Source organism: Emys orbicularis, chromosome 5 (assembly GCF_028017835.1).
Source record: "Emys orbicularis isolate rEmyOrb1 chromosome 5, rEmyOrb1.hap1, whole genome shotgun sequence".
NCBI lineage: Eukaryota > Metazoa > Chordata > Testudines > Emydidae > Emys > Emys orbicularis.
The window spans coordinates 110,756,533-110,900,711 of record NC_088687.1 but is presented as its reverse complement, the minus strand read 5'-3'; the positions used below and the strand labels follow the sequence as shown (position 1 = coordinate 110,900,711).

The 144,179-nt window shown below is 42.2% G+C and overlaps 1 protein-coding gene across 1 annotated transcript; it reads right to left on the bottom strand.

Annotated features, from left to right (window-relative positions):
* Positions 1 to 35,825: 35,825 nt before the first annotated feature.
* On the bottom strand, positions 35,826 to 105,847 carry DHX15 (DEAH-box helicase 15). Its single transcript, XM_065405804.1, has 14 exons — positions 105,745 to 105,847; positions 100,149 to 100,497; positions 92,218 to 92,411; positions 89,135 to 89,294; positions 88,489 to 88,707; positions 62,335 to 62,502; positions 56,766 to 56,852; positions 53,292 to 53,441; positions 52,864 to 52,972; positions 50,795 to 50,986; positions 47,096 to 47,218; positions 42,663 to 42,853; positions 37,560 to 37,729; positions 35,826 to 36,384 (listed from the first exon to the last, which is right to left on the bottom strand). Exons 1-14 carry the CDS (start codon positions 105,813 to 105,815, stop codon positions 36,267 to 36,269), a joined length of 2,301 nt encoding a protein of 766 aa, XP_065261876.1. The 5' UTR covers positions 105,816 to 105,847; the 3' UTR covers positions 35,826 to 36,266.
* Positions 105,848 to 144,179: the final 38,332 nt, after the last annotated feature.

The following is a 144,179-nucleotide window of genomic DNA, read 5'->3' as shown; positions in this document are numbered from 1 at the left end:
TATAAGAGGCATCTCTTCTCCAGAATACTTGTATTGTGCTTGCTAGCAAATTTTAAAATAGATAAAGAAAAGGCATACATTTCAGCCAAGATAGAAATATGCATGTTAAAAATAGAATGAAGGAAAGTATATGAAATATGACAAATATTTTCCAGAGAAGTTTTCACATAGACATTCCTTTGAATGAGGAAACACGCAACAGAAATGAAAAATTAAAAGAGCAAAATGTGACAGGTGTAAAGTATATGTACACCTAGTTTTTTAAAAGGGAATATTGTTGTCTGATCAGAATGGCCAAATAATAATTTTAAAATGTAATATGCTGAAAAAGTGAAGCATTCATATTTGTTAATTTACTATTAAAAATGGTGACAAAACTATCAATTTAAACACTGTTTTAATATTCTCTTATTTTTATTTCCCAATTCCCTTAAAAATAAAAGTGCATATTCTTTTTGTCATGGACAGGCACACCCATAAGTTTCCCAATAATGATGCAGGTGTTCCCTATCTGTCCAATTTCTTGCCCATGCATATATCCTCCCTTTCTAATATATCTTCTCAGTCTCAAATTAAAAAAAAAAAGTCTATTTAATAAACCTCCCTTGGTAACACTACTTCCCAAAACACCCACACATCTGGAAATAGTTCAACCATTGGTAGCCAAAGTAAGGCTCCAGTATGTTAAGGCAACCTAACCAAAAACTGGCATCCCAACAAAGAAAAATACCATGCCAGCACAATTTGAACAGCTGTTAGCCAGAGCATTTATTTATAGTAAAAAAATGATGAGTGATAATAGCACCATGATATCTTGCAAGAATGGTTAGGAGTACATCTTATTTGAAAGATACCATTGGTTGGGGACAGGCAATGTACACACAAACATGTACTTTACCTATCAAGCAGATTATAATTCTGTCAGAACACTGATGTTCAATTAATCTACCCAATTTTTCACAATAGATTCTGCAGGGCTCTGCTTCTGGAAAAAAAAGTTCCTGTGTTATTAGGAGTGTCAGAAAAATCAATTAACAATGGTGCCCTAACTCTCTAGAAAAAAAGGTCTTTCATAAATAGAAATGAGATTATGCCATTTCTTCTGCTGCGTTTATTCTAAAAATGACATCAAAGAAGCATGACTTTTTTTTGGGGGGGGGGTTGTGACATCACAGAGAAAAGTATTCTTTTCACAGCTTCTTGTGTAGCTGGAGCCTCCATGCTTCTGCACATTATATGCTGTTATCACTTTCTATCCTTGCATATGAATAATTTTAATCCTCTAGCAATTAACAGCCTTTTGGACTAAAATAAAAAAATCTTAAGCACAACCTTACTTTTGTTAATTAATTTGGTCAGCAGTTCATTTACTCATTGTTTTAAGAGGCTTAAATATTTAATTTTGTGTTTGTCCCATTTAAGATCCTTTTCTCCTTGGCTGTGATTTTTTCCTGTCATCATCATCATCATTTTTTTTTTTTAAATCTGCTTACGATCCAGGTGAAGTTTTCTATCCTCTAGTATCTTTCTTGCATGGCTTTTATCATTACACATAACTTTGCATTTTTAATGTGCCACCTTTCATTCTAGTACAGGTCTCAGTTTACACTTTAAAAAAAAAGTTCTTATTTGCATATCCATCTAATAAAGAAATAGATTAAAATTTTAAACCATTAGCAATAACACTGCTCTACAGCCAAAATGCTTCTGAAATAAATGTAGTCAAACTTTACTAATTCTGGGACACTGAGAACGAAAATGATGCTTAAAATTGTTGATTGGCTCTAGTTTTCAAGATATGCTATTGGATCAGTATATACGACCCTTGACTTGGGAATGGCGGAGGATAAGTGAGTTATAAAGGGAAGGGATCTCAATTTAAACCAGAAATGACTAAAATACATCTTTGACTGGATCTATGAATAAATCTATGACTGGGTTTGGACAGTACTTGCTTTGTAGGCAAAACAATGAATGATGCAATCTGAAGCTGGTATTGCATCATACATGATACGAATTGCATCATGTTATTCCTAGAAGTCATGGATGATGCAATCATAACGAAGCTTACATCACTCTGCTGAACAAATTGCCCTATATCAGCTCTAGAAATCATACAGTGTCGTGCTCTCTTATTTGTCAGTGTTTGATTTTGCAAAGGGACACATTTCTGTTTAGCCAAAGTGAGCAGAGATGCCTCGTACTTGTGTGAACAGTGCAGGTAACTTCTGCTATGTTTGTGGTGAAGTGACTTTTGCATCACAAAAGTGCAGTATAACCACTATGGTTAAGAAAGCCTATCACCTTTATTTTGGCTGCAAAATTGGAGATCAGGACAAGAGGTGGGCCCCACACATATGCTGCAACACTTGTGCAACAAATCTTCGCCAGTGATTGAACAGGAAAAGGAAATCTATGCCTTTTGCAGTGCCAATGATTTGGAGAGAGCCAACAGATCATACCAGCAATTGTTACTTCTGCATGGTGCCTCCAGTTGGGAAACGTGTGTCAAAGAAGAAAAAGTGGACTGTGCATTATCCAAACATTCCATCAGCTATACGCCCAGTACCCCACGGAGAAGGACTGCCAGTTCCTGATGCACCAGAATCATTCTCACTTGAGTCAGACGAGGAAGAGGAAGAGGATGAAACTTCTGGTCCTGAACCATCCATGTCACAGGACCCACATTTTCTCCCATCCGCCTCCTCTGAACCACACCTCATAACACAAGGTGAACTGAATGACCTTGTCAGGGATTTGGAACTACCCAAGAGTAAGGCAGAGCTGTTGGGCTCCAGACTACAGCAGTGGAATCTCCTGGCAGGTGATGTTAGGGTTTCCATGTTCCGTGACCGTCAAAAGGATCTTGTCCCATTCTTCTTCATGGAAGGTGATCTTATAGCCTGCAACAACATCGATGGTGTGATGGCAGCCCTCAACATCGTTCATGATCCAGATGAGTGGAGACTGTTCATTGATTCATCGAAGACGAGTCTTAAAGCTGTTTTACTGCATAATGGCAATGTTTTGCCATCAATTCCAGTTGGTCATGCAGTCCATATGAAGGAAACCTATGACAACATGAAACAACTTTTGAGGTGCATAAACTATGACCAACATCAGTGGCAGCTTTGTGGCGATTTGAAGGTTGTTGCTCTCTTGCTTGGTCTGCAGACTGGATACACAAAGTACTGCTGTTTTCTCTGCGAATGGGATAGTCGTGCAAGAGATTCCCACTACATCAAGAAAGATTGGCCACTCCGACAGTCATTGGAGCCTGGGAGGAAAAGTGTTCAGCATCCACCACTTGTTGAATCAAGGAAGATTTTGTTACCACCCTTACACATCAAGCTGGGTCTGATGAAGAACTGTGTCAAGGCCATTGACAAAACACAAGCAGCTTTCAAGTACCTCCGTGGAAAATTTCCAAGGTTAAGTGAAGCTAAGATAAAGGAAGGTGTCTTTGTTGGTCCTCAGATTCGTGAACTTCTTCGAGATGATGCATTTGACCATGCACTGCATGGCAAGGAAAAGACGGCATGGAAAGCCTTCCAGTTAGTGGCAATAAATTTTCTCAGAAACAACAAGGCAGACAACTACAGGTTGTTGGTGGAAAACCTCCTCAACGCATACAAAAGCCTTGGTTGCAACATGTCACTAAAGATACATTTTTTGCACTCTCATCTAGATTTTTTTCCACCGAACTGCGGAGCAGTGAGCGACGAGCACGGCGAGCGATTTCACCAGGACATTGCAACAATGGAGAAACGCTATCAGGGCAAATGGAGCCCATCAATGCTTGCAGACTATTGCTGGACAGTGACAAGAGATGCTCCATTTAATGAATACAAGAGACAAGCCAAGAAGCGCCGAGTAGACACTGAATAGGACTAAACTATGTACATAATAGTTTTTTGCCTTTTGTTTCATAATAAATTTTATTTATGTAACCCTTTTGCTGATTTTTAAAGTGTTACATAAACAGGACAGGTGAAATATTATCATGTAAAGCAACCATAAACACATGAAAAGACCTAGGTTTACAATTTATGATTAAAACTCTACTATCTACACAATATACATAGACCTAAAATGTAAAAACTTTAATATCTTAGAAACAGTAGCCAATCAGTTGTTTTAATTGTCATATTTGAATTCAGCACATCAAAATACATAATAAATAGCACATTTTATCTCTGAAGCAGACTACTTCTCAAAAATTGTAGACCAGTGTAATCAATACTGTGATCTAGGCTACGATTTCTTGATCGCCTCACTGTTTTCTCCACACTTTTTTGAGCTTATTGCCATAGGTTCCAAGGCCAGAAGGGACCATTGTGATCATCTTGTCTGATCTCCTGTATAGCACAGGCCATGGAACATACCCCAGGTAATTCTTAAAGCGTATTCATTTAGAGAAACATGCAATCTTGATTTAAAAATGGTCAGAGATGGAGAATCTACCACAACCCTTGGTAAATTGTTCCAATGGTTAATTACTATCACGGTTAAAAATCTATGTCTTATTTCCAGTCTGAACTTGTCTAGCTTCAACTTCCATCCGCTGGATCACATTATGCTTTTTTCTGTAAGACTGAAGAGCCCATTATCATTCCCCATGTAGGTAATTATAGACTATAATCAAGTCTTTGCTATAATATTACAATGATTTATACAATACTGGTCGTGTGCTAGACAGAACTCCTCAAAGGTGTTTAGGCACTTAACTCCCGAGCCTAGCACTCCCATGGTAGGTAGGTGCCTTAATTCCTTTGAGGAGACAAGATCCCGGTCCTGAAGATCCAATCATCTAAAAGTCTAATCCAGCACATCACTTCAACACCTGCTCAATTTTAAACATGCGTGCAATTCTACTGACTTCATTGGCAGTACTCAAGTGTTTACTCTAAAGCACATGGCTAAGTGGTTTACTGGATCAGGACCTAAGTAAACGAAGTGCAAAGAGAAGTAAGAGTGAGATATAATGAAAGAGTATGAATGTACAGTCAACATTTAGCATATATCACTTAATGCCATAACTTCTTGTTTGAAGCTTTTTAAAAAATGTACAGTATTTATTTCTGTCTTTGGGTTGAGTTTCACAGGTCTCTTATTTTTCTGAGTTTGCAAATTCTTTAGAGCAGTGACCCACTCTGTATCAAAGAAGCAATGTATATACTTACGTAATATTAGCCAACTATCCCTTCAGCAACAGAAAATGTAATAATAATTCAACAGGTGTCCAGCCTGAACTCTGGGTGTCCTAACAACAATTAAGATTACAACCCCATTGGTATCATTATATAAACTTTCACCCCAAAAACAAGGAAGAAAGATGGGCCTTGCAGTGTGTCCAGAAGATTTAAAAATCCAGACTTTACTTACGAAGGAGAAAAGCAAATTCCATCTGAGAGACCTTCACACCCAACACAGCTATTTACATAGCTCAAGATGGAGCCCTGTCACGGTAATCTGCCTTTCTCAGAACGCCATTCAGCCATCTACTGGGTAACCAGGCCTCAAACCACTTAGGGCTTTAAGTTTAAACACAGCACCTTGGATTGTATGTTTCACTATTCCCATTTTGTCACTTTTTTAAAATCTTAATTAGTATTTTTTTTTTAAATGGAGCAGCTCAGATTTAGGGAATATGTAGGGGGGAAAGCGAGGGAAAGGAAGGTAGCTTTAGTCTTTTTAAGGAAAGGATTATTGTTTATCTGTAATAGAGTAGCAAACTCAGTGTGCTAGAGGCTGTACATTCATATACAGTATATTCCCGAGGGAATTCTGTGCCAAAAAACTAAAAATTCTATGCCAAAAAATTAAAATTTTGCATATTTTATTTGTCAGTAAGTAAACATGGAGGCTCCAGCATGGCAGTGGGGAGCACAGGCCACTGGCTGCACGGGGGTGAGAGATCACCCTGCAGACCTCCTCCACTCCCGTACACGGACTTGACGGTGAGGCTGCACCCAACCCTCACAAAGCACATGGGCCAGCCCTTCCCCTTCATGCCAGGTGCACCAAAATAGCAAGCGAGAGGGACAGAGTCTCGTACACACACCTAGCCCTGGCCCCCAATCTAGGTGTGAGGTAAGCAGGCTCAGCCCGGCAAGATCCAAGTGTGGAGGGGCTTAGTATGGGGGGATCCAGGTGTGGGGCAAGAGTTCTATGTAGGGAAACCTGGGTATGGTGGCTTGGTGGAAGGTACAGGTATAGGTATGGGTATGGGGGGAGGGGAGGCAGGATCTGGATGCACAGAGGTTTGTTGGGGGGGGGGGTTCCAGGTGTGGGGGGAAAGGTTCAGTGGGGGTGTCTGGGTGCAAGGGAAGTGGGGTTCCAGGTGCAGGGGGCTCACTGGGGTGTTTCAAGTGCAAGGGAGGGGATGGGGCTCATCAGGGTGGGAGTTCGAGTGCAGGAGGCTCACCGGGGGTGGTCTGGATGCACAGGTGGGGGTTTAGATGTAGGGGGAGGGGCTCAGCAGGGGTGGGGTGGGTTGAGGGCTCGGTGGGAGGGTTCCGGATGCACAGGCTTTGAGCACACAGTGGAAAAACTCCCCATACACTGACCCCTCCCCCCACAGCTGAGGAGCGATGGGGGCAGGAAGCGAGTGAGGGATGTGCAGCCAGGGGGAGGTTTCTGGAGGTGGGTCTGTCCCAGCCCCGGCCACTTCTTGCGAAGGGAAGAAGTCCCATCCTCCCCCAACCACAGCCCAGCCGGGACTAGCAGCTGAGCCCGGCGCAGGGTAGGAGCCACCAGCAGGCGTGTCCCCAGCCTCGCGGTGATTTACCTCTCTGCCGGCTGCTCCAGACACCCAAAATGCCATGCCCACATGCTCTTCCAGCTTCCCTTTGCTTCCCCACCAGAAAGTCATTTTTCTGCAGACAAGCAAATAAATCTGAAGGGGACGTGAATTCTGCGTGCATGCAGCGGCACAGAATTCCCCCAGGAGTAACAGCAAAAAAAAAAAAAGAAAGAAAGAAAGAAAGAAAAAAGTTAAAAAAAAAAAAAAGTGCCTCCCTATAATAATCTACAATCTAAAATGGCAAACAACAGATGATGGGTTTGGTACTGAGATGCAACATATATAAGTTTTAGTTAAGGTGATAGCTGATTCATATCTAGTTTGCTCCGTGGTTTCTTAAATGTAAAAAAAATAAGCAAAAACGTACTGACTCATTTGTTTTAATCATCATGTAGAAAAAAGTCTTGAAAAGAGGATATTAGCCGTGTGGACCAACTCAGGAAGAGTATCTAAGCATAGGGTAAAGTGCAGAAAGAGCATCCAGATGGCTCTGAGGCCTTGTCTACACTACAGGGGAAATTCGATCTAAGCTAAGCAATTCGAGTTACGTGAATAGCGTGACTAAAATCGATATAGCTTAGGTCTACTTACCGCGGGGTCCACACTACACGATGTTGACAGGAGACGCTCTCCTGTCGACTCCCCCTACTCTTCTCGATCCGGTGGAGTACAGGAGTCGACGAAAGAGTGATCTGTGGTCGATTTAGCGGGTCTAGTGAAGACCCGCTAAATCGACTGCCGATGCATCGATCACTGCTTGTCAATCCCCCGGTAAGTGTAGACAAGCTCTGAGAAAAGCAATCAAAAAGGGCACCAAGTCTGGCATCACTAGCAGAATGGAAGGTGTGGTGGCACAGCAAGAAACAAGGCTATAGGAACAGAGAGGCCAAATTGTACAAGGGCTCAAATAGAAAGATAAGAAGTTTAAACTTGATGCACTAGAGAAGGACTCAGAGGATGGATTTAAAAAAAAAGGGGGGGGGGACAGACAAATCAGTAAGACAGGAAAGTTATCTTAGCAGCTGTATTTATATCAGCTAGATGAATGTGTGAGGTGGATGTCAGGGAAACCAGAAAGGAGGAAGATGGAGAAATAAAGATGAGAAATAATGAGGGCCTGGCAAGAGTTTCAAATAGTCAGAAAGAAAGTCCAGATATTAGAATGTTGAGGAGAAAGAAGTGCCAAGAGATATGTGGCAAGGAAGGAATTGAAGATGAAAGATGAAAATGAGACAGATGAAGTAAAGTATCGGTCTCTATTTAGTGGGGAAGGAAAGCTAGCAACAGATGACATCACGAAGGCTGAGGTGTTTAATGTCTATTTTGCTTCAGTCTTCACTAAAAAGTTTAATTAATATTAACAAGGAACACAATCCAGAATAGGGAAAGAAAGTTGGAGGTATTCAAGTCAACCAGGCCTGACAAAATTCACCCTAGGAGATTTAAGGAACTAGCTGAATCAATCTTGGAAACATTAGCCATTATCTTCAAAAACTAATGGAGGAAAGGTGAGACTGGAGAAGAGCAAACATAGTATCCATCTGTAAAAAGGGCAACAAAGAGGGCCCGGAGAATTGTAGACCAGTCAGCTTAACTTTGATACCTGGAAAAATACCAGAACAAATTGTTAAACAATCAGTTTGTAAGCACCTAGACAATAATGGGCTAATAAGTAATAGCCAACATGGATTTGTCAAGAACAAATCATGCCAAACCAATCTAATTTCCTTCTTTGACAGAGTTACTGGCATAGCAGATGGGGGGAAGCTGTAGACATGATATATCTTGATTTTAGTAAGGCTTTTGATGTCCCACATGAAATTCTCATAAGCAAACTAGGGAAACATGATCTAGATGATACTACTGTAAGGTGAATGCATAATTGGTTGAAAGACTGTACTCAAACAGTAGTTATTAATGGCTCACTGTCAAAATGGGAGGACATTACCTGGTGGGGCCCCAAAGGGGTCTCTCCTGGGTCCGGTAGCATAACAAGAGAACTGAATTTGACTGAACTGCGGCCATTTTGCGTATCCAGCCACTATTAGCTGAAAACCAAATACCACATATTTAGGAAAAATTGTTAGGGCTCTCCTAGGCAAGACCAAACAGCTGCATGAGTGCAGTTTTGCTAATCAGAATGGGAGGATGGGACAGAGAGTTAATGTACCATGAGAATGGAAGGGAGTGTGTGGATAGCTGATCTTGGACCTGAGTGCCCCTGACATATAAGTTTTATTGTTGTTATGACTAGAAATGCTTTGCTGATAAGAGATAACGAGCAATTTGCTGAAGCTAGGGGAACTAAGGGTTACTATGGTGACCCACGAGGAAACACTATGAATTATGTGCTTTGTTTGAGCTAGCTATATAAGTTTAAGTAAAAGAGTACATCTTGGAGCAGTTTGTAGCAGCTTTTCTCTGAGCAGAGACTAACATCCTCTCCCCAGCAGCTGGACAGAAGGAGGGCTCCCTAGAAGCTCAGTAGTTGCCCACTCAAAACTATCTCAGACTTTGGGTAACTATGCTTGGGGTGCTCTACAACTATTGCCATTGCACATATATGTGTGTGTGTGTGTGCTTGAGACTCAAAGAAGGAGCTGTGGGTTAAAGCACACTTGTTTGTACCAATCATTTATCAGATGGAGGAGCTGTGTCCCCATTGACTTATTCCTGACACCTCCTGAAGAAAACAGGTTAAGTTACCACAGTTTTGGGTTCTGAAACCCCTGAATAACAGTACTACACCTCTACCCCGATATAACGCGACCCGATATAACACGAATTCGGATATAACGCGGTAAAGCAGTGCTCCGGGGGGGGGGGGGGGGGGCTGTGCACTCCGGCAGATCAAAGCAAGTTTGATATAATGTGATTTCACCTATAACGCGGTAAGATTTTTTGGCTCCCGAGGACAGCGTTATATCAAGGTAGAGGTGTATTCAACATTTTCATTGTTGACTTGGATAATGGAGTGGAGAGTATGATTATAAAATCTGCAGTTGACACCAAGATGAGAGGGATTTCAAGCACTTCGGAAGACAGGGTTAGGATTCAATATGACCTTGACAAATTAGAGAATATTTCTGAAATCAACAAGATTAAATTCAATAAAGACAAGTGCATAGTATTACACTTAGAAAGGAAAAAATCAAATGCATGAATACAAAATGAGAAATAACTGGCTATGCAGTAGTACTGCAGAAAAGGAACTTGGGGTTACAGTGGATCACAAATATAATATAAGCCAACAACATGATGCAGTTGTGAGAGAGGCTAATACCATTCTGGGGTACACTAACAGAAACGTTGCATGTAAGACACAGTAGGTAATTGTCCTGCTCTACTGTGCATTGGTCAGGCCTCAGCTGGAGTAATGCGTTTTGGGCACCATGCTTTAGGAAAGATGTGGACAAATTGGAAAGAGTCCAGAGAACAAACAAACAAAAAAATGATAAAGGGTATAGAAAACCTGACCTATAAGGAAATGTTAAAACTACTGATTATGTTTAGTCTTGAGAAAAGACGACTAAGGGGGCGTGGGACACCTGTTGTAGTCTTCTAATACGTTAAGGGCTCTTATAAGGAGGATGGTGATCAACTGTTCTCCACGTCCACTGAAGCTGGTACAAGAATTAATTGGCTTAAATTGCAGTAAGGGAGATTTAGGTTAAATATTAGGAAAAACTACCAAGGGAGGTTGTGGAATCTCCATCACTGGAAGTTTTTAAGAACAGGTTAGACAAACACCTTCAGGGATGATCTAGCTATATTTGGTCCTGCCTCAGCACCAGGGGCTGGACTAGATGAACTCTCATGGTCCCTTCCAGCCAGCTATGATCCTCAGGTTATGGTTCTACATGACATGGACGGGGTGTTTTTGTCACAAGTGATACAGAATGGGTGGGAGTGGTGAGGGTTTCTGAGGAAAAGTAAGTTTATTTTGGCCAATGAATTGATCTTTTGCCAAGAATTAACCACTCAAATGTATAAACAGACAAGAACAGGATTTAGCAATTGACAAAGGAAATGCCACTTCATTGTGAGACCCAAACCAAAATAAGCACAATATAATGATTAAGGACTGTTCCACAAAAGGAAGGTTGTTAGTAGGAGGCATATAGTACATATTGCCAGGACAGCATCCACCAGTTCAATGGTGTATTCTCTTGTGTTGATCTTCTCCCCTCCTCTTCCCCATCCCTGCTGCATATAGGGCCTGATATAAAGCCCATTGAAGCCAATGAAGAATCTCCTATCAGCTTCAATGGAGTTTGGATCAGCCCCATAGTTTCCTCCCTCCTGAAGAGTATGAATCCTTGTCTACCGACTTTAATGCATCATGAAGTTTGCTGATAATTAGCATCTGTGCAAAGTGCAGCTCAATATTTCCATTTTTTGAAAGGGTTATATGGGTAAATAACTATGCAATCAGCTTGTAACACTGAGGCAAACTGCAGTTTACAAAATGCAGATATTATGTATAGATGTGTATTGAGAGGGGGAGGGTCACAGCCTCCTGTGAACAATTACTAAATTGTCAATGGAATTCAATAAACACTGTTTTTAAAAACTAATTATTTGTTACAATAACCAGCTACTACTGCCACTTTGTATGTGGAGATTTGTAAACTACTTCCATTTGAGAAGTAATTGATTCCATTTTTATCATTTGCACAAGTTTATGTGGTTGTTCTCATCCAAAGAGCTGATAACATCTATTTGCTGCAAATTATATATTATAATTCTTAATTCAAAAGCTGTACTGGAAAACAAAATACTAATTTATGCTGTAAATGGAAGTACAGAACCTTAATCATTCATTGTTAACATTGGAACTCATTTTATTATTTGCAAGAATAATTTAATTAAAACTGTGGAGAATTTGTGTGTGTGTAAAAATACCAAAGTTTCAAACATATTCACGCTATATGACAGGTGATGAAATGAACCTCTTCTCTTCATGCTGACATGAACCAGACTGTTTTGGGAGCGAATGGAGGTCTTATGATTAAAGCCCAGGACTGCGAGTCAGGAGACTTTGTTTCTATTCTTGGTTCTCCAACAGATTTCCCATATATGCACTTGCACAAGACACTTAGGCTCAAGTTTTCAAGTGTCTACAGGTGCCTAAACTGCAGCATATGGAGTGTGATTTTCAGACATGCTGATCACCTGCAGCTCTCAGTGACTTCAAATGGAGCCACAAATACTCAGCATCTCCTCCAAAAATAAGACCCAGTGTCTCAAGTTAAGTATCAGAGGGGTAGCCGTGTTAGTCTGAATCTGTAAAAAGCAACAGAGGGTCCTGTGGCACCTTTAAGACTAACAGAAGTATTGGGAGCATAAGCTTTCGTGGGTAAGAACCTCACTTGCATCTGAAGAAGTGAGGTTCTTACCCACGAAAGCTTATGCTCCCAATACTTCTGTTAGTCTTAAAGGTGCCACAGGACCCTCTGTTGCTTGTCTCAAGTTAGGCACCCAAAACCAGTGTCCACTTTTGAAAATATTGCCCTTAATCTGCCTGCACTTCAGTTTCATCTATAAAATGGAGATAATACTTACTTACCCCAACAATATGCCCCTGAAACTTAATTAATGTTTATAAATAGCACTGGGATCCTTAGGTACAGAGCACTTTAAAAGTATTATTTTCCCTTCCTTTTCAGCAATTTTACAGCACTACATTTCAAACCTATGAAGAGATTTGCTCACAAAGCAAAGAGAAGCATAAAATGGAACCAAAAAAAGACATTAAAAATGTGCACCTGCTTTTCCACATTTCATTTACCCTCTACACCTAAATTTATGTCAGGTTTTCTGCTATGTACGTCCATTGTGCTGGTATCCCTCAGTGATACCTTCTGGTCATGGCGAGACTAACCCAATCTCAGGCATCCACACTGCCTCAGGAAAAAAAATATTACAAAACCCATTAGCTTTTGGTAAATCAGGTCAGATTATTATAATCTAAATGATAAAGATCAGGTAATATTTTCAAAAATGTGTACACATTTCTCAGTAAGACTCCATCTATAAATGAAGATCTCAAAGCTTGAAGTACATAGTTCTAACTCCTGCAGAAGGGTTTATTGATCAGCTCATTTTTGGATATCTGTATAAAAAGAAATATTAAGATACAATTGTCTCAAAAAATGAAAATCCTCTCAGGTGACCCCCCCCCCCAAAAAAGTCACACTGTCTCATGTAGTAAATCATTTTACTGTTGCCCTTTTATATTTAATACCCTTCTGCAGTACACATTTATCTCTACACTAGCAAAGTGTACTCATTGATTTCCTATGGTCTCTCTGGAAGAAGGTTCTGCTTCCCTGATGATGAGTACAAAGGGTGGATGACCCCATTCTCATTCCAATGCAAACCCTGCACTTTTACATTTCTGCGTAGACCATACGAACGTGTGACCAGCTAAGAACTCTCTGCCCTCTTCCTACAGAATGCATTGCTGCTATAACTACAGGCATTTTTTCCTCCTTTATGCAACGGTATTTTTGAAGACCACAATCTAAGGTGTGAACCTCTGAAATGCATTCATCAGGAACATAACTGTACCTTGCAAACTGTAGCTAAATCTTCTGTTCTAAAATAACATCTTGTCCCTTTTGTGCATGTGTTTTAAACTGACATTATTTTGCTCTACTGTACCATTATTTTGCTGTTTTGCTCAGGGACATGAGGAAATGGTATGCACCCAGTTTAAATCACATTTATTTGCCAGATAAAACTGGCATCAGGAACCCACTTCCTGCATCCAGGATGCAGATGGGTTTAGTAAATAATAAAATGATTTTTATTTTGAAAACTGGCCAATCATTTTATTTGACAAACCTAGCAAATAAATTTTAAAATCAACAGTTACTACTGATCACAAATTTTTAAAAATATTTTTGTGTGGAACTGTAAAAACATTATATTTGTTTAGTACTTGAAAGAATCATTTCAAAAAACAAAAAAAAATCTCTCAACTGTGATACTAAGGACACCTTAAATTATTCAAAGTGAAAGATTTTAAAATCCAAATTACATTTAATCAAGTATGCTATTTATTTACTTTTTGTACTATTTAGTTTATTCAAGGAAAAAGTGTCTTGTCAGTTTCACTTTCAGTTTTACTTTGTTTCACTTTTTGGTTCTGATGTACTGTGAACATAGTGCCACTTGGATTGCAAAAGACACAGGAAAATCTTTAAATCCAAGATTAACACTTTTAAAAAAATTTTAAACATCACAAAGCCCATCTGTTAGTAACAGATTAGGTTTTTTGCTTAATAAAGAAAGTTGTATATAGCCTAAACTTTGGATCTAATCTATTAGACATTGCCTTTTTAATCTCCAGAAACATTGGTACAAATTTTGCTTCGATTACAACTGAAAATAAATGATAGTATCAATCCAGTGTTTTACAGACTTCTGGAGGGGGGGGGGGGGGGAACACACAAAATTTACCACAATGCACAGTCTTTTTTCATAATAAAAAGTCCCAGTCCACAAAAACCTAAGACACATTGTTGGCAGGGCAATCTGAGGAAATCTGTACAGCATCTCACTCAACACTTGGGTTACCTCATATACACATATAGTACATATTGGCAGTATGCACAAATACTTACACAGAATTTTTTAAAACTGCAGAAAGTCTAAATTCTGGGGATCAGACCAAAAAGGCCAGAAATCCTGAAAGCACAGCTGAATCAAAGGTATGACTTGACTATGGGCCAAAACCCAAGCTGAGACATTGGAGTTACTTTTAACATAGGAAGGAGAAAATGCATAAAGCAAAGTATTAAATTCAGTCCAACACCCAGGAAGTATTGACAAAATGCTCTCACTGGATTGTTTTTTCCTTGGCTATTCCATATTCAGAAACACACACAGAGCCAAGCCACAAAAACAGCTCTCAGCTCAAGCTTTCAACTACTTACCTACTTCCACTGACTGCTTTCAGTAGAAGTGTTTATATAAAATATTACCATGTTTAAAAATAGTACAAAGAGGAAGGGTGGGGGTGGGGGCTAGTTAACAAGCATACCGCTTAGAGTTCCAACGGGAATCAGTGCCTGCATGATGAGATAGCATATGAGGGAGAGTACTCCCTCAAAACATCACAGTTTTATATTTCCACTACAGGGATTTTCTTGAAGATGAAAGACCACATTTAAGCCCACAATTATAGTTTTAAGTTTTTATATTTCTTTTCCTTTCAGAGGATCCTAAAGCACCTCACATCACTACATAGATTCAACACCACTGCAATGCAGCCACTTCTAGGGTGGACAGCAGCAGCTAACTAGTGCACAGAACATTAATCAACAGTGAGGGGAAGGAGAAATTATGGACACCACCACTATGTTAGACCTTTGCTCTGAGAAAACCCATAGCCTTTTTGGTAGGGGTGGGGTAAGCAGAAGTAATGGTTAATTTTTCATGACTATTAAATAAGATGAAAAGAGAATTTCAGTTAGCCAGTTAGTCTCACTTGGTTTCTATTGGACAAATGTCCATAAAAATCACCACCAGAACTGCCAGCTTCGTTGACAGTCTCAGAGAAGTCAAAGAATTAATCAACCTAAACAACTGGTTCCTTCACTTCACAGAGGGAAGCTTGTACCATTCTGTAAGTAGAGAATTTTAGTCTCCAAGGTTGGCAATCCAAACTTTGAATACCACTAAATTATCTTTAAAAAATTAAGAGGAAAAAAAACTTTAGTACATAGGTATTATTTTTAGAGTTCTCTTTAATAATGAAAAATATGGCAAGCATAACTACAACAGACCTTCATTTTCATGCAGAGTGCCTTGGAATTGGGTTCAAAATAGATTTCTTGGTACAGTCTCCAAATTTAAATTTTCCAGATATGGCTTCCCTGTGATGTTTTTTCAGTTTTATATAAAATACAAAAGTTATTTCTAAGAACATTACCAACAAATCACCCCTCCACAGCCAATGCTGAAAGATGAACTGCAATGGTATGTCAAAAATGCAAAAATTAAAACTCCTAAACCAAAGGTTTAAGTCATAGAGTAATTGTCCTACTTCTTATTTCAAAACTGCTAGGTTTTATATGGTGTTTACAGGAGAATTCACTTTATTCTCCTTCATTTGGTTGTTTATATTAAGAAGTGTTATTTTTATTACATTTAATTTTATTGAAAACATGGCTTGTGATGCCAGGAAGAAATCTCTTTAGTGAGGTATGGTTGAACTGCTATTGATATTGTACAAAGGATCCTTTTACATGGTACTAGATGCTGAGAGTGCATCATATTGATTTAGGAATAAAAAGCTATTTTTTCAGTAGTCAACCCTTCCTTTCATAAGCACTTTGTAATGCTTTAAAGTTTGAGGGCTTGTTTTTTTAAAAATTGAAGTGGAGTAAACAAAACAAATTAGATTTGAGCAATGTTGCTATATTTAGTGAGAAGAAATGGTTTGTAAGCTTTTTTGGCTGCAGTTCAGATAAAAAAAAACCATTAATATGTCTGGCTCTCAAATTTAGAGCAAGCCTACTTTTTAAGTGTTAAAAAACATATACAAACTGATTCTCAGCAATACTGGATTAATTTTCTGATTACGTATCAGCAGTGATAATCCTATTGCTAATTTTCATTTGGGTGAATCTGATTGTTGTAAATGCTAACATGAGACTCATAAGATGATAACAGAAGGGAGTCATGACCACAAAAACCAGTATGTATCTTAAATTCTTCTTGGGATAGCCCTTGGAAAATCTGGTGTGCCCGTCTATTCTTGTTTCACTGTTGTATAGTGATTATACCTTCTACTTCTAAACTCCCTCCCTAATCATGCATATTTAATTCAAGTTTGTGTACTATATCTTAGAGTTTATATAGTCCTACTAAAAATAGATCATCAGCATCCCACATTATCTTCTGTTTTCCCCTTAGATACAATTCAACACTGGTCTCTAGAAGAAAGCAACTATAGATTTGTCAGTAATTCTTCCTAGTTTTCATTGCAGTTTGGCCATACTTTAAAAAAAAAAGCATAAAAGAATCTAGCATATAACACAGCTGTCCTTTTATGGAAATACATTTCACTATAGAGTGGAACTAACTTTATCTAAATGAACTGGTTTAGACCTGATTTTATTGTCTGCGTCCTTCTTAGCAATTCCCCCCGCCTTTGGTTTCCAAGGAGCTTTCCTTTGACTGCTTGCCTTAAACCAGACATAAGCCCTTGTTAGATTACACTAAATGGTGTGGATTCATATATAATGGGAGAAAACAATACCCTGTGCATTATGTAAACACACTCGCAGCGGCGGTCCTGCCTTTTAGGGCCAGTGAAAGGCGCAGTTGGTTGGTGGGGATCACACAGCAACTTATCATGCTCTATCTGCCCTTGCCTAGTTGGCCGCGCTGCGCTGCCGGAGACCCGCGCTTTTGCATTCGGACAGTCCTTGGTTCAATGCTTCCACCAAGGGGCTGGCCTGGCAAACGGGGCTCGCTCAATGTGACTCACGCGGCCGATCCCCCGGGGCTCTGGTGGTTCCGCGCACACACAGACACGCAATGCCGCCCGGCTTTGCCTTTCACTGAGCACAGCCCAGGGCGAGGGGGCTCCGGCGGTCACTTCAACAAGCCTCCCACCCCCATGGGTCAACATAGGCAAAGCTCCCTTGGTCCCGGATCGCCCCAGTGCGGCCCCGTGCCCATGCCCGGAGCAGGCTGGCCAAACGCTCGCTCCCGTCTAGCCCCAACCAGGTGCCTTCCAAGTTGGGGCTGAGAAATATCTGCTCCCACCCCAAGACCCGGGAGTTCGCTGTTCACTCGGCGGCTCAAGCGCAGCAGGCTCCGGGCGCTCAGGCTGGCTGCGGCGGCCGCTGGAGGAGGAGCCCGGCCGCCGGCTCTCCGGGCTGTGACCTCCCGGAGGCAGCGAGGCGCGTGCGGTGTCTGGAGCCCTGGCTGCGAGGGGGGTAACCTTAAACCGGCAGCGGCTCGTTCGGGGAGCTCAGTTTCCTGGAAACCGGCCCTGTGGGCCGCACGTTTTTCCATGAGCTCAGCACAGCTCTGCCCCCAGCAGGGCGTGAGCCGCGCAGGCGAGCCTCCCCCGAGCCCCTCCGCCACCTGACACACACACTCCCCTCCTCCTCCCGCCGGCCGGGCTGGGAGAGCTTCCCCTCCCTCCCCGGCCGCAGGCACGGGGCGCTGCTGCCTCGCCCGCTCCGTGGTGCAGTTCACCTGCCCGGGGAGCCTGGACATCCACGGCTCAACTTTTCCCACCGCCGCCCAGAAGAAACCCGTTCCCTTCCCCACCACACGCCCGTTGCCCGTGGACTTTCCCCAGGCCGGCAGTGGGGGCAGCAGACGACAACCGTTATTTAATTGAAGACATTCGGGAGGCTCCCAGAATAGCTCTTGACAACCTCAGACAGGGAATTTTTTTATTTTTTACCCTTCCTCCTCCTCGCTGCTTTTCAGCTCGCCGCGCACCCTCCCAGCCTACACCTCCTTGCCAAGGCACTTGCTGGGAGATTCGGGGGGGGGGGGGTGATTCTTTGGGATGCACGGGCTGCATTGCACAGTCATCAAAGTTAAGTGGTGGTGGGGAGCTCTGAAGCAGAGAGGAATAATCGGGACTATTCCCATCCAGACAGGGTCAGTAATTAGGGCATGTGATGCCTATTCAGCCATTTTGGGGGGGCTTCCAAGCACCTCAGCAACTAGCACTGTTATCCCCCCCAAATACTCACATTCCCGCACCCCTCAGTGCAAGGCAAAAGGAAGAGCGCAGCCAAGGGGGGACTTGGGAAGGTTTCGCTTGAGTTGCCTTGTTGTGAGTTGTTTCTGGGTAACGCACCGCTCTCCACACAGTGCCAGCACCCGCTCCTAATTCTCCTCCTGCTGCTGCTCCTCAGTCCTCCCAGGAGGGGTTGGGGGGAGCGGAGATCAGGCACATTCCACGTCTCAAAAGCGCCTTCTCTCTCTCATTTTTCACCATCCTCCCCCTTTGAATACAAACCCACAGCCAGGGCAAAACCACTTCTCCCCCTCCCCAGCTCGGCGTCCCCTGTGGCGCTAAGTGGGTGCAGGGGAGAGCGCTTGGCAGCTCAGCCACCTCTTACCTGGTTGTAGGAGCTTTCCCAGGAGGAGGTGTAGTTGTAGAAGAAGGAAGAGAAGAAGGCATCTTCTGACAGCCCGCAGCCAGCCATCCTCCGGGTGCAAAGCCTCTTCAGCCAGGCACAGCAGCCTTTGCAAACTCTTGCTTCTTGGCTGAATCGCTGCTGCTCCTGGCGCTGCCACCCCGGCGTGTGCCTAGAGCTTTGCCCTGGCGGCGGCTCGCACAGCGTGTGTGTGAGAGGGAGGGGGGAAGAGACTGGATGGAGAAGAGAGGGGATGTGTGTGTGCGCGTCTGTTTGTAGAGGCACTGAGGAGCCAAAGCCGGAGTCACGTGTACGCGCTCACTCCGACGCTGCTACTGCTGCTGCTGGGGACAGGCTGTGGCTACAGCCCCTAGTACTAAACCACCAGCGCCAGGTGACCTTTCTGTCCCCACCCACCCCAATTTCCTCCCTGGCACCGCGGGTTGCGCAAGGAAACCAGAGGGCGCTCGCTTGCAGAACCTGCTGCTGCACCAAAACAAAAAAGGACGGACAAGTGAAGTGGGGATGAGGCTCCTGCTTCTCTCCCACCCCAAGATCTGAGGTGCAGGCGCCTACCAAAGGCATCGTCTTCCCAAGTGCATTTAAACGTGCCCTTTGGCTGCAATTGATTGAGTCAGCTTGCAGCGTGAAACAATTATACACCGCCAATTTTATTCCCCGCCTTCGGGATTATGTAAATCAATACAAAAAAAGTTCATTTTTAGTTTCCAGACTACGATCAAGCAAAATCTACATTCTTCCAAAAAATAATCTGTGCGTGCGTGTACACACAGGCCATTTCTCCTCTTCCTCACAGTAAATAATCAAATCAGGTCTCATCTTAGCTCTCCAGCAGCATGAGCCTCCACAGTAAATGGGATGATATAGTATTCTTTCTCGTGACAACCTGGTTTTTCCTCTCCCATGGTGGTAGTCCTGTGCATAAAGCCTATTGCAGCATGTTATAAGGAAGCTTTTCCCAGCGCCTGAAGCCTCATGGGAATCTTAGGAAAATAGTTAAAAAGAGGTGTGTGCTATATCATTTTTCTCTTTCTTCTCCCACAGTAGTCTTTCAAAGAGGGCCATCAACTTAATTATTTTATTTTAAAAAAGAGAGAGTTTAAGTAGCTACAGAAGTTACTTTTCATGTGACTTCATTTTGTGCTTTTCCTATTTTTTTTTTTAAATGTTTCTCTCTCAGGGTTATTTGAAAGCCCCACAAAATCAACATTTTCTAATTAGAAAGAGGAAATCATATAATTGACTATACACAAACTGCTGTCAAATGAACAAAAAAAAATCTCTAATCTTTGCTAGTCATTTAGGTGTTTGTCACATTAGTAAAGACCGTATCAGGCAACTCGGATGATCCTTTAGTAGTTCACCTGCACCATTTGTATACTCCACACCTGAGAGCACAATCCTCCAACAATATGAACATTTTTCACATCAATCAAATTTAATGTCACAAATAGGCACGGATGAATTCAGATGGGCAGCACACAGCAGCGGTAGATATAGTCTTGAGAAACAAAGATTCCCTGTGATGCAAAAAGCTTTAAGCAACAACAAACAAGGGAAGAAAAACACAGAAAAAATTGTTTCTAAATGTTTTCCATGAAAAGTTAACTTTTTTTAAAATGTGTACTTGAACCACTCCAAACCTTCTGAAGAACTTTTGCTCTCTGAATAATGAATTATACAGAATGAGACATAAATGGAGTAAGAAATTCAAATGTATTGAAGAGCTTCCAGGATTCTCTAAAACCGTGTCTTGGACTATTGAATTAACCACTTAATACAAAAAGTGTACAAGGCCAGGCTCTGTTTGATGACCCTCAAGCTCCTGCCTACTGGTTCTCCAGATTCAAAGGAAGCAGCAGTCCCTTGGTAGTAGCCATGGAATCCTTATGGCCACCCTCCTCCTAGTGATGGAGTCTCAGGCCTTGTCTACACAACAAATGCTTTTTCCAGTGTAACTATACTGATATTGCTGTATCGGCAGAGCCCCTTGTAGACACTGCACAGGTGCAGCTTATCCCAACAGGAGTTTTTATTTTGGCATAGTAATGCCACCACCCCAAATGACATTAGTTCTGTCATGAGAGTTTTGGCAGCATAGGTATGGTAGCTAGGGGTTATTTTTTTCCCCCATGCCTGGACCCACATATCTATGTCAAGCAAACAGTCAGGTTGATATAAAGGCCTCCTGGGTCAAAGAATGCCTCTGCCTCCCCCAACTCAGGTGAAAAATACAGCAGAGAAAGCTCTAGGAACTGAATATGGGAGAGACTTAGGGCAGGTCTACACTAAAAAGTTAGGTTGACCCAGCTACATCACTCAGGGGTGTGAAAAATCCACACCCCGAGCAATATAATTAAACCAACCTAACCCCTACTGTAGACAACGCTATGTCAAATAGAAGAATTCTGTCAGCCTAGATACAGTGTCTCAGGGAGATGGATTAACTACAGCAAAAGGAGAAACCCTCCCATCCCTTTAGTGAGCATCTACGCTGAAGTGCTACAGTGGCACTGCTAATGTAGTGATTTAAGTGTAGACATAGCCTTACCCACAAAATTGTTGAATATTACCCCAATCATTTGTTTTTTGTGTTGCCCCATCATTTTCTTTAGAGAGACTTCCATTTTAATTAACGTCAGCTGCCCATGAAAACTGCATGTGGTGTGAAAATTTTTCCATCATCGGAGACAGCAAAGACCAATGTAGAAAATTCATTTAATGTCCTTGCTGCTTCGTCATCCTTTTAAAAACCATTTTCCCCTCCTCTTTGGTAGGCCACAGGGTCAACTTTCCAACCTTTTTGTTTCAAACATTTAAAAACATGTAATGCGGTGTCGGGTAATTACTGGTCTTTATGCACTCTGTTTTGAATTTGTATCCTTGCATAGTGTGGGTTCTAATCTATCTACCTACATTGTTCAGGCAAAATTTGCATTTAAGGTGCTGGAGCTTGGATTTTTTTCCCAGTCCCTAATGAACTTGTGTATCTGGGCTTATTCATGCAGGTTTTACTCCACCCTGTACTTTGCCTTTGTTTTTGCTCATACATATAATCTGTGCCTCTAATACAATGTGTGTTCTTAACTAGACTCTAGGCAAATTCTATGTTCTGAATTTTTTTCTTTTAACTTTGCCCTCTGCCTGCTGTTAGCAGTTTCCTCCATTTTAAAATCTGTTAGTTTAAAGTTCATCACCGAGTTAGTCCTAGGGGAGTCCCTGTTTAACATGAGGTCAAACTTAATTGTGCAGCAAACTCTTACTTAATGGAGCCCCTACACTCTCCTCCTACATATTACTTGAGTCTAATTCATAGATTTGAGGAGAGTATTCCAACAATTCTGTTGGTACTAAAACAAGATTTAAAAATAAGTTATTTACAGTATTATATGCTGCTTCTCCAGATCACATGCTGGTTTGTCACTCAACCAGACGTTATGGAGATAGTTACAATAAACCATTTTTTTAATCACCAGATTTAGCAATTTCTTTAACATGCTAAATTATTATTCTGATTTTGAGGGAAGAAGAGAACACACCATTGCCCTTTCAATGTTATTTCTGGTAGCTGGAATTTGAAATCAGATAAGATTCCACCCAGTGATCATCTCTATTCTGGACTGAAGGTCAAAGTTGTATTGAGGTTAGATGTATTGAAGTCCAAAATTTAGGTTTAGTGAAAAGGCTTTTACAAATCAACATATGTATTTCATTTTTTTTATTCCAGTGCAAAGTTTGAAATTTTAATATAAACATTCCCTTAGAGCATTTGCAATCCACAAAGTAATTTCTCTTACTCTTATTTTTCCAACAGACAAGGTTGGTATCAAAATAGATGGTTTTTCACATAGGTAACAGAGATAAGGAGGTGAAATAAGAATACTTTTAGCATAGGGTCACTGACTATCCAAAGTACCCTCAATTTGGCAAAAGAGAGATTAACTTTCCATCCCATCCAGGCCAGAGCCTAAACATCTACGTAAAGCACTAGTCCACCAAGACAAAAGGCAGGGAAGCTGGGCAGTAAAACCATTCTTTCTATGGAGAATGAGACCCGGTCAATGAAGTAGGGCTCTGCTTGGCCATTCAAGACCTATGACAACAGTGTTTGCTTTTAACTTTGTTTTTGAAATCACTGTCAAGGGGAAAGAATGGAAGATAGTAACAAAAGGCCCTGGGGACCATGGGATGAAGGCAACAGCTTCATAAACTAGATGATGGGGTATTAGAACAAAACTTGGAAGAATTAGGAATTCACTGGAAAAGTCGGAGATCCATGATCACAAGACAGCACTTGCACAGCACTAGGGATTAAAATATTACAATGGGGAAAGCCTGTTCCCCATATTTCTGCTCAGCCCCAGTAGTTGGGTTAACTTTTCCCATTAAATGGGCAGCCCTTCAAACAATGTGATTTCTGTCTGCTCAAGAGGAACATGATGCTTTACTCAAATAAGGCTGAGGTTCTTGGTTCGCCCTTGATGTCTGAGAGCTACTGCCATGGACCATATTATTTTTCCAGATGCTCACTGGTTTCCTTGACAGAATTCTCAGAAAGGTAAATAAGGCCTCTCTTATGGGTCTTAGCTGTAGGATGTATATGTAGAGCCTAAGACTTCAAGTGTGTCCTTCAAGCAGACATTCATATCAGTTAGAACAGTTCAATGAAGATCAGGGTTCCCCTTTAATAAATTAAGTTCCAGAGTCATCATCTGAAGTTAGATTCTGGAGTACAATTTTGAGGCATATTCTACCGCTGTCAATTTTATCTAGGTACTTATATGCCCTACCCCCCAAGTAATTAAACAGAGTACCTAAGGTCCTGTATAAAAGCAGCTCCTCTCACTTTATGTAAAGCTTGTAGCCAAGAATTAACATCTCAATGATTTTGGTCATGCATCACATTTCTAAGAAACCAATTTTGTCAAATCCACTTCTCCCAAGTCAATTAGGCCAGATTTGCAATTTTTGCATTTTCTTAAGGCTTCCAGTATTAGCATTGCATATTTTTATTCCTAACATTACTAGGCCTCAACAGTTGAAAATCCGCTTTTGCTTGGACCAATGTCTATAACAGGGGTCGGCAACATTTGGCACGCGGCTCGCCAGGGTAAGCACCCTGGCGGGCCGGGCCAGTTTATTTATCTGCTGACGCGGCAGGTTCGGCTGATCGCGGCCCCCCACTGGCCACGGTTCGCCGTCCTGGGCCAATGGGGGTGGCGGGAAGCGGCGCGGGCGAGGGATGTGCTGGCCATGGCTTCCTGCCGCCCCCATTGGCCCGGGACGGCGAACCGCAGCCAGTGGGGGCTGCGATCAGCCGAACCTGCTGCGTCAGCAGGTAAATAAACTGGCCCGGCCCGCCAGGGTGCTTACCCTGGCGAGCCGCGTGCCAAACGTTGCTGACCCCTGGTCTATAATCTCACACATTCTAAAACAAAGTGAGCATCTAGTGGTCCACGTATCCTATTTGCAGAATTCTCCACTTCACCAATGTGAAAGTGCATAACAAGCCTTTTAAACATACTTAAGAGTGTTCATAAAAATGGAAGAGGTTTTAAAAGTCCTCCGATACCTTAATGAAAATGTAATACACCTCTATCCCGATATAACACTGTCCTTGGGAGCCAAAAAATCTTACTGCATTATAGATGAAACTGCGTTATATCAAACTTGCTTTGATCCGCCGGAGTGCACAGCTCCCCCCGGAGCGCTGCTTTACCACGTTATATCTGAATTAATGTTATATCAGGCCGCGTTATATCAGGGTAGAGGTGTACTTTAAAGCTTCCATAATACTTTCTATCAGAAGATCTCATTTTGCTTTATGAACACTTTATGAGATAAGTATTATGCCCTTGTAACATGTGAGGAAATTAAACCTGAGAACTAACATACCAAACCCTGGTCTCCTTAAATGCTGATGTCCATAATACAGTGTAAAGGTGGTATATCCAAGAATGAAATCACCAACCATAAATGGGTTCCAAATGGATCAGATCATAGCAGCCCAGGCCACGTATAGCATATCACCCCAATCTCCCCCCCCCTTTTTTTTTTTAAACTGGCTTCCTGTCATATCCCAGAACAAATCCAAGATTAGTATTCTCATCTTCAAAGCCTTCCAAAGGATTGGTCCAAGTTACCCAAGGAATCACCTCATCCAAGTGATAATGAGCTCCCACAACAGGGATGTCACACTGGAACAGCCAACCTCAAGCATGAAACTTGCGCTTACGGGAGACAGAAGTCTCTCAGGTCAGGATGACCTGCAGCACCTTTTGAAGCAAAATGCAAAATTTACTTCTTCAACCTATCCTCACCTGAATAATGTCCCCATCCTCCACAAAATAAACAAAACTACACAAAATACAGATCCTTCAGAATGAAGGGGAAAGACAGAAATATATCTGTACATATACATACTTTAAATCTGCAAGGCACTAAGATACCATGAAAAAACTTAATTCTTGTGGGCGTTCATTCTACAGTTTTTGACTGGCCCCACTTAGAAAATTGTCTCCTGCACAGACAAACTTCACCCTTATTGTTGAGCATTCCATTGCACCAGAGGAGCAAAGCTTTTGACCATAGTCTTCATCCCAAAGAGGTGGTTTAGGTGATCGTTTAGTTACACTAGTCCCAGACCACTGACTCCCTTGAAGATAAGGACCAAGTCTTTGAACTTGATTCAATATTCTATGGGACGACAGTGCAGGGTTCAAAAGACAGGTATGATATGCTTTCAGTAGTCAGTGTCGATGAGGTGTGCTGCAGGGTTCTGTACCAGTGAAGCTTCCTAAAAGCTGAAAGGCTTCAATGCCAAGGCATAATACATGCTGTAATCCAACCAAAAAGTAACGAATGCACAAATGACTGAGGTCAGGTCATTGTTCAACAGGATGGGACGGAGTCTTCTAGCCCACTGGAGGTGGAAGAACATATTACTATTGGTTGCTGCTAGAAGAGAGTCTAGCATCCATGAGGATCCAGGACACTCCAAAGCTATAGTATTAATTGACCAATTGTGGGTCTGTACCTTCAACCAAAGGAGTGCACCATGGCTGTACTCTTCAAAATACTCTCTTTCCTCTGCTCACCAGCATCACCGCTGTCTTGCTCAGGTTCAGCTTCAGCCAGTTGTTCTTCAACCATGAGCTGATCTTGTCCAAGACCAGGGTCATCTTGATGGTAGTAGAAGTGATAGGAGATATTACTTATTATTTGTATTACTGTAGTGTCTATGGGCCGTAGGCATAGACCAGGACTCCTCCATTGTGTAAGCAACTGAACGGACTGAAGTAAAACCTGAATCTTCAAAAGTAAAATGAAAACTCAAGAATTAAACAGCAAGATAAAACGGATATGTCTCATCTCAAGAAGTCCAGGAAATCATTTTCTTTGGAATCTATAAGATCATATGTGCCATTGAATGAAACTTTGTCTACTGAAGCGGAAAAGCAGAACATTGATGAGTTTCGTGATCCCGCAAGTAAGACATTTTCAATGCCATTTTTGTCACTGAAATGCAGCCACAATGATAATTTAATACCTATTCAAGCCTTCCAACAGCTGTTCAATATCACTGTAATCCAGGGGCAGTCTCCATTAGAGTTCAACACTCCACAAAATGGCAAAGATCAGACCATGAATACATGCCATTAAAACTCAGGCAAAGATTTGAACTTGATGTGATGGCTGCAAGCTTCACCAACTAGCAATATAAAGAAGTGATTAAAGCACTTCATCCAGAATTTAATCCTCCACAGAGGAAGTTTTAAACTCAAGTCCACTACTAGCTACTGTAAGATAAAGCAGAGAAGACAAATGAAAAGAATCAAAATTGACAGTAATGCAAGATGGCTGGTCGAACAGGAGACATGATGTGATAACTGACAAGAATCCACACATGGAATAAATGCAATCCCATTGAATGCTATTGATTCTACATGTCTGAAAAGAAACCACAGAATATTCTGCCTTATCCTGAGCACATTGAAGTCAGTGGTGAAGTTTCTACTCACTTCAATAGAACAGGATCATGCCTATTATGTCCAAACTCCTGAATATGCCATCCAAGAATGTACTGAAAGGTGTGACAAGGAAGTCTATCATTTCTTTATGAGAACTTCTGAAGCACAAACATCCTAAACGTCTGAATGGGTGTTCAGTACATTATTTAAATCTTAGAACACCTAATCGTCCTAAAGCATACTGTGAAAGTTAAAAAATTCTTCTGCAACCACTATCATGATAGAAAAAAGGGCTTCCAATGACACAGAGTGGAAATCAGGAAGATTGTTTCTGTATTTGCACTTAACTACCATAAGTACATAGAAATTTGTACTATGCACAAGAAGAACTTTTGATCAAACATAGCTTAAATTTTACACAAGGGACTCTACAGAGAAGCACCAAAGCTAAAAAAGTAATTGAAGAATGTTTCAGAGGGACTTAGACTGAAGACACTGTCACAGCTTAAATCTGTCTTGATCTAATTAACAAGAATCTGAACCTCACAAGGACAAAATTTAAGAACTATTCAGGAGCACTATTCTGTTCTATTTAGGTTTTTACACCTCACTGTGGTATCTGAGGCTCTATCATTTCCATTACACTGCCAACAAAAATGAAGCAAAATATAAAGGTGACAGGTTGAGCTTGGAACAGACTGAAACGGGGCTAATGCAGGGCCATCTTGAATTCCTTTGCAAAGAAAACTGTCTCAGTTATATCAAAATGGTACAAAGTTGTGAGAATAAAAATCAAGAAAGACATGAGAGCTGAATTCAAAATTTGTCAATTCTTGAAAGACCTGTGCTCCTGTGCCAGGTCAGTCAGGCTTGTTTTTAGCACATTTAAATTAGTTTGATCAAATCTTCAAAACAGGCCAAGTGCTGAAAAAAACAAATAAGTTAGTAAAATCTCATCGTACCTAAGGGCAGATACAAAAGTTATTGGCTTAACTAGCTAATACACTGGGGCTCATGTTCCTGTGTTTTATTTACAGAAGGATAATTTTCATTTTTAGATAATGCATGTCTGAGGAATAAATAGACTTATACAGTGAATCACAAAGTAGGCATTTAGAGTTCCATTTCATTAAGCTACATATTTCCCTTCTAACCCAATCAGGTCTTTTCAGGTTGGAGAAAATCACTAGTCTGCTACCATACACAGTTTAACCCAGTATTTGACTGTGCTACATCTTTAGTGAGTGGGCATTTGAAGAAATAGACTATTAGGCTGTATGTAACAGCAAGTACAACAATGAGGGAAGCCAAGAGGGGGAAGGCAGACCCCATGATCTAATATCCAAAATGAAATAAAAGATTTTAATATTCTTGTTTCTATTTCCTTTATGGATTTTTCTTTAACACTTGTTTGACTATGGGGCAAAGCTTTTTATTGTCTATACATTTCCTGAAAAGCAAACCAGTCTCAGCTGTCAACATAAAGGGTGCTCATTATTTTGAGCATTAAGGCCCTGAATGCTAAATTCTTGCTAATCTTTGATCTTTAGTTTCTGTTCCTAATCCAATGACTTTTTAAATTATCTCTAAAAGTAGCAGTAATTTAAGATTACTTCCATATTATTGTGCAATCCAGTAACTCATTAAAAGAATGTTTTTGATGTCCTCTTTGACAGGTACTATCATCCACATTTTTTGTGAATTCCACTGCTTTTAACCTTCTGCCCCTATACAAACTGTAGGCCTTTTAGGAAAGGTTCATAGTAAATTAAACTTTTTAAAAGAACGATACCGTTCCCTTCCATAATAAAAAGCTTATAAATTATCTGTTATTTAACATGCAAGATGAAATAACCTCAACGATATCATTCTAAGGTCTAAAGAGTCACGTCTCTACACTTTAGTTTGCAGTGCTCTGAAGTGGCACATGAATTTTGATGGAGAAAACTAGCATTGTTGTAGAGTTGAAAAACTTGATATTTTAGAAGTCAAAACCCATCACTAATATAAGCAGAAGAGGTTTTACTATATGGTTGAAAACGTGAATTGACAAAGCATTCAGGTCTACCTGCAACCCTCCACTGCATGAAGCCCAGTAAGTGCTTGATTATTTAGGTGTTTATTGTTTATGCTACTGGAAGCAATGAGGCTAGGAGCATTAATACAATAAGCCTACAAAACAGACACTGAATTCAAATGGAAGGCAAGGGCATGTTTTACATAAAAGAATAAAATCCAACCAAAAAATAAGAAACTATTGCAGCCACAAGAAATATTTATTATCAGCATTCATTTGTGAGGATTTTTTTTCTATACAATGATAGTTACTGAATAGCTGCCATTTGCAAAGTGGGATATGTTTACAGAATCACTTAAAACCATATGTATACATGTGAAAATTGTAGTGCCCCTCCAACATTCAGTGTACCTGAGAGGCTCTATAGTATCTTAATTGAGACTACAAAATTAAACCACCTCAAAATTGTCAGAACAAAACTATTTACAGACCACTGCAGGTGTGAAAACGTTATTCACTGTCTGTCAGCATTTTTCTTTTAACCTCTTGATGGTGGAAGTCAGGATGTCCTCAATGATAACTACTTATCTCAAATGCAATACTGCATAATCAGAACACTTAGTCTGCCTTTTGCAAGTATTTTACATGGACGAGGGATAAGGAAGAAAAAAATATATGTACTGCTTTAAAGCTACCAATTTCAACCTCAAAAATACTTAAAATTTTGTATCACTTGGGACATTTTAAAATTTGATTGGACAAATGCAAGAAAGAATACTGAAATGAACTAGTAGTAGTAGAGACATGAACTATAGATGACTACATACATCTTTTCTAGCTCTAATTTCTATAATCTTATGACATACTGTACTCCTTGTAAAGTACATTTAAAAGGCCTACAAAAGCCTTAAAAGCTGTGGTATACGATTAGGACTAAAAAAGGTTTAAAAGCATTGTCTTTCACTGCTCAAAGAGTAGGATAAAAAATTAAATTATTTACTCGTCACACAAACAAGATTTTTAAATGGCCAACTGCATTTATGTGGGTTCTCACTATCTGGTAATTCCATGATGTCATGATACATGACCGGTTTTCTATTTTAATAACTGAAAAAAAGAAAGAAATCATAGCAATCTGTGATGTAAATTAGTGATGAATTTGTATCTAACAGAAGATGAACATTACCTTTAGTAGTGACTGCCATCTAAGTTTTTCCTGTGACTTTTTAAAAATCCCTTTTTGAAATTTTACACTCCAACAGAAGACAAATTCAGTTTACACTATTCAGTTATACAGTACTTCTGAATATTACTCTTCAGTGCATATACAACATTAAGTCCAAGTTTCTAACTTATGCTATGTCAGTTTCACATTAGACTTGATCCAAAGAGTGGGGAAAAGCACACAGAAGTTGATACTATACTAATTAGATGTGAAAATGATCAATAATAAATACCACATCTACAGCAAACAACTGCCCCATGCCAAAAGAATTTGAACTTAAAGAAAATTATTCACCATCATGCTACCAGAAACACATTCAGGTGCATAATTTCTGCAAATCTCTGTTATTTATATGTGCAGACAAATTTAATAAGTAAAAACTCAGACTTTTACATTCAGGTTTACAAGTGTGAATTGGCTTTAATTTATTCTATTACACTGAAAAATTAACAAATGCTATAAAGGTACAGAGAAATTGGAAAAGCAAGTATGACTAGTTACTTCTGTATGACAAATTAGCAGGTATCTCTCTAAATGCAGTTTTATGCATCCAATCACAAGTTAGTTTTGTCATCCACACAAAGTTAAACACACTTATTACAGATCCACATTAGCCCTAGCTGCTTTGAGGAATTAAGTAGAAGCACTATTATAAAGTGGGAGGCTCGCCTTCTCATCCAAAAAATGCATTCCTTTGATTTACTCTCTAGTACTACTATTTCCTTATCTAATACATATTATAAAACAAACATCTTACAATCCAAAGCAGACAAAGCAACTGAACTCCCCTCCCACAACCAACCACTCTACAAGTCAATAGAGCACTTCTTTCCCTTCAATTGTTCCAAGGGAACTGCTTAAGTCTCATATTAAGAACTCGGCTACTGTAATTTTTCAAAAGATAAACCAACTAATCCTAACTGATATAACTCTTCTGTATTCTGAGTATTCTAAAAACACATTAGCTGCGGTTTAGGACATATCCACCAATTTACAAGAAATTATGAAGGTTGAGAACACAGCAGAAGGAAAACAACCCAACAACAAGCAGCTGAGTCTGGCCAGGTGCAAACTAGCGCTCAGTAGCATTACTTTATTCAGAAACTCTTGTTCCATGAACCAGCAGAATTCTGCAGAGCATTTCATTTTCTCAGAAGTGATATTTTCAGCTTATCAAGGAGCAGAACCGACTGGCTGAAAAAGGAGATCCGTCTAGCCTCCTAAGAAGAATAGTGGTGTTATTTAATGTGAATAGAATGTTACACAGCATAAAAACCTCTGAATTATTTTAGTCAGTTATGGCCTCTGGCATTCCAAAATGCCGAAAGTATTTTGTTCAATTGTAAGAAGTTACTCATTTTCCATTGTTTGGCCATATATTAATACCTGATTTAATATTTTCTTTCAGTTTGCTGCCTTCTCAGTTATAAATAACTAAAAGTAAAGTTATAGTGATAAACAGGGTAATGCTATTTTAATAACATTCCCTGAGTGCCAGACAATGAGCCTTGCATGCTAATAGTTAAAATATAAAGTACTACCAAACAAACATGATTCCCTAGCTCTGTCACTGACTTGCTGTGTGACCTGAGGAAGTCTCTTATCCTTATTACCCCTCAGTTTTTCTACTAGCAAAATGGGAACGGTGAAGATTTTGAAATATATGTACAAAAAGCATTAAGCATAATTACGGATTTATCTTAGTTGTGTCTTAAAGCACTTCATTCAAAAAAAGATTGTTTCATTACTGCTGTTGCAGTGGCCTGTCAGAAACTGAACATTCTCTTTCTCTAACCATTACATCCAGTAAATATGCCTCTTTCACTCCTTTCCAATCCTCTCTTATGGAGCCAAGGACTAGTTTACTTCCTGTACTAGGATGAGTGCTAATAGCATGTGTTAGTTAACTTGCTCTCCCTTTTATTGTATGGCTCTTACACAACAAATAAACTTCTGTATTTTAAATAATTATGTATGAATTATACAATAATTTAAGAACTGTGCATAGTGTCTTCAACAGTTTCATGTCAGAACGTTGAAATAAGGAGTTTAGGCCAAAAAGGTAGCCTCAGTGCAACTCTTATTTATAGCTAAGATAAATATTGTGCAATTGTAGAAGTAACACCTAGTACACTATAACTGTACTAAAATGGTTTATTAGCATAGTTGGTATCTGTCACCCATGTGAGCTTTTTTAAATGTAGAGAATAAATTAACTGAACATAAAATTCAGCATTACTGAATGTTTCTGTTGACAATGTACACATACGTGTAAAACCGTTGATAAAAAGTTGGTTTTGAATTGAAAAATTCCATTTGAGTTTTTAAAAATGTTCTCAAGTTCTAAAAAAGTGCATCAGTGGCATTATGCATCAGGTGTGGCACTGATTTCCATAAAAGACTGTTCTATTTCCAAGTTAGAAAATGCGTTTTTGTTTTTTTTAAACCAACTGCTAGCCCTTGACTGTCTTTCCATCTTGTACATCATCACTATTAGTAGTGGAGATACTACAGGCCAAATTATGTACTCGGTGACAGCTGTGCAACCCTGTAGTCTTCCAGGTAAGTCAATGACACCTCAAGAAGATAGGGTTGCACAGGTGTCACTATTTTCTTGAGGTGATTTTCACAGGTGTCAGTAACTTAACTGGAAGATTACAGAGCTGCACAGCTGTCACTGAATACATAATTTGGCCAGTATTTTCATCCCCAGTAGTCATGATGCATGTGACTGAAAGATTCCAGCTTGACTGTCATGTCCGAAGCTGAGTTTGTGGGGCTGGCAGTTAGAAAAAACAGGCCACATTCTCTCATATCAATAACTACTTGAAGCCATAACCAGCTGCTCTCCCAATTCTCAAGCTATCCCAGCCCCAAAGTTAGAGCAGCACCTAAGCTTCCATAGCTTATGCCAACTGACTATGGGACCATATGCTAACTGAGAATTGGCAGAATACTGAGATATTGCCACATCAAGGGAGAGCTAGCTGGTACAGGAGCTGCCTTTATAGCAGCTAGCTGAGCGCTTCCCCACCCATGCTAGGGGAATTCTCAGCTGGCCAGTTAGAGCCAGACTCCAGCCACTTTACACTGAACTGTACACGTAGTTGGAACAGTGGCAGAGAATGTGACCCCGGTATCGTTTTCCTTGCAAACTGAGCACTGAGTAAGTGTGATATGGAAATTAGCAAGACAAAATGGAATCGCATAGTAGATTTGTAAAGTTATTTTAGAGCAGAATTTGTTTTGTGGAGGGTAGAACTCCAGTTAGTGAATAAGTGGAGAAAATAAATTAAGCATTTTGTTTTATAATGTCTACAATTTAAGTACATATTTAATCTTCCAATTTGCAAGCTTAATTTTGTTTTAAAGCATTTCAATTTATCTTACATTTACTTTTTAAACAGTCTGCCTCTGCCCCTCCTACAACCTGAATTTTCTATGCTCTTACCAGAAATCCTGACAGGGGGCAGTAAAGTCCACTGAAGGGAATGGGAAGATTTCACAGAATACCTGGTACTTTATCATGCTACTTATGCTGAATCCACACACAAGAATTATTTAACTTTTAGACAATGTTATAGCATCATTATCCATCACAATGCTAAGAGTTTTCATTAAGCAACAGTTAAGGGATATTTTCCCGCCATCTCACAATCTCCCCCTTCCCCCCCAACAACATTTTAGAAAAGGACTCAAGGTTTGTAATTGGAAAGAGGGAGGAAAACCTGATAAACTTTATTCCATGTATTTTTTAGCCACATGCTATAACTTACACAAAGCATCCTAAATGTTAGTACTCAAGCTCCATTGTCCTTGGGTCAGACAGCCTGAGTAGTATCTCCAGCAAGGAACACTAACTTAGTTCTCCACTCTCAGGGCCAGAAGGACTTAAAACTTCGCCCTAGGGTGCAGAAAAAATGAAAAGCATCTAGCATATTAATGACTATTATAAGCAATTCAGCTACAGCACTGAGACTGAGGAGAGTTGCTCCTACCTTCTTTTGCCAGAAGGACTGTTAATCTAATGTGTGTTTCAGTGTAGGGAAAACTTAAATCATACCGAACACTTCAATTACACCTGGGATCAACAAGTTCCAACTTTCCTCTTATGAAAAAGCTGTCAAGTCTTATTTCACTAATATCACTATAAGACTTATGTCTGAAGTGTTTGTCAGTCATATAGCTCACTCATGCTACTGAATCCAACCTCATAAGAATTATTGCATTTTAACAATGTACAGTAACTCCTCACTTAAAGTTGTCCCGGTTAACGTTGTTTCGTTGTTACGTTGCTGATCAAATTAGGGAACATGCTCGTTTAAAGTTGTGCAATGCTCCCTTCTAACGTCGTTTGGCAGCCGCCTGCTTTGTCCACTGCTTGCAGGAAGAGCAGCCTGTTGCAGCTAGCTGGTGGGGGCTTGGAACCAGGGTGGACCGGCAGCCCCCCTATCAGCTCCCCGCTCCCTTAAGTTTCCTATGCTGCAGCCGCCCAGCAGGCTAGCAATTGGAGCTATCCCTCCCCCCACTGCCATGAGCTCCTGCCCTCTGCCTTGGAGCTGCTCCCCGAGCCTCCTGCTTGCTGTGGGGGGGGGGAGGGGCACTAATGTCAGGGTGTCTCCCTCCCCCTACACCCCACTTACCCCTTCTTCTCCATATAGAGCAGGGTGGGGACACAGAGAGAGACACAGACAGAGAGAGTCTGGGGCAGCAGCTGCTGTCTGAACTTCCTGATCCAAGACAAAGCAGTTAAGAGTGGGTCAGCTTATTTAAAAGGGGCAGTGTGCATTTCTCGCTCTCTCCCACACACAAGGTGTGTGTCTGTCTCTGTCTGCTATGCTATCTCCCCTCCCCTCCATTCCTGCTGCCTTGTGTGAGAGGCTACATTAACAACGTGTTAACCTTTCAGGGCTCAGCAGAGTGCTAGTTCATCATTTGGCAGCAAGGCATTCCCTGGGAAATATCGCACCCTCTTCCACCCTCTAACTTCACCACCTCAACCAAGCTTAACAATCATCATAGCTGTGAACAGTATTAAATTGTTTGTTTAAAATGTATACTATGTGTATATCTATATAATACATAGTTTTTTGTCTGGTGAAAAAAATTCCCTGGAACCTAACCCCCCCCCCCCCCATTTACATTAATTCTTATGGGGAAATTGGATTTGCTTAACATCGTTTCGCTTAAAGTCGCATTTTTCAGGAACATAACTACAACGTTAAGTGAGAAGTTACTGTAGTATCATCCTTATCTGACCACCACCTAATAGGGTAACTTCCAGCTGGCCATAAAGACTCTAACAAGATGCATTCTCATTATTACAATTCTGACCAAGTTAGTCTGTACGAATGTGTTCAGAGGAACAGCTCTGTCAAAACTGCAACAAGATTACATGGAATTTCCATTTAAAACAAATCACTAAGCCATTTAAAGAATTAGGCATGGGAACTCATGTTAGACACTATATAATAATATCTCACTTATCACTATCCGTACTAAGTGTGATACAAAGATAATTGCAACACACTGAAAACCGTAGACTAAAGTGATGTCAACAAAATAAGCAGTTTAACTGAAAATTGGAGACTGAATGATTCTTCAAATTTTTTGATCAAAACCAATAAAAATACTGAAGTACTGTGGCACAAAATTAGTATAAATAGACTTTATTGAAGTCAGTACCTCTGTACTGAAGCTGAAGATTGTGTCTACATAAGCACAAGTTGTAACATTTCACAACTTCTAAAAGGAATGTCAACAATTACAACGATCATGCATACCATGGTCGATAATCACATTTTAGAAGCATTTTCAACCATTTCTAAAGAAATGCTTATAACATTGTTATATATAGAACTACTTTCAATAAACTGCAAAACATTGATCAGCTTTTCCAGTATGGGCTACAGTGTCAACACAAAAGGGAGGCATAAATGTTTAATTTATGAAATCAGAATGGAATATTTACTGTAAAGAAAAAAAATTTAAAAGCTTTCAAATAAAGGCCATTACTGAACCAAAGTGAAGAGCACAACTTGAACTCTGAGTTCATTCATCTTTTAAAGTTGTCCTCTGAATAACTTCAGTTCAAAGCATAAATTCAGTACTGTGAGTATTCCTTGGACTGAAGTTTGGCAATGATGCGATCCAACTGTCTCTTTGCTTCACACTGTGGGAAATTGCTCATGTCATAATATTGAGGGGCAATTTTCACCAACCTGCCAAAAAGAGAAAAAAATTGTCACTAATATACAAGTTTTAACATTATAGAGCCTGTAGCCATTTTGCCTAATTAGCAGCTATGTAAAATAATTAAACATTATCCATCTCTTTAGTACTGTCTAGAAATGTGTAGATCCATCTTATGACTCCTAGGTCCAGCATTACAAAGGCAGTTTTGAATTTTCAAAAAGAAAAGTGGCTTTACATACAAAAATATCCAGAGTTTAAATGCTTATTTAAGCAGTACAAAAGTTATGAAACATGTTCACACTAGTCTCAAGGCTGTGGCCATTTCAAAGATCAAAATTTCCCAGTAATTCTTAAGAAGGAATAAGATACCTAATTTTTAGTGAGACAAGGCGGGTGAGGTAATATTTTTTTATTGGACCAACTTCTGTTGGTGAGAGAGACAAGCTTTTGAGCCTTTAAATAGAAATATTAAGTTCTGATTGACCCAAGTGCGAAACACTAATATTCAAATAATCCAAAAAAGCATTCTGAATTGAATCATAATACTGAAGTTGTAAACCTTTTATGATATACTGCAACGTTTTTGATTACTTCATAACCAGATAATTCCAAAAAGTATTGTATTCTACAACTTAAGATTCCAAGAACCATGAAGTCATATGTACAACACACAGAGAAACAAGGGACAACCTATATCAAGATGCAAAGTATGTAGCACAGCCTGCCTGTGCAATCATGCATCTATCACCAGAAAGTTAGCTCCTGGAAACTACAGTTCTTGCACCAAGGGAAAAATCCTAGCCGAATGATGACAATCGGAGTTTTGCCATTGACTTGAATGAGGCCAGGATTTCACCCGAAGTCTGTGACATAATGTTAAATCCTTCCTGCTCAGTCCTCAAAACAAATCCCAGGACTCCTCATTACTAACAAATATAAACATCTGAAACAGAAGCCAAAACCCCTTGTTCACATATATAGCCCCCACTAATGTATGGGAGCTATGTGTACAGATCAAGGGAGCTCAAGTCACCTGTAAGTGCACAAATCCATCTATTCCATCAAAACATTTGATAGGAAAAAAAGTTTTATAATATACAGTTGTGAAAAAAAGTACTAGCTTTAGGTAATTCTGAGAAAACACCATCAGATTAAAAAAAGATTCTTAGAAAAGAGAAAACGTTCAAGTGTTTTTGCTCACCATTCTGGCTTAATATCTGTACATGTGCGGATGTAGTTCTTTGTTGTAAGGACAAATTCATTATAAAGCACCCATTCAGGTTTGTGATCAAGAACTGTGGAAGGATGTAACTGCACCACCTGGTTGTCCTTCACTGTTAAGTAATGCCCTGTTCGCTCCAAATGTGCCACCTAAATTAAAAACAAAACAAAAACAAAACAAAAAAAGCTTTTCATTACATGTAAGGAAATAAATCTCTTCTACTTTGTGAACTCTGTTTGAAATTGTTTAAAACTACTCATGTGTTTATTGCCGGCACAACTCTATAGCAGATGTCTTATTTTAGAAAAAGAAATGAGTATTTTCAAGGTATGTAAGCCTAACTTTCTAAACCTCACATGGACTTTGCATACTTGCCAGCCAAGAGTAACTATTTATATTGCCTGTCAAGATTTCTAGTGTTTTTGGCAATTGCTAAGGTATACTTATTCATAAGCAATTCGAGCAAAAAAACAAAGTGATACAAAACTGACTAGTAGTTCTTACTTCAGGAAGAGGATCACTAGCACAAAAGCATACCAAATATAGTTCTTTAAAATGAAAACTTTGGAAGAAGTTTTTAATAGCAATATCTTACAAAGCCAATATCAGTCCAATAAGGACATCTGACTCAAGCACTTTAGTCATTCTACTGCCTCTGGGACTGACAAAGGAACAATATTGTTGGGTCTTAAATTCTCATTTGATACCAACTACAACAGTACTTTGGATTATAATAATGGACCTATAATAATATAGTTTCTACTAACACTTTGGATCTGAAAAACGCATAAGCCCAATAAAAGAGCTGGAGATCCAGTAAGACAGGAGGAAGAATGGTCTTGTGCTAATGGCATAAGACTCAGAGCTGAGAGATGCAGGTTTAGCAACACACTTTTGCTGTGACCTTGGTAAAGTCAATTAACCTCTCCATGTCCAAGTTTCCCTGTCTGTGAAGAGATAATGCCTACATCACAGAGCTGTTGCAATACTTAATTTATTAGGATTTGGTAAAGTATTCAGAGATCTTTATATCAGTAGTTTTATTTACAGAATTAATCTAAAACTAATTCATCATCCCTTTAGTTAACTTTTTATTGAAGACATCTTATACGGTCAACAATTCTGTTTGTTTTGTCACAAATATTAAAAGGGTGATAGAAAAATAATGAAAGGCAATATAGCAGAGTTGAAACAGTCCAGATTATGGAGTTACAGCTAGTTATATCAATGATTTTTTTAAAATCAGTTCATCTTGGGCCATCTTTCCTGAATTGTGAATCTAGTACAGGCAGTAAATTATTTCATTTATCTTCATTCTTTTGTTCTTACCAAACACATTTCTACAATTGTTTTTCATTTTTGCTACCATAGTGATTAAATATATTTATTGGTTTATGTCACAAGTATTCGAAAGAAATAACTACCTATGCTTACTTATAGCAAATCAGGATATTTCCCCAATGCCACAGTAAGAGAAATTCTTATATATTTTTTAAATGTTTTTGTGCTTGTCTCTTATACCTTTTGTGGCATTATCTACAATGTCTGGGATATTATTTGCAATGGTGTATTTTGAAATATCCCTTTTAAAATAGTCCTTTAAAGAATTAGTAATTTTTACCTAACTTCTCTTGTTCAACACAAAGGAAATTCGCAGATATACCATTACTTTATTTCAGGTTTGGATGACCACACAATAATGATTTTGTTTCCTGGATTGGGAATGGAATATATTGGTTCAAAAATATTCCTGGGAGAACAATTGTTTAACTGTTTCTATCATATGTAGAAAAGGTAAGGGAAGAACAACTCATTTATTTAAATATTTTATTGTAGGGAATAATTTGCTGTAAATTTTCTCATTAATAACATGTACATTTAGTATCCGAATCTCTCTTGACTATTTAAATTTATACAAAAATCTCAACATCTGATTTCCTCATGCTTAGTATCATAGCTTCCATTTTCCTGTCATTTATCTTATAGCCAGAAACAGTAATACGCTATTATTTTGAGGAGTTCTGGATTGATTTTGAAATATACAATAAAACATATGCATAAAAACAATTTTTATATGATATGTTACCTATTTTTAATTCCCCAATATTGATTGCCAGTGGTTCCACTGAAGGGACAGTGGAAGTAGAGTGGGAAAAGACGACAACTGGCACATACTACTTTTTAACAAAAGGTTTTGAGTTACAGCCATTAACTATAACTTGAGCAACAAGACAATCATAGTTTGAATGCACTATATATAAAATATATAATAATGGGATCAGGGCATCAATGCGTTAAGCACTGTAAAGGCATATGCATTTACCAGGACAAAAACCTTTGCAGCAGCAAGGTTTCCCCTCCCCCCCTTCATTTTTGTAACAATATTCAAAAACCTACTATCTGCAATAAAACCTATCTAGTCGATATTTTCGAATACTCCACTGATGCTAGTAATCTTTTTGAAATTATTTTTGATAAAATGTTTAGATTTATGTAGACGATTCAGTCTGTTTTGCCTTTGCCTCCTCAGGCATCACTAAAATGCAGGTATCCTCCAAGTTTTGGGACAGTGCAATTATACTTGCAATTACTTCCTTTGCTTGCCCTTTTCCAATTCAGTTATTTCCCCATTTTGTTTGTTTCCTTAACATTCTTTTTGGAAGCTTATCCTACTTTTAACACAGATTAGTACTTCCCATAAAGTTATTCTGGCTCCATCCTTAAGATTTCTAAAACCATGCAATTTCAGTTTTTACACTTAAAAAAAAAAAAATCTTTCTGCTCTAATAAAGAGTTGTTTAAGCATGAAAATTTAGTTCTTTGTGATCTGTTTTCCCCCAGCACTCAAATTTGACTAATATAGAATTTAAGATTTTTCCCTCTTAAAAATGAGAAAAAATTAACAAAGTATGTTTACATAAAAAGTCAGAAAATTCTCAAGACTAACACTAAATTTGTCAGTGTATTTTCCATTTATTTCTTAGTTAAAACTTTGCACTTCTCTAGTAACTTATATCAGTGCACTTCCAAGCAGTATCAATAATCAGGCCTCAATGCCTTTGTGAGGCATGTTATTTTACAGATAGGAAACTTAATACAGCATGCTTGTGGCAGACCTTTTGGCTATTGGTTTTGGTTTAAACCACTTAGAGTAAACAGGTTTGTTTTCTAAATTTCTGTCTCAATAAATTACTGTTTATGAGAAATGTTTACTATAATTAAAATAGACAGCCCATGGTTGAGATAACATTAGTATGAAAACCATGATTTTCATTTTTGGTTTGTATGTAATTTTAATGGTACTTTAAAGTAATATTTTATATTTTAATATAACATTAAAACAAAAAAGATTATAATACTACTGTTAAACTGTTAAAGAGTTACCCACTAAAAGGTGAATTCAGACAAACATAAAACATCAAAGTCACATGAGCTCTTCTCTCATCAAAATACACAAAATCCAAGGACATGTTAGTAACTTTTTAAAAGAAAGAACCTGGCACAAAATAAGTCCATGTAAACTACGCTTTCACTAAGCGTACGTCTATACTTACCTCCGGGTCCGGCGGTAAGCAATCGATCTTCTGGGATCGATCCCGGAAGTGCTCGCCGTCGACACCGGTACTCCTGCTCCGCGAAAGAAGTACGCGGAGTCGACGGGGGAGCCTGCCTGCCGCGTCTGGACCCGTGGTAAGTTCGAACTAAGGTACTTCGACTTCAGCTACGTTACTCACGTAGCTGAAGTTGCGTATCTTAGTTCGAAGTGGGGGGTTAGTGTGGACCAGGCCTAAAAGGCAGACCGGCTTACTGAGTAGCCATTTAGCAGTCCTCTCATAAGAATACAGCTCTCCCCCATTTTCTGATCAGCTAAAATTTTCTTTTAGAAACTAAACAGTGAATATGGCTTGATTTCCTTGCAAGTACCAACTATACATACTAACAAATTTTATGTCTGGTGGTATTCTGGAGTAATTTTTTCCTCACCATGCATCAGAGCGTACAATTATAGAAACGTAGACAACTAAAAACCAGAAAGGGGCCAGCGCTATAACTCTCCCAAGAGAACTAACTGTTGTGGGACGTATCACCATTCTACATAGGGGGAAAAAGTTTGAGAACAAGGTGGACAGTCTTGCAATATTTTTCTATCTCCTTCCCTGGGACTCTGTTAGATTTATTAGAATACATGTCTGTGCTCCACCCATGGTTTATCATTGACAGAAGTGTCGAGGCTGAAATGATCAATCACTGACTCAGCTTAAATACTTAGCTATCAGTATTTATAAATCAGTTGCTGACAATTGTTGGAGCAGATTAGATAATTAGAATAACCTCAATGTTTAGCACAATATCTTGTCCAACAATGAAGATCTAAATAGACAACTGGTCGTGACAAGCGTAACAATTCCTACATATTTTAAAATAATGAGTCAATACTTTAATCAAAATGCTCAGAGCATTTGCATTTTAGAAGCAGTAGACCATTATCCAAATGGAAGCTTATTGCCACTGTAAAACTTAATTTTAAATTTGTTAAAGCAAGCAGCTACCCGATCTTCCCCCTTTCATATCGGAAATCCAATATGGCAGTTGTAATGCAGTTTCCTTCTCATGCTTCAAATATCAGAAACAATTCTAGAAATACATTTTCTGTAGTTCTGTCAGATTAGACACGGTCTATTTTGCATTTTAAAATCATTTTATTTGAAAGACCATTTTATTAGGACTGTGTTTTGCTTTGTTTCTTTTACAATATTTACCAGGGATTAATTGTCAGCTATTCAACAAGGTAACTAGTAAAGACTAAAGAAATAACATTTTGAAAAAATTAGATTAGTTTAACTGCAATTTCTCTTCCAAGTGTGTGGTTTTCTTCAGATGACTATCATTTGTCAGGTTGATTGCACACTCCTACTCAATAAATCTTCTACTAAATAGGTTTGAATAAATTATGGTTAAACATTTTTATAAGTAATATTCATATAAGTTGCATAAACTGGTGATAGTTAATTAAGATAAAGTTAAAATCTACACAGCAAAAACTGAGGAGTCTATACATTTCATATACAGATACACACATACCTGCATAAAATACCCAGTAACCAAAGCCTTTCTTATATTGATATAATAGTCTCTGCTTGTAAAGTCTGTACTTCTACGAGGCAAATTAAATCTATCCATGATTCGTGACAGCTGTTGGCGTACATTGTCTGCAGACATCAGGGACCTGTAGTTAATGAAGTTGTCATAACACCACTGAACCGACTCATGATCTGCAATATTAAAAAAAAATCAGGAATCATCCAAAACTGAATGTTTTATCCCATTAAAACAAATAAATAAAACAACTGAATGGTCAATCAGATGAACCAGAAACAAAATCCATATTTTATAAGTGCTAACAGTTCTTAGGCTCTTCAATGGATTTTATACATTAGATAACTTGGCTAAAGTGTCTTCTACTCAGGAAATGTGTGGCCAGGACCAAAGAAAATACCTAGAATTTTTTGTGTGCGGTAATACACATACACATTTAAACACTATTGTCTTGCTGAAATGCTATGCCAATGAATTTCTTTCTTCCTAAGATGAGAGGCACTATGCAACACAAGTGCCCACACTGCTAGGAAAAATGAACAGGCTGCAAGTAGCATGTGGAAATCTTTACTAACTTTATATGGGTAATGAACGCATGAGAGACTAGTACAACTATATTGCATTGATACATCAACTAAATCAAATGAATAAAAATAATAAAACCTCCTTAAATATTAAGCCCTTTTATAGAGCTTTTTCATCTTTAAAGAGCAGTAGAAGCATGCTTTAGCTACCTTAGAGGAGTGGTAGGTTAAGTGTTTTCTGCCTTTTGAAGGGAAAATGAAAGCAGACATAAGTGGCTGGTCACAGCCTATCACAGTAACATCTCCAGAATTCCATACTTCTAGTGCTCTAGATTATCCAGACTAGTTGCCTACCATGGGTACGCTCACACTTTACTCCTTTTACTGTTCGGAAATGGTGGTTCTATCGAGACATTGTAACATTAGCTCATTTCAGCGAGTTTAAAGAAGGGTGATAACATTAAACACAGCATCAGTTCCCTTCAATAACAAAAATCAGAAACATTTAGACAATACCGGAACTACCTTAGAAATGTGTTTCATTCTTATGTAGCTCTGCCATGCCAGTTTATCTTCAAATGATGCACTTGAAATCACCTTTGTGGCTTTAAGTAATGCTGCTTTTGTCAGATTAGTAATCATCGATATGCAGAGCTGGAAAGGAGCTCAAAAGGACATCTAGCCCAGCCCCCTGCCTGAGGCAGGACCATGTATATCTAAGACCATCCCTGACAGGTGTTTGTCTAATCTGTTCTTAAAAGCCTCCAAAGACAGAAATTCCACAACCTCCCTTGGAAGCTTGTTCCAGTACTGAAACTATCCTTAAATTAGAAAGTTTTCCTAACACCTAACTGACATCTCCCTTGCTGCAGATTACTTCTTATCCTATCTCCAGTGGCCAGGGACGTCCTCTTTATAAACAGCCCTTAACATATCTGAAGACCTGTCAGGTCCCTACCTGTCTTCTTTTCTCAAGACTAAACATGCCCAGGTTGTTGGTTTTCTTAAACCTTTCCTCATAAGTCATATTCTCTGAACATATAATTTTTGTTGTTCTCATCTGGAGACTCTCCAATTTGTCCACATCTTTTTTGATGTGCGGTAACCACACAGCTGAGGCCTCACCAGTGCCAAGTAGAGCAGAACTACCTCTTTTGTCTTAATGTATTATTACTATATATTATTTGTTAAAATAGGTCTTCCATGTTCATGAATACTTTATATATGCTGTGTGAAATTAGATTGTAGGATCACTTCATTCTTAAAGGACATTGTCCTGAACATTTAGAGAAGTGATCCTTCACTTAAGTATAAACAAACAGGTGAAATGTACAAAGTTGTGCAAGATTTAAGGTACTTGTTTTCTGAGTAAGTTTTCGGTATTTTCAGACTAGCAAAAAAAGATAAATTTCTTATTGAGGAAGCTGTCAAGTTATTTTGTCGAAGCCAAGATGTTATAACTATTAAAAATAGATTATACTTTCCTCTCATAAGACACCTTACAAACAAAGGATTAATGTAGAGGCTTTTTGGTAGAATGAACAGTACAAACTAGCCCTAGAGTAATTTAAAGTTATTAAACCAAACACTGGAGAGAAAATCTCAACTGCATGCCATTTAATCTTTATCCCCTTCACTGAACTTAACAGGAGTTTTATAATGTCCTGTACAAAAGAATATCCAGTTGCAGTTTCCAGCCTCCCACCTCAAAATAAGGTACCATAGGAACACAGTGAAATTAAGCAATAACTGGTTCCCCAGATATTTCCACGTGCATAGAGTGGCATTTTACTCAAACTGAACACATCACCACAGCCCCTTGTTGTAAATGTACTGTCTAGTCAGTTTTCCTTTAATCATTACTGAACGTATGCTTCACCAGAGTACTTGTACTTGTATTTTTAAAGGGACAGTGGTTTAGGAGGAAAAACTGTATCTATAACAGCACACGACTCTCCTTTGGGGGCAAAAACAGGTGTACTAACACTAAGGTATTTGCCACAACCGCTGGATCCCAAACAAGATCGACCTAGGATCCAACACACCACCACCAATAAATATTATTTTGATGCTAAGTGAGGACTGAAAGCTGCTATCACTTTCGGCAGAGTTCTAAATCGAATTTTCATAAGGAGCATTGTTTTCACCCTCCAAGTCAAGCACTTCCTTCACTTGCAGGCTTCCAAAAAATGTTCAAATTAAGTGTCCATAAAAGGCACATGGAGAATCCTGGAGCCTCAAGTCTTCAATATAAAGAGCAGACAGCATAAAGGTGGCACCAGTGCAAGGCTCTCCAAAACTAATAGTGAATTTTCACAGAAGCCTCTTAACTACTGCTCAAAGTGAAGATCTGAAGACATCTGTAGGCTCTTTATCAAAAAAGATTGACACTCTCTCTTGCTACTGGAGCGTCACATGTGGTTATAGTCAAAAAGCAATCAGGTAATAATAGCATTTTTATTCTACATACAAGTTTAACTTTAAAAACCTACAGTTTTTACTCCTGTTAGTGCTGCAATAAGGTTATGGAAGAGTAAACTGGATTCAATTTTGCATCATACACCAAAGCTGCCAGCCAAGTCTTGAGTTCAACATTTTTTTCTTTATTTTTTTTTTCCTTTTACTGATTATGTAAAAATACAGCTGGATTGTTAAACTCCAGGTTAAGCTTTCTTGGCAATTGGTGTAATCTTTTCACTTATAAACAAAGCAAATTTGACATGGAAATCATTGATGAAAAATACTGGAACCCAGGATCCCACTTTTATAGTTATTTTTCAAGAAGACAGATAGGTGAAGATAAGCAGTTCTCTCTGTCATTTTGATCTTGCTCAAACTGCCAAAATATTTTTGAACAAAATGAGTGATGGTTTTGGAGGAGAGGACACTGTGTTTGTATATACACATACAAACCGTATATGTACAAGTGATATCCATGTGATAAATTACAGAGCCATGTGATAAACTTACCATTCACTATAGACATGTCACCTATGCTCTTCCAACAATTAATCTCCTTGAGACTTATTCCAACATTCCAGCCCCCTAACCAGCCTTTTCCCCCCAATCAACCTGGTCCCAGAAATGCTCCTCTCCTCCCCCAAAATCTGAAATATCCCCTCCTCAAAACTCCCCGGAGACATTACCCTCTGCCCAAGGCAAGCAAAATTCAGGTTTTCTACGCCTAATATTTCATATGCCTGGAAAGGGTAGATTCCTTCATATGCCTGTCCAAAGCTACCCAGCACTCACCTCAAGACCTGGGACAGACCAAGATACCCAACTTTAAAACAAATTTTTTTTTTGAGGGATACAGATGTGCTATTTCAAGTCTCTCTTAAAGGGATTTTACATGTAAAGGTTTTATTCTCTCTCCCTCTCAGCTCAATAGGTGGACTTGTGATAACGATGGCATCTAATTTTACAGGTAAAAGAAACATCAGAAACAACCCCAACATTTTATAAAACTCTAAAATAGTCTTAAAATAGCTTCTTAGACTATCTGCATCTGCCACCTGAAAAACTCAGTGCCTAAGCCAATTCAGAAAGGCACAGAGGAAACCCAGGGAGCAGATCTAGCAGAAGCAGGAGGGGAACTGGTAGTAAGAACATACAACTGGGCAGCAGACATGAGTTCAGGTCTTAATAAGTCAGTCTTCCAGATAAATGAGATTACTTCCTGGTTCAAAGGTAAGAGAGATAGTATTGTTAAAAATATGCCAATTTTTCCTCGCGTGATAACATTTATTTAAAAAATGTATTTAAAAATACTGTGTTATATAACGAACTGGTACTTTGAAATAGGATCCCTTAATTCACACTTGACACCAGGCATAGAGGATGGTAATATTAAGAGTTAATGCATATTATATAAATGCTTATGTTTACACTTACTTTGTTTGAAAGCATGGTAGACATTCAGCAAGGTCAAATGATCTCCATCTATGTGGGCAAACCTCATCTTGGCTTCATCTGCTGCTTTCTTGGCTTCCGTGGGGCGAACAAAACACTGTGGGACTAAACAAGGTTGGTATGGGCCCAACACAAACGCCCATATCGATGAGTCACGCATTCACAGATAGAGGAACAAGGCCTAGCTAGGTCAGTTCACAGAGCATAGGGCAGGGCAGGATGGCCTCCAACTGCATCTTGGACTGTTTACTACCTTGATTTGGTACATCAACACCTAACCACATCTGTAAGACAAGAGGGTTTCAAAGCTACAGAGTACCTGATTATTTTGACTAGAACTATATGTAGGCATCAAAATCTCTATTCTGAAGGCCATCAAGATTGCCTAAATATACTAGAAGGCTCAACAGATCTTAGTTCAAGACCCAGTGCTGATAGCTGTACCACACACCAGTATCAAAGTGACAATAAATGTCTAAGAGGAAGTTTTTTTCGGAGAGGCTCTGTATGGACAGAAGTGCAGAAGCGAGTTTTCAAACTATATTGCACTAGTGCAGCTGGTGAAACTTTACTACTAGTCTGCTGCTAGGTAATTTCAACCTTATATGTATTCTGTCATCTCCAGTAGGTATTGCTATCAGCACTGGTGCACAGAAACTTATGTGAATGAGAAAGTATCAAGAAGTCCAAGTCATGATGTTAGCGGTAGTGGTGGAAGGTTAAACCGCCCTTTGGCACTATTTGAAATAAAACTCCCACTCTGAAGTTGATGAATTCTGCCTATCCTCAGTTTCTCTTATACACATGATTTTATCCCTAAAGCATGCTTTGACTTTTAATTCAAAACCAGCAATTAAGTGCCAAAAATCTAACAGACGAATGGACAATTTAAGTGCACAAATATTTACTGCAGCATCACTTAGTTCTATGGTCTGTCAACATTTTATAAGCAGCCACCCCATTTTGATAGGTTTGCAACTCTAATCTTAATTCATGAGGTTGGAAGTTGTTATACAAGGTCTTCACCTCATTTAAAAAAAAAAAAACACAGAGTTTGGTTTTTCTTTAAGTAGACAGCATCATAAGGTTTTGTATGTGTCTAAGTTAATTTAATGCTATGAAACATGCTGAAAGGAGAGCCCTGAAGGCCTATGTTCTTTATTTTTCCAGTCACTTGGGACGTTTTGCACTTTTTCACAACTAAAGCCCACAAACCTAATTAGAAACACTATTCTAGATATCATTTGTCTGTAACACAGACAAGGACCTTTTGATTTGTATCTCTCATAAAAGCTAGTAAATGCTACATTTAAAGACCAGCTATACTGTACAAGTTGAATACTGCATGAAATTCCAATAAAAGATGGACATTGTAACAGCAATGTTAGTGGAAGAACCTTACTCTTCAATTCACATGGTAACAAATCTGAAAGACCAATGGATCAAATACAATGTAAATGAAGATGTTTCTTCCACAACCCCACATCTTTAAAGTCCCATATTTGAAAATAAAGGAAATTAAAAAAATTTTTAAAAGGTAAGTCTAACTTGAGCTAATAAAAACAAATTCTTAATTATGCTGTCACTCCACTGACTCACTGTTTTTCCTAGATGTGGCAGAGTTTTCCAGAAGCCTGCAATTTAGCAAGTGCTACAAAGTATTCAAAACAGTGAGTTAAGGATGAATAATATGCAATGCCCTCGCTTTACCTAGTTTAAATAAGCCTTCACACTCCTCAAAACAGCCTTTTGTAAAAGGAACTTATTGTATGAAGGTTTAACTAACTTATTTGCTATTGTGTTCAATAATTTTGCTATCCCTTCCTCCTTTTCGGTATTTAGTTCTTCCATTTAATCCAAACAGCTAATCTCTGAATTGATTCTGGACAGCTCCTACAGGTGCTTTCTGCAACATGTTGTCACCAGCCCAGCTGTTTGCCTTGTAGAACTTTTTGAGATTTTTGGTTTTAACAAACAGTAGTTTAACTACATCCAAGAAAGAGACCACCCTAAGCGGCCAGCTTTCTATATATTATTATTTATCCCAATAGATGGTGGTGATATTATTAAATGTAGGCTTGGAGGGGAGAAAGATATATAGAAGAAAAAAAAAAAAAAAGGCGTCTTGTCTAGACAAACAGATAGTGCACAACAAGCTGGGGTGTAAATCTACAGCGCAATACATGCCACATGCTAACTCTCTGTGTGGACCCCACTATCTCCCACTAGAAGTTTCCTAGGTGCCCTCAGCTTTGAAATAGCAGCAGGTCAATGTCCCCTAAGAAACTTCTATTGTATGGTAGCAGGGACCACACAGACAGTTAAGTGTGTAACATGCTAGTGTCCTGTAGAGTTACACCCCAGATTGCTGTGTACTATTCATCTAGATAACCCCTAACATACTCAGTAGAAAACAAAAGGCAAAATATTAAATTCAAAAGTTTATTTGCCTGACTCTCTCTCCTTAATATAACTTTTGGGGTGGGTAGGAAGGGGAAAGGAAAAAGTGACAGAAAAGGCAGGCACCAACCTACCACCACCTCCGCAAATAAGGCTACAATTTAGTTTAAAATGATTAGATTCTGCCCTGCCCATCTGCTCTGAGTCTGAACAGTCAAAAAACTCTGCAAACATTTTAGCTTGTTCTTACAAAACTTTCACATCATTAATACGCTGCAAGACTAAACTAAAGCAAAATTTTACACTTAGCCAAAACATTTTTCTAATCATCTACATTAAGCTTGAACCATTTCAAGAAGGATCAGAAGTAAAATTGTATTGTAAACAAGTCTGTAAATGGTAAGAACCAATATTAATATCCTCATCACCACAATGGACTAAAACTTGCTGTCATCTTGTTAAGACTGAGCATAAAGTCAATCGTTCTATATAATTGGGGATTTAAACATGGAACCCACTTGACTTCTTGTTTTTTTTCCCTCAGAAGACACATTACTTGACAAGCAGCTCTGCTACGGCATACTAACATTCATGTTTTGCAGCAGCAAAATATAGCTGCGCAGACATATCCATTAAATGTGTTATAGAATGAAATTTCCTTTTCCATTTTTGCAATAATATGTCACTACCCTTTTTGACTTTCCCTTTTACTTTGAAAACTTGGGAAATTTATGTAGTATTTCATTTATCTGAGTTTAAGGTTAGTAATTAATTTTTTTAAAATCAGATCACTCTGGGAAGAGTTGGGTTTACAAATTATGTAAAGGAATACCACAAATTAGATTGGGGATGTTAAAAAGGAAGTGGCCGAACTGATACTCCTAGTCCTCAACAGAAATGGACAACAATCCTCATAGACATTTCTGTTCCAATGGCCTGGAATTCTTCCGTACTAAGCAAAGCAATAGACATTTCTGTTCCAATGGCCTAGAATTCTTCCATATTAAAAAATTTAAAAAAAAAATCAAGATATTTTAGCTACAATCTAGGAAGTCAAATTCTTGTTTCACCATTTCATGCATAGTAAGTGTTAATTTCATTTCTAAATTTTAACCCACTACGAAGAATTCTATACAATAAGCTTCGAAAGGCACAATTCTAGCTTTATTAAAAGGTGTGTTTGTAATAATTTTTATGTACGGATGTTGGAAGACTAAAATGTTTTCTCAAACTGGAGAGCTGGGCTTTGTTTGGCATCTCTTTCCCTCCCCCTGCTATTACCTGACAACATGGCAGTAATAGATAGGATCTCATTAGAACAGTTGTAGTCACAACTTGCAATAACCATTTTAGCCAGCTGTGGATCCAGTGGAAATTCAGCCATCATGGATCCCAATTCAGTCAGGTCTCCATCATCATTTAAAGCGGCTAGATAATTCAAAAGCTCTAGGGCTCTCATCAAAGTTTCAGGAGCTGAAAGAAAAACACTATTAGTTAAGCTGCCTTTAGTAAGCAACAATGTGACAAAGTACAAACTATTATACACAATATTATTTTTCTTTCTGTAGTGGACCAAATTCAGAACACAAGCGGTCACCAAATGCAACTATAGAGATCTAGCAACCAATGAATCACATAATACTCAAAGTTTGATATCGGAGATTTCTACACAAGATTCAAAGCCTTTTTTTAAGTGAGCTAATTTACCCTATTAAAGATGGCTACAAGTTTATCATGATGTCTGGGTTTCAACTGTAATGAACTTCAAAAATTTTACTACTAGAAAGCCTAAGCTTAATTCTTACTATTCTCTCTTTAACTTGGCGCATTTGAAAATGTCTTTTTTTAAAATGAAAGTGTTTCTGGGTCTACAGAGAGAAAGTGCACGTCAACAGGTCCATACATATGAGACATGGCAAGAAGCTCTGTATTTGCTGTAACTTGCAAAAAGGCTGTGTCAGACGGCATGGTTTAACTATTGCTTTACTAATTAATAGGGTGACCAGATGTCCTGATTTTATAGGGACAATCCCGATTTTGGGAGCTTTTTCTTATATAGACACCTATTACTCCCCCCACCCCCATCCTGATTTTTTACACTTGCTATTTGTTCACCCTAGTAATTAAGAATGTATTAAATTTACCTTGCTCAAAATTAAATATTACATCTCCACCCTGTTTCTTGATAGTTTTGTCATTCTTTCGCAAAAATTATGTTAGTAAAAGTTTGGCATCTTCACCAACAAGAACCTCAATTTTTATTGCGAAGGATACTTAATCTGCAGGCTAAGTTTTGTTTTTAAAAAGCACTTTTCAGAATCCAGTCACAATTGGTATGAACAGTGTCAAATATTTAGTGACATGGACATATTTTATTATACCAAGTGCGCTGACGTGTCTTCCCCTTCCTTTAGTTTCGTACAAAGTCAGTCCAAAGTCACTTTTTGAATACCACACTATTTTAGGCCAGACTTAAAAAAAAAAAAAAAAAAAAAAGAACTTTAGATGCCTGCAGTCTCAACAAACATCCTCTGGTCCTACAAAAATGCTATACTTGTCCTCTATTCTCTATGAATGTATACAAAGTATAAAGTAATACTATTTACCATTATGCACACCTCCTGCATGGGAACAAGGATTCTGACTTATTTGTATGACTGTATTCCAATGCTTAACAAGGACTTAAAAATACTGCCATATATCATTTTAAAAATCAGCGCCCAGCCTGATATTTAAGTAGCAACATGAACTGGCTTCTTTTAAATTTTTAAAGGTTTACAAAAATTAAATTCACAATTGAGCTGGAACTTTCATTTTATGCTTCAATATGCCAAAGTGTGCATTAAACTTTAAAAGTACTGGCCAATTTTATTTACATGAGATTGTTAATTGATGTGCAATCAGATTGTGTAATCAAGGTGTTAAGTAAAAAAAACCTCATTAACTAAACTAATAGGTTTTCTAACACAGATGATTTGATTTTGCCTTATCCTCTCCAAACAGGGGGCATGTTGTGGAATTCCTTGCTTAAATAAAGAAGAAAGCACTCATGCAAGCAATGACAGAAAGATGAGTTGTGTTTTGTTATTGGGGCTTTTTGGGGGGGAGGGAAGAGAGGAGGTAACAAAAGGATGTGAGCACTAAAAATCAGGATAACCGGAGAAAACTGATTATGGGTAATCACAAAATAGTTAAAATACAACTAGCAGATAGAATGGTAGTTCATTTTATTAGTCTCTACTTACACAATATCCACTGAAATTAAAATATTCTAGAGTAACAAAGTAAACTACTTACAAAAATACATCCACAAGATATAATTCTAAACAAACCTGATATCAAATTCATACCTGGTGGGTCCATAAAATCAAAGTGCACCAAGTCATCTATACCAAGTTTTTTCAGCTGTAACACCACAGATCCCAAATTAGATCTCAGAATTTCAGGGTAGGTGTTGTCCTGGCCCAAAAAACAAAAAACAACAAGTTTGTTTTCCACTTTGCTTTTAATTCTCCGGCCTTTCCATCAAACTTAAACACCCTGGCAATATCTGGTAAAAGTGAGACAAAGTGGGCGAGGTAATATCTTTTCTTTGAGCACTTTCTTTTTAAATTCTGTGGGTTATGGAGTTGTACTTTGTTCCACTTTTTGTTTTTGTGATGGGTGGAGTTATCAGGGTTTGGGGGGGAGGGGGGGGGGGGAGGGAGTAGAGAGGGGGTGTTTTGCCAGTTGTTGCAGGTTAAGCAATTTTTGAGATTCTACATTCAAGTAATCTTACCTGCATTTCAGTTTTGTACGCCTTCTCCGTATAAAGCCTGAAGCACTTGCCTGGCCTAGTACGACCAGCACGGCCAGCTCTCTGCTGAGCAGATGCTTTGCTGATCGCTGTCACCAATAGAGATTCAACTCTAATACGAGGATTGTATACCTATGTAATAGTGGAATCCGAAGCAGGGAAAAGAAAAGTAACACACACACGTAGGTAAAAATGCTATGCAGGAAATAAAAAGATATTAGCCTAAATTTTCAAACACTGCTTCTAACTGAAAGATTATGTGCATTCATTAATGTCAGAGAAACTTTCTGGCTACAGAAAACAACTGGATTGGTAATGGAAAGCTTCAAATACATTTGCCTGTCTAAACTAAGAAATGTTTACTTTTCAACTCATTTGTTAACATCTTTTCCAGCTAGGCTCCCTGTCCACTTTTAATGTGTGTATGTTTAGATTGTAAGATTCTCATGGCAGGACTAATGTCTCCCATTTGTTCTATATAGTGCTAAACACACTGCCGGTGCTCAAATAATTCCATGCAAAAACAGATAGCCTCAATGTAATTATAAGATTGGATAATCAAGTACCGAGGGGTCAGGAAATCAAAAATTTATAAAACTGTGCTGATGACGTAAAGCAAGACTATATTTTAAAACATAAGTAATCTGTCATGTAGTACAAAATACAAACTGGAAATTAAAGAACTTTCTTTACACTAGATACAATACATGTAGTCTGCAGACTTGCTTGAATTTTTGTTTAAAATCTATGTTAGGATGATACACACAAAAATTAGTTCAGTAGTTATAAAGTTATGGACATCTAAAGAGAAGGCCCCATGATCTAAGCTGCTCTAAGGTGTGAATTGATCTAAATAAAATATATATATTCTTCAACTCAATAGCTTTAAACATTCACAAATATAATATTAAACTACTGAACATGTTTTCTTCAAAGCTACCGTATATACTCGCTCATAAGCCGAATATTTTTGGTAAAAAAGACGATGCATCAAAGAGCGGGGGTCGGCTTATAAATGGGTCTACACCAAAATTTGAGATTTTAAACTCTACGGCAGGGGTCGGCAATCTATGGCATGCGTGCCAAAGGCGGCACGCGAGCTGATTTACTGTGGCACCCTGCTGCCAGCCTGGTGTCCCCGCCGCTGGCCCCGCTCAGCCCGCTGCCAGCCTGGATGGATGGAACCCCGGGTCACCATTTCTGAAAGGTTGCCGACACCTGCTCTATGGAATCATTGAATTGAATATCTAATACATTGTCGTTTTGTTTACCTGGAGCGTCTACAGGCATAGAGCCCCCCAGCTCCCTGTGGCCACAGTTCGCCGTTCCCAGCCAATGGGAGCTGCCGGAAAGGGCGCCACTTCCCGCAGCTCCCATTGGCTGGGAACGCCGAACCGCAGCCACAGGGAGCTGCGGGGCTCCATGCCTGCAGACGCTCCAAGTAAACAAAATGTCCCGACCCGCCAGCAGCTTACCCTGACGGGCAGGGAGCCAAAGTTTTCCAACCCCTGAAATATAGGGTCGGCTTATGAAAGGGTCATACAGTTTTTGCTATTTTACCTAACCATTTTGGGGGGTCGGCTTATAAACGAACAGGCTAATGAACGAGTATATACGGTAGTTTGTTTTGTAGATCAAGACTAAAAAATAATCAAGACAAAAATGTAAAAATTACTACAACTTACATATAGGGTTATATTATAAACTAGTCTCTGCTCTACAGTTTATTTCACAATGATTTTTAAGGCTCTCAAGAGACTATATTTTGAAGTAGAAGTAGAAGTAAACTAGGGAGACAGTGTAGCTTACTCTCTAGAGCACTGGACTAGTACTCAGGAGGCTTGGGTTCTATTCCTGGCTCAGCCACTGTCCTGCTGTGTGACCTCAGGTAAAGCACTTTACCTCCTTATTTCCCATCTGTAAGTTGGATCTTTGTAAAGTGCTTTAAGAGCTAATGATGAAGAGCTAGGTATTTTTATTAGTAGTAGAATTTTACCTTTTACCTTTTCACTTGGAATACTGAATTTGCTGACTTTTAGTGATGAATTTCTCTACTTTAATGCTGCATCAAAACAAGGGTTGTTTTTGCATGGAATTATTATTTTTTAAATTTGAAAAAATGCCAATGGATCTTCAATTTTATGATCTAGTTCTGTATGGGCTGATGCCTCCTTCACACATTGAGACATAGCCAAAGCCACCCTCTCTCAATGAAATGAGAAGACAAACTCTGGGCCAGATTGTGAGGCACCCTCATGGTTTAGATTGATTTAAAAAAACCTGAAGCACTTCACAACATTCCAATGTTTTCGACTGCTATAACTTTTGATTAATAAGCCACAAGCACAGTCCTACTGTATATAAGTGAAAATATTTGAACATGCAACTTAAAACTTGACCTATTTTTTCAAACACAGCTTTTGCTTAAATCTCAGATGGAAAAACAGGCAGAAATCAAATAATCAATCCAACCACGTTTGAGTTATGCATGTACAATATTTGACTGCACAGAAGGGACTTTCATGATTTTTCTTAAAACGTGGAAATCTCAATAATGGATGAACTGCATTTGCTCAAACTTTCAAAAAATCATTTCTGGACTTGAAACTAAGATGACCATTCCAGCCCAAGAATTTCAGAAAAGTATGAATAATTAAAAGGAGAGGGTTGGAGCAAGTCTGTAATGCGAGTTAGACCTCTTTTGTTGCCCCTCATCTCTGAAGTCAACACACAACAGTAATTTTCCTTTTGATTGAGTAGTACTGGACACTAATTTTCAGTCCAGTGACAGCTCCTTCAAATGGCCTGAGTATCCTGTAGAAAGCAACAAGGCAAAGCTTTCCTTCGGTAGGTGAATGTGCTGCCACCGCTGCACTTTCAGCCCCTACAAACATGTGTCCTGAACGCTGTTGCACTGCTATTTGTGCACTTGATTAGCCCACATCTTTCACCCCTCCTTTCTACAGAGACTGAACCTGTGCTACTGCTCCTTCACCCCATACCTGTCCTGGGCACCGGTGCAAAAAAACCCCAAACCTCTGACCAAACACCCCCGCTCCCTCACAAATAAAACACAATAGAAGCAAAGTGAAAAACTAAATCAGTTTCATTTGGCTACTGCTGAGCCATATGGTAAAGAAAAACATTTTATGTAAGAGCTCTAGAAACAAAATCCTGCACTGCTATTGGTAATATTACTAACAGGGAAAGGGGGGTCAGGGAAAAGAAAACATGAAAGTCTCTGTTCCTGTTTTCAGTTGGTCAGGCAAAAGTAGAGACGTTCACAGCCAGAACACCAAAGGCCTAATCTTCTCCTCACAAGATGAGATTTCTCTTTTACAAAAGACATTAAATAATATTTGTAGAAATAAAAGAGTTATGTGCAAGTTAGGTTCCCAAACATTTTCTGCCCTAATTAAGCAAGAAGTCATTTAGGTTAAGACAGCACATATTTACCTTTTGCTTAGCAAATCCAGGATCAATCACAAACACAACACCATCTATTGTTAATGATGTTTCAGCAATATTAGTGGATACGACAACCTATTGAAAAACAAAACATGAAAATTTGTACATCAAGATACAGATACTATAGTAAATATAAACAACTTAAACATGCAATAATACATGCAGCTATGATGAGAGCAGCAATTCAGTATCCACACTAGCTTTCTGAAGTCTTGAGAGCTAATTCTCAGTTTCACTACGTTAACCACCATTTAGAGCTGTGACTTAGCACAGTCACAAACAAGAATAAATCTCACTGGAACCTATAAACTGGCATTCTGCTGATGAGAAAGCCCTGATTTTGTCCACTAAGAACTCCCCTCTCTCCCTTGTTTTCCCCATTGAAAACTGAATATAGTTAAAAAAACGTGCTAGTTTACAAATAAAGTTCCAAGAGCTAATACTTCATACTGATGTTAATCATGGCTTTACACATCTGTTTCACACATTGCAGGTACAAATCTATTAAAATGAATGTTACCTAAAGGATTCAAAAATGTATAAAATCAGTGAAAACTAGTTGACTAGAATTGCAATCATGTGTTACATAACGTACTAAGAGGGTACAAATATGAAGCTTTTCCCCAGTCAAGACCTGAATTCAGGGTTCTGAATATTTTCTGCATTTCTTTCCCTCCTATAGGTACTAATGAAATCCTCTATTAACAATCACAGAATCCTGAATTAAGATCTTGGTAAGTAAAATCCAGAAATGTCCATGTTTAATTACTCCGTTCTAAAAATAACAGAATCATCATATGTCCAAATATCACCTTTGTGCTCATATTTTTAAAATTACTGCAATAAAACAGTTGGACATTTAAAGTCCAACTTGTGTTAAAGTCAAACTGATTTTCATGCCAAGATTCCATTCACTTAAATTATACCTGTACGTATAAGAATTAAGTGGAACACACTCCACCACAAAACATTAAGTTGTCATCGAACTACAGTGACTGTAAATAAATGAAGTTAAAAGTTGTTCTTTTACGTGAGTTTTTTTTTTTTTTTTACTTGTTTAACTACAAAAGAAATATCTCTAGAACGTCTCCAGCGTAACACCAAGGGAATTTAAACATGCCTTTCACCTGTGAATTGCAAAGTATTTTATAATGGCAAATATCTACATTTGATGGATTAGGAACTTGAGGCAAACTATAATTGTCCCAGATAGGAACAAAGTCAGTGACAGGGTATAGCCCTCCAGCTCCCTTCCCCTAACCACTTTGCTACTCATTACCCCAGCTATCTCTTCCCAGCAAGATTTCTATGCAAGCCCACACTCTAAATGCTACTACACAGTTAAAATAATACAGAGGTTGAAAAATATTTCTGTACTGAACTGGAATTGGATCAAACTCAAACAAGAAACAGTACGTTATATAGAACTGTTCAAACAAAAATGAAAACATTCATCCAGATGTCATCAGTACAAACTCGCCACTTAAATAAAAGCCATAAATACTTGCACAAATTAAAATAAATTATGACAGAACAGCTTGATTCATTTTCACATTAATTCTATTAATCATTTAAAATGTAAATTAAACTAGTGTCTGTGTTAAAGGGTTAAATTAATCCACCTCCATAAACTACACACACACCCTGGCCCAGCTTGCTATGAGATACTTAATTATTATAAATACATTTTTATATGAGCCTAACATGCATAACATTTTTTAGCTCTGCAGATGTGCTCGGCATCCGTGCCCACATTCCGAAAGTCCCAATTGGGAGTGGAAGCCGTTGGCTCTACCCATAACATTTAATATTCCCCAGAAGAGCCTATTGCCAATTAAGACACTTCTGCTGAAAATTCTATGGGCTCACCTTGCTGCTATGTGCTCAGTCCATATAGACCCAGTAATAATTATTGCATGTCACAATCTCCAAAGATGCCACTCAGCATATCAGGTGAAAAAAATATGCACTGCCCAAACCTTCCATAGTCCAAACCCATAAGTTTTCTATTGTAAATGTCACATGAAACTAAATGATAAGCATACGTACTTAACTGCTGTTTTAAGTATGTAAAAGCCTTTGGAAAAAATCCTACGCTTAAAACCAAAATGGAAGTTAACGCATGAAAAGTTGTTTTGAAATTAAAAGAATAAATCAGTGCTAAATTACACAAAATATAAGTTATGACTATTTAACAATTTACCTGGTTTTGTAATTACAAAGTGGTTCTATTAACTTGATATTTAAATACCTATTTAACAATTTGCTTCACATAATTTTCTTTTTAGAGACTTGTTTAATTTAGTTATTTATTTGACTATTAGATTATTTCTATATATAATGGCTTTACCCAATGCCTCCAATGAATTTTAAACTGTTCATGACAATAAAACAACTTAGGATTTCAATTCTGGTGTGCTCTATTTATACAGGTTAATTGACAAGAGTAGAATTGCATGATATATGACCAGAGTTCTCTTCTCATTTATGCCAAATGTGTTATAAAAACATTCTGTTTTTAATATATATTTAAGATGAAGAATTCCATCAGTGAAAAGCAATCAACTAATAGGAAATGCAAAGTATCCTTCCATTATAGGTGCTGGAACTAGGGATGCTGGAGGTGTGGCTGGCTTGAAGTGGATTCCATTATATACAGGGTTTACAATTTGGTTCAATGGCTCTCAGCACCACCACTATAAAAATTGTTCCGGCACCCCCTACCTTCCATGAGAAAGCATGAATAGCACATATGGCAGCAGATCTCTGGCATACTGATCTGAAGGAAAACATGCTTATCCTTGCCCATACACCAGGTAACAGTTTATTCAGTAATTGCAAGGGAATAGATCTAATCACCCTTTATTAAAAAAATATAAAAACAAGTAACGGGACTGTACTTTGTGTTTATACCAGCACTGGGGACCTACAACAAAGATATTTACTGATTTTCTCTAGGGTTACACCAAGGGATACAACAGTTTAGTCTCTCTCCAGTTTGACTACAGCTTTGCTAAATGTTAGGCTCATTAAAGAAGTAAGCCCTACAACTTTCAGACCTGAATTTAAAATATATTAAATATACCTGAATTTAACATATTACACTTGTGTAATATAGTGAGATTCCTTCTTTCTATAATGAAATGCTTAATTAATAATACCAAACCTTTTAAAATGTGACTGCAAAATCTAATCATTTTAGAGGAACTGGAGTTATCACGACAATTAAATTGTGTTTATTTGCTTTGCAACCACTAGGAATTGTTGGCAATTTAAAAAAAAACCTATGTAAGTACACCTCTACCCCGATAGAACGTGACTCGATATAACATGAATTTTGATATAACACGGTAAAAAGCAGCGCTCCGGGTGGGCGGGGCTGTGCACTCCGGTGGATCAAAGCAAGTTCAATATAACACGGTATCACCTATAACGCGGTAAGATTTTTTGGCTCCCGAGGACAGCATTGTATCGGGGTAGAGGTGTAACTTAGGAGCCCAAATTCAGTTTGAAAAGTGATGTGGACTCCTAAATCACTTGTGCTTTTTTTAAATTTTACAGTCTTAAAAATTTGATTCTAATATAAAGGATTTTAAACAGAGTAATTAGACATCAATACAACACTTGGAAAAGTATAACATGATGGCATCGAAGCAGCATTGCTTCTTTAAGGGGGATCATTTTCAGATAACTCAAGATTAGATAAACAAGTTAATAGAAAACTTGGCATTTATGGTTTAGATTTTGATAAAATATCTTAAAAGTATGATGATCTAAAAAAAGCTATATGAAGGGTAAGTATGCTGGAGGACAAGTCTACAAGTGATTTAAAAGCCTGAGTAAGCACGTAGAGTCAAATACCATCCATAACAGAGTGAGATGCCGCAAATCTAGGTTTTCCTTTAAAGAAGTTTATAGCCCTTATGGTTGCAAAGAAAATCTTCAAAATGTGAACCAAGTGTAAAATGTTGGAAAGGTACATTAAAAAGCCTTGCACGCAGCTTGCAAGAGATGAAAGATAACCTGATTCATTTCATTGGTAGGCACTGTGTGAACACCTTCAAGGAGCTTAATGATCTAATCCAGGCTAATGACATTTTCATATACGGCTGTACAAATCTGTGCATAAATTTGCACAATTACAACTGTATGTACAAATAGGTTATTTTTTCCCGCACCAGTAGTACTCTATGTAACAGTAACATTACCAACTTAAAAAGTTATGGCCCAGGAAGAGGGTAATGTTCTCAATTCCTTTTGAAGCTAGAGCAGTTGTACATGGGGGTCTTGACACACTTTTAGCAGCTGGTCCAAAAATAAGGTGCAAAGATACAACAAGCCTATTAGATGAGTGTTCCTGGCCCAGGTACGGCAATTGTGACCTTTGTAGATTCCTGGACTAAGTCAAAAAATCAGCTGTCTTAAAGAAATCTTTCCTTGTTGCATCATTGTCCTGATGTTCCTCCATATGGGCGATGGAGTCCTCTGGATCACCTAAATCTAAATAAGCAGACATCTTCATCTTAAATCTGAAGCTGCCTTGCACAAGTGATTTATTCATCCAGAGCACAAGAAGTTGTCACTAGTATTCTACATGCACTGTACTGCACTGAAAAGGCAATAATCAAGGAACAAACCCTGCCTAGAGCACATACAATGATTCAGCTTTGACCTTCAAAATCTTCTGTTCAACTTTATGAATGTTACAATTTAACATAGCCAGTGTAGGGTCCAATATTTAGGGGACCTTAGTTTTTTTAATCTATGTGGAAAATTAAGTGACTTCTATTGTCAATTATACCCAGATGCACCAAAACTTCCAATCTCAGGTCGTAACATGTAATTTTTCAGTTTTATGGTAACCCCAATAGGCCAAAGGCGTTGGTATAATAAAGGAAAGGGGATCTCAATTCAGGGTATTTCCCAGAGAAGGAAAAAACAGCTTCTGACTTCCATTATTATTATTATTTGATTGTTTATCTTAACCCATCGAATTCTTAGAAGACTAGAAAAAATAAAAATCAAGAGACCTTGCCTTACAGCAGCATCCCTTGAAGATCAACAGATAAGGATTCTGCTGAGAACGAATTCCACATTCAAGATCCATTAACTGGCCACCCACAGCATTTAAAATAAGGATTTTGTCAGACCCTGTTTCAGCTGATTTGAATTATCACGGTATTACGTGAGCAAAGCATTTTCTGATAGCCAGGTCCCATTTGATTCAGAGCTTTAACATTCAACAATTCAGGGCTTTGTAGGTGGAAGTCTGTGCCTTGAACTGCACCCGGAAATAAACTGAAAGCCAGTGCATATCAAAGCAAATGTAATATTTAATTTGACAGCATCCCTGTAAGTCCTTAACCTAAGAAACATTTGATTACATTGCTCAAGACTGCTTCAAAATAAGAGTTGAGACCTAGCTTTCTATTTGTTGCTGTCTGAATACATTTAAGATTAACAACGGAAACGCACTATATTTAATCCCCCCCTACTACTATAACCAGTTTGATAGTAAACAGCACACTAAGGTACAAACATTTTCTGATACTATTACCTTTCTTCCTATTGCTCCACTTGGTTTTTTAGGAGGAGGTGGTTCAAAAATCCTCTGTTGTTGCTGTGGGGGAAGCGTGGAATATAATGGAATGATTTTGATGTCACCCACTTCAGGACCCAAATCATCAATTTCACGCTTTATCCTCTTACAGGCTTCATCAATCTCCTACAAAGCAAAAGTTGGCAAAAATAAAAAAATCATGAAAAGACTCATTTTATTTTTAAAACTTTGCATGGCAACTAAATTATTTCCAGCTATAAAACAGCAGATATCATTTTTACTTTTAAAACCAATCTGGGTGCTTGCAGAACTTCCAAAGGGATTTCCACAACAGTCCATGATACATGTTCATTAGAGTACAGAAGTTGAGGTAACAACCTTATTTGCATTCAACACCCTTTTTCTTTTAGTCATGTTTCCTAATTAATTCTCTACAAATTGTACTAAAATTGAAATCTCTCACCCAGGAATATTAAACTGCACTCATGACCTTTTCAATTTTCAGAATCTAAAAGAAATTGATGTGCAAGATATTTTAAATAAGCCAATTAAGCTTTAATGTCACGTATCACTAATGCAATTATATGGAAGATTTGCTTCATTGTACCTAATGAGAACAAACACCTTTGCAGTATAAACATGGATGTTCAAGAACCAGAGAGAACTCAATCCAATATTTTAGAGTTTATTTTAAAATTTGTTAAAATTCCACCTGAACTCAAAATCACGGAACTATTCTCAATCTGAATGAATGCTGGAAGAACATATTTTGTGCATTTCTATAGTACCGCAGTATCTAGTTTCTGAACTACAGAAAATATTTAATGCTGCCCATTCATTTACAACTCAATTTTATTTTAACATAAATTTCATTTAAAATATGTGAAATGATCCCTAATTATGGGAAGGTTTAATTAAAATAGGAAATTATAACAGCAGAATTTTAGGCCAGTTGCTAGTGATCCAATGAAATATTCTCAGAACAGGAAACTATAGCAACCCCTGCTGGTATAATTGAAAGATGTCAGTATTAGCTATTGAGAGATCCCCCAAATAGCCCTCATACTAAAGAGGGCTGAAATTAACAGTTTTGTTTAAAAGAGGAAAACAATGTTTAACAAAAGTAAAAAATTACTACAATGTATGTCTAAACAATATCCCTCACCTTATATAACTAGGCGCCCTTTGTGGATTATGCTGTTAAATTGTTTGATTAGCCAAGAAGAATTTTTTTTAAAAGCTTTTTTAAAAAGTTAATCTAAATCTCTGGAATTCTCTCTCTGAACCAAATGTAAGAAGGTCAAAGTTACTTCTCATGTTAAAGAAAGCAGCAACATATTGCTGAAACATCTATTAGATGGAACCTATAAAAAACCATGGGAAATAAAGAAACATTTTACTAGTGTTTCACTTTTCTGCATATTATTATTTGATAGCAATTCAGTGTTTACAATTTATAACACTACACGCATCATTTTACAATGTTGACAGATGAACACCCTACGTAGGCCCAACGAAGCAGCAACTACATATGGTTTGCCAGCTTTCTTCTGACATTAGTTGAAGTGATATTTGGTTACACGGACCTAAGTTTCAGATCTTCTTGTAAGTTTAAGTATACTAGGTACTTAAGATAAACCTCTTCTAGACAAAGGTAAGCCTTGCAAATTCCATGTTTACATTCATAAAAAGTCTCCAAGAATCTGCGCTAAAATGTCCCCTACTGGTCTGTTAAACAAAGGAGGAACTTCAAGTCTTAAGTCAAACTGCTTCAACAGACTCAAAGCACCTATATTGTAGCTTATGAAATGGGTGAATATTCAGAAAGGAGTAGCTAGCTCAATGCAGAAGTCTGAAGCTGTTAGGTACACTGCCCTTCCTGAAGTTGGAACCACACTTACCAATTTCCAGGGTACTTATGTTATCTAGGCACTTCCATTACAAATATTAACACAAATTAGATGTGTCACTGGCAAAATCAACAGTCAAATGATAAATAAAATAAATGCACCTTGCATCACGCCCTGAAAGTCAAAAGACTAGCTCTGATGGGATGCCACTAACAAATGCCAAAGACTGGGCCCCTCAAATGATGAAGCCCTGCTGCTGGTCACAAAGTGCTCACATTTAAATACTAACTGCAGGAATCTCACAACTAATTTTATGTTTAAAACTGGGTTTAAGACAAGCAAGCAGTCTGTCAGTAAGCAGCAAATAAAAAAGCCAGGTATCTTTTTCAAAGCCACACATTTCTCTTCAAAAAGGGGAAGCTGTAGTCTGTACCAGCTGGCACTTCCAAATATAATTTCAAGAGTAAAACTATTTTAATGAGTTCTGATTAGGATAAAATGGAAATGACAAATGCATAGATGACCATTGCTATAGTCACCATGCGGACCTTATAATCTCCTTCCCAGCTGCACATGGTGAAGGGCAACAATGGCTACTTCTGCTAGTCTCAGAGCAATAATGAACTCAGGAGGATCCTGTGGCTATGAACCATTTTGATGGAAAGCCATGGAGTGTCTCCACCCTCAATAGATGGCATATTATTTCTCTAAATGCTTCCCCCCTGCCAACAAGCACTACTTTAGCCTTATCTATAACCAGCTCCCTTTCTTCCAAATCATTGCCTCTCACATACTAGGGGTCTGCAGCACATACAAGCATTTAAAATATTCACTTCCAACTATGAGCAGAACTGAGACTTTTCAAAGAAAAGAGAGCTCGTTTCCAGAAAGTGGTCCTGAGATATGCTAATTTATAAATGTATACTAACAACAATGTACTATGAGAGCATTAAGGATTCACAGCTAAGCATTCAAGAATCAAGAAATGCTAGAGTTAAGGCTGCAGGCGTAACTTTAACCCCCTCTATGGACACATTACAATGTCTTGAATTACACAAACATGCTGTATTTTTCTAGTACCAAAGATTTTTTTCTTACAACTTTTTCTTACAACCATTGTAGCATCTTGTACTACTCTGTGGATTGCAAAGTGATTACACAAACACAAGAGACATTAGATGAAGTGAGGCTTCTCTGGAGCCCTTGCTTCATTCACTAGTCATTATTCAGAGAAAATTTTTTTACAAGGCTGTAGATAAAAAGTCATAGGGTATGATGTATGATTTGAGAAACAGCATATGATCAATGAAACTTCACCATAATGTATTCACATAAAGAGACATCTCCTAAAGGTGAACATTAAATTAAGCTTTGAAAGAGGCTAGGTCCCATGTACATATCATACAACATACTCATTCATCACAAGCTTCTAGTAAACACTGTGTACATATATAGCTGTTACCATCCATAAATACACAGTGCGTGCCAATTACACTCCATAACCTATTTCATTAGAATTATCCCTGGTGCAGCTGGGTTTACTGTAGATGAGTGGAGAGCAATTTTTAAAGACTTATAGTTTGGCAAAATCAAAACCAAATTTTCACTGAAACATTCAAGAAAGAGCAAGAGCGACAGTGCAGGTTACATACTGTAATATTTTACTGAAAGAGCATTTAAGCAAACTAGGGAAATGTGGTCTAGATGAAATTACGATTAAGTGGGTGCACAACTGGTTGAAAAACCCTACTCAAAGAGCAGTTATCAATGGTGTGCTGTCAAACTGGAAGGATGTATCTAGTGAGGTCCCGCGGAGGTCTGCCCTGGATCAGGTGCTAAATATTTTCATTAATTATTTGAATAATGGAATGGAGAGCATGCTTATAAAAATCTGGAGAGGACACCAAGCTGGAATGGGTCGCACGCACTTTGGAAGGCAGGATTAGAATTCAAAAAGACCTTGACAAATTGGAAAATTGGTCTGAAATCAACACGATAAAGTCAATAAAAACAAGTGAAAAGTACTACACTTAGGAAGGGGAAAAAAAACAAATGCCCAAATACAACATGGGGAAGGCAAGGCAGTTGTACCGCTGAAAGAGATCTGTGAGTTAAAGGGAATACAAACTGAATACAGTCCAACAATGGATGCAGTGGTGGAAAAAAAGCTAGTATTATAGGGTGTATTTAATAGAATTGTCATATTAAGACACCGAAGTGGCCTCAGATAAAGCAATGTGTCCAGTTTTGGGTGCCACATATTAAGAAAGATGTTGACAAATTGGAGAGAGTCCAGAGGAGAGCAACAAAAATGACAAAAGGTTTAGAAAACACGTTCTATGAGAAAAGGTTAAAAAGACTGGGCATGCTTAGTCTTGAGGAAAGACAATGGGGGGACCCGATAGTTTTCAAATATGTATAAAGACAGTAATCAAGAGTTTTCTATGCACTGAAGGTAGGATAAGAAGTAATCAGCTTAATCTGCAGCAAGGGAGATTTAGAAAGTCTTTCTAACAATAAAGATACTTAATTACTGGAACAGGTTAGCAAGCGAGATTGTGGAATCCCCGTCACTGGAGGTTTTTAAATGTAGGTTGGACAAACGCCTGTCAGGGATGGTTTAAGTATACTTAGTCCTGCCTCAGCACAGGGGAATGGATTAGATCAGTGTTTCACAATGACCCGTCAGTGGACTGGCACCGGTCGCTGAGATCTATCTCCCTGATACAGTTTAGGAAGGCATCAAGCTGGTCCCTGGTATCAAAAAGGTTGAGAAACACTGGATTAGATGACCTCTCGAGCTCTCTTCCAGCCCTACATTTCTATGATTCTACATACTACTGTAGTGTTTAAAGACTTACTACTAATCTGAATTTCTCAAAGTTCCTTAATATACCTACTAGCAGGTGTTTTTAATTTAAAAGGCGTCTGAATACTAAGTTCAAACCTTCACATGCACTAAATGATATAGAACTAAAAAAAATAAGGCATTCTATGGCTATGCTAACAAATGTGGGGTATCTGGGCTATCATATAAAGGGACTTCAAGAAAATAAATTGGCCATTGCATCCTTTGCCTCTTAAGCTCTTCAGGAACATGCCCTAACAAGGAAGAGATATTGACTTAGGCCTGGTCTACACTAGGCTTTTATGTCGAATTTAGCGCCGTTACATCGAATTAACCCTGCACCCGTCCACACCACGAAGCTATTTAGTTCGACATAGAGCTCTCTTAAATTCGACTTCTGTACTCCTCCAAAACGAGAGGAGTAGCGCTAAATTCGAAATGGCCATATCGAATTAGGCTAGGTGTGGATGGAAATCGACGGTAATAGCTCCGGGAGCTATCCCACAGTGCACCACTCTGTTGACGCTCTGGACAGCAGTCCGAGCTCGGATGCTCTGATCAGCCACACAGGAAAAGCCCCGGGAAAATTTGAATTCCTTTTCCTGTCTGAGCAGTTTGAATCTCATTCCCTGTTTGGACAGCGTGGCGAGCTCAGCAGCACTGGCAACGATGCAGAGCTCTCCAGCAGAGATGGCCGTGCAATCTAATAGAAGGAGGGCCCCAGCATGGACTGATCGGGAAGTCTTGGATCTCATCGCTGTGTGGGGCGATGAGTCCGTGCTTTCAGAGCTGCGCTCCAAAAGACGGAATGCAAAGATCTACGAGAAGATCTCTAAAGCCATGGCAGAGAGAGGATACAGCCGGGATGCAACGCAGTGCCGCGTGAAAATCAAGGAGCTGAGACAAGGCTACCAAAAAACCAAAGAGGCAAACGGACGCTCCGGATCCCATCCCCACACATCCCGTTTCTACGAGGCACTGCATTCCATCCTAGGTGCGGCCGCCACCACTACCCCACCACTGACCGTGGACTCTGAGGATGGGATATTGTCCGCGGCAGGTTCCTCGTCGGACATGTTAGCGGACGGGGAAGATGAAGAAGGAGATGAGGAGGACGAGGCAGTCGACAGCGCTGGCACCGCTGATTTCCCCGACAGCCAGGAGCTCTTCATCACCCTTACCGAGATCCCCTACCAACCGTCCCCATCCCTTACCCCGGAGACAGAATCAGGGGAAGGATCAAGCAGTGAGTGCTTTAAATATCTAAACATTTATTTTTACAAGAACTGGAATATTTATAATATTAACAATGGCTGTTTATTAAAGTGCTTAAACATGTAAACAATTATCTGCAAAAAAACTGGAATATTTACAATAGTAACAAAGGGTTTTTCATGATTTGTCTGCCTTAGGCTCTTCACAATTTAGTCCCAAGTATTTAAAATTTTTTTTACAATGTCCGGTAAGTCATGATTATGCTGCCCAAGACGCTCCACTCTTTAGTCCCAGTGCACCTACGCGAAAATCCGGTCAATATGGCTGGGGATGGAGGCGAAATCCTCATAGGAGAACTCCTCGTAGGTCTCATGAAGGTAAATTTCCAGCCTGTTCATCAGGTTCCTGGGTAGGGCGATCTTAGTGGGCCCTCCGTGGTAGGACACGTTACCGCGCCACGACACCATCAGATACTCTGGTATCATCGCCCTGCAGAGCATAGCGGCAAACGGCCCTGGTTTCTGAAGGCTTTCTCGAAACATCCTTTCCCTCTGGGACTCCGAGATCCTCAGCAGGGTGATGTCGCTCATTACGCCCTGCTTTGAATTAGGGAGGGGAATGTTAGTATTGGGACTGCTTTACAGCCACGCGGTGGAGGGAGAGGGGCAGCATACAGGGATCTTTCCCTGGAACAGCCGCGAGGGGGTGGGACAGGGGCATAGTTCATGCTGTCCTGATTGCTGGCAGCAGAGACTGGCATTGCTTTCAATGTGAAAGGAGGCCAGTGCTACTAGTACAGTTTTAAGCAGCCAGAAGTCTACGGCTTACCATGATTGCACGCTACAGAAGTTCAGGTGTCCTGCCACGCTTCTCAGATAACTGCAAGACCACTGCAGGACCCCAGGCACTGAAGGCGATGGCCGAAAATTCGACCTTGTCCTGAGTGCGCATGTGAGAGGTGCAGTGCATGGTCTTGTTCACAGAGAAAGACTAGGTTCTTTGTACACAACTTCATTTATCTGTCTCAGGAATTCACTCCATTTTTCCCATTCACACAGACACATCTGCGACTGTCTCCCAACCCAGCCTGTCAGCACAGTCCCAGAGGCTAGCGCAGATTAGGAGGAGGAAGAAGAAGACGCGGGAGGACATGTTCTCAGAACTAATGAGCTGTTCCCGAGCCCAGGCAGCCCAGCAGACACAGTGGAGGGAGAACTTGTCCCAAATGCACCGAGCAGTCATGGAACGGGAGGAGAGGTGGCGTCAGGAGGACCAGCAGGCTACTGAAAAGCTGCTTGGACTTCTGAGGGAGCAAACGGACACGCTCCGGCGCCTTGTGGATGTTCTGCAAGACCGGAGGCAGGAGGACAGAGCCCCGCTGCAGTCTATCTCTAACCGCCCTCCCCCGCCACCAAGTCCCACACCCCCCTCACCCAAAGTACAAAGAAGGAGGGGCGGCAAGGGCCGTTAAAACTTTCAGTCAACCCCTGCAGACTGCTCTAGCACTAGAAGGCTCTCATTCCCCAAAATTTTAAAAGTCCTTTCCTACACACCTCACAGAAGCCCCCGTGCAAGTTTCAACCCCCACGTTTCATGTCTGGTTCATAATAAAATATTCGTTTCTGTTAATTACTGTTTCCATGATTTTATTTTGGAGGAGAGTCTGTCTGAACGAGGGGAAGGGGCATGGTAATTGGACAGGACAGTCACCTTTACCAGGGTACAGAGGCGGGGTCAGGTCCAGGATCAGGACACATACCCAGTGCAGTGACTAGTGACCCTGTTCAATCTGGGAGGTGGTTTTCATGTTCTGTGGGGGGGGGGGGGGTGTTGCTCTGTGACTTTGTGGCGGGGGAGGGCAGTTACAGATCTAATGCATCACAGAGCCCCGCAGCAGGGGAGCTGTAACCCTCCTCCCCCTGCCAGACAGTCACATAGCCGACACATACACGCTGTCCCGCCCAGGAGGGCTGGCAGGCTCTGTTGAAACAACCAGTCCACCACTGCGGAACCCGTCATTCCTGGAGTTTAGAAGCATCATTTGCATCACAACAGTAAACCCGCACCCCGCCACAGTCTGCGTCCCAGGTTTAAAACATTCCCGCGAAAACAGTAATAAAGACAACGGTGTTCATTAACAAAACAGAACAGATTTTATTTTTTGGGAAGGGGGTGAAGGGGGTATGTAACTGGAGAGGATAGTCAACGGTAACTGGGTAAAGAAACGGTGGCAAGTTCAGGTTCTGAGTCCACAAACTTAAAATTCACTGGTGACCCTGCTCAGTCTGGAAACTGTCTTTCAAAGCCTCCCGGATGCACAGTGCGTCCCGCTGGGCTCTTCTAATCTCCCGGCTGTCTGGCTGGGAGTAATCAGCAGCCAGGCGATTTGCCTCAACCTCCCACCCCGCCATAAAGGTCTCCCCCTTGCTCTCACACAGATTGTGGAGCACACAGCAAGCTGCAATAACAATGGGGATATTGGTTTCGCTGAGATCACAGCGAGTCAGTAAGCTTCTCCATCTCCCCTTGAGACGGCCAAAAGCACACTCCACCACCATTCTGCACTTGCTGAGCCGGTAGTTGAACAGTTCTTTTTCTGTGTCCAGGGCGCCAGTATAGGGCTTCATGAGCCAGGGCATTAGCGGGTATGCTGGGTCCCCGAGGATCACTGTAGGCATCTCCACATCCCCAAGAGTTATTTTGTGGTCCGGGAAGTAAATACCTTCCTGCAGCCTTCTAAACAGACCAGAGTTCCTGAACACGCGAGCGTCATGAACCTTGCCCGGCCATCCGACGTTGATGTTAGTAAAACGTCCCTTATGGTCCACCAGTGCTTGCAGCACCATTGAAAAGTAGCCCTTTCGGTTGATGTACTGGCTGGCCTGGTGGTCCGGTCCCAGGATAGGGATGTGAGTCCCATCTATAGCCCCACCGCAGTTTGGGAATCCCATCGCGGCGAAGCCATCTATGATGGCCTGCGCGTTTCCCAGGGTCACTACCTTTGACAGCAGTACCTTCACGATTGCCTTGGCTACTTGCATGACAACAACCCCCACGGTAGACTTGCCCACGCCAAACTGGTTCGCGACTGACCGGTAGCTGTCCGGCGTTGCGAGCTTCCAGAGGGCTATGGCCACTCGCTTCTGGACAGTCAGGGCTGCTCGCATCCGGGTGTCCTTGCGCTTCAGGGCAGGGGACAGCAACTCACAAAGTTCGAGGAAAGTCCCCTTCCGCATGCGAAAGTTTCGCAGCCACTGGGATTCATCCCAGACCTGAAGCACTATGCGGTCCCACCAGTCCGTGCTTGTTTCACGGGCCCAGAATCGCCGTTCCACAGTATCCACAAGACCCATTGCCACCGTGATGTCCTCGGCACTGGGTGTCGTGGTTTCAGACAGGCGTGTGCTACTCTCGGAGTTCAGGTCCTGACCCCGGTGCCGTAGCCTCCTCGCCTGATTTCTCTCTATCTGCCTCAGTGAAAGGTCGATGATGAGCTGCGATGCGTTGACAACGGCCACAACTGCAGCGATGGTCACAGCGGGATCCATGCTCGCAGTGCTGTGGCGTCCGCGCTGTCACTGACCAGAAAAGTGCGCGAACTGATTTCCCGCCGGCGCTTTCAGGGAGGGAGGGCGGGAGTGACGGTTGGATGACGACAGTTACCCAAAAGCACCCTCGACACATTTTTTTACCCAGAAGGCAATGGCGGCTCGACCCAGAATTCCAATGGGCAGCGGGGACTGCGGGAACTGTGGGATAGCTGCCCACAGTGCACCGCTTCCAATGTCGACGCTTGCCCCGTTAGTGTGGACTGACAAAGTCGAATTACTGTCCTTAGTGTGGACACACACGTTCGACTTTGTAATATCGATTCCACATATTCGATTTAACTAAAATCGAACTACTCTCGTAGTGTAGACATACCCTTAGACACCCAAGTCATATTAAACTACCACGGCTTGATAGTTTGTAAAGCAGAAGGTGAGCAAGAATTCCAGCCTGAAAGATCAATTTCCCAGACATCTTGGTAATTTATGGTAGTTTTGTGAGATTGTCCAAAGCCCATATTTTATTTTCCAGAAATATAACTAAAGAAGTTGGGTTTAGGTGCTGGGTAAAATAATATTCAAATTCTTAAACTTAAGCACTTAAGTCTGCACTTCATATAAACAGTTAAAGACCATTTCTTTTTCTATAGGTACTATCCATGCTAATATCACAAAAGCCTGATTACAGAGCTTGCTACAGAATCTAAGAAACTTACAGGTGAAAGGTTAAGTTTTGAATATTCAACCCAAGAACCGATTTGTGACCACACATGGATTTATACTGAAAGACTGACTGTAAAAAGTTATGCTTCATAGAAACACATGTAAGAATCTTCATGTAACCCTAAACAGCACAACTGAATATGCAAGTAGACAAAAGGCAAAAACAGCAGCAGTCCTGAATCATTATTCCTCCCAATGAGTGATGAAAGCTACAGTAACTTTATCTAAGAATTTAGTTACTTTATAAAGGCCATCATCTACCTTAGATCTTTGTAACAACTGCACACCTTTATTGGAAGATCTGCATAGATTGAGGGTAGTATTAGACAGTGGCAGCATGTGAAAAAAGCAATGGACACTTTCTACGCACAAATGAATACATCAGGGGTTCTCAAACTGTGGGTCGGGACCCCTCAGGGGGTCGCGAGGTTATTACATGGGAGGTCGCGAGCTGTCAGCCTCCACCGCAAACCCTGCTTTGCCTCCAGCATTTATAATGGTGTTAAATATATAAAAAAGTGTTTTTAGTTTATATGGGGGGAGGTCACACTCCAAGGCTTGCTATATGAAAGGGGCCACCAGTACAAAAGTTTGAGAACCACAGGAAGACATAATCTTTGTCCAAAGATTGTAGTGTTATCTGCCCAAAAACGCAGTTAACAGAGTTAAGGTAGCTCAGCAGTGCCTCGTGCCCTTCCAGATTGTCTAGTTCAGCTATGCTCAAACCTCTGAAAACCAGGAAATTAAAAGTTAGGGCACTCACCAAATCCACAATGCAACCTTAACTGTGCCTTCTGGAGTTGAAGAAAGCCATTGGGAATGCCTCAGTAAGGTAATGCCATGATAAGCATTTATTTGCATGCACTCCTGCTGAGTTTAGTGTTGGTGCAGTAGCTATATTGAATGGTGGAAGGATTAGTTGGATCACATTGACGAAGGTGTCACTACGATATGAAGAAAGGTGCCGAAGTAACTTGATAGATCAAATATGCTTCATTTCAGCATTAAGTTCTGTAGGTTGTGTCAGAGGCACACAAGGATGTCTTCTTGCCATAGAATTATAAACAGTATGGTGGCATACATGAGGGATCACCACAGCTTAATGAGGGTTAAGTGAAAGCAATAACTCTGAAGAAATTGCCAGGGTAAGGGTAAAGGGTGATAATATTCGCAAGCCAGCAGCCAGTTTGCGTGGGGCAGGCTCAGTGACCGTAGGCAGCTCCTGTCTGCTACACATGACCTAAACCCAAGTTTTGCCTTAGCATATAGGTGTTACTTTGCCCTACATACTCAGGTGCTCTGTTCCCAGAGTGTTCCATAGAAGTTGCCAGGGTAGAGTGGTATTATTGGGATGTTGGGGCATCACTGAAAGGGCAGAATTAAGGTTGTGTAGCAGGGGTTGCATGTACATTTCTTCTGGTTATTGGACAGTAGAGGAATTTCAAGTCCTGGAAAGGCAATGAGGCAGTACTGGGCATCCTTCATTCTACATTAAAGTTTTTAGGCAGGTTTTTTTTTTTTTTTTTTTTTTTTAAAGTTACAAGAAAATTACTTCAGTACTCCCATGTTCCACAGCCCAGCTCTCCTATTCCACTGTCTCTGGCTCCTTACCAATGACGTAACCAACTACAAAGGGCACTGGCAGTATGTTAGTCCCTTTACTGCCCCTGAATCATCTCATCTCTCTGACGGTCCAGTCCTCACTTCCCAGAGCACCTCCCCACAGAGGAACAAGCATCAGCCAGGGCCCCAACAATGGAGGAGCTGAGCAGAAAATTTAGGACTAGTGCAGGGACTGACATGGAGTCAGTGGGAATGTGTTCTGAAGAGGAAAGAAAAGGAGAGTCTGGGCAGCACAGCTGTAGCCCCAGTAGCGTAGCTGGGGGGAGTGGCGCAGCAGCCGCTCCCCCACCGAGCACAAGTGGCGCCTTTTTAATTTTACTCATTCGGGAGTGGGGGGAAAAAAAGGCGCCACCCTCTGCGGCGCTTTTACTGACGGGGCGGCGCTCCGGGTCTTTGGCGGCGGGCCCTTCACTAGCTCCGGGTGTCTTCGGCAGCACTGAAGATTCATCGACGAAATGCCACCGAAGACCCACGGAACAAGTGAAGGTCCCGCTGCCAAGGTGCCGCTGAAGACCTAGAGCGCCTCCCCGTCAGTAAAAGCCCCGCAGCGGGTGGCGCCTTTTTTTTTTCCTGCTCCCCCTGTTCCCTCCACCTGGCTACACCACTGTGTAGCCCCCAGTACATTCCTCCTTGCACAGCTCTAATCACATCCTTTCCTCACCACGCTCTTCCACTGCTTGACCTCCTCTTTTCCACTAGAAGCAGAAGAGGGAAGGATGAGGCTGGTGTTCCTTCGACACTGCTCAAGGCAGCACTGGAAGAATAAGGGAGCCCTGGAGTCCCTTCTCTTGGTAAAGCAGCTATGGAGAGAAATTGTGGTGGATGAGGAGGGCACAGATGACTACACTTTCTTTTCCCCCAAGGATATCTGACTTTCCCCCTTATGATTCTGCTATGTCAGTATCTCTGAGCTCTCAAAGAGCAGAGGTCCTTTTGAGGACAATTCCTTATTCACTGAGGACTCTCAGAAAAGTTACTTTTCTGGAAACCCTGTTCTTTGTCAATGCTCTAGTCACTGAACTGGGTTTTCAAGAACAGTGTTTGTATGATCCCTTATACTAATAATGGACAGAGGTGGAGACTCCCTGCCTTGCATCCTCCTAAGCCCCCACAACTCCTGCACTGCTTCAATATTCCCATCACCCCCATATTTCCTCCTCACTGCTCCAAACCCAATATTCCTTAGCAACACCAAAAAAGTTAAGAATCTGATAATGTTATGATCAGTACACGTTAGGGGCACAGTTAATCCCTTTACCAAAATGATGAGCAACTTGCTTTCTTTTGATCATACTCAGTCCCATTGTTCAGGAAACAGCTGAGGATCACAAGTCATGATTACATTCACCTAACTGCTTATTAGAATCTTTCATTTTCTCCCTAATGTTAATTTCCTTGACAAGTAAAATCAGAGCCTATGATTTTAGAGCACTTTAAAATATCAACTCAAATGAGGGCAAACCTCGAAGAAAGCAGATAATGACAGCCAGTGTCCACTGCTCGTTTTCTGAAAGTTGCCATACTTAGGACTTGAACTCTCAGTACATGGGTGTTGCTCAGGTTCAATGGCCACAGTATATCACCTGTAGTCACTTAGCTACTTGACAGCACACTGCTGACTAATGTTCTGGCTCAAAATGAGCCCTAGTTTTGCAGCATATGAACATTTCATTCTGGCTCATGACTGAGGCTCAACCTTACCTTGAGTTCTAAACTTTACCCAGAATAGCTTTGAAAATATTGCTTCCCCAAAGGGGCAATGAGTGCCAGGCACTAGATGAGAAATTCTGAACACGTGAGATTAGTTTGGGTAGGATTACAGCCAGAGCCTGTTGCCCAATGTATGCAAAACATTAAAAGTAATCAGTGGATTTTTAGGGGGACTAAATCGGGAATCCCTTGCTCAAATGACCCCATATTTAGAGCACTAATCCTACCCACATCCCCCATGATGTACAGCAAATTTCAAGAAAATCTAAGTAAGCATGTATATTTTTGAACACTTAGAATAATGATCTTTTATACAGTAAGTGAGGGTCAACTACAGAGCAGAATTACTGCTCTGCTAGAATGTGGGTTTACCTTAAGGCGAACCTTAAAAATGTCATTTGGTCATTCTCCATAGAATGGACTGTTACCTTTTATGCAAAAGAGTTCTTTGCTAGAAAGAGGGAGCTAGAGATGGAGAAGAGAGACAGAACTTACAACAGAGTAACTGTCTCCTTGGCAACATGTCATGAAGCAGACAGAGAAAGGAAAAAGCAAAAAGGAATATACGTGGATTGATAAGTAACATACTCGCTACATCAACTAACTTTTGTCCTTTGTAACCAAGATATCTAGCATGTTCTAGTAAGATGGTATGGTCTTTGCCTAGACAGGAATGATTAGCTTTTCTTCCCTTTGTAACAGAAGAGCTGTATTTATCCAATATAAAGTATTGATAACTATCAAAGTGAACAAGAGCCAACTGATCAGCCCAAGACACAAGGTTAGTTTACATCCTGTGGGGAAAGAGGAGAAATACTTGGGGACTGACTGGCTAAGAGGTACTCCATATTGGAGAGGGTTGGAAGGCACTGGTATTTATACACTGAAATGTAACAGTCATGGCTTGTCTTCACGTACAGCGCTACAACCATGTGTAGCGCTTTAGTGAAGACGCTCCTATGCTGACAGGACAGCTTCTTCTATTGGCCTAGTTAATTGTAACTAGAGACGGTAGCTATGTCAGCAGGAGAAGCTCTCTCACCAATGTAGTGCTGTCTACATGGGGGGTTAGGTCGGTATAACTACACTGCTGAGGGGTGTGGATTTTTTCACACCCCTGAGCGACATGGTTATACCGACATAGGTATGTAGTGCAGACCTGGCCTCAGTGAATGGGGGATAGAAAGGGATTTGTGTTAACATCAAAAACAACCCCTCTAACTATAAGGCTGAAAGGCACAGTTATCCCCAGATAGAGAATTCACACCACCAGGCCACAGGTACTTCGGCAATGCCAACTGTCCTTAAAAGAGTGTGTGAGTGACAGTGTGAGTGTGAGTGTGAATCTCTTTTGTCTTACCACCTTGCCTTTTTATTGGGGTAACAGGTGGAATGAGGGAAAAATGACTAATAGGCTATCGAGCCATTGGGCTGTATTAATGCAGGAGATATCTTGAATACTGGCTCAGAAAAAAAAAAAAAAAAAACTCTTGTGTGGGAAGATGCATGTGGGAGGGGAAGACTATCATGGCAACCACAGAAACAAGGCTCAGCACATGAATGCAATGAAGGATTGCTGTGTCAACAATCAGGGTGAACTTATCCCAATATGTTTAGGCATTCACGAATTTTTCCTGGCCTAAACCCAAGTGATTTATGTCAGACCACTCATGCGTAAACAGAGAAGACTCTTGTCCTGACAACATTTCCTTTTCATATTTGAACACACTGACTAATGCTGTCTCCACTTCAACTTATGCCTTTTTGTCCCTACTATCTTTCACCAAGCCCAGAAAAAGAATATCCTTGCTGAGTTGGTATGCAAGGCCACTACGTTAATCTCGTTCAATTCCTTCCTGACAATCCATTCATACCGAAACTACAACAGATATATAGATTTTAAGGCCAGAAGGGACAAATCTAATAATCTATTCTGACCTCTTCCGTACCAGACTATTTTACCCAGCTACCCCTTTATTGAACCCAATAACTTGCATCTGACTAAGCACACCTTCCTGAAAGGCATCCAGTTTTGAACACATCAAGAGATGGAGAAACCACTACTTCCCTCAGTAGTCTGTTCTAACAGTTAATAACCTGACTCTTAAACTGAAAGTGATTTCTAATCTGAATTTGTCTGGCTTCAGCTTTTAGTCACTGGTTCTTATTATGTCTTTCTCTGCTAAATTAAACAGCCTGACAGCACCCAGTATTTTCCTATATCCATGAAGGTTCCTATACACTAATCAAGTCACCTCTCAATCCTTTTTTGATAAAATAAAAATAAGACGTTCTTTTAGTCTGTCACTGGAAGGCATTTTCTCTAACCTTTGAAGCATTTTTGTGGCTCTTTTCTGCACTCTATACAGTTTTACCATAATCCTTTTAAAAATGTTGAGACCAGAACTGTACAGGTCTGTCGCATCTTAGGCGCATTTAACATGCGCGATTTCAGCTTTACGCGGTCGGCAACAAAAATAAAATAAAAAAAAATAATTTAAATACTGTTTCTGTAGTGCGGGCGATTCCGCCCGCCATTACACTCAATGTAATTTTGACTATACGCGATTTTAGCTTTAGGCGCTGACTGCGGAACGTAACCCCAGCGTAAGATGAGACAGACCTGTACGCAGTATTCTAATATCTATCTTACCACCACCATATACAAGGTAAAAATCACCTCCCCATCCCTAGTCACTACTTCCATTTATACAAGGAAGGACTGCATTAGCTCTTGCATTGCACTGGGAGCTCATGTTCAGTTGCTTGTCCACTATGACCTGTAAATCCTTTTCACAGTCAGAGTCACTGTTTTTCAGGATACAGTGCCCCATTCTGCATATGTGGTGTACATTCCTTATTCCTAGAAATATAACTTTGCATCTGGCTGTATTAAAACATGTTTTATGTGACTGGGCCCAGATTACCAAGTGATCCAGACTGCTCTGTCTGAACTGGACTGGCCTCATTATTATTTACCACTCTACCAATCTTTGGGTCATCCACAAATTTTATCAACAGTGATTTTATATTTACTTCCAGATCATTGATGAAAGCACTGAATAAGAGTGAGGCCAGTAATGATTCCTGTGAAACTAAAAGCATTTCCACTCAATGATTCTCCACCAATGACAACTTTTGAGATCTGTGAGTTAGCTAGTTCTTAATCCATTTAAAATGTGTCATAATGCTAATTTTTTAGTACTGCAGGATATTCTGATTAAGTCAAATGCCTTACAAAAGTCTAAGTATGTTACATCTATACAGTAAACCTTACCAAACTAGTCAAAACTGATTTTATACAAGAGATACAAGACCTATTTTCCAAAAAATCTTGCTGAGTGGCATTAATTATATGCCTACCTTTTAGATCTTTGTTAATTAAATCACATTATAATTTTTTTCATTATTTTGCCCAGGGTTGATATCAGGCCAACCACCCTATACTTACCCAAGTCATCTCATTTGCCCTTTTTTAATATTGGAACAGCACAATACTGGCCTTCTTCAAGTCTTCTAGAAATTCCCTGGTATTGAATGATTTATTAAAAATGAACAGCAGCAGGCTAGAGATCTCCTCAGCCAACTCTTTTAGGATTCTTGGATGCAAGTAATGTGGGTCTGCTGATTTAGGCTTATCCCTATTAGATGATGTCTAATATCCTTTTTTTGCATCTCTATTAACAGTTTTATCATCTCCATCTAGGTATGGATCTATACCACTTCTAGGGGCTTTTTGTTTGTTCTTAAATGCCTAATTGTCCTTAATCCTGCCAGCCATGGATTTTTCCGTGACGTCTTTAGCTGCCCTTATCAATTTTCTACATTTCATAGCTTCTAATTTATATTGCCTGCTATCTACTTCCCCTTTTTTCCATCTGAACAAGGATGGGCTGTTAGCTGCCCTCTTTCTTGATTGTGGAATCATAGCGTTTTGAACATCTAATAAAGAACTTCCAGTTCTTATTACATTTTTCTGTCTTAAATTCTTCCTCCGCATCAATTTTCCTGAGTTTTGGGAAATCAGCTCTTTTAATAAACTAACCAATAACAGGAAGATTAAGAGCAATTGAGAATAATTTATTTATATCCTACCAAAAAAGTTAAATATAAAAGTGGGACTTTTCCAAAGTGGGCAAAGCCACTTCTGAGCTGGATACTTTTATTATTCCATGACTGGGAGGTCTAGTCTTGCCACTTACGATGCAAAGCAAAGCGAACCCACCATAGGGATGGCGAGCGTAAGCATGAAGAGTTGACTGTCTTTCAGTAACTTGAGAACAAAGACCTGCCAGAGCAACTAGACAATACCCTCTCTGCAACCAACGAGGGTTTGCTAAGCAACCAGTCAGAGGCTTTTTTAGGCACCTGCTTTCTGAGGGAATATCAACTTTCCAAGTGCTGGCTATCCAAGGAGGATGAAGATTCTTCTGCTCGGCTCTATACCAGCTTCCCCTCATCATGTGTCACTTTATGCAATGAATACTTCTGCACCTATTGACCCTCCACGATTTCATATGCCTAGAATATCTCACTACTCCGAGTAGGCTAGTGAAACAGTACCAGACATATGCAGTCTGGGGGCAGGAAACTTCCAGTTAGGGAAGCATGCCAGCCAGATATATCACAAGAAACTCATTTAAAATGTTTTTGTGGTAAGGCACCAGAATCCACCAAATACAATGAGAGATGACCTACAATTTTCACTGACTAATCATCCTAAAAAAGAAAATATTGCTTACAGGGAAGGGGAAGAGACATGAGAAGAGAAAATAGGACATGTGAACAGGTAGTTACAGATCAGAAAAAATAACTTAAGGCTGACAGAGACATCACATCTCCCTCACACAGCAGAAAATTACTTTTCTTTTATTAAGAAAACCAACAGAACCTGAGTCAATTAGGTAGCTTGTTAATGTTAAGCCTTGAGGAAAAAGTTTCACGTTCCCAAAGTCATCAACTTGGAGCTAATTTCTACAACTGATACAGCAGTTGTCACTAGGAGCTCCCAAATTGGAGAACACCACAGTAAGAACCACACTGGGAACAGGTATAGTGGTGGCTGAACCACCAAAGGGAGTTATGGTGGATCCAGTGAAGGAGTATAAGGAAGTAAATGTCCTGTATTTCAACAGTACAGAAAAACTCAACCACGCTGTCCAAATCATGGAGACGCAGGGCCTCTTCAGAAGGTGGCAGCCAGAGAAGGGAGCCAAGACTCAAGGCAGAGATTAGCATGAAATTAAAAACAAAACAAAACCCCCCCCACAAACTTGGACACTTCAAATTATACCAGGTTACATGTCCAGGTTCCTGTCTGAGGGCTAAATTCCCTCTAAGCTGGGCGGTTTCTCCCCCAGCCCCAGAGCTGCTGAGGCTGGGGAGAGGCGCCTCTGCCCCGGCCTGCAGCGATGAGAGGGGGTTTGGGGGAGTCCTCTTTCCCCGCCACAGCCCTGGGGCAGCCTGCACCCCAAGCCCCTCATCCCCAGCCCCATCCCAGAGCCCACACCCCCAGCCCTGAGCCCCCTCCTGCACTCCAACCCTCTGTCCCTGCCCTGAGCCCCCTCCACACTCCAAACCCCTCGGCCCCCACCTCCGCCACACATCACCTCCATATTGGTGCATATAAAATTAATTCCGCACATGGATGTAAAAAAACAGAGGGAACATTATCTGAAGGCAGCACTTTTGGTATGGCTCCTATATTTATCAAGTGATCTACAGAGGGTTTTCAACCTTTTTTCATTTGCGGACCCCTTTGTAAATTTCAAACAGAGGTGCAGACCCTTTTGTAAATCTACTGTCTGTATATATAGTTGAATTCTATTCAGTAAGGTTTTTTTGCAGACCACAGGTTGAGAATCACTGATCTACAGCATCCTCAGACTCCAGCTTCTGCAGCCATCTCACCCACGGCCTGGCTACATAGGCTGATTTGACTGCTGTCTAAACCAAGGCCCTGGAACATTCAGAACACTGCCTTAGTGGCAACCTACAATTCAATTTCTAGAGCTGAGCTTTAGCCCTTTTTGGTTTCTTTATGATGTATAAAGCAACCTTCAATTTTTGTACTTTACTTTTTTTCTGCTTGGTTTTACCTCAGATATCAGGAACGTCACGTTTACTCTTCCCCTGATATTGCTGAAGGAATCTCGGAGGTTTCTGGCGTACTTTTTGTGAGCTCTAACCTATAATAAAGGCTTCCTTTATCAAAGATATTGAATCAGTTAAGTTAAAGATGTTAAAAGCGTTAATCTAAGAATTCCTTTCCCTCTCAATTGGCTTTCACTCTCTTCATGTTACCATTTCACTAGATCTCCACTAGTCTTCCCGATAAGTCATAATGCAAATTTCTAATGATAAAAACAAAAACATTTGGAGGTCACCTTTTTGGAGAAGCTTCTGTCTTTCACTTCATCAGGTACTTAACGATCAAAAGTCAATGCACAGGAGAAGGGCTGTTTTCCTGGCTAAATCAGATACTGGAATCTGAGTGGAGACAAGGACCTGAACCAACTAATTTAGCCATTAAAGAGCCTCGAGGAAGTGAGAGGCTTTTTTAGCAGTGCAGTCTACTCTGCTTCTAATATACCAAATTACAGTATGGACTTCCTCTGCAAAGATTTGTCGGGTAAAAGGTTCAAGCCGGTAACTTAATCAAGATGTGAAAATCATTCCTCACAGTGACCTCCTCAGAATAAATCTCCCCTCTCAAGGTCACACTGTACATCATCCGCAGCCTTGTGAGATTGAGGAACAGATTATCCGAGTCAGAAATGTTGACAGATTATGTCTTGAACTGCTCTGTTCACTTCCACTGATCTAGGAGCAGGATCTCAGAGGGAGAAACTAGGCAGGGAAGGGCACCAGAAGATCTGCTTCTGCACTGGCAGTCATTATCTTGGTCCCTTAAGAGAAGTACGGGCTGCCAGAAGCCATTATATCATGTAAGTTTTTTGAATCTTCTGGAGAAAAGCACAACTAAATCTGTATGACTAGCAAGACTATCCAAGGAGAGGCCTGCAAATGTTGGCATCCAAGTAAATTATCTGTACCAGGTTTTTCAATAGTCATATTGTGAGCAACATACAGTAACTCCTCACTTAACGTTGTAGTTGTCCTGAAAAATGCAACTTTAAGCGAAATGATGTTAAGCGAATCCAATTTCCCCATAAGAATTAATGTAAATGAGGGGGTTAGGTTCCAGGGATTTTTTTTCACCAGACAAAAGACTATACACACACACACACACACACACACACAGTATAAGTTTTAAACAAACAATTTAATACTGGTACAGTCATGATGATTACTTGTGGCACCTTAGAGACTAACAAATTTATTAGAGCATAAGCTTTCGTGGGCTACAGCCCACTTCTTCTGATGCATATAGAGTGAAACATATATTGAGGAGATATATATACACACACACACACACAGAGAGCATGAACAGGTGGGAGTTGTCTTACCAACTCTGAGAGGCCAATTAAGTAAGAGAAAAAAAAACTTTTGAAGTGATAATCAAGATAGCTCAGTACAGAGAGTTTGATAAGAAGTGTGTGAATACTTACAAGGGGAGATAGATTCAATGTTTGTAATGGCTCAGCCATTCCCAGTCCTTATTCAATCCTGAGTTGATTGTGTCTAGTTTGCATATCAATTCCAGCTCAGCAGTCTCTCGTTGGAGTCTGTTTTTGAAGTTTTTCTGTTGTAAGATAGCCACCCGCAGCTCTGTCATTGAATGGCCAGACAGGTTAAAGTGTTCTCCCACTGGTTTATGAGTATTATGATTCCTGATGTCAGATTTGTGTCCATTAATTCTTTTGCGTAGAGACTGTCCGGTTTGGCCAATGTACATGGCAGAGGGGCATTGCTGGCACATGATGGCATATATCACATTGGTAGATGTGCAGGTGAACGAGCCCCTGATGGTATGGCTGATGTGATTAGGCCCTATGATGATGTCACTTGAATAGATATGTGGACAGAGTTGGCATCGGGCTTTGTTACAAGGATAGGTTCCTGGGTCAGTGTTTTTGTTCAGTGATGTGTGGTTGCTGATGAGTATTTGCTTTAGGTTGGGGGGTTGTCTGTAAGTGAGGACAGGTCTGTCTCCCAAGATCTGAGAGAGTAAAGGATCTATCTCCCCTTGTAAGTATTCTCACACTTTTTATCAAACTGTCTGTACTGAGCTATCTTGATTATCACTTCAAAAGTTTTTTTTCTCTTACTTAATTGGCCTCTCAGAGTTGGTAAGACAACTCCCACCTGTTCATGCTCTCTGTATGTGTGTGTGTGTGTGTGTGTGTGTGTGTGTGTGTATATATATATATATATATATATATGTTCCATTCTATATGCATCCGAAGAAGTGGGCTGTAGCCCACGAAAGCTTATGCTCTAATAAATTTGTTAGTCTCTAAGGTGCCACAAGTACTCCCATTCTATTTGCGGATACAGACTAACACGGCTGCTACTCTGAAACCAGTCATGATGATTGTGAAGCATGGTTGAGGTGGAGGAGTCAGAGGGTGGGATAGTTCCCAGGGAATGCCTTACTGAGCAATTGGCTGAGCCCTCAAGGGGGCTCTGACACTAACTCTGACACTCTACAAGGCAGCAAGGATGGAGGGAGGGGAGAGAGAGATATGTGCATTTCCTTTTTAAGTACACTGCCTTATTAATTAGATCAGCTTGCTGAGACCGCAGCTGCTGCCAGCAAAGCCCTGTCCTGTGTCCCCCCTGCTCTATGGAAGACGGGGTAAGTGGGGTGCAGGAGTGGGGGGGCACCCTGACATTAGCCCCCCCCTTTCTCCCCTCCCCCCCCACACAGCAAGCAGGTGTCTCGGGGAGCAGCTCCAAGGCAGAGGGCAGGAGCAGCACATGGCAGTGGAGGGAGGGACACAGCTGAACTGCAAGCAGCTGCTGCACAAGGAACTTAGGGGAGCAGGGAGCTGATGGGGGCTGCCAGTCCACCCTGGTTCAAGCTCCCACCAGCTAGCTGCAACAGGCTGCTCTTCCTGCAAGCAGTGGACAAAGCAGGAGGCTGCCAAACGATGACGTTAGAAGGGAGCATTGCACAACTTTAAACAAGCATGTTCCCTAATTGATCAGCAACAACGAAACAACGTTAACCGGGACGACTTTAAGTGAGGAGTTACTGTATTAGGCAACTTCAAGAAACTGAATTACAGTAACTCCTCATTTAAAATCGTCCCGGTTAATGGTGTTTTGCTGTTACGTTGCTGATCGATTAGGGAACATGCTAGTTTAAAGTTGTGCAATGCTCCCTTCTAACATCGTCGTTTGGCAGCCGTCTGCTTTGTCCACTGCTTGCAGAAAGAGCATCCCGTTGCAGCTAGCTGGTGGGGGCTTGGAACCAGGGTGGACCGGCAGCCCCCCTATCAGCTCTGCCTATCAGCTCCCTGCTCCCCTAAGTTCCCTGTGCAGCAGCTGCCCAGAAGGCTAGCAATTGCAGCTGTCCCTCCCCCCACCGCCATGTGCTGCTCCTGCCCTCTGCCTTGGAGCTGCTCCCCGGGACTCCTGCTTGCTGTGTGGGGGAGAGGGGAAGAAGAGGGTGGCTAATGTCAGGGTGTCCCTTTCCCCCCTGCTCCTGCACCCCGCTTACCCCATCTTCCATAGAGCAGAGGGGACACACGACAGGGCTCAGGACAGAGGGAGCTTGCTGGCAGCAGCAGCTGCAGTCTCAGCAAACTGATCTAATTAACAAGGCAGTGTACTTAAAGGAGAAATGCACATCTCTCACACACACACCTCTCCCCTCCCTCCATACCTGCTGTCTTGTAGACTGTGAGAGGTAACCCTTGAGGGCTCAGCCAATTGCTAGTTCATCATTTAGCAGTAAGGCATCCCCTGGAAAATATCCCACCCTCTGACTCCTCCACCAAGCTTCACAATCATCATCACTGTGTACCAGTATTAAATTGTTTGTTTAAGTGTGTGTGTGTGTGTGTGTTTGTTTTGAAAAAAATTCCCTGGACCCTAACCCCCTCATTTACATTAATTCTTATGGGGAAATTGGATTCACTTCACATCGTTTCGCTTAAAGTCGCATTTTTCAGGAACATAACTACAACGTTAAGTGAGGAGTTACTGTATTTTGTGCTCCTTAAAAGCATTTCCTTCAAAGGGCCTACCTGCAGGACAAACAAAACAGACAAGCAGTAGGGTTTTGGGGTAGAAACAGGACCAAGGAAAATCAGGTATAGATAAAAGGATGCTGAGCAAGATAAGGAACCACCTGTGTGAAAGTCAGCCATTACCATCACTAGTATGTCCCTGACACTAAACTAAGCTCATCAGAAAAGGCTGTGGAAGCTTGTAAAGAAGATATGTGTGACTGTCTGTATCTTTATGTTCACCTCTTCTACAAGACTATGATAAATTTGGAACAACGTATGCCTTGTGAGGTATCATCTGAAAACTCATAATTTGCTGATTTTTGTCCTGGTAAAATCTGAGTGGCAACATTGAATGTAAAATTATAAGATTCTACTGTAGGATATTACTGAGACATGTTCCAAGTCTGCAGAAACAGCCACACCTCAGTCAGGGGTCAACAAGATAAAATGGACTATCATTTGGTCAAGTGGCCATTCTTTGGCAGGAAAAAGGGTGTGAGCGAGAAATTTACATCTTGGCAAAGAAACTGCTGGAGGTTCCCACCTCCACAGACTGTCTCCTGAACCTCAGCTGAAGATGATTTTCAAAGAAAAAGAACTATAAGACAGGGGAACAGACACCGCAAAAATACTTGTCCCACTCTTTCTGCCCACAGCATCACTACCACCTGAATGACAAGAAAAGTAACAGTGAACTGAAGGAGGGGTCCTACTCATAAGGAATCCAACTCATAAGACTGCTGAAAAGTGGTGAGAAAAACCTTTTGAATTTATTTAGCTTGTTAAATTAGGTATTAGCTGTGTTTTACCTTTTATTTCTTTGTAACCAATTCTGACTTTTATGCCTCGTTACTTGTAATCACTTAAAATCTATCTTTCTGTAGTTAATAAACTTGTTTTATCTAAACCAGTGTGCATTTAGATCAGGGGTAGACAACCTATGGCACGTGTGTCGAAGGCGGCACGCGAGCTGATTTTCAGTGGCACTCACACTGCCCGGGTCCTGGCCACCGGTTCGGGAGGCTCTGCATTTTAATTTAATTTTAAATGAAGCTTCTTAAACATTTTAAAAACCTTATTTACTTTACATACAACAATAGTTTAGTTATATATTATAGACTTATAGAAAGAGACCTTCTAAAAACGTTAAAACGTATTACTGGCACGCGAAAGCTTAATTCAGAGTGAATAAATGAAGACTCGGCACACCATTTCTGAAAGGTTGACGACCCCTGATTTAGATTGAAGTGTGGAGGAAGCTTCATTTGGGATAACAGGATTTGTGTAGATCGTTTTCTACTAAAGAAATGACGGACTTTATATGAGCTTGTATTGTCCAGGAGGGTGCTGGGCAGTACAAGATGCACATTTCTGGGGGAAAGTCTGGGGCTGCGAATTTGCGGGTGTTGCTCTGCAGTGTAATTCAGGAGTGTCTGGCCATAGCACTCATACTGTATAGCTGGGAGTAATTTACATGGTGGGGGCTATGCGACAGCAGACCAGAAGTGGTTGCTCCCACAGCAAAGCAGTGTAAAAGGCACCCCAGGTTGGAGAATTGAGGGGACACAGATGTTTAGCAGTGGAGATTGTACCCTAGGTAATGTCACAATAGGTACCAAAAAACCCAGTTCAACCAGCAAGAACACTATCTCACCCCCTGCAGAACACAAGATTTTGAGCACATTCATAACACAGCTTTCATCTCCTCTCCCCACCCCCCGTTTCTTAGTTACAGGGAGGGACACTTACACCCACCGTCCTGGCTGGCACAAAAGGATGTTGGGAAAACAGTTAAGTTTAAACAAGAGAAGATAAAATTTTAAGAGTTTGAAAAACCTAAATCCTCACTTTATATATATTGAAATAGTTTCTGTATTTTCAGTCCTACTCTACTCTCTGAAAGCTCATGCTCCAAAATATCAGTAGAGTGACAATCTCCTCAGAAATACCACTCTGGTTATTTATAGTTATAAATATATCCCCACCTATTTCTCAAAGCTACTTCAAAAATTAAGTCTCACATAAATACACACACATTTCTGAAACTATCAGAACCAATTTTTTTTAACATAAGAATATAAAATTTAAGTTCCAAAAAATGGATCTAGGAACATAAATAGTCAATCTGATTTTCAAAAGTGCAGAATACCCAGAGGCTCCCATTCAAGTTAATGAGAGCTACTGGGTGCTTAGCACTTTTCAATTTCAAGTTACTTAGGTCCTAAATATGAGCCTAGGAACCTAATTTTAGGTTTCTATATAGAAAAGATTGGCCCTGAAATAATCTTAGTAATTTTCTTTTAACAAAAATCTTTCATATCCTATAGAGTCAGCCCAACATTTATCTCCTGCCTCATTCCCCAAAATCTGTTTCCTTAATCAATCAATTCCACATTTGAAAGTCAGGGAATAAAACATGAATGCAGGACTAAAACCCTTCACATGTATAAGCTTCTGAATCTAGCCCCTACAATGAAGAATACAAAAGATACCTCTTGTCCAGTAAGAAAAAGTAGAAGATCTCCTTCCTCTTCTTCACACATGTGAATCTGTATTACTGTTCGAATAGCCGCCTCAAGGTAATCCCTCTCTGGCTCTGGAGTATAGAAAATCTCCACAGGATGGGTACGACCAGGGATAGTTAGGAGAGGACAATTATCAAAATAAATCTGGAACTTGCCAGCATCTAGAGTAGCACTCATAACTATAACCTGTAAGGTTAGAGGGAAAACAGAATTACTCCAAAGTTAACATCAAGAACCTACAGAATTTTATACTTAATACATAGATAGTGAGAAACTAAACTTAAAATGTATGATTTAAGGATCAAATTTAAGATTTCATTCCAAATTTCCTTGCTTTAGGGGTCCACTCAACCCATAAGCATTTGTTTGAAAAGTTCTCTTTTGTTTAATATGTTGAAAGAAAGGTTAGGAAAACAGTTTTATAACAAACTGCTTTTATATTTACATGGCTTCCACTAAAGTAAATAGAAAACATATATGTATCAGAAGGTAAATATGACCCTTATTAGCAAATCTATTAGTAAGCATAGTGAAATCCATACTCAGAATTTCTTTAATACTTCTGTGCTTCCTGAGTATGTACAGGCTTCTACAAAGCATAATTGCTACTGACCTTCAAGTCAGATCTTTGCCTTACAACCTCTTTCAGAACTCCCATCAAAATATCAGTAGCCAATGTTCTTTCATGGGCCTCATCAAGAATTATAACACCATAGCGCTCCAGCAAAGGGTCATTCATAGCTTCACGAAGTAACATACCATCAGTCATATACCTGAAGACAAACAATATTTTAAATTTTCCAAATTAATATTGAAGTATCACCTGTGTAGAAACTTCCATAATTCCTTCTCACTCACTACAGTTTCTATCTTACCCATCCCTCCCGCAAACAGCACCACCCAGGCTAAATGCTTACAAGAAGGTGCGATTAAAAAAGAAGGCTGTGAGGCCCAGGGTCACGTTTTTAATCAAGAGAACTGGGTACAACAAGAGCTAAAGCTCAAGGGGTTGTAGTTTGATAAGGATTTCTATTTTTTTTTTTAAAGCACAATTTTGCATACTATTATCCTATGCATCCACTTGATTTTATTACTTTTACCCTCATCTTCCACACCCCATTCCCTCCTATTGTTTGCTGCAACTCACTTGTATGTAATCTTAGATTAAATATTCTTTGGGGCAATGACTATCTTCCTAAAGCATACAGTTCAAGAGAAAACTTAGTGTTTAGGACTGTAAATGTTACCCGAATATGAATAAAAACAACGAGGAGTCTTTGTGGCACCTTAGAGCAGGGGTGGGCAAACTATGGACCACGGGCCACATCTGTCCCGCGGGATCGTCCTGCCCAGCCCGAGCTCCTGGCCAGGGAGGCTAGCCCCCGGCGCTCCCCCCCTCCCCCCGCTGTTCCCCCCTTCCCCGCAGAGCCACACCGCTGTGCGGCCAGCATTCTGGGCAGCAGAGCTGCACGCTCCTGCCAAGCAGAGCGGTAGCATGTCTGGCTCTGGCCGGCGCAGCAGACAGACATGCTGCTCTGCATGGTGAATGGGCCGGGGGGTTGTATAAGGGCCAGGGGCCCCGGGCGGCAGTCAGGGGACAGGGAGCAGTTGGATGGGGCAGAAGTTGGAGGTGGGGTCAGGGGACGGGGAACAGGGGTGGTTGGATAGGCGTGGGGTCCCAGAGGGCCTGTCAGGGATGTGGATAGGGGTCAGGAGATGGGGAACGGGGCGGTTGGATAGGCGTGGCAGTCAGGGGACTGGGAGCAGGGGGGTTGGATCGAGGGTGGGGTCGCAGGGGGCGGTTAGGGGCGGGGGGTCCCGGGAGGGGACAGTTAGGGGACAAGGAGCAGGGGGAGTTGGATAGGTCGCGAGTTCTGAGGGGGGCAGTCAGGGGGCGGGGGCCAGGCTGTTTGGGGAGGCACAGCCTTCCCTATCCGGCCCTCCATCCAGTTTTGCAACCCCAATGTGGCCCTCGGGCCCAAATGTTTGCCCACCCCTGCCTTAGAGACTAATAAATTTATTTGGGCATAAGCTTTCGTGGGCTAAAACCCACTTCATCAGATGCATGGAGTGAAAAATACAGTAGGCACGTATATATATTACAGAACATGAAAAGATGGGAGTTGCCTTACCAAGTGGGTGGGGGTCAGTGCTAACGAGACTAATTCAGACAGGGCGGATGTAGCCCATTCTTGACAAGGGGTGAATATCAGAGGGAAAATTACTTTTTGTAGTGACCCAGCCACTCCCAGTCTTTATTCAGGCCTAATTTGATGGTGTCAAGTTTGCAAACTAATTCCAGTTCTGCAGTTTCTCGTTGAAGTCTGTTTTTCAAGTTTTTTTTTCTATCTGGCTCAATGAATTTTTATACAAAATGGAACAGCTCCAACAGGAGAAAGAGAGAGAAAAAGACTGGGTCTATAGCCTGATTAAGGCACACCCCTGGAATGTGGAAGACCTGGGTTCAAGTCCCTCTCTGCCTGGTCTCCCACATTCTAGGTGGCTATTCTTTGGTAGGAAGCTCTCTCGTGAAAATTTTTGACATTTGCTTTGATACACATTGGAATCACACTATTCATATCTGGAAATACTCTGGGTTGTTTTGGTAATTAACTACCTGAATGTGCCATGCAACTCACGCAAAGATAATAAGTGGGCCTCGTCCAGTGTTTTACACACCTGCTCAAGCTAACAATTCTGGATTTCATATATTTTCTCATGATGTCTTAGTCACAGGTGCATTTTGAAATATATAGATTGGTTTCTCCTTATTCAAGTAAGCTGAATCTTGCCGCAATTAACGGACAGAACTGCTCAGATGGTCAGCTTTTATGTCCTTACAACACCAGTCTACTTCCTTGACTGACCAACTGATTGCTGCACATGCCCATGGTGAGCCAGGGAGCAGAACCGATGAGGGACTTGTCGGAGATGGTTGGTTAGCAAGCATATCCATGAGTCCAGGGGGAGGGACTCCAAACTGCACAGGAGGACTAGGTGAGGGAAAACCCAGTGTGGTCTGTTTAAGTACACCAGCACTTTTGGGGCTCCACTACTGCAACCTCAGTGCACCACGGAGGCCATGTAGCAGTGCAGAAGGAGCCCTCAATGCACCAATGTCTCAGTACAGGCATCCCACTTTATCACCCTGCTCCCCTTTATATGATCACTCATTCCCCTCAACTCCAAAGTTGCAGCTCGACAAGATGTGCATACAGAAACCGAGGAGAGAGGAGTTAGCAGGGATATAGAAGAGGGTTTTATGGGCATAATGTCTTGGCTGGAAAACTAAGCAGGGACTGGGACTGTTCCTGTGACCCACAGTAGGAAAACAACCCAGAGTTTGTACTGGGAGGGCCTGGACTGGGAAAGTAGCTCCAGACAGCACCTGTTCTAATGAACCTCACGCGATTCATTAGTATACAATTAATCTCCAGGATACAATAGGATTCTTGAAAGACAAATTACTTTCACATTTCACTTCTCCCCCACCAGATCTGTAGGTCCCCCAGAGCTTAAGCCCCACGTTTCCCCTACTCCTTGTGGGCACAGCCCTCTGTCCCCACAGATTTTCCCCATTCTCCTCTCTCACAACCTTGCTACCTCCATACTCCCAACCAAAACCTTTGGCCCTGCACAAGCCTGCTACCCAAAATAGGCAATTGTCCACTTTTTGTTGACTATTACAATACTTACTTCAGAATTGTTTTTGCACTACTGCAGTCTTCAAATCGAATAGAGTAACCAACTTCCTGGCCCAACATCACATCCATTTCATCAGCAACTCGTTGTGCCACACTCATTGCAGCTACTCTCCTAGGCTGGGTACAAGCTACACCTCTCTTAGGTCCAGGTAAAGACCGCATGTAGTCAACACACCACTGAGGGATCTGTCAAGGACAAATTTGCAATTTAAATACACTTTAAATGCCCAGTCAGATATAACACAATTTATTCTGTAGTTGTTGAGCAGGTGATATCTAAAGATAAAAGTCCTGTTTTACAGCCTATAACTTCAATTAGAAACTGACAGCAAGATTTTTGTAGGAGTCAGATGGCTTATTGGTATTTAAAATAAAAAAATTCCACTTATCCTTCTCATAATTTGCATTTCCTGAATCCATTTACCAATAACTTGGATCAAATATAGATGTGAGGCTGACAAATGAATGAGAAGTACACTTAATTCAAAATGAAGATGAAATATTTCACACTTAAGTAGTCCTAGTTTTCACAAAATCTGCCATTTTTCAAATTAGTGAGAAAATGTATTGGTTGGCAGTACATTTAAGCAACTGTCAGATGACCTCAGTTTAGAAGTGCTGACGCTCCACTGGCATCTAAGAAAAGTAAACGCTCATGAAGTTTCATGAAGCCTTAATGTATACATTTTAGGGCATGTCTATACTGCAGTTAGCTGGGTATGAGCATTCAGGTTAGTCAGCTCTACCTGTGTTACTGTGTCCTTGCTATTTCTGCCCAAACTCACCCAGATGTCTTTGAGGGCATATCCCATGATTCTGTGTGCTGAGACACTAAGATTCTTCTTCAGTCAATTATGAGAAAACTTGTCAGACCTTGCGGGGTAACTTTAGAAAAGGACTGGAGGACTGTGTCTTGCCTGTGTCCTCACTGAAAAGAGGGTGGGTTCAGCAAGAGATAAAGCACAGCTCAGGCCTTAAAACAAACCCCCAGCCTGCAAGCAAGCATGGATTCAAAATACAGGTAAGCACCTGCTTGAGTGCTGTGTATGTGAATGGCAAGGTGGTTTGGGCGCACACACATGTAGAAGCATGGGCTAAGGCCACATGGTAGACATACCCTTGAAGATTGTTATAAAATTGTTTAAATATGTTATAAAGCACACTTTAAAATTAAATATTTATTACAGATGCAGTTCCTTGAAAAAAATTCAGCCAAATTTTTAACACTTGGGTATCAGAAAATATCTTAAAATATCACAGTGAGAAGTAAAAAGAACAAAGTCTGGAATCTCCATTTGGTTAGAGTTCCTAAAGAAACAGGAAGAGAATCTAACTTTTACCAAACAGATATGAATTTCCGGTATTACCAATGGAATCAGAATGTGTTTATTTTGTTTGCCTAACAAGCAATTTACTGATCCAATGACGGGAGATTTAGTCCCACACCCCCATCATTTACAGTCTGTATTAAACTTTATTCTTAATACAGAAAGAAAAATCTGTACCTCTGATAATCTGACATGCAGAAGATAGTGAATGAAATATACTTGGATTACACTCTTAATTTGATGAGAGGTTCAGTAAATCACATTATCTGAAGACATCTCCAGGGATAACCAGTCATGGGTCTAGAGGTCAAGCAGAACTCCCATAACATTAATGTCCATGTAACCAGGCCCCTAGTAATTTCCTTTCAGAATACTCCTAGATTAAGAGCTAAAACAAAGTGCAAAAAGAGAAAGATACAAACAAAACTACAGAATCCCACTAAACACAGAGGATGAATGACTTAATACATGTAAGTTTCTCTTAATAGAAGAAAGTATTTTTTCTTCAAAAATGTTATTCTACAGATTGCTACTGGAAGAAACTGAAAAGGTCCAAGATCCCAAATGCAACAGAAAAATCCACAAGCTGCAACAGGAGGCAAACACAAAGACATACTGAAAAAGCAACATGTTTTTAGTCAGGGCTTTGGAGCGGAGCCCGGAGCACAGCTCCAAAGCCCTGTTTAGGATTAAGGTACCCTTCTTATAAATATGAAAAATACAAGAGGTCTAGAGTACCTACTAAAAATTGTCAAAAGAGGGATAACAGACATCTGAACAGAAAAGAACCCTAAGGAGCAGAAAAGTTTGGACAAGATAGGCAAAAGAATAGGTTCTGTACCATAGGAATCCGAGTGCAGATTATCTGAGTAGAAACATGCACACAAGTGCTTCACACATGTGAAGAGGAGAAATGAAGTCACTTTGCAAGACACCAGTAAAAATGCAAGTCTGAGGCTAGTTGCTGAAGCATCGCCTCTACAAACAGAATAAGTCTCGACATGACCTTAAAACACCAGGCTTGCCAGGCTACAACAGTGAGAAATATAATTAGACAGCCATTTAGAAATGGTTTTCTTGATAACAGAATCTAGTATAATGGTGTTAAATGAAAAAAGCTGGGTGGACTTTAAGGGCTTTAATCTGATTCACATAAAAACCAAAAGATCTCTTTACATCAAGTTTACAAAGAAAGACCTCACCAGGACCAGCATGCAAGCACACAGAAAGATGACTGTTCCACAATAAAGTGGAACTCAGTCATCATCCCTGGTAGGAATTTAGAATAAATCTATAGCATCACACGGTCCTTATAAAACTTAGCATCATGTGGATTGGTAAGAATCTGACGCCACTGCAGGAGCCAAAATTACTGCCACCAGGAAAACGGACTTTCCTTGTAAGAAAGCTATTTCACAGATATCAAATGGATCAGGAAGAGCTTTCATTAGCTTTGTGAGTCCCTTGACACAGAGGGGCTTTCTAATGAAGGGTAGAGATTTTCAAACACAAAAACCACCACATGAACCTGGTGACAAGGGGCTGCTGAGAGAATAGTCTACGTTGGATACATTTGTGACAGGCCAAAATAATAACCAAATGAACATTCAGTAGAGTTCTTAAAAACAGATTAAGTCAAATGAATAATGTAATCAAGCCAAGAGTTCCTTTTCGTCGTCGTTGTTAGTTTTTTTGGCGCGGGGTAGGGAAAAGAACACGGGTACTGTTTAAAGGATTTAAATGAGATTCAACTACTAAAAAACCTTCACTGCTTAAAAGTTTACAGGGTGAAATCCTGGCCCCCATGGAAGTCAGTAGCAAAACTACAATTGATGTCAATGGAACCAGGTTTTCACCTGTAATTCTTTTCTTGTGGATTGTTGACACACGTGCTCAGAAACCCCATTCGGCCTCAATTCTCAAACTATGCGCAGGGTAGCGGCATCACTGGGTGTATGTTGAACAGTATTCTGTTCTGTGTGATGAGACTCCTAGTGGGAGCAGCTACTATCTCTATGGGTCAGTCTACACTAGGAAAATTTAAGAGCATTATGTAAGTGCCAATTACAGTTCCACAGTTAAGGTGGACTTGAGTTTTGCACTTTCAGCAAGGATTCAATCACTTATTGACAGAGGTGTCAATAAGCATATTTTGTTTAATAAACTTTAAGAGAGCAAGGGAAGGGAGTTCTGAATATTAATGTGCACCTTCTATTGTGACTATACTGACAACAGTACCCATGTGCTTTAATCGTAGCTGCTGCCATTGCAGCCTTAAGGGGGTTCTCTCCCCAAACCGGTGGAACGCCTGAGCCAGATAAGGAGGAGAAAGAAGAGAACTTGGGATGACATTTTCAATGAGATCCTGCAAGCCAGTGATGTACCAAGACCACGAGCAAAGGGCCTGGAAGGTGAATACTGCAGATAGATTGGAGAAGGAAAGAGCGGAGAGGAGAATAATTCACAAATCCTAGCAGGAAAAGGAGTTCCAGTATATAATGGGGCTTCTCCGGCAGCAAACAGATGCTGCAGACTCTTGTGGATCTACAGGTTCAACGATCCTGGGCTCGCCTCTCATTGCAGTCCATGGAGAACTCCATTACAGTGCCTCCCTACATCTCCCCCTCAACATTCCACATGGCGACAAGAGCCGCATCCCTAGCCCTACCACTCCTCTCTGGGGGACATTAAGGACAATCACACTTCACATACACCTCTGAATGCCATAGTTGCTGTTTGTGTAGGTAAAATGGACATATATGTTCTTTCCCCTTGTTAAGTTCTGTTCCATTAAATTAAGTTAAATGTAGTTGCTTTTAAATTGCACAGATTTTTCTTTGCACTAGTTTTGTTACTGAATAAAATTATATTGTTTGGAAAAGAATTAACCTTTATTAGTTCACAACATATGCTGCAGAGTGCCTAGCAGTTCCGAAAGTACCCACTTGTTACTGTACATACAGTGACCCACAACTCAGAGGATCAGTGAAAAATAGTAATCAAATGTACACCAAGCACTGTAAAATTAATAGGTGCACTGACAGTGTTGTATTAGGTGTACACCAAAGCACCAAAACAACAGGGCCAGGTAAAGCATAGTTCACCACAATACATTACTGTGGCTCACTGTTAAAGTGCTCTTTTCAAAGCCTCTGAGCTGCATAGCTCGACATTGAGCTCTTCTAATAATCCTTGTGTCTGGCTGTTCAAATTCAGCAGACAGGCACTCCTCCTCCACCATGGCAGCAACTTTTCCCCCTTTGCTTCACAGATACTATCCAAGAAAGAGCAGGCAGCTATAACCACTGAAATCCAATCTTGTGAGTAAACAATGCCAGCATCCCTTCAATCTACCAAAAGCCCATTCAACTGTAATTCTGTACCTGCTGAGCTGGTAGCTGAATCTTTCCTTGGTGCAGCTGCGGTGGCTGGTGTATAGCTTCATGAGCCGGGGAGCAAAGGGTAGGCTAAGTCCCCCAGGATCACTATTGAGATTTCAACGTTTTCAATCATAATTCGCTAGTCAGGAAAGAAAGTCCTTGCCTGTAGCTTTCTAAACAGTCCTCTGTTTTTAAAGATGCGAGCATCATGCTGCACCTTGCCTGACCAGCCAACATTGATGTCGGTGAAGTGGCCCCAGTGATCCATCAATGCTTGCATAACCATAGCCCTTTCTAATGGTGTACTCTGTGGTAAGGTGGTCTGGTATCAAAATAGGGATGTGTGTGCTGCCTGTTACTCCACTGCAGTTAAGGAACCCCATTGCTGCAAATCCATCCACTGTGTCGTGCACACTGCCAGGAATCACAGTCCAGCATAGCAGGAGACAATTAACAGCCGTACACACTTGCATGACAAAAACCCCTGCAGTGGATTTTCCAACTCCAAAATGATTTCCCACTGACCAATAATCACCCAGTGTTGCAAGTTTCCACAGTGCAACTGCCACTCTCTTATCCACTGTCAGTGCAGCTCTCACTTCGTTATCCTGGCACTGCAAGGCTAGGGCGAGCTCAGCACACATATCTAGGAATGTGGTCTTGAGCAATGGTTGTAAAATTTTTGGATGTGCATCATCCCAAACCTGCATTACCATGTAATCCCATCAGCTTCATTTCTCAAGCCCAGAAGCAGCACATCATCTGCAACTGCTCTGTGAACACCACTGTCAACCTTGAATTGGTTCTTGCTATATACAAAACCAATCTGTCCTCCAAGAAATCATCACGTTCCCCGTTGATTCAGTTCTTCTGTGGCCCAGCAAATATCGGAAAATTATCTGTTCAGTGCTTGCAATGCTTATGACAACAGAGCAGAGCTGTACAAGCTCCATGCTTCCAGATGGTAGAGAGCAAGGATGGCCGAGCAGGTTCATGGGATTTTTTAAAAAGGCACAAATATTATGGGATTCAGACGACATTATGGGTTGGAAACAATTTCACGCTGGGAAGTTGATCTCTTACACCCATTCATGCCTGTGTGACTAATTTCCACCCCATTATGCATTGTCAAAACTTACGCTGGAGTGTGGCAGGTTGCATAGTGGGATACCTACCTATGGTGCTCTGCACTGTCCATTGACATAAGCACTTCTGGTGAGTACACACAGCGCCGATGCAAGAAGACAAGCATGCGTGCACACAAGCGATATACTACCCATAGCAGCTTTATGCCAATTTAACTTGTGTTGACCAAAATTTGTAGTTTAGACATGGTCTAAGACTAAGGCCTGGTCTACACTAACCCCCAAATTCGAACTAAGGTACGCAACTTCAGCTACGTGAATAACGTAGCTGAAGTCGACATACCTTAGTTCGAACTTACCGCGGTTCAGACGCGGTCCACACGCGGCAGGCAGGCTCCCCGTCGACTCCGCGGTACTCCTCTCGCCGAGCTGGAGTACCGCAGTCGACGGCGAGCACTTCCGGGATCGATTTATCGCGTCCAGACCAGACGCGATAAATCGAACCCAGAAGTTCGATTGCCAGCTGTCGAACTACCGCGGTAGTATAGACCTGGCCTTAGGCTACTAAGTCCCTCAGTCAGTTCTGAAAATTTTACCCCACGTGACCTACTTTGTAACCAAGAATACTGGAGGTTTAAGCCATTCATATGAAGGATACAAGCCACCTTATACCACTGCAGATGAATTCTCGGAGGCTACAGTTAGTATCCTTGATGGACTTTTATATATTCAAGTGACTGATTTCTTTAATGGACTTTTGAGAACACGTTTCTTTTCCAAAGGATTTGTATATTCAGAGTTGCCTTAGACAACCCATTGCACAAAGTGCTGACTTCAGCTGAAGTATTTAAAAAAAAAAAAAAAAAAAAAAAAACACTATATAATACCACTGAGGTATGTTACCATGCCTTCTTCCACTGACAAACAACTGGTTCCAGAAACCTGCAGTGAGAGGGACATCTTGTACCTATGTCCTCAACATTTTCCAGACTTTCAAACTTTATTTTTGACTAAAATCTATCTCCGTAATACCTGCTACAAATCCATTACAATCTGTTTAAAATCTTTTTTTTAGTCTTTATGAATCCATCTGCCTATACAGGGAGATTTAGGCATGCAATTTAATAAAGGACTTTTCCACATGAGCCCTCTGAGGAGAAACCAGGAGCTATATAAAAGTGTTTGTACCCATACCCAAACTAGCAATTTTCTGATCCCTTAACAGATCCACTTCTATGTGCCACTCCCAATGTCTTGCTTATTTTGTAAGTCCCCAAATCTCTGGTGGGTTAGCAGGGGGCCTTTAGATCTAAATATCACATTGTTCAACGCACCAATAGCTTTGGAAAGCTATATATTCAGTACAAATCTAATCCAGGGAGATTTCCACCTAGGATACAGAAGGGCATCCCACTGTCCTCTGAAGGAGCCAGCAACCTACAGAAGTAGTATAACAACAAGAAGCACCACCAGTTAAAGAGAAAATATATAATGTTGTTCTCTTTGGACCAGAGTATGGAAGATTTGAGTTTCAGTTTCTTTGATGAGCATAGCCCAGGGGCAGCAGCAGTCAGGAAATGAGTTCTAATTCTGGCCCTAACACAGACTAGCTGTGAAGTCATGGGTAAATCACCTAACCTCTGCAGCACTGTTTCACTATCATTAAAGTGTGAATTTCTCTCCTTCATAAGTGTTGACATTAAATATATCTTTTAGAGTACAAAGTGATATTCAAGTACTATTGAGATATTAGATTTTTGTATGTCAATTTTCTGATTAAATTCAACTCAAGATCACTCAGTGCCATAAAAACAGCAGTACACACATTTTTCAGAAATGCTTTTCCTTTAGTTTTCACCCATTAGCTGGACTAGGATCTTAAAATTAAAATTATAATGTGTAAAACAGAGATCAATGCTTTAGGCATTAAGCAACTGAAAAGTTCATTAAACAAGTATTGCTCAAGAGGGTAAGACTTGTGATGTGTCACTAAGACATTGAAATAAAATTAACACAATACTAAACAATTTATCATAGTAGTCCAAAAAAAAAAAATGGATATAAACACTCCATCCTGTAACAAAAATCTTAAAACTTTAAGCAGGAAGCATCAAGTGAATAAGAACTCACCTGTGTTGTTTTACCAGACCCGGTCTCTCCAACCAGTACAAAAGACTGGTTCCTAATCAGGATATCTGTAAATCTTTCCTTATACTCCCAGACAGGGAGCTGAAGCCGCTTCTTTAGGATTTCATAGTATCGAGGTGTATGTGGTAGGTTTGTGAATGGATTAATACCCTGTGGAAGTATTGCTGGTTTTAAAGGTGGTAATCCACCACCAACAAGCAGCATAGAATTAGATGAAGGACGCAAATCTTTTTCCTTGTCTCTCTCTCTGTCACGATCTCTCTCTCTGTCACGATCTCTGTCACGGTCTTTAGAACGATCTTCACGATCCCGGTCACGATCTCGATCCTTCCTAAAAGGATTTCCAGAACACAGCAAAAATACAGAATGTTGAAGTAAATACTTAAAGACAGAATATCTCCTATGAATGAAGGAAGTATCAAGAAAACTAGATAAAAATGAAGAGTTTAGGTTCTTTTCTTTACACTGAGTTTTAAAAATAAGAAATAGGAGCTAATCTAAAACAAAAGAACCAAAGAAATTATTAAACTAATGTTTCACTGTGAAATACATTATGCAGCTCATGCAAACTGAATGCACAGTAAATATTTTAAACAGTTTTGCAAACAGTTTCACTTAAGTGTACTGCAGAGAAGGAAAAATATCACTGTTTACTTGCTTGTGTCATGGACCGAATTTCATGTTTGAGGCATATGCTATATTAGTTATGCAAAAATTACAAAAACACTCACTGCTCATGAGTGCTGGAGATAATACACACATACAGATACATACACCTACACGCACACAAAAAACAAACTTTATAAATAGACATAATTAAGCTTCCTAGTAATAATGGTAGAGAAACCAGAGTAAAAGCATTTGTTTTTTAAAGGCAGAGAAACTGGGGTACAAAATGCACTATGGCATATCAAATTTGGGGCCTAAACCGTATGATAAATTCCCTTTACATTAAGAGGGAACTGCAAGTTAAAATTAATCCCAATCAGGCTGGAGGGAATATTCAGATCAAATATATGGAGTAAACTCAATCTGCCTTTTAGTTTCACAAGTCGCCTTCAAGTGGGTATCAAGTTTAATTTGGCCTCAGGTTTAGATTTCACAAGAACACGGACTATAGACCAATAAAAATGTTTCTCCTAATTCCCCTACCCAATTCACCAGAAACAGATTTTTGTGGAAGGAACATGGTCAATTTAAAATATAGTCCTTCTGGGGGGAAAAAATGTATGAAAGGTAGTTTCATATACTACACCTGGCCTTGAATCACACTGGTAACTTTTTGTGATTTTATAATCCTATTTCCTTTTAAGTTTTTTTTCTCCCCGTTACCCCGTGAGAAACCCTCACAAACAAAAGGGGAAATGGACTATACAGTGGAAATGGAGAAACTGACTATCCACAAAGAGCTGTCAAACAAAACAAAAAAAATTGGAAAAGTTCTCATCATCTTTCAGTGACAAAAACCATTTAGGATTACTGTAACAGGTGAAAATTTTCACCCAGAAGTGTGATTTAATTTGACAGTATCCCTTTAAACTAAAAAACTTCCCCGGGATGTTTGCAACCAAACCTTTTCCAGGATTGTGCAAATGTTGAAATAGATGAGAAACTAACTAAACACAAGTAAAACAAAGGCCCCAAACTTGAAGAAAAAAAAAAAAGTATGCTCATGCTTAACTTTATGCTCTGAGAATCATCACACTGAAGTCAATGGGGCTACTCACAGTGCATAAAGTTAAGCACGCGTGATAGTATCTGAAGGACTGGGACCCAAGCATGTTTCCACTGTCCAAGATGAGAACAAAAATAAACTGGGAAAAGCAAGATTGTTGAAAAAGATAATACTGAACTACCAAGAGGGCATTTGTAACATAGGTTAAGGAATTTAGTGATTTTCCACATACGTACCCCTTCCCTTTAAAAAATCTCTGACCCATATTTTCAATAGCAACCACTAGTTTTGTGAGCCGATCTTTTAAATACCTAATATCTGATTTTCAGGCCTGCACTACAGTACAAGGTTATGTTGGCCCAGCTATGGTGGTTAGGAGTAGGGAGAGGGAAATCACACCTCCTAGCCAACATAACCCTCAGTGTATATGCAACTATGCCAACAAAAGAGTGCTTCCGCTGGTTTAGCTAACATCTGTTTGGTGAGGTGTTACTATGCCAGCAAGAGAATTCTGTCTGCCTGCATACACTGCATCTACACTAGGTGACTATGCTGACATAGCTATGCTAACATAAGTCCTGTAGCATAGACATAAAATCAAAGTTACACAGCACTGACTCGATTAATTTCAGTTGAAGTTGCGGGTGTTCAACACTTTTTAAAATTAAGCCTTAGATCTAAAGCTGAGCACCTAAAACCGGAGGATACTTTTGAAAATCTGGCCCTCTGAAACAAGTCAACTGTAGTTGGATGTAGTATACGTGACATTCTTGTTCCTGGAAAAGATTTACCAGTAAACTGAAGTTTAGTACCTCAAGGTAACAGCATTGTCTCTTGCTGCAAAAGAGATAATTTAGCCTATCCATTTGGTCATAAGAGTTGTAAATAAGGTATTTATAAAATTAACACATTTTAAATAGGAATTGTGTCTTACAATTTTTTTTTTTTTAAACGTACAAGTACCCCAACTTTTTTTTACAGAATTTCTAGTATGCTGTTGATACAAATCAAACTGCCTCAAAACAGTTCTGTGGTCAGGTACAGCAACTACAGATAAACAATTGTTATACTTACATATGTAAAAAATCAAAGAATAATTAGTGACCTTTTGGCTTGCAAGCTGAGGATTCCCTCAACTTCAAATCCTTTGAATTTCAATTCACAAACTTCAAATGGCACAACAACAAAAATCCTAATAATCTCACCTAAAAGTAAATGGCCAACTGATCTCTTTAGGAACTCTTCTTATTCTCCCTCTCCATTTTGGGGGCAACAGAAACTCTTCCTATTGGGCACCAGGCTGCCTCATACTATTCAGGGAAATAAGAATAGGCACAGTTCCTGAAGAGAGCTCATGGCCAATTACTTCCCCCCACAGCATCTCATATGCATCCTAGGCTGCTACTGGCCATGCCTCCTTTTAACACACAAAGTAATGAATAGGCCTGGGAGCTTCTACCTACAAAAAAATGAAGTTGCAACCAGCTAAAGTTAGCACATAGTAGTTTTGTACTTTACAAATTCTAAGCCCAAGATTGTTTTAAGAAGTGTCTGAGTAACCTTGCTCTTATGAGAAAAGGCCCATAACAGCTCTAATTTACCGTATCTAGATCCTCAATTGATTGTATGGCTCTAGAGGTGACCAGAAAGAATTACTGACACCATTAATGTGTTATTTATCTTTTAAAAAGACCTAAAATCTACAATATTTTGTGTCACTGTTACCCTCACTCTCCCTCTGCAGTGCCTCTGGTTTCAAAAATTTGTTCCATTTTATCCTAATTCACGCACTAATCCTGCAATGAGCTTTACAGTCCAAGACCCTGATGCATCATCTTAAACTATCTGAGCCAGCACCTGTCTCATGCTATCTGTTTGAACACCATCACAATGAGGGTCTGATGTGACTGAAGCCCCTGTGTACTAATGTAATACAAATAATAAATATAGCAAGAGCTTAAAACTTAATTTTTAAATGAAAGCTTACAGTTTGCTGAAATTGATGTCTTCTTATGCCCTCACACTAGCCAGGAAAAGTATCCTTAGTTACAACTGGAAAGAGATTTGTTTTCAGGCTTTACAGCAATGTATTCAGTTGTGGGGGAGAAGTCTATTGGGATGCTGCAGAAGTAGTTTAGACTTTTAAAAACAGTTAATGATCTGTCTAGAATAGAGTGTTTAATGAGATTTGCGTATACTAAACTCTGAAAATGTTTCTATTAGTAGTGAGGTCAGAACCTATACAAACGGACAGAGAGATTGAGAAAATGCATAGAAAAATGTCAATTTGGAAAAATGCAAACTACACCTGGCAAAAAATAGATATTTGATTGGAGGGAGAGTCTGGAAGCAGAAGGAGGCCCCGTGACAATGAGAAGCTTTTCACACCTTTTGTTTGAAAAATAAGCCTAACACTAGGATCAGACGGTTATGAATGAGACCACCCACACCAGCATTAGATAGGGTAATAACTTTTTTCTAAATAAGGACTATGAACCCTCATGCTTCAAGGCATATACCAGTTACCAACTGACATTTATTAGGACAAAATTCTCCCTAAAGGGAAAACTATTCCATAAGTGTCTACTTCGGCATTTCTTGCATCTTTCTCTGAAGCTTCCATTACTAACCACTTTCACAGAGGAAATACTGGATTAGATGGTGATTTGATCCAGTATGGCGATTCCTATTAGTCCTCCATCATTTTCAATTATTCCATTTAACTGTTACTGTTGCCCACACACAACCAAGAAAAATCTATAGAATACTATTTTAAATTTCAGAATTCAAATGCTTCAACCAAAAGGTAAACTAATTTAAGGACACTCTGTATACTTTTGTTGTTGTTTAACATCCATCCACCCCATCAATTTTCAGTCTAAGTTAAAAACAAAAATAAATTATATGTAATTAAATTCACTCCTGCATCTCCTACCATCTCTTCCAATGTTTGTGATTTTACAATTACTTTTTTTTGGGGGGGGGGGGGGGGGTTAATGCTTTCCCCTCTTCTGTTCACCTGTGGAAAATCTCACACAAAGAGGAATGATTGATCACACATGAGAAACAGTGAAACTGACCAGACACAAAATGCTGAAAGATGCACAGAACACCAACAAAGGAATATCTTTGTCGTACCCCTCCCCCCGCCACCTTTGGTTTCGTTAATCATAGCTGTTACTCGTAAACAGCAGTTTGCAAAGCTGCAGACAGAAGTTGCCGCGATCACTCTGCATTACTGAGGGAAGATGATCAGCCTAGGACCGAAAACTATGATCTGGTTCAGGCCACGTCGGAGCGTTGGGGACACGAGTTTAGAAATGCCGATTCCCGCTCAGCGCTGCGCGGGGACCCGGGTTCACGGGACTATCTCGTCGAGCGATATGGGGCTGCGGCGGTAACTCAGTGACCCGAGGAACCGGGTAACGGGAGAACGGATGGGGTCACCGTTTGCACGGATACAGGAACCTTTCTGCTGCAAATCGGAGCCCGCCCCGGCCAGGACTTGGGATTCCTATAAGGAAAGGCGCAGGGGCCGGCTCCCGGCCGCTCCCACCCAGCTCGCCCGGCGCCCCCGCCGTGTCCCCTGCCCCGCACTGGGGCTTCTCTTGGAGGAGATGGACGGAGCCCTCTCTAGACTCAGGGAAACCACCGGGCTCTTGAGCCGCCCCGCCCCACCCCCGAAACGGGACGAGGAGACGCGCCTACCCCAGGGATTCGCCATGCGGCTTGTGTGCCGCGCCCAGGCGGCTCCTAGCCCCGCCGATCCCCGCCCAGACCCAAGACGGCAGGGCGCGAGTCTGGCGCCGAGGGTACAAAGCGGATTAGGCGGGAGCCGCTCCAAGAGCGAAAGTGACCGGCCCCCGCCCGCAGGCCGCGCGACCAGGCCCCGGCGTCCCTCACCCGTCAGCCATGGCGCGCTTCTTGCTGGAGGTGTAGTCATCCCCCAGGTCTAGCCGATGGCGCTTGGACATCGTGCCAGCGGCAGCAGGGGGCCTTCAGGCGGGGACGGGGACGGCGGCTCCGCGCTCTCCGCTCCTCGGGCAGCAGCAGCGGCGGCAGCGCCGCGAGGCCAGGAACAGCAACTAAAATGGCGGCCGGAAGGAAGCCCCGCTCCGCGCGAGACACTGAACGAGCGACTTCGAAGAGGAGGAAGCGGTGCAACCTCTCCGTTTCCGGCTGGGAACCTTACCCCCGCGCGTCCGGGTCCGGCCCGCGGATCGCTCTTCGGGACCCCCATTGCCACCCACGGAGCGGAGTGGGGACCACAGCGTGGGGCGGTGCGAGCGGGGAAAGGGGTGAGGCCGGAGTGCTCTGCCATGGCGCACACATGCAGAAAAAGCCAGTGCTGGGCAAGCGGGCCTGCCAGGGGTGGTGTGCACGGGACAGCCTGGCACTATGGGCACTGCTCCATGGCCCAAAGCAGGACCACCTCCCCACGCCCCAGGGACACGGTGCCCTGACTAGGGACCAGACTGTGACTGTGGCTACAGCTGGTAGTGCCCTCCTGCAGCGTTTCTAGGAGCAGGCTGCTTATAACAGCACATGGCCCAGACCCACAACTGGGCCTGGGAAACATCTCACCGGCCCCACCCCTTCAGCACCAATAGGCAACGCTTTCCCACAATGACTGTGTTGTGCCAGTGTCATCACTTTTCTGACATGACCTTGTGACTTGCTATGATGGCTGACTTAGCCTTGCTGCACAAACAAAGACCCAATCCTACAGACTTGTTACATATGTCCATCATAACTTTACACATCATGGGACCTATTTAAATCTTTGTAAGATTGGGGCCATAGCTGCCCACCCATCAGCAGCACCAGCTCAGAGCAACTCAAGCCCCATTATAGGTCTGCACACACAGCTCTTTAATGCTAGGCATTTCAGCTGATGTCAATGAGAGGAGGAAAGACTTGAGAACGCATCACAGTAGAAAGTATCTCCTATGATGGTAGATGGGCAGGTGACCGAGCCTCTGATAGTGTGGCTGATGTGATTACCAATGTGATATATGCCATCATGTGCCAGCAATGCCCCTCTGCCATGTACATTGGCCAAACCGGACCGTCTCTATGTAAAAGAATAAATGGACACAAATCAGACATCAAGAATTATAACATTCAAAAACCAGTTGCAGAACAGTTCAGTCTCCCTGGCCACTCGATTACAGACCCAAAAGTTGCAATATTACAACAAAAGAACTTCAAAAACAGACTCCAACGAGAGACTGCTGAATTGGAATTAATGTGCAAATTGGACACCATTAAATTAGGCTTGAATAAAAACTGGGAGTGGATGGGCCATTACACAAAGTAAACTATTTCCCCATGCTTTCCCTCCTCCACCCCCCACCCCCCAGTTCCTCATATCTTCTTGTCAATTGCTGGAAATGGGCCATTTTTATTACCACTACAACCAGTTCTTTTTTTCTCTCCTGCTGATAATAGCTCACCTTAACTGATCACTGTCCTTATAGTGTGTATGGTAACACCCATTGTTTCATGTTTTCTGTGTATATATATATCTTCCTACTGTATTTTCCACTGCATGCATCTGATGAAGTGGGCTGTAGCCCACGAAAGCTTATGCTCAAATAAATTTGTTAGTCTCTAAGGTGCCACAAGTACTCCTGTTCTTTTTGCAAATACAGATTAACACGGCTGCAACTCTGAAACCTATCTCTACTGAGACATCCCAGAAATTAGGATCATAAAACAAAGAAAACGAGGAGTCTGATGAAGTGGGTTCTAGCCCACGAAAGCTTATGCCCAAATAAATTTGTTAGACTCTAAGGTGCCATAAGGACTCCTCGTTTTTTTTGCTGATACAGACTAACGCGGCTACCACTGAAACCTGTCACCATAAAACAAAGAGAACCCCTTCAGGAATGATGGTGGTGTGGGAAAGGAACTAACTGGTATTCAGGAGATCTGAATTCAATTCCTGCTTCTGCCACTTTCTCCTACTCGCTGTCTTGTCTCATCTATTTAGGGCTTGTCTACATAAGCAAGTAATATCTATATAAGCTATAGTTTGAATTTAAACCTGTATAGTTATACAGGTGTAACTCCCCATGTGGACACTCATAATATAAGTCTGTTTGTTCTGTTTAAGCTAAACAAAAAAAGCCATCTTATTTCCAGAATAAGAATGTCCAAAGAGGGAGTTATACCAATATAATTTTTATTTGGATCTACCAACTGTCTGCTTTAAATTTGGGGACTCTAGATTTTGAGCTTTGTAGTGGCCAATCAGGAGTCAGCATCCAGGCAATACTTCAAATTTATACACAACTTTGGGGTATCTATTTCAGGGGTCATGGCAGTGTAGCCTTATATTGGCATGGTTCTATTCCAAATTTTGACCTGCTAAAGGCCATTTTGGCATTATCATTATTTGTTTATATTTTGGTAGCACTTTGATACCCCAACCCCATTGTGCTATGCACTATATAAACAAATAACAGAGATACAGTCCCATCCCAAAGAGTTTCCCATCTAAGACCTTGATTTTGCAAACACGTATGCATCTGCAAGTAATCCCTTGATTTCAAATGGACTACTCATGGTGGTAAAGCTGAGCACATGTGTCATAACTATAAAGGAAAGGGTAACAGCTCTCCTGTGTACAGTACTATAAAATCCCTCCTGGCCCGAGACTCCAAAATCCTTTTACCTGTAAAGGGTTAAGAAGCTCGGGTAATCTGGCTGACACCTGACCCAAAGGACCAATAAGGGGACAAGATACTTTCAAATCTTGGGGGGGGAAAGGCTTTTGTTTGTGCTCTTTGTTTAGGGGCTTGTTCGCTCTTGGGACTGAGAGGGACCAGACATCAATCCAGGTTCTCCCCATCTTTCTAAACAAGTCTCTCATATTTCAAACTTGTAAGTAAAAAGTCAGGCAAGGCGTCTTAGTTTTACTTTGTTTTCTCAACTTGTAAATGTACCTTTTACTAGAGTGTTTATCTTTGTTTGCTGTACTTTGAACCTAAGACTAGAGGGGGGTCCTCTGAGCTCTTGAAGTTTGCTTACCCTGTAAAGTTATTTTCCATCCTGATTTTACAGAGATGATTTTTACCTTTTTCTTTAATTAAAAGCCTTCTTTTTAAGAACCTGATTGATTTTTCCTTGTTTTAGATCCAAGGGGGTTGGATCTGTATTCACCAGGAGTTGGTGGGAGGAAGGAGGGGGATGGTCAATTTCTCCTTGTTTTAAGATCCAAGGGGTTTGGATCTGTATTCACCAGGGAATTGGTGAAAGGTTTCTCAAGGTTTCCCAGGGAAGGGAATTTAGCTTTGGGAATGGTGGCAGCGGACCAGATCTAAGCTGGTAGTTAAGCTTAGAAGTCTTCATGCAGGCCCCCACAGTTGTACCCTAAAGTTCAAAGTGGGGATACAGCCTTGACAACATGCATTAGAGTTTCCAGGATCAATGCCTAAATATAAGGTGAAAGATAACAGGTAGCTAGAGCAAACAGATGGGGGTGCACAAAGTTAACAATGAGACAAAACTGACCAATGAGATAAGCATCTTGCCACAAGCCTGAGGGATACAATACAGTAGAACCTCAGAGTTATGAAAACCAGAGTTACAAACTGACTAGTCAACCACACACCTCATTTGGAACCGGAACTTAAGTATGCAATCAGGCAACAGCAGAGACACACACACATACACACACACACACACACACAAAGCAAATACAATGCAATATTGTATTAAACGTAACCTACTAAAAATAAAAGGGAAAGCACCATTTTTCTTCTGCATAGTAAAGTTTCAAGGCTGTATTAAGTCAATGTTCAGTTGTAAACTTTTGAAAGAACCAAAACGTTTTGTTCGGAGTAGGGCCATACCAAATTCACAGTCCATTTTGGTCAATTTCACGGTCATAGGATTTTTAAAATCATAAATTTCATGATTTCAGCTATTAAAATCTGAAATTTCACGGTATTGGAATTGTAGGGGTCCTGACCCAAAAAGGAGTTGTGGGGGTGAGGGGTTCACAAGTTTATTTTAGGGGGGGTTGCAGTACTTCTACTCTTACTTCTGTGTTGCTGCTGGCGGTGGCGCTGCCTTCAGAGCTGGGCAGCTAGAGAGCAGCGACTTCTGGCCAGGAGACCAGCTCTGAAGGCAGAGCCGCTGCCAGCAGCAGTGCAGAAGAAAAGTGGCATGGCATGGTATTGCCACCCTTTCTTCTGCGCTGCTGCTTGGAGAGCTGGGCCGCCCAGCTCTGAAGACAGCGCAGAAGTAAGGGTGGCAATACCAGTACCCCCCTAAAATAACCTTGCGAGGCCCCTGCAACTCCCTTTTGGGTCAGGATCCCCCAATTTGAGAAACACTGGTCTCCCACCATGAAATCTGTATAATAAGGGTAAAAGTACTCAAAAGACTAGATTTCACGGGGGAGACATGTTTTTCATGGCTGTGAATTTGGTAGGGCCCTAGTTCAGAGTTACGAACATTTCAGAGTTACGAACAACCTCCATTCCCGAGGTGTTCATAACTCTGAGGGCACGTCTTCACTACCCGCCGGATCGGCGGGTAGCAATCGATCTATTGGGGATCGACTTATCGCATCTAGTGAAGACGCGATAAAATCGATCCCTGATCGCTCTGCCGTCGACTCCGGAAATCCACCGCGGCAAGAGGCGGCAGCAGAGTCGACGTCCTCACAGCCAGGTAAGTCGACCTAAAATACGCAACTTCAGCTACGCTATTCACGTAGCTGAAGTTGCGTATCTTAGGTCGACCCCCTGCTGTAGTGTAGAGCTAGCCTTAGGTTCTACTGTACATATGCACATAATGGAACAGAGAGTCACTCATCTTTCAAAAGTAAGTTGTTAGTTGAGAAAGTATTTTTTTAAATTTCTTCCATGTGCATCTGTATTAATAAAAACCCTAGATTAATGAAACTGAAGGAATATTTATGATTTGTTTCCCTATTTATTCTTTATACTTTCCATTTCTCATTCTAGATAACAAAGATTTACTAGCCAGTTTCATATTCCTTTTAGTAAACTTTTAGCCAGTTTCATTTTCACTTTTTTCACTTTTTATATTAATGTAATACTATTTTGTTTGGGTTGCAAAGAGTGTTTAAATGCAAACAGAAAACTAATTTGATTTAAATTATTTCTCTAAATTTACTACATGTTTATAATTGTATTAGGTTTATACCAAAAAAAAAAATCCCTAAACATTGGGCCTAAACTATCTATTACTTTAATGCAGAGGTGCAGCCCGCAGAGACGTACAACTCCTGCAATACAAAGATATGTTATGGCTGGTTAAACCAAGGTAGAACGGAGATCCCCTCTCCATTGTAGAACTCCTTTGCCACCCCTACTCTGCCAATATTGGATACAAATGTATTTTTATTTTCTATTTGCTTATTAAAAACAATAAAAATCCTGAGTGTATATTTGCATTACTAAAGCCCACAGTTGTGTTTTTTAAAGTTGGGCCATCTAAAATTGGCTGCAACAAGAATACTCCCTGTATTAATCACTATTATTTGCTGTGATAAAACCATAGACACATGAACAGTCCTAAACGCAACATCCATCACAGCTAATCTGTCTCGGAGAACAGCCTAAGTGAATAGGTGGACTTCACGCCACACCCAAAAAGGTAAACTTAGGCTATGTCTACACTGGTAATTGAACGACAAAACTTTTCAGAGGTAGGGTGACCAGATGTCCTGATTTTATAGGGACAGTCCTGATATTTGGGGCTTTTTTTTTTATATGGGCTCCTATTACCCCCCACCCCCATTCCGATTTTTTACATTTGCTATCTGGTCACCCTATTCAGAGGTGTTAACCCCCCCCAGCCCCACCCCCCAGACAAAAGTTTTGCCTCGACAAGTGCCAGTGTGAGCAAATGCCGGTCGTTGGAGGTAGAAGTTTTTTGTCAGCAGGATAGCCGACAAACAGCGGCTAAACGGCGCGACTTTTAGTGGTACGGCTGTGGTGACACAGCCATGTCACTAAAAGCTGTAGTGTAGACATAGCCTTAGGTACAGTCAGATCAACAGAGGAAGCAAATTTCAGAGACAAGAACCCAACCTTTGACAAGGTTGATCAAATCTAGAAATATTAGCATGAGAGCATCAGTTGATCTCAACTACTGCAGTGAGGGAGAGGGAATCACCTTCACGTAATTATAGGAACTAAATCATGTAAGGCTTTACAAATCAAAATCAACACTCTGAATTGCACCAGGAAGCAAATAGGAAGCCAGTGTGGTTTTAAAAGTAGTGATGTGATGTGCTCCATACATACAACTTTACCAACCGTTCAGGCACCATCTGAAACTTGTGAGCAGTCTTCAAACATAGCCCCATGTAGAGCACATCACTGTAATCCAGGTTGGAGGTCAGAAAGGCCTGGATGATTTTGGTAATATTTGAATCAGAGAAAAAGATTGCAGTTGCGTCAAGCACAGATAGGAAAATGCACTTTTAGCTATCAAAACCACATGGAACGCTAAGCAAATACAGATCAAGGAGGACTCCTAAATAGCATACCTCATTGACAAAGCATAGAAACACACCCCTCAATACTGGGGACAGATGCCACCCCTCCCTCACCCCCAGCCAACCAACATCACCTCTATCTCATCTGGGTTAAGTAGTAAGGAGCAGTTCAACTATAGGCTGAGCAAGTGCAGAATGGTGGTAGAATGTGTCTTTGGACGTTTAAAAGCTCGCTGGCGCTGTTTGCTGACTAGGTTAGACCTCAGTGCAACCAATATTCCCACTGTTATTGCTGCTTGCTGTGTGCTCCATAATATCTGTGAGAGTAAGGGGGAGACGTTTATGGCAGGGTGGGAGGTTGAGGCAAATCGCCTGGTGGCCAATTTTGAGCAACCAGACACCAGGGCGATTAGAAGAGCACAGGTAGGCACGCTGCACATCAGAGAGGCTTTGAAAACCAGTTTCATGACTGGCCAGGCTACGGAGTGACAGTTGTGTGTATTTCTCCTTGATGCAAACCTGCCCCCTTTGTTGATTTTAATTCCCTGTAAGCCAACCACCCTCCCCACTTCGATCACAGCTGGCAAAGGAAATAAAGTCATTATTGTTTTGAAACCATGCATTCTTTCTTTATTAATTAAAAAAGGGGAGATAACTGACAAGGTATCCCAGGTGGGGTAGGGCGGGGTGGGAGAGGAGGGGAGGACAAGGCCACATTGCTTATTGTAGCCACACTACAAATCAAATCTGTTTGAATGACAGCCTTCTGTTGCTTGGGCCATCCTCTGGAGTGGAGTGGCTGGGTGCCCGGAGCCTCCCCCCGCACATGTTCTTGGGCATCTGGGTGAGGAGGATATGGAACTTGGGGAGGAGGGCAGGCGGTTATACAATGGATGCAGTGGCGGTCTGTGCTCTTGTTGCCTTTCCTGCCGCTCCACCAGATGCCTAAGCATGTCTGTTTGCTCCCCCATTAGCCTCAGCATCGCCTTCTGCCTCTTCTCATCACGCTCACTGTATGCTTTCCTGTCCTGTGTCACTGTATGCCTCCATGCATTCAGCTGTGCCCTATCAGTGCGGGAGGACTGCATGAGCTTGGAACACGTCATCGCGAGTGCATTTTTTTTGCCTTCTAATCTGTGATAACCTCTGGGCAGGGCTGTCCTTACCCATACGCAAAGTATGCAGCTGCGTAGGGCTCAGCCCCTGCTCCGACTCTTCCACAGGGCCCCCGCCTTGCTCCTCCCCACCCCTTCCCCACCCCTGCTCCGCCTCAGCCCCGCCCCCACTTCCCTGAGTGCAGCATGGCCGGACCTGCACTCACTGGCAGTGATAAGTGCAGACCTGGCCCCAGCCGCGCCGCCAGTGAGTGCTGGGGAGTGGTTTCCCCCTATCCCCCAAGCCAGCCCCCCCCCCCTGGAGGCCTGGGGCCCACACACACCCCTCTCCTCCCCCGTGGAGGCCTGGGGCCTCCTCCCCCCCCCCGCAGAGGCCTGGGGCCCCACACACACACCCCACGGGGGGCCTGCGTAGGGCCCCAGAATAGCTAGGGACGGCCCTGCCTCTGGGACGGAGATGATAGGGGGAGCGTAGAAACATTTGCACCTGCGGGGGGATAAAAAGGGAGAGTAGAATTTAAGATACATTTATGAGAACAAAAGGGAGACTCTTTCACAGTGAAGCAAGCAATTCACAGCAGACAGCACGTGTGCTTTAGGTACCAGGTCACCTTTTGCCTTTTATATTGAGTGCCTGCTGGTATGGTGACACATCACACATGGCTGGGCAACAGAATTCAGTTTCCAGGCAGCCATGGTAAGCCAAAGGGTACATGGGGTTGGCTTCTTCCACCTTCATAACATGTGGGAATGGTTTCAAACTGCAGTGCCCTCCTTTCACATAGCAAGCAAAGCCAGTTGGGTTTGCCATTTAAAAGGAGGGGCTGTAGGGCTGTGGTTTTCGGGTGGATGTGCAGCACACCCATCCCCTCAACCCCCTGCGTGGCCATTCTCTGGGATGATCCCTTCACCCCTCCCCCCACCGCGTGGCTATTCTCAGGGATGATCCCTTTTAGCCAAGCGCAAACAGCCCAGCATAAACAGGGTCCTTTTACTGTTCCCTTACAAAAATTCCCCTATTTCAACAAGGTGACCATGAATGATATCTGTCTCCTGAGGCTAACACAGAAAGATATAGAGCGAATGTTGCTTGAATGTGACCAAAACCCAGGACCATTCGCTGCCATGCTTTGTGCTGCAATGATTCCAGACTACTTGCTACTGGCTTGGCGTGGTAAAGTGTCCTACCGTGGAGGACGGAATAAGGCAGCCTTGCCCAGAAACCTTCTGCAAAGGCTTTCAGAGTACCTCCCGGAAAGCTTCATGGATATGTCCCTGGAGAATTTCCGCTCCATCCCCAGACACGTTAACAGACTTTTCCAGTAGCTGTACTGGCTGCGAATGCATCCCAAGTCTTCAGGGCAAATCAAACATTAAACACAATTGCTTTTAAACCCTGTAGTTTAGTTACAAATGTGCACTCACTAGAGGTGCCTTCTCCGGCTTCAGGGTCCGGGAACCCGCCTTGGGAGGGTATTAGTTCCAGGGTGATGAAAAGGTCCTGGCTGCCAGGGAGAACAGATTCTCCGCTTGCCTACTGCTCATTCTCCTCCTCTACCTCCTCCTCTTCTTCATCCAGAAAATCCTCCTTCCTGTTGCGTGAGACTCCCCCCTTGCAGGTGTCCACGGACGGTGGTGGGATAGTGGTAGGGTCCCCCCCAGAATGCCATGCAGCTGATCATAGAAGTGGCATGTATGGGGCTCTGACCTGGAGTGACCGTTTGCCTCCTTTATCTTTTGGTAGGCTTGCCTGAGCTCCTTAACTTTCATGCGGTACTGCTGTGTGTCCCTGTAGTAGCCTTTGTCCATCACGCCCTGTGCGATTTTGGCATATATATTAGCATTTATTTATTTTTATCGGAGTTCGGCCTGCACAGATTCTTCTCCCCATACAGAAATCAGATCCAGTGTCTCCCATTCAGTCCATGCTGGAGCTCGTTTGTGATTCTGGGACTGCATGGTCACCTATGCTGCTAAGCTCGCCATGCTGACCAAACAGGAAATGAAATTCAAAATTTCCCGGGACTTTTCCTGTGTACCTGGCTAGTGCATCGAAGTTGAAAGTGCTGTCCAGAGCGGTCACATTGGAGCACTCTGGGATAGCTCCCGGAGGCCAATACCATCAAATTGCAGAGACGTGCCAGCATCAGCGCAGCAGGGCTAAAGCAGCTCCCTGCCCGCTCCGCCTCCCTCCCTCCTTGCCACTCCTGAAAGCAGCCGGCATGTCCATGCAGCCCCTGGGAGGCTGTCTCCATGCGATGCCCCCACCCTGAGCGCCGACTCCGCAGCTCCCATTGGCCAGGAACTGCGGCCAATGGGAGCTGCACAGGCGGCGCCTGCTGGCAGCAGCGCACAGAGACCCCCTGCCCCTCCCCGCCTAGGAGCCACTGCCAGAGGGGCGGGGTGTGCCGGTCGCTTTGGGACCCGCGCCACCCGAGGTAAGTGCCAGCCCCCTGGCCCCCTCCCCCTCCCCCCAATCAAGGTACCTCACCTTATTTTAATTTACTTCCTTACTTATAATATAGGAGGAGGAGGAAGAAAAAAGAATGAAAAACAGGGGAGGAAGGGAGATAAGAGAGAATGTTCTTTTTCTTGGTTGGGTCTTGGGGGGGGGGGCAGAAATGAAGCTGTGCACAGGGCCCCACTAACTCTAAATCTGCCCCTGTTTTCAGAGGTCTAATTCTTTCTTAACAAATTTGTTAAGGTTGTGATGCTGTGTACCTCAGGGGAACACACTACACCACAATGTTCATCCTTATAAAATGATTGTGTGGTATCCATGCAAAGTTTGTCATGGTGGGTGTCTTCGGAAGGCTCATGATGCACTGAACATTGTTGTTATAGTAATGTTATAGGTTGTAATTTCATGTATACAGTTATGAGGCTGAAAATGTGTCCTCATGGCTTAAAACAAGCCCAGGCAAAACTCTCCAGGAACAGAGTGGCAGTTCACACCTCATCAGGGCATGCATGGGACAAACCGAGCCCAGCCTCACAGGAACAAAGGACACTGGCCTAGGCAGCAACAAAGGATCTGTTGGACTCTTGAGTGAGTCACCCTGCTTCCCTTGGTCAGATAGGGACTACAATGAGGTAATGCTCATCTGACCCTGAAGGGCAGGGGGAGGCAAAGCCAAGCGGGAAGAAGGAACATGATAAAAGGGAGAGATGTTTGCCATGCTCTTCCTCTCTCTTCCATCTCCATCTACAGACATCACCACCAAGCGACTGAAGAGCTGATCAAAGGGGAGAGCCTGGCTGAAGGGCAGCCAGCCAGCCTGTGGTGAGAAGCATCTAAGTTTGTAAGGGTATTGAAAGTGTTAAGATCAGCTTAGAATGTGTTTTGCTTTTATTTCATTTGACCAAATCCCACTTATGCTTTGATTTATAATCACTTAAAATCTATCTTTGTAGTTAATAAATTTGTTTGTTTATTCTACCTGAAGCAGTGCATTTGGTTTGAAGTGTGTCAGAGACTCCCCTTGGGATAACAAACCTGGTACATATCAATTTCTTTGTTAAATTGACGAACTCATATAAGCTTGCAGCGTCCAGCAGGCATAACTGGACACTGCAAGATGGAGGTTCCTAGGGTTGTGTCTGGGACCAGAGATATTGGCTAGTGTCATTCGGTTGCACAATCCAAGCAGCTTACATGCTAGAGACTGTGCATGAACAGCCCAGGAGTGGGGGTTCTTACAGCAGAGCAGGGTAAGGCTGGCTCCTAGAGTTGAGGACTGGAGTGACCTAGCAGATCACCGGTCCAGATAACACCAGGGGAACGTCACAAAGGTAGTACAGGAGAAACTGTTTGCATGTTATTAGTATCTATTTTTCCTTCTTTCATATTTAATACACATTTTTTATTGACTATTGTTTATTTGGTTCTTTAATACTTGATTACAGGTCCTTTCTTTCAACACAATTCTGCAAACAACATGTGCTTAACTTTAAACACACTATTAAAGTCAGTGGGACTACTCATGTGCTTAAAGTTAAGCATGTGCATACATGTTTGTGGGATTGGGACCTTAGCTGTTCAATTTTTATCATGTGTATGTGAGTTGCTAAAGTCTGCCAAACAAAATCTAGTTACCATGATGTGAAATAGGTGACCTAATTACATACACCTGCTGGGTTAATAAAGCCAAATGTGTTGGAGGCTGGTCCTTTGTTATTTTTGAGGAGACAAGAGTGAATAATTAGCTGACTGTGTCAGTAACATGCAGAAAAACTCAGCGAGTGCTAGAAGCAGGTTGGAATACTGTGCAGACATTAACTGCCATACCTTGGCTAACAGCTGCTGCTGAACCCAGTTTATTATAACAAGATAGCTTCCATGTTCTCTTCCCACTTCCAGGTTGATTATGGAAGATATTCTGCAGCTGTATTAAAAGCCCCCATGCAGAACAGACGTTAGCAGCCAATGAAAGTGCTTGACAAGGGGCTTTAAATGTCCACAGCTGTGTCAAAATGGATTGGAATCTCCTTCTCTTGATGCCTTATTTGCATAAAACCCCAGCAAGGAAGAAGCTAGGTTATTTTCAAGTTGGTTTATTTTTCTTTTGACAGCTGGGAGTATTATTTTTAGTTTAATCTGAATACTGCTGTAACAGCCATAAAGGATTTAAGAGCAGACTCAGGCTAAACCATTTTCTTCACTATTCGATTACATTACAGATCTTGTAATGACATCTTTTCCCTTAATTTGGTGGGACTGTACCCTGAGGTGAAAGCAGTCTGTTGCGTAAGCCAATTCCCTTCCAAAAGTACAGGGTCTAATACAAGACACAAGACCTAATTTGTAGAGGTGCTGAGCAATCCAGCTCCCACTGAAGAAAATGGGAATGGCAAGTGTACAGCACATTTAAAAAAAATAATCAAACCATTAATATCTAGACTCAGGCTCTGCGTATTGTTTCACATACTATAGGATCCTGCATAGAATCCTATGGGTGAGACTCACAGGGCAGGCTGAGGATTGCTGTGTCTAACTTTTAGGCTGCCTGCTGCCATGTAGAATTCACAAGCTCAAGTTAGGCATCCAGGCTCCCTATGCAATGAACAAGAAGAGTTAGGTGGCCTAAAAACAGATTCACAGGAGCCAGCAAGCTGAGTGGGGAGCTGCCTAGGGTAGGCAACGCTGATGAAAGGGATGTATAGGCAGGTCAGTCATCTGGTTTTAAGCTGGACAGTCCTGTTTTTGAATGGTTTGTCCCCTGTCTGGTGCTTATGTAACCCACACACCTCCGGGTGGGGCATGAGAAAAGAAAAAAAAAAAAAAAAAAAAACATTCTCCAGTTTTAGCTAACAGTCAGTTGTAAAATTTTAGAGCTTGCAAATCCACTCAGTCCTACTTCTTGTTCAGCTAATCACTCAGACAAACAAGTGTGTTTACATTTGCAAGAGATAATGCTGCCCGCTTCTTGTTTACAATGTCACCTGAAAGTGAGAACAGGCGTTCTTATGGCACTGTTGTAGCCAGTGTTGCAAGATATTTGCGTGCCAGATGCGCATGCTTCAACCACCAGGGGACATACGTCCATGTTGATGACGGGTTTTGCTTGAAAACCATCCAAAGCAGTGCGGACCGACGCATGTTCATTTTCATTATCTGAGTCAGATGCCACCAGCAGAAGGTTGATTTTCTTTTTTGGTGGTTCGGGTTCTGTAGTTTCCGCATCAGAGTGTTGCTCTTTTAAGACTTCTGAAAGCATGCTCCACACCTCGTCCTCTCAGATTTTGGAAGGCACTTCAGATTCTTAAATCTTGGGTTGAGTGCTGTAGCTATCTTTAGAAATCTCACATTGGTATCTTCTTTGCGTTTTGTGAAATCTGAAGTGAAAGTGTTCTTAAAATGAACAATACATGCTGGGTCATCATCCGAGACTGCTATAACATGAAATATATGGCAGAATGTGGGTAAAACAGCAGGAGACCTAGAATTACCCCCCTCCCCCCCAGGAGTTCAGTCACAAATTTAATCAATGCATTATTTTTCTTAACCAGTGTCATCAGCATGGAAGCATGTTCTCTGGAATGATGGCCGAAGCATGAAGGGGCATATGAATGTTTAGCATATCTGGCATGTAAATACCTTGCAGTGCTGGCTACAAAAGTTCCATGCAAATGCCTGCTCTCATTTTCTGGTGATATAGTAAATAAGAAGAGGACAGCATTATCTCCTGTAAATGTAAACAAACTTGTTAGTCTTACTTCTTGTTCAGCCAATCCTTAAGACAGAGTGGAACTGTAGCCTCTGAAGTTTTACATTGTTTTGTTTTTGAGTGCAGTTATGTAACAAACAAAATCTACATTTGTAAGTTGAACTTTCAAGACAAAGAGATTGCACTACAGTACTTGTATGAGGTGAATTGAAAAATACTATTTCTTCTGTTTATCATTTTTACAGTGCAAATATTTGTAATCAAAATACACACTTTGATTTCAGTTACAACACAGAATACAAGATATATATGAAAATGTAGAAAAACATCCAAAATATTTAATAAATTTCAATTGGTAGTCTCTTGTTTAACAGTGTGATTAAAACTGCAATTAATTGTGATTAATTTTTTTAATCACAAGTAATTTTTTTGAGTTAATCGCATGAGGTAACTGCAATTAATCAACAGCCCTAGTACAATAACAATCGGAAAAACGGTAGCTACAATGAAGTGTGCGGGGAATTTTAAAGTGGGGCAAAGTTTGGGAATCTTCAGAAATCTAGCTGAAGCACAATTGGCCCTGTGGAGAGTATTAAGTCTTGATGGTTTGTGAATGTAACTGTTTTTATCACCTTCTTTTAAAGCTAAAAGAGGCTTGAACTTAAGAAAATTCAAGCAACTGTACTCTTACTGTGAACTGCTGCCTCTTGCTTTAAAAATACCATGCATACAGAACATGGCATCAGGCACCTTGGAATAACCTAAAGAGATAAAACAACAAATGTTTGTGGTGTTTAATTTTGAAAGATAGCTGTTATACATGTGCAGGATTGGCTCTGTCATATTTTTACAACAAATCAGCCTTCTGAACATGATAGCAGAGTGGCAGTAGTTATGGTTGGGTTTCTTAGTTTATAAAATATGACTATTCTAACTACATTAAAATATACAAACTGACTCCAATTGTCTTGAAATTTGATGTGCCTCGTGGGAACATAGGATAGGGTTCGTGATTCAAATTTGGGATCATTTGAGCAAGGAGTTCCCATGGTGCAGCCCTCCTAAAAAAAAAACAAAAAACAAAAAAGTCATGTATTTACCAAAAAAAAAAAATTATGCACACTTGGAGCTCAAACTATGGCTCTGATCCTCCCTCAAACTGGTACTACCCTTTGAGATTTACCTGAGTTAGCATACAGAACATAGGCTAATAGTCTAGACAAGATTACCCTATTAATGCAACCTGTCACTATTGTTCTTACATAGACATATTTGTTCTGCCACTATGGGGAAGCACTACTGAAAAAGTTGAGGGTAAAGTTTGGAATGCCAGGTCAAAACAAACTAACGTGACACATCTAAGAAAGTGAGACATGCACGTGTTAACAGCCAGAAGGTTTGCAGGCAGTGTGCCATCATAATATTGGCGTGGCTTAAGGACATACTCTGGTCATTGAACCTGTGCTACCTCGGCGCTGTGAGCTTGAGCTCTATGCCTAGCAGCTTTCAGAGGGTGGGTGTTGTGCTTGATAAATTTGTGAATGGCATTATGTGACAAGGTTGCCTCCAGTTGTGGGGGACTGGACTCAGTGACCCAAGACCCTTTTCAGTCCTATATTCTCTCAGTTCTTGGACAAGAGAACGGAGAGTAACAAAAGGAAAACAGGTTTCAGAGTAGCAGCCGTGTTAGTCTGTATCCGCAAAAAAGCCACAAGTACTCCTGTTCTTTAAAAGGAAAACAAGCTGCTGGGTCATTTGGCTAAGGGGTTCCTGATACACAACACCCGTAATATGAACTGCTTATATAACATTTTCAGATTCTTATAACTTTTTAGATGCAGAACTAATATCCTCAGTGCTTCAGCATCCTTGCACTATTCTGACCCACCGGTCACTGACCAGCCTTCATACAGCAAAATACATTTATTCTTAAAGCATTACAATGAAAACATATCAAAATAATAAAAGAACCTATACACATGCTAAAAGCTTACCAGATGTCACCTCTAACTCCAACTCAGGATGCTGGTAGGTGTCAGTCTTTCAAATGCTACAGCCGTGTTTGCCCCTTGGTTACAAGTTCATGTCCATTTTTAGATCACGAACCAGACACCAACTGGGCAGTTCAGTCATACAGTTCAGGCATTTGATCTCCAGTCTCCTGGAACAGGTAATCACCAGTCAGTGACCTTCCCTCAGGGAATAGCTTCAAAAGTCTGGGTGTTTGCATAACTGGGGTTTTGGAAATTGTATTAACCACTCCCCAGGGATTCCCCTGGAAACCCACTCAACACTCATTGTCCTAAACGTCCATGTCTGTCTGGCAAATTTCAATATAGTCATTTGAACGTCTTATACTTCTTCAGTCTCAGAGCAGGCACAGAGCCATCTGTGCCCTCTCCAACAAATACCTTCATCCTCCACAATTCCTCCTCAAGTCCCTTCACCAGGCCAAGGGAGGGGGCTCAAAGGCTACTTTTTATTTCCTGTAGCGGGGTGGTTACCCCACTCCTGCCTGGAAGGGCTTAAAACAGCCCTGGCATAAGGCTGCAGCTCTAAAAGCTGGGCTGATTGGGGAAGTAGCCACAGCTGGGCCATGCCCCAATCAGGCCACAGCTGGCCTGTATAAAAAGGCTGGGAGCCAGGAGCTCTGCAGTCTCTCTCTGCACCCAGAGAAAGAAGGGCCTGGCTGCAGGGAGCCAAGACAGACCACCTGGGTGGAGCAGGGCTGGGGACAAACTGGGGAGCTCCAGCCTAGATAGCCCCAGGCTGCGGCCTAGTAGGAGGCCAAGGGGTACTGGGGGTTGCAGAGGGCAGCCCATGGGTTGGCCAAGGCAGCAGGTCCAAACCCAACCTTGCCTGTGATGAGTGGCCTATACTGCAGTCTGCCCCATGGAGCGGGTGCTAGTTGGTGACTGGCAGTGGCCTTATTCTGAGGCAAGGTAAGGATAGTGGGTGGGGGTTCCTGGGGGAGGGGAGACCCTAGTACTGAGGGGTGTACTGCCAGGGGGCAGCACCCCAGATACAAGGCACCGGGGTCCGGGAGGGACATGGGGGCCAGAGGACAGGCGGATCACTGGCCTGCAGGGGGTGCTCCAGGATGCTGGAAGAGCTAATTTCCCAGAAGAGACGAGCAGGAGGCGCCGCAGGGGTGAGTCTGCCCCTTTACACGTGGTGGAGAATGCGGGTATGAGCGGTCCGCCCCTGATACAAGGGGCTGAGCAAGAGTGAGGACTGGGTGGATTGTGCCAGCAAGTGCGAGGACTGTGGGACAATTGCCAGGAAGAAGGACTGAGGCTAAAATGGTGAAGAAGAGGAGCAGTTATTGGAGGGCCTGGCCGGCCCATCTGTCTGAATGGCAGAGGGCGTTGCTCTGGCTGCTACGGGAGTGGGCACCCGGACCCTATAAGAGACCCGGGGCGAGAGGCCAGGGCCTGGACTTAAAGACTGTTTTGCCTGTGTGCGACAAGGGCACTTGAAAAGGGAGTGCCCCTATTGGGAGGGAGCAAGGAGGCCCTGCCCGGAAAAGGTGCCCCCTGTGAGGATAACAAGGGGGGGCCCAGACTTGTTGGGCCTGTGGGCGGCTGGGGCACCAGAAGAGGGAGTGCCGATACAGGACTCACAGGGCCCGGGCTAGCCCTGAGGGAAGGGCTAGGCCCAAAACAAACAGTGGAAGCCCCATGGCAGGGGGAAGACACACAGGGTGCTTCTACTGCCACCAAGAGGGGCATTTAATGAGGCATTGCCCCCTAAGGCAGAAAGGGGGAGTGCCTGAGATAAAGGCTCGGTCTGAGACCAGCCCCAGGGAAGGGGTGGTGAAGACCAGGGCCCCTGGAGAGAGGGTACGTCTATACTTACCTCCGGGTCCAGCGGTAAGCAATCTATCTTCCGTGATCAATTTATCGCGATAAATCGATCCCGGAAGTGCTCGCTGTCGACGCCGGTATTCCTGCTCCGCGAGAGGAGTATGTGGAGTCGACGGGGGAGCCTGCCTGCCGCGTCTGGACCCGCGGTAAGTTCGAACTAAGGTACTTCGACTTCAGCTACGTTATTAACGTAGCTGAAGTTGAGTATCTTAGTTCGAAGTGGGGGGTTAGTGTGGACCAGGCCAGAAAGTGGCTGGGGCAAAGAAGCCCCACCTAAATCGTGGATCCCATGGGGGAACCGAGAGGGCTACCATGGGGACCCAGACTGAGGAGGAAGCGAGCAAGCTGCTCCTTGCACTGGAGAGCGTGCGCAAGGAGAGGGACTCCCTGCACGCCCAGCTAAGAGGAATGCTGGGGAGTTAGGGATAGGTTCCCCCGGTGGAGGGGATCTTGAGGTGGGGTGTGTGTAGCGGGGTGGTTACCCTGCTCCTGCCTGGAAGGACTTAAAACAGCCCTGGCATAGGGCTGCAGCTCTAAAAGCTGGGCTGATTGGGGAAGTAGCCACAGCTGGGCCATGCCCCATCAGGCCACAGTTGGCCTGTATAAAAAGGCTGGGGGCTAGAAGCTCAGCAGTCTCTCTCTGCACTCAGAGAGAGAGAGGGGGCTGGCTGCAGGGAGCTAAGACAGAGTACCTGGGTGGAGAAGGGCTGGGGACAAGCTGGGGAGCTCCAGCCTGGATAGCCCCAGGCTGCGGCCTAGTAGGAGGCCAAGGGGTACTGGGGGTTGCAGAGGGCAGCCCATGGGTTGGCCAAGGCAGCAGGTCCAAACCCAACCTTGCCTGTGATGAGTAGCCTATACTGCAGTCTGCCCCATGGAGCGGGGGTTAGTTGGTGACTGGCAGTGGCCTTATTCTGAGGCGAGGTAGGGATAGTGGGTGGGGGTTCTCCGGAGAGGGGAGACCCTAGTACTGAGGGCTGTACTGCCAGGGGGCAGCACCCCAGATACAAGGGCACTGGGGTCCAGGAGGGACACAAGGCCAGAGGACAGGCGGATCACCGGCCTGCAGGGGGCGCTCCAGGATGCTGGAAGAGCTAATTCCCAGAAGAGACGAGCAGGAGGCGCCGCAGGGGTGAGTCCGCCCCTCTACACTCCCCGATCAGGGAAAAGCAACCCAGAACTCCCCTCTTCCTCCTCCTACCCCCCAGTGCTGCTGCCTCTAGGGGAAAGGCGTAGCAGACAAGTTCTACCTACACATGGCCTAGACTCTGAGCCCATTACAGACTTGTAAAGTGTTACCATCCCTTCCCCCTTGTCCTGAGGATTCCTTCTGAAACACTGCCTTCACTTACCCCTCAAGATCACATGTATGCCACTACACTGCTCACAATCCTCCCGGTCACACATACCAACAACCTACAGAACTCAGTGCTGAAAGGAGGCAGACTTCTCATATCACAGTGACAACTCTGCCAACCTACTCCAACTAATCTCTCCATCACTCAGCACAACTCCAGTGAACACAGCAACTGGATAAATATTGGAATTCAAACTTCTGCAACACAACATAAACCATGGCACATTCTTAGTTATGGCACCACTCTTACTGACCCATTCCCAGTGGAGGAGGGGTGTACCTTAGCTCCCTGTTTCCTGGTTTTCAGAAGTTTAAGTCTGCTTTATTGTAACTCTTCATATTCTGGTTTTCACACATTTGAGCATAGGTGAACTCAGCATTCTGGAAGGTCAAGAGGCACCACCAGGCAACCGTAAGCCTGCATCAAGAAAATTTTGGGCAGCTAATTGTACCTGTAGTATGGATACCATGACAAACCCCATTGGTTTAAAAGTGATTCTACAGACTAATATTTGTATCATAATAATAGAGTTGCAAGAGAGAGGTAAAGTAACAGTTCGAGGAAGAGACCTCATAGAAGCAAGTTCCCAGCACTGCTAGGAAACAAAAGGCACTTTTTAGTGGAGGTGAAATACTTGACAGGGGGCACAAATGGAAGAGAAAAAGAGCAGGGTTGGGAGAGGGGGAGAAAGGAAAAGAGAAGGAAACAGCAAAAACATGGGAGAAAGGGAAGATGAAAGTGACAGAGGAAAAAAAGACAACAGCAGTGATAAATGGATTGAAGAGAAGGAGAGTTGACAGATATCAGAGGAAGAGAGGTAGAAACAAGAGAAGAATGATGAAGGAAAATCTATCCTGACAAACAGAGTCGTCACTTAGGCTCAGAAAGGGGATGTGGCTCAAAAAGTGATGACTGAAGTTTCAGAGAAAGTAAGAGTGAAGGACAAACCACCGGCAGGGGAGAGAGAAGGAGGGGGGGGGGGAAAGAGGGGTGAAGAAGAGAGGCCAGGGTGTCACCTTTCTTTTGGCTTTAAAAATGCATCCAGCTTGCACCTACACAAACACACACCTTGGTATGAGATTAAAAACCTCAAGCTAATTCAGCTTCTATCCTTATCTCTCTCCCATTCTACCTTTTTATTTTAAATTATCTTTAGCTAATGCTGCTTCCATTGCATGTTTCCATGCAAAAGTTTTGCTGTTATCTCGAACGGGGTCCTATGCAGCCTTCAACACCCTCCATCCCTGTGTGTGTGCACGCATGCATACACTAACATTTGCTTCCCATTTAATAACTCAGAAGGTTATTTACTTCATGCAACTAACACCACACCACAAGGGGAAGAGAGTTAGAACATGTTGGTGGGGGAGAATGAAACAATGCTGAGGGAGAAAGCAACCAATACACAGGGAGAGAAAACACAGAAGGCAAAAGACAGTGTGTGAAACCTGGGAAGGGGAGGGTGGAGACGAGTCAGTTAGGCACATGTCTCAGTGGCACAGTGAATAACCCATATTTCCTAAGAGGTGAGGCCAGATACCAGCCATTATCCAATTCTGTTCTTGTCACTCAAGCCAGTAAGGGCAAATGGGAGAGAGAGGCTACAAGAAGAGTGACAGGAAAATTCTTAGTGTTTCTTAAAATCTGTGTACACCTAGCCACTATAGCAGTGGTCCCCCAATGATGGGGCAGGCCCCCATTGGGGGGCACAGAGGAATGTTGTGGGGGGTGCAGTGGGACCTGGGTCAGCCCCTATGGGGGCAGGGAGGGAGCACCACCCAGCCCCACTCTGCCCTCATCTCTGCTCTGGCCCCAGCTCCTGGCTGTGGCTCTGCTTCCAGCCCCACCCCCAGCTGCAGCTCTGGCCCTGGCCTCAGCTCCTGGCTCCCGGCCCGGCAGTGGCTCTGCTCCCAGCCATGGCTCCAGCCCCGCTCCCAACCATGGACCAGCCCCAGCCCTATCCCCTGGTCATGGCTCCGCTTCTGGCCCCAGCCACAGACCTGCCCCCAGCTGCGACTCGAGCCTTGGCTCCTGGCTCCCAGCCCAGCTGCCACTCCAGCCCCAGCCTCGGCCCCCAGAGAGGGTTGCCAGGTGTCGAGTTTTGACCAGAACGCCCAGTCGAAAAGGGATGCTGGTGGCTCCAGTAAGTACTGCTGACCCGGCCGCTAAAAGTCCAGTTCGCGTGGGGCCAGCAGGCTCCCTACCTGGTTCTGCGCAGCTCCCTGGAAGCGGCGACAAGTCCCTCGGCTCCTAGGCAGAGGGATGGCCATGAGGGCTCCATGTGCTACCCCCTCCCTGCCCCGAGCTCCAGCTCCGCAGGTCCCATTGTGCGGGAACTGTGGCCAATGGGAGCTGTGGGGGCGGAACTTGCGGGCGGAAGCAGGGCGCAGAGCCGTGTGGCCGCACCTCCGCCTAGAAGCTAAGCGACAGGTCGCTGCTTGTGAGCAGTTGCCTGAGGTGAGCATTGCCTGGACCCTGCACCCCAAAACCCCTCCCACACCTCAATCCATTGCCCCATCCCTGAGCCCCCTCCCACATGCAAAATTCCTCCCAGAGCTTGCAGCCCCCTCCCACGCCCCAACCCCCAGCCCTGAGCCCCCTCCTGCACCCCCTCCCATGCCCCAGTACTCTGCCCTGAGCCCCCTCCTACACTCAAACTCTCTCCCAGAGTCCACATCCCTCCTGCGGCCCAACACCCTGCCCCAGCTCTGAGCCTCTTCCCACACCCAAACTCCCTCCCAGAGCCCACAATCCTCACCCCCTCCTGCACCCAAACTCCCTCCCGGAGCCCGCTCCCCGAACCCTCTCCTGCACCCCAACCCCCTCCCCAGCCTGGATCCCGCTCCTGCATACAAGGCCCTCATCCCTGGCCCCACCACAGAGCTTGCACACCAGTCCACAGCCCGCACCCCAACCCCCTGCCTCAGCCCAGAGCCTCCTCCTGCACTCCGAACCCTTCGGTCCCAGCCTGGAGCCCCCTCCTGCACTCCAAACCCCTCATCCTCAGCCCCACCCCAGAGCCAGTACCCCCAGCCAATGCCCTCACCCCCTCCTGCACCCCAACCCCCTGCCCCAGCCCAGTGAAAATGAATGAGTGAGTGAGGGTAGGGGAGAGTGAACGTCAGAGGGAGGGAGGATGGAATGATGGGGCAGAGCGTCTAAGAAGGGGCTGGGCAGGGCCCCAGGAAAGGGGTAGGGGGCGAGGCAAAGTTGTTTGATTTTGTGAATTAGAAAGTTGGCAACAGGGGCGGCCTGCCGGTCGTTGTGAGGGCGGCATGCCTGCAGGAGGTCCACCAGTTCCGCGGCTTCGGCGGTAATTCGGCGGCGGGTACGCCGAAGGCACGGCACCGGCAGATCACCCGCAGAAACGCCGCCGAATCCGCATGACCACGGACCGCCCGCAGGCATGCCGCCGAAGGCCGCCTAACTGCCATGCTTGGGGCGGCAAAAAACCTAGAACCGCCCCTGGTTGGCAACCCTGCTCCCAGCTGCAGCCCCACACCTGCTCCTGGCTCTCAACTGTGGGAAGGGAGGGGTGCAGACAGGGGTAAGGAGGGGCGCAAGATAAAAAGTTTGGGGACCACTGCACTATATAGTGGATCAATATCCAAACAGAGCATCAGCCTAAACTCTGAATGTTCTTGGGTTAAAATAATTGTTCGTGTCACTGAATATAGCTTTCTGGATTTAATTTTCTTTTATTTTGTTTCTAGGTACCAGTGTGACAATACATCACATGCTACACAGAGGCCATGCTCAATGCCTCTTCATGGCTGTTCATTTTTCAACATGCTGCGCATGACACATGGATGTCAGCTCTGAGCTGCTGCACTGTACTTTTGTTTCTTTCTGTCAACTGGAGACATGCTCTCTTGTTGAGTCAAGTAGCTCCATAAATCAGTGGTGTGCTGGAGGGGGCTTCTGGTGGAATTTTAACAAGGGACCCCTAAGCATCCACAATTATTCTGAAGAGGAGATGAAGGTCACATCTCTGCCTAGGATGATGGAGTTCTCCTCCTCCCTGGATAAACTATGTCTGCCAGTAATGACTTATGACTGGGTCTCCTATGTCAGAAGAGAAAATACTTTGCCTTTAAAACACCTGCACCAAGTGTCAGGTATTTAAAACAGAATAGCTGGGAGAGTGGTACCCCTGGATCCCAGTAACAGGGAGTCAGCTACTAGAACATAGTGTTATTCTGTCAGCACACTCTGCCAGTCCTGTTATTTCCAACCCAGGAGTACAAAGGGGGTTTAGTCTCTCTCTCTCTCTCTCTCTCAGAGAGAGAGAGAGGAAAGGGGGTTCTGTAAGGAAAAACCCCAGGAACAGCCATGCTATTGAGGAAGCTTAGGCTGGATTTCTGTTGTTTTGTTACTAACAATAAAAGGCAAACCCAAGAAAGGCTGAAAGCTTGGCCTAGATCCAGTGCTTGGAGTGTTGTGTGTTAGGGGCAGATAGGACCTCCATTAGCTTATATCCCCCTGAAACTATTCACTATTTCACTCTCTTTTTAAATGATACCAGCATAACATTGTGCTATACCATCATACTGAGTATAACTTTCCAGAATTAACTATAAACATTTCCAGTAAATGCTCTTAATACAAGCTAGTGCCTCCCGCCTTGGCTGTGGTCATGAGAAAAAACTTTGTTTAATAGAAAAATCAATGAAGAGCTTCCCCAGTCCCTCACTCTCTGAGCATATTCAGACCAGGTTGATGGAAGTTATCATAGGCTAAGGGAGAAAATGTCTATAGGTGCCCCTGCTTCAAATAGTGATAGAACACCAATATGCCCTACATATCGCTAAAGAACGTTATTAACGGTAATGCCATCTACAAACCAGACTATTAAAATGTGGCATATTCCCAAACACTTTTTAAAAAACAGAATTTCTTTAATGAAATTTTCACAGGGATGTGCAGTAACTATTCTAATTATTTTTCATTCTATTGAACATGTGCAAATTCAACTTTAATCTAAGTTCCTTCTCTTGATTCCCCAGCGATTCCATTTCCTGTAAGGCATGTGAATGGAGATATTTGCCCAAGAAAGTGGCCTGTCTCAGTACAGCAGCTGCCACTCAGTAAAGTATATGTGATCTTTGTGATCACATTGAAAAAAGAAAAGGGGGAAAAAAAAAAAGATATCCTTGAGGATTCCCAACCACTGAGCTGGGGGAAAGGTATTCAGAAATGTTCACAAGAGGTCTGAGCCAGCTCCCACTGAATTCAACTGGTGTTGGATCAGGCTCAAAGGCCTTCTCCAAACTACAGGCAAAACCGTATATATAAAGTGCTGTTTTGTTTAGAGAAGGAAAATGTGGTCACCATACACTTTACTCCCATTGGTTTTTATTTCTCTTTTCCTATTCTTTAGTAATGCATTAATTTATGCTTTATTTAAACTAACAAAATCAGCCAAAGCACAGGACTTGGTGATGATGGGGGACTTGGTGGTGATGGGGGACTTCAACTACCAGACATCTGTTGGGAAAATAATACAGCAGAGCATGGATTATCCAACAAGTTCTTGGAATGTAGTGGAGACAATTTTTTTATTTTAAAAAGATGGAGAAAGCTACTAGGGGAGAGGATATTCTAGATTTGATTTTGACAAATGGGGAGGAACTGGTTGAGAATTTGAAAGTGGAAGGTGTCTTAGGTGAAAGTGATCATGAAATGGTAGAGTTCATGATTCTAAGGATTGGTGGGAGGGAAAACAGCACAATAAAGATAATGGATTTGAAGAAGGCAGACTTTAGCAAACTCAGGGAATTGGTAGGTAAGATCCCATGGGAAGCAAGTCTAAGGGGGAAAACAGTTCAAAAGTTTTTTTTCAAAGAGACTTTATTAAGGGACACGAGCAAACTTTCCCACTGTGTAGGAAAGATAGGAAATATGGCAAGACACTACATTGGCTTTATCAGGAAATCTTCAATGATGTGAAACTCAAAAAAGAGTCCTACAAAAAGTGGAAACTATGTCAAGTTACAAAGGATTAATATAAACAATTAACATACATATGTAGGGACAGAATCAGAAAAGCCAAGGCACAAAATGAGATTAAACTAGCTAGAGACTAATAACAAGAAAACATTTTACAAATGCATTAGAAGCAAGAGGAAGACCAAGGACAGGGTAGGTCCATTACTCAATGAGAGGGGAAAACAATAACAGAAAATGTGTAAATGGCAGAATTGCTAAATGACTGTTTTGTTTCAGTTTTTACCAAAAAGGTTAGTAGCAACTGGATGTTTAACATAGTGAATGCCACTGAAAATGAGACAGGATCAGAGGCTAAAATAGGGAAAGAGCAAGTTAAAAATCACTTAGACAAGTTAGATGTCTTAAAGTCACCAGGGCCTGATCAAATACATCCTAGAATACTCAAGGAGCTGACTGAGGAGATATCTGAGCCATTAGTGATTATCTTTGAAAAGTCATGGAAGATGGGAGAAATTCCATAGCACTGAACAAGGAGAAATAAGGACAACCCAGTGTGACAAAGTTCCTCCTCTATCTTGGTGGGTCCTGCACTTATTGGCAGATTTTTTTTGCCTCAGAGATTCACCATGTGGGTTGGGGAACAGCCCAGAGACCTTCCCCTCTGGAAGAACCCACAGTCCAGGTCAATTGGGAGGTTTGGGGGAACCCGGGCCCGCCCTCTACTCTGGGTTCCAGCCCAGGGCCCTGTGGACTGCAGCTGTCTATAGTGCCTCCTGTAATAGCTGCATGACAGCTACAACTCCCTGGGCTACTTCCTCATGGCCTCCTCCAAACACCTTCTTCCGGGTGTCTGATAACGCTTGTGCTCCTCAGTCCTCCAGCAGCACACTCTTTCACTCTCAGTTCCTTGCACCTCTTGTTCCCAGCTCCTCACACTCGCACCACAAACTGAAGTGAGCTCCTTTTAAAACCCAGGTGCCCTGATTAGCCTGCCTTAATTGATTCTAGCAGCTTCTTCTTAATTGGCTCCAGGTGTCCTAATTAGCCTGCCTGCCTTAACTGGTTCTAGCAGGTTCCTGATTACTCTAGTGCAGCCCCTGCACTGGTCACTCAGGGAACAGAAAACTATAGAATCAGCCAAGGTTAACTCGAGCTTAATTAACAGATCATTGTGCTAAGCTGTGCTAACATAATTGATAATGTTGATAGAGTACATAAATAAGGAAGTAACAGAGCATAGCTGTATTAGTTTGTGCCTTTCAAAAAAGAAAATATCAATTTTTGCAAAATGAATAGGAAACAATAGGAAAAACATTATTTTCAAGCTCCTCATTATTATTTGTATTACCATAGTATCCAGGAGCCTTAGTCATGGACCAAGACTCCACTGTACTAGATGCTGTACTAGATGTTGTATAAACACTGGGTGTTACAAATGACACCCCTGAGCTTCAGCTGCAAGCCAGGAGAAGGCATAGCATAGAGCTATCTGGGCCAGCTGTGTGCTAGGCTAATTCTTTGACATGAATTAGGCCCAGTGCAGCCAAGGATAAGGGCCAACATGTTCATTAGTGCCAATGAGAGTTGTGTATTCAACAAAGAGAGACTATTCCTCAATTGATCAAGTCCCTAGTACAGGTAAAAGTACAACCACACAAACTGTTCAGCCAGCTGTGTTAAAAGAAAGACACCCATTTGTTTTTTTAAAAGTGCTGAATTGGGTGACTGGCTCAAGTGACTGTGATAGGGAGCCAGCTAATTATTCAAATCCACTCCAGTCATGGAAGAGTTGACAAACTGGCACCATCCACTGACTATTTAGGGGAATCTATTCCATTTTAAGTGGACATAAGTGAAATCACAATAATAATTTGCATCCTTTATGGCAGTTACAGCATAATCCCCTAAATAAGAGGCATAGATATTAAATTCCTTTACCTTTTCCATGGTGGGGTTCAAATGAGGGTGGTGGATCACTGGTCGGTAGGTTACACAACTGCCCAGGCTGTACTTGATTTATAGGTAAATAGCAGACTCCATCTCCCCATGTCGTCAACCTACTAGCACTTTTCATTAGTGCTAAATACACTTAAAAAAAACAACACACACTTTTTTCATACTATAAAATGTATATTATATTGCCTCAAAAGTAAAGGGCTTCCCAAAGGATCCAAATGTTGGGGGCGCGGGGCAGGGGAGGCAGGAGGAAAACACTAATTAATAGAACTTGGTTGTTCCGTGGAGTGATCAAACAGGCGAGCACTACAGCCAACGATAAAAGGAGGCAAAATGCTGTGTAGACTGTTATAGTCATCTGCTTAAAATTCAGCTGGTCTGAGTGCTGGAATAATTTGCTCTGCACCATCTGGCAGCTATAAGTGGGGGAAGGGGAACCCCAGCAGCATGTAGAAATACTATACTGGAATTTACAGCTTAAATTATTTATAACAGTCCACTATATATTATATGAATTACTATATATATATATATTATATATATATTTAAATTAAATTAAATTAAATTAAACTGTAATGTAAACAATCCAATAAATACTAACTTTTGGACTATTTAGAAGCAAACTTACTACTTAAGAATAATGCATTTGTACTTTATATGTGGATCTGTAGCATACTAAAGCCCACAAAATACCATACAGCAAGATACACTAACCAGTGAGTTACACTTGCAGCCAATGTATGTTGTGTCCTACTCTATGCACAAGCAAAATAGGATGGTCCTGTGAGTCTGTTTTAACTCTCAGCCCAGAGTCAGCTCAAGATGTAAAGACTTTTGCTTTCAGCAATGGAGGCCCGGATTTAATCCCCAGTATTGGCCAAGATGGTGCCTGTCATTAAATGGAAACTCGTATGAGATTCAAACCACTCTGTGCCTAGATGCTTGGAATGAGGTTCCTCTGTGCAGAGAAAGCACGCAACCCACTGTGGATGTGTGTTATAGATCTGCTCCACATAGGATTTGGCACTGTTTATAGCTCTCCACTTGGGAGCCCAGCTCTTTACCTAAACGGTACAGACTAATTTTTCAGCTCTAGAGGCCCTTGGTTCAATCCTCAGCATCAGCCAAGATGGCAGTTGCCACACAAACACATTATACATTTAGAAATTCTACCTTGGGACATGCATGAAAGTCTGGTATCATCTATGAGACCCAGGTGCACTTGAAGGACAAAAGTTGGCCCTGCGTTTGCAGTTTGCTCTCAATAGACTTGTGAATCCAATACAGCAGCTAATTACTGAGATCTTGCTGTCCCATAAAAGTTTCTTCCTCCAGGAGACAGATTTCACTTACCACCTCAGAAGTGACCAGTTTCTGAAACCTGTCCAACCAGCTGCCATATTGAAGCCCCTAGAGAGCATTGGGTGCAGTACATGGAAGCATAAAGGATAACTGGTTTTACAGATGTGTATTGTGTTTTGAGCAACAATAGTTAAGAGTCTGTGGGTGTATGAGAAACATAATTTTGCTTACTAGGCAAAAGAAATGGTACTGTTGTTTCAAATGTGCATGAGGTGGGGGGGATGTTCCCTTTAAATGCCACACCCCAAAAGGCTGTTGCCTGACAACACCACATTCAATCAATGAAATACATGATAGAAGCATTATATCAATAAAACAAACTCTTATTGGCTGAGCAATGAAAATGAAGTGTGATGTTGTCACCGAGCAATGCTTGAGACCTTGTTAACCCTTTTGTGAGTATTGATCCACAGGGTGGTGCTCCATGACTACCCTTCTTAAGGGTAGGAGTGTTTCCATTTTCCCAGGTTGCTGCAAAAAGAATGTTAATTACAGTACCAATGCTGCCATAATGCTAGTGTAGTGTTGAAATGCTCTTGTAATAGTTGAGAAGACACTTTCCTTCTAAGCCTCGGTTGGAAGTGGCTTATAATGTTCCCAAAACATGACCCTTAGGTCTGATTTTTTTTTAAATCATGCTTGTGTTCTGCTCATAAATGAATTTAATTGAGAGGGTGAAGAAAATCCATTTAGCTGGTTTTGAGTTGTGCAGGTGTTAAGTGTTTTTCAACTTTTAAAATACTTTGGATGTTTTAGTGTATTTGAATGAACAAAAAAATTATTTTTTTTTAAAAACCCAGCTCAGATGTTCCATATACACCACAATTACTGGGCAAACTGCACCTCTGACCATCTTCTGGTCTCATTGAGTGCTAGGGTGGCCACAGACGCATCCCCAGAATACAGGATGTCCCCACCCCCACCTGCATGGGCCCATCCCCATTGGTGTCCAACTGTCTCCAGTTTCCTCTCATTTTCACCAGACAAAGCCACATCTGGTGCTAAGTCCTTGCCAGAAAGGGACAGTGCTCCATAAAACGAGGACTGTGACAGGTTCAGTCACACAGACCCCCTTGGGACTGTCACCTGATGTGCTGAAACTACCTCTGAGCCCATTTTCTCTGATGGCTTGGGACTCCAGAACCCTGTCTTGTTGAGCCAGACACACTAGCCTGCTACAACACAGACCCAGGATCTGAACCACGCCCCCAAAGCTGCATCTCAACTGAAAACAGCTCAGCAAGTACTCCTCTCTCCAGCACCCAGACACCCAGCTCCCAATGGGATCCAAACCCCAAATAAATCTGTTTTACGCTATATAAAGCTTATACAGGGTAAATTCATAAATTGTCTGCCCTCTATAACACTGATAGAGAGATATGCACAGCTGTTTGCTCCCCCAGGTATTAATCACTTACTCTGGGTTAATTAATAAACAAAAGTGATTTTATTAAGTATAAAAAGTAGGATTTAAGTGGTTTCAAGTAATAACAGACAGAACAAAGTAAGTTACCAACAAAACACGCAAGTCTAAGCCTAATACATTTAAGAAACTGAATACAGGTAAATCTCACCCTCAGAGATGTTCCAATAAGCTTCTTTCACAGACTAGACTCCTTCTTAGTCTGGGCCCAATCCTTTCCCCTGGTACAGCCCTTGTTAGTTCCAGCAGGCATCTTAGGTGAAAAGCAGGGGCTTTCTCATGACTGGGACCCCCTTTGTCCTGCTCCACCCCCTTTTATAGCTTTAGCACAAGGCAGAAATCCTTTGTCTTTCTGGGTCCCCACCCCTTTTTCTAAATGGAAAAGCACCAAATTTAAGATGGATTCCAGTATCATGTGACATGGTCACATGTCACTGTAAGACCTCCTTCTTCGTTACCTAGTAGCTGGAAGACACGTACATAGGAAGGTTTGCAGGTAAACAAACCCATTCAGAGTTTATTGATTCTGAAGCACCCTTAATGGCTTCCACTTAACATGTTTATATCAATAACACAAGTTTATATCTTATTCTCCTAACTCCAGACATAGAAATAATACATGCAAACAAATCGGATGAACACACTTGGTAGATCATAAGCTTTGCAATGATACCTTACCAGAGACTTTTTGCATGAAGCATATTCCAGTTACATTATAGTCACACTCATTAGCATATTTCCATAAAACATATGGAGTGCAACGTCACAAGGACTCTCCAGCTTTAAACCAGACTAGTGTGCTCCCTGCTGAGCGCACTCCATCCCAGGCCTCAGGCCTCTAGCTGAGCTAGGGTGGAATCACACAAACTCCTATCTCAGGCCAGGAGCTGGGTTGCAGCTCCTTGGTACTAATTAGAATTGCGTCCTCAGGTATGGCACAGGCTGAGGTCCTGCAGATCCAAGGCAAGCACAGTCATCAGCAGTGACAGCCTCCTTAAAGCAAAGTATTATTTATTTAGAACAAAAAATATTCAAGTGAAATTTACCTTAAAAACCAATAAGACACGCTACACGTATGTCTATCTTACCAGGTGTTTAACCATCTGATTCATAGATTTATTTTTTTTTTTTTTAAGGCCAGAAGGGACCATTGTGATCATTTAGTCTGAAATCCTGCATAACACAGCTCATAGCACTTCCTCAGATTAATTCCTGTTCTAATGAGAGCATATCTTTAGAAAAACATCCAATCTTGATTTTAAAATTGCCTGTGATGGAGAATCTACCACAACCCGTGGTAAATTGTTCCAATGGTTAATGACCCTCACTGCTAAAAATTTACACATCTTTCACACAGGGAGGCTAGTACAACTAGTTTCCTATAAACTCTTCTACAGAGCCTCTCTCTGTCAGCTTGTCGCCCTGTTAGAGTTCACTGACACTCTCTGGACAGCCCTCAGCCCCCTTGCCAGAATCAAGACACCTTAACTGTTTACAGCCCTTTTGATCACTAGCCTCCCAACCCAGTAAGACAGCTGTCTCTCTTCAGGCTAGAGTCTGGAATGATCCCATTGTTTTTCAAGTGTGCGCTTGGGTGTCTTTTTCTGGGAAGCCATTGTGTCACCTTCCTGTCCAGACCCCATTAATTTCAAGCATTATAGGCATACAATAAGCATTCCACTACCTCCAGAATTATGTATTCCCAACTCTTGTGATTTCTTTGCAAGTCATATGAGTTTGACTGGCGCTGCAGCCAGCTCTAGCCCTCTCCTGAATGTCAGCTCTGCCTGTGGCTGGAGCGGGGGAGAACCCCAATGACTGACTGCTTTCTCCCTTGCCCTGCCTCATGGGGAAGAGCAGCCAATCAGGGCTGCTGTAGAAAGCAGGCAGAGCCTTGCCCCGCTCCCCCCCATAGCACTTCAGGGGTCCTGGGGAGCTGAATTAATTGCTGGGCAGGGGGATGGGCAGATGTGGATGTGAGAGCTCCTGCAATGCAGGCCAAAATCACCTTAATAAATCTGAGAGCAATGGCAACATTAATTGTTACAATCACACACACCAGGGATAGGCAGCAGGAGCACAAAAATCAAAGCACAATCTTTGGCCTAAAAATCATGATTTTTTTTTTAATCTCATGATTTTGTTGAGCCGGACAATACCAAATACAAATTAGATGAAGACAGGCATACAGGAAATTCTAATAGCCCACTCCACCTGGAGCGCCCCTTTGCAGCAAACCATGGTACAACAGACACATCTGCCTCAGTTTCTTCTTTCAGAGTCCTCAGTAACTCCATGAAAGCTTATCCTCTAGTCCATAGTTCAAATAGTCCATAACAGAAGTCCCAAACATATAGTCCATTTCTCATGCCAATGGAAGCAGTCATTAAAGCTCCAGACAGCTGGTACTTTGATGCCCCACATACCATACACCAGCACCTTTGGCCATAAACAGACTCTGTCAATCCTCTCCTGTCCTTGTAGCAGGACAGCCATCCCAACCATAGCCTTTCCAACTGGAGTGCAACCCTGCTCTTCCCAGGAGGAACTCCCATAGCCTCTCTGTTGGAAACATCCTTGCAGGGGAACAGCCATCTTGCCCCCTGACCCTCCCACAGTTCCTCTGGGTTCAGGTCTCCAGTCCTGGAGATGCCAGCAGGTAAAGTCCTCCATTGCTTGCCTGCTTTCAACCCTCTCTGACCCTTGGCTCCAGCTCTCTAGCACATCCTTCAGTTCTCTGGCCCTGACGCTCTGGCTTGGGTACACCTGCCAGCAATCCTCTCTTGCTGCTCCTCTGCTTTCTGTTTCCTTCCAAGACTCCCCCAGGTCTCTGGCAGTTCTCACCTGCCCTTCCTGACTGAAATAGTTTGTGCAGACTCACTGGGATGACTCCTCAGCCTCTCTCTCTCTCTCTCTCTTTCACTGGGTCTCTTCCGACTGACCCAAGTAGCCCTGATTCACCAGCTTACTCTCTGATCTTTTATAGCCCCCAGGTGCTGCCCTGCTCTCTTAATTGGTCAAATGGGGGGACCTGCTCTGGCACAGGGATGCACGATCTGCTTCATTCACATGGGGCAACCACCCTGTGATGCCACCACAGTAATACAATAACTTTGTGTGTGATCTAGTCAGTGAGGTAAGGTTCATAGTGTAAGCAGGGTCTGAACTGAGCTCTCCCCTGACATCTAGTGACACAGTGGGGGAAAAGACTTCAGGAACAGAGGTATTTCAATAGACATGCCTACTCTGCCTATGTGCGCAGCATGATGGAGCTGCTTTGCCAAAATGATTAATTTTGTCTGGTTTTGGGTTACAAATCACGCTAGTGTTCAAATGCAGGGGCAATGAAATTGCAATGGTAAAGAGCAGCAGAACTGTGCGTAGCATGTCCTGATTGAGGGGGTCACCCTAAACTGAGCCTCACTCGCTAAGCAGGGGGTAGGGATGCCAAATCCCAGTGAAGATGAGAGGGGGGGGGGACAGGTATTCCTATGTGGCCCCTGCCTAAAGGATTCTACACACCAGTGTTTAAAGCTAGAGCTGATTAGACTCAACTGAGAGTCATTGTTGCTATTGAGTGATTACCCAAGCTGAATACCTGATCAGCAGGTCTAGGGGCTATGCCTTAGACGTGGTCTAGGGACAGTGGTGAAATGAAAAACAATGCAGAAGCTGTACTGGTAGTGAGGTTCCCTACTACCCAGTGAAATCACTAAGGGCAGGTCTACACTTAAAATGCTGCACTGATGCAGCTGCACCACTGTAGTGCTTTAGTGAAGACACTCCTATGCCGATGTGAGAGCTTCTCCCACTGGCGTAGTTAATCCACCTCCCTGAGAGGCAGTAGCTATGTCAACAGGAAAAACTCTCCTGTCAACATAGCGCTGTTTGCATGGGGGTTAGGTCAGAATAACTACATCACCTCTGAGTGACATAGTTATACCGATACAGGTCTGAAATCACTAAACATTGTGGTTAAGCAGTGGAACTTCAGAACATGGCATTGCAGAAGTGGCAGTAAGCATCCAGCAGCAGCAGTGGTGACCAGCAATTTCCGAGGCGCACAGCAACCACTAAAACATTCCAACACACGTTTAAAAATAAAATCACTTGAAATTTGTTAATGAACACCGTTTTCTTTATTACGGTTTTCACGGGAAAGTGTTGAACCTGGGACGCAGACTGTGGTGGGGAGCGGGTGTAGTGTAGTGATGCAAAGGACGCTTCTAAACTCCAGGAATGACAGGCTCCGCACTGGTGGACTGGTTGTTTCAACGGAGCCTGCCACCCCTCCTGTTCAGGACTCTGTGTGTGGGGGCTATGTGACTTTGTGGCAGGGGGAGGACGGTTACAGATCCCCTGCTGTGTGGCTCTATGATCCAGGATAAGGACCGCTGCATAAGATCTCTAACCGCCCTCCCCTGTCACAAAGTCACATAGTCCCCCTCCCCCCTCCCCGCCCACAGAACATGAAAACCACCTCCCAGACTGACCAGGGCAACTAGTGAATGCAATGTGTGTGTGCCCTGCTGCTGAACCTGCCCCCGCGTCTGTACCCTGGTAAAGGTGACTGTCCTGTCCAATTACCAACCCCCTTCCCCCCTTCAAACAGACTCTCCTCTAAAAGAACATGATGGAAACAGTAATTAACAGAAACGTATTTTTTATTAGCAACTACACATGAAACTGGGGGATGAAACTTGGACGGGGGCTTGGGTGAGGCGGGAAGGAAAGGACTTATCAAATTTTGGGGAATGAGAGCCTTCTGGTACTTGAGCAGTCTGCAGGGGTGGAGTGAGAGTTTTCACGGACTCTGCCGCCCCTCCTTCTTGGGACTTTGGGTGAGGGGGGTATGGGACTTTGTGGCGGGGGAGGGCGGTTAGAGATAGACTGCAGCGGGGCTCTGTCCTCCTGCCTCCGGTCCTGCAGAACATCCACAAGGCGCCGGAGCGTGTCCATTTGCTCCCTCATTAGTCCAAGCAGTGTTTGAGTCGCCTGCTGGTCTTCCTGCCGCCACCTCTCCTCCCGTTCCATGTGTGATCGGTGCATTTGGGACAAGTTCTCCCTCCACTGGGTCTGCTGGGCTGCCTGGGCTCGGGAGCAGCCCATAAGTTCTGAGAACATGTCCTCCCGTGTCCTCTTCTTCCTACGCCTAATCTGCGCTAGCCTCTGGGAGTGTGATGCCAGGGTAGGTCGGGAGACAGTCGCAGCTGTGGGATGGGAAAAAGGGAGTGAATTCCTCAGAAAGATAAATTTTTGGTTGAACAAAGAACATAGTCTTTCTCTGTGAACAAGACCATGCACAGCACCTATCACATGCGCACTCAGTACAAGGTCGAATTTTCGGCCTTCGCATTCAGTGCCTGGGGTCTTGCAGTGCAGGTCAGAGAAGCGGGGCAGGACAGCGGAATTTGGGTAAGAGGCTGACATGGTAAGCCGTAGACTTGTGGCTGCTTAAAACTTTAATAGCAGCACTGGCCTCCTTTCACGTTCAAAGCAATGCCAGTCCCTGCTGCCAGCAATCCGGCAAGCATGAACTCTGCCCCTGTCCCACCCCCTCGCGGCTGTCCCAGGGAAAGATCCCTGTATGCTGCTCCTCTCCCGCCTCCACCGCGTGGCTCTAAACCGCCGGTTACAGTTCTGTAAAGGAACAGGCAAGCAGTCCCAATACTAACATTCCCCTACCTAATTCAAAGCAGGTCACCATGAGCGACATCACTCTGATGAGGATTTCAGAGACGGAGTAAGAACGGATGCTTCGGGAAAGCCTGCAAAGACCAGGGCCGTATGCCGCCATGCTCTGCAAGGCAATGATACCCGAGTACTTGATTGTCTCCTGGCGCGGAAACGTTTCCTACCACGGAGGACCCAATAAGGCCGCTCTCCCCAGGAACCTGATGCAAAGGCTTTCCAATTACCTCCAGGAGAGCTTCGTGGAGATGTCCCAGGAGGATTTCTGCTCTATCCCCGGACATATAGATCGGATTTTACTGTAGCTGCACTGGCAGGGACTAAACAGTAGAGCGCCTAGGGCAAAACAATCATGCTAAACCGGACATTGTTAGATTTTTTTTCAGTAGTTGCACTGCCAAGGACTGAAACATTAAGCGCCTAGGGCAAACTAATCATGAAAAACCCATTGTTAATATTGTTAATATTCCTGTTCTGTTAAAAATAAATGTGTACATGTTTAAAACACTTACTGACTGATCCTTCCCCTGATTCTGTGTCCGGGTTAACGCCTGGGGACGGTTGGTAGGGGATCTCTGTAAGGGTGATGAAGAGATCCTGGCTGTCGGGGAAATCAGCGTTGTAAGCGCTGTCGACTGCCTCGTCCTCCTCATCTCCTTCCTCATCTTCCCCGTCCGCTAACATCTCCGAGGAACCGGCCGTCGACAATATCCCATCCTCAGAGTCCACGGTCAGTGGTGGGGTAGTGGTGGCGGCCGCACCTAGGATGGAATGCAGTGCCTCGTAGAAACGGCATGTCTGGGGCTGGGATCCGGAGCGTCCGTTTGCCTCTTTGGTCTTCTGGTAGCCTTGTCTCAGCTCCTTGATTTTCACGCGGCACTGCGTTGCATCCCGGCTGTATCCTCTCTCTGCCATGGCTTTAGAGATCTTCTCGTAGATCTTTGCATTCCGTCTTTTCGATCGCAGCTCGGAAAGCATGGACTCATCGCCCCACACGGCGATCAGATCCAAGACTTCCCGATCAGTCCATGCTGGGGCCCTCTTTCTATTCTGAGATTGCATGGCCATCTCTGCTGGAGAGCTCTGCATCGTTGCCAGTGCTGCTGAGCTCGCCACGATGTCCAAACAGGAAATGAGATTCAAACTGCCCAGACAGGAAAAGGAATTCAAATTTTCCCGGGGCTTTTCCTGTGTGGCTGGTCAGAGCATCCGAGCTCGGACTGCTGTCCAGAGCGTCAACAGAGTGGTGCACTGTGGGATAGCTCCCGGAGCTATTACCGTCGATTTCCATCCACACCTAGCCTAATTAGACATGGCCATGTCGAATTTAGCACTACTCCCCTCGTTGGGGAGGAGTACAGAAGTAGAATTTAAGAGACCTCTATGTCGAACTAAATAGCTTCGTGGTGTGGACGGGTGCAGAGTTAATTCGATGTAACGGTGCTAAATTCGACATAAACTCCTAGTGTAGACCAGGCCTTAGAGAGGCCCAGAAACGGTGTTAAATTTTCCCAGATTATTGGGTGGGAGCTCAAGCTGTTTCTGTGCTGTTAAGGGGCACCCCTAGATATTTAACCCAACCCTTGTGGCTGCCAACTCCACCTGGCAGAAGGGTTACAATAGCAATATTGATACTAGTATTACATTTTATTCCATATCTGTCACACCATATACAATACCATCCTCAATGAGTAACTGGTCTGTTGCCTACAGTAGTAGAAATGCTTCACTTTTTTGTGATATTGTAAGGAACTTGCTGGCTCATGAAAGAGCCCTCTACTGACTAGACAGAACATAAGAATGGTCATACTGGGTCCATCCAGCCCAGCATCTTGTCTTCCAACAGTGGCCAATGCCAAGTGCTTCAGAGGGAATGAACAGAACAGGTAATCATCAAGTGATCCATCCCATGTTCCCCATTCCCAGCTTCTGGCACACAGAGGCTAGGGACACTTCAGAGCATGGTTTTACATCCCTGCCCATCCTGGCTAATAGCCATTGATGGCCCTATCCTCCGTGAACTTATCTAGTTCTTTTCTGTACCCTGTTATAGTCTTGGCCTTCATAACATCCTCTGGCAAAGAGTTCCACAGGTTGACTGTGAGTTGTGTGAAGAAATATTTCCTTTTGTTTGTTTTCAACCTGCTGCCTATTAATTTCATTTGGTGACCCATAGTTTTCCTTATTACTTTCTGCACACTAGTCATGATTTTATAGACCTCTACCACATCCCGCCTTAGTCGTCTCTTTTCCAAGCTGAAAAGTTCCAGTCTTATAAATCTCTCCTCAGATGGAAGCTATTCCATACCCCAGTCATTTTTGTTGCCCTTTTCTGTACCTTTTCCAATTCCAATATATCTTTTTTGAGATGGAGTGACCAGATCTGCATGCAGGGTTCAAGATGTGTATGTACCAGGGATTTAGAGAGAGGCAATATGATATTCCTATTTCTGATGTACTTACATTTTTTTCCTGTTACTTTTTGAGTCTTTGGCTAGCTGTTCTTCAAATTCTGTTTTGGCCTTCCTAATTATATTTTTACTTTTCACTTGCCAGAATTTATGCTCCTTTCTATTTTCTTCAACAGGATTTGAAATTTCTGAAATTAAATGCTACTGTGGTGGGCTGCTTTGGTGTTTTCCTCCCCCCAGGGATATTAAATTTTATTATGTTATGGTCACTATTACCAAGCGGTTCAGCTATATTCACTTCTTGGATCAGATGTTAATCTTCAAAGGACAGAAAAGAGAAAAAAACAACCTGAAGGCAGAGTGGACCAGGCTCTGGAGTGAGTCAGAGGCTGTAGGGGAGCAGGAGCAGGAGCAGCAGGTGGGTGTCACAGCCAGGTCGTGGGTAGCTAGCAGGGCTGGCACAACCCATTAGGCAACCTAGGCGGTCGCCTAGGGCACTACAATTTGGGGGGCGGCGACTGTGGCGGTATTTCGGTAGCGGGACCTTCCGCTGCTTCTGT

Coding starts and splice junctions, on each gene's coding strand:
- DHX15 (XM_065405804.1), bottom strand. CDS start 105,815: ATGTCCAAGCGCCATCGGCTAGACCTGGGGGATGACTACACCTCCAGC. Junction 92,412..100,148: donor GGTCTGGTAAAACAACACAG/GTGAGTTCTTAT, acceptor TGTCCTTGACAG/ATCCCTCAGTGGTGTGTTGA. Junction 52,973..53,291: donor CGTACAAAACTGAAATGCAG/GTAAGATTACTT, acceptor TTTTTGGGCCAG/GACAACACCTACCCTGAAAT.